At 42.5% G+C, this 144,179-nt stretch overlaps 3 protein-coding genes and 10 non-coding genes across 18 annotated transcripts in view; 10 read left to right on the top strand and 3 right to left on the bottom strand.

Annotated features, from left to right (window-relative positions):
* Window positions 1–24, top strand: part of trnam-cau (transfer RNA methionine (anticodon CAU)) — a 72-nt gene extending 48 nt beyond the window's left edge. Inside the window, exon 1 of the tRNA in view lies at window positions 1–24. This exon is cut by the window's left edge and continues 48 nt beyond it. This is a non-coding gene — a tRNA (tRNA-Met).
* An 804-nt stretch (window positions 25–828) lies between these two features.
* On the top strand, window positions 829–901 carry trnar-ccu (transfer RNA arginine (anticodon CCU)). Its single transcript has one exon. It is a non-coding gene; the product is annotated as a tRNA-Arg (tRNA).
* Window positions 902–2,133: 1,232 nt separating this feature from the next.
* Window positions 2,134–2,206, top strand: trnar-ccu (transfer RNA arginine (anticodon CCU)). Its single transcript has one exon. It is a non-coding gene; the product is annotated as a tRNA-Arg (tRNA).
* A 1,234-nt stretch (window positions 2,207–3,440) lies between these two features.
* trnar-ccu (transfer RNA arginine (anticodon CCU)) lies at window positions 3,441–3,513 on the top strand. The gene has a single exon. It is a non-coding gene; the product is annotated as a tRNA-Arg (tRNA).
* Window positions 3,514–4,240: 727 nt separating this feature from the next.
* trnam-cau (transfer RNA methionine (anticodon CAU)) lies at window positions 4,241–4,312 on the top strand. The gene has a single exon. It is a non-coding gene; the product is annotated as a tRNA-Met (tRNA).
* Window positions 4,313–5,488: 1,176 nt separating this feature from the next.
* trnar-ccu (transfer RNA arginine (anticodon CCU)) lies at window positions 5,489–5,561 on the top strand. The gene has a single exon. It is a non-coding gene; the product is annotated as a tRNA-Arg (tRNA).
* Window positions 5,562–13,704: 8,143 nt separating this feature from the next.
* On the top strand, window positions 13,705–13,777 carry trnar-ccu (transfer RNA arginine (anticodon CCU)). Its single transcript has one exon. It is a non-coding gene; the product is annotated as a tRNA-Arg (tRNA).
* A 1,606-nt stretch (window positions 13,778–15,383) lies between these two features.
* Window positions 15,384–15,456, top strand: trnar-ccu (transfer RNA arginine (anticodon CCU)). The gene has a single exon. It is a non-coding gene; the product is annotated as a tRNA-Arg (tRNA).
* A 1,663-nt stretch (window positions 15,457–17,119) lies between these two features.
* trnam-cau (transfer RNA methionine (anticodon CAU)) lies at window positions 17,120–17,191 on the top strand. The gene has a single exon. It is a non-coding gene; the product is annotated as a tRNA-Met (tRNA).
* Window positions 17,192–19,733: 2,542 nt separating this feature from the next.
* On the top strand, window positions 19,734–19,805 carry trnam-cau (transfer RNA methionine (anticodon CAU)). Its single transcript has one exon. It is a non-coding gene; the product is annotated as a tRNA-Met (tRNA).
* Window positions 19,806–38,164: 18,359 nt separating this feature from the next.
* dpysl2b (dihydropyrimidinase like 2b) lies at window positions 38,165–69,141 on the bottom strand. The gene is made up of 14 exons (XM_061262646.1): window positions 68,834–69,141; window positions 56,384–56,472; window positions 55,886–56,070; window positions 53,149–53,313; window positions 52,496–52,557; window positions 51,948–52,028; window positions 51,529–51,597; window positions 49,704–49,824; window positions 48,933–49,089; window positions 48,417–48,558; window positions 48,148–48,318; window positions 43,961–44,140; window positions 43,638–43,803; window positions 38,165–41,909 (listed from the first exon to the last, which is right to left on the bottom strand). Exons 1-14 carry the CDS (start codon window positions 68,873–68,875, stop codon window positions 41,818–41,820), a joined length of 1,722 nt encoding a protein of 573 aa, XP_061118630.1. The 5' UTR covers window positions 68,876–69,141; the 3' UTR covers window positions 38,165–41,817.
* A 12,233-nt stretch (window positions 69,142–81,374) lies between these two features.
* Window positions 81,375–108,091, bottom strand: bnip3lb (BCL2 interacting protein 3 like b). Its single transcript, XM_061262744.1, has 6 exons — window positions 107,944–108,091; window positions 101,152–101,410; window positions 96,225–96,303; window positions 95,791–95,894; window positions 87,841–87,990; window positions 81,375–84,162 (listed from the first exon to the last, which is right to left on the bottom strand). Exons 1-6 carry the CDS (start codon window positions 107,990–107,992, stop codon window positions 84,114–84,116), a joined length of 690 nt encoding a protein of 229 aa, XP_061118728.1. The 5' UTR covers window positions 107,993–108,091; the 3' UTR covers window positions 81,375–84,113.
* A 407-nt stretch (window positions 108,092–108,498) lies between these two features.
* On the bottom strand, window positions 108,499–131,994 carry LOC133141647 (serine/threonine-protein phosphatase 2A 55 kDa regulatory subunit B alpha isoform-like). 6 transcript variants are annotated; one of them, XM_061262217.1, is made up of 10 exons: window positions 131,776–131,994; window positions 129,670–129,744; window positions 127,623–127,729; window positions 127,046–127,211; window positions 120,390–120,502; window positions 119,301–119,497; window positions 118,074–118,249; window positions 116,670–116,839; window positions 115,474–115,565; window positions 108,499–113,975 (listed from the first exon to the last, which is right to left on the bottom strand). In XM_061262217.1, the coding sequence occupies exons 1-10, from the start codon at window positions 131,780–131,782 to the stop codon at window positions 113,696–113,698; spliced, it is 1,383 nt and encodes a 460-aa protein (XP_061118201.1). In that variant the 5' UTR covers window positions 131,783–131,994; the 3' UTR covers window positions 108,499–113,695. The 6 variants fall into 6 exon arrangements, with proteins under 6 accessions (XP_061118201.1, XP_061118203.1, XP_061118205.1 ...); XM_061262219.1 differs by having other exon boundaries at window positions 118,074–118,238; window positions 119,301–119,478; XM_061262221.1 differs by having other exon boundaries at window positions 127,623–127,724.
* Between the last annotated feature and the right edge of the window lie 12,185 nt (window positions 131,995–144,179).

Below are 144,179 nucleotides of genomic sequence, written 5' to 3'. Positions count from 1 at the left end.
ATGGATCGAAACCATCCTCTGCTATATTGCCAGTCCCTTCCTGTTAGAATTGGCCCTTGTTTCCTGAGTCTTCATCAGGTATTCACCTTTATAAATGTGAGAACAACTCCAAACTACATATATGTGGCCTGTTTTTGTCATTTCGACTAATCCATCACCGCTAACATTTATATATTTTCTGGTTTTGAATGCATGGTACAAATTGGATTTGAAGTTTGACATACTCAAAGCAAATTGCTTTACAGATAGCAAACCAGCCCCATAGCCCCATAATTCAGAGCACGATGGATTGCTACAATCTCCTGGCATTCGGAAGAATATAGCAGAGTGGCGCAGCGGAAGCGTGCTGGGCCCATAACCCAGAGGTCGATGGCTCGAAACCATCCTCTGCTATATTGCAGGCCCCTTCCTATTAGAACTGGCCTTTGTTTCCTCATTCTTCAACAGGTTTTCACCTTCTAAATGTGTGAACAACTCCAAACTACATATATGTGGCCTGTTTCCGTCATTTCGACTAATCCATCACCGCTAACATTTATATATTTTCTGGTTTTGAGTGCGTGTTACAAATTGGATGTGAAGTTTGACATACTAACAAAGCAAATTTGTTTACAGATCGCAAACTAACCCCATATCCCCATCATTCAGAGGATGATGGATTGCTACAATCTCCTGGCCCACCTAAGCATTTAGCTTTGTTTAATCACCTTGAAATATTTGATGGATCCACCATTTTGGTGCATCCAAACACTTGGTAAGGGACAGTTTGTTTAGACAGCATTGCTTCATCACTTTTTCTTGTGAGGATAAAAAGTCGCCCGCTTCGGTGCCCCAGTGGCCTAATGGATAAGGCACTGGCCTCCTAAGCCAGGGATTGTGGGTTCGAGTCCCGTCTGGGGTGCATTACACTTTTATTTGCCCAGTGTGCTTTATGTCTCTTAAAAGGAAATTAATCACACCCAGGGGAAAAGAATGGAAGAAGTAATAGCACTCATTTCTAAGTTGTTGTCATATTAATCAAAAAATGTAAAGCACGTCATTGTTTCTTTTTTTCATCTTCTTTTGAGGAGTAGCGTAACTGAAATGTAGCCAATAAGCAGTCCCTGTGGCAAAGAATGAAGAAAATGTGATAAAAACTTGCATGGGACTTTTAGGTTAATGCTATATCAGAAAAATAAATAATTAAAGACATCAACAGTTTTACAAAATTTTCCCACTACATGTTGGATGACTGAAATGCAGCATTAGAACCGCAGGAGCAGAGTGGCGCAGCGGAAGCGTGCTGCGCCCATAACCCAGAGGTCGATGGATCGAAACCATCCTCTGCTATATTGCCGGTCCCTTCCTGTTAGAATTGGCCCTTGTTTCCTGAGTTTTCATCAGGTATTCACCTTTATAAATGTGAGAACAACTCCAAACTACATATATGTGGCCTGTTTTTGTCATTTCGACTAATCCATCACCGCTAACATTTATATATTTTCTGGTTTTGAATGCATGGTACAAATTGGATTTGAAGTTTGACATACTCAAAGCAAATTGCTTTACAGATAGCAAACCAGCCCCATAGCCCCATAATTCAGAGCACGATGGATTGCTACAATCTCCTGGCATTCGGAAGAATATAGCAGAGTGGCGCAGCGGAAGCGTGCTGGGCCCATAACCCAGAGGTCGATGGCTCGAAACCATCCTCTGCTATATTGCAGGCCCCTTCCTATTAGAACTGGCCTTTGTTTCCTCATTCTTCAACAGGTTTTCACCTTCTAAATGTGTGAACAACTCCAAACTACATATATGTGGCCTGTTTCCGTCATTTCGACTAATCCATCACCGCTAACATTTATATATTTTCTGGTTTTGAGTGCGTGTTACAAATTGGATGTGAAGTTTGACATACTAACAAAGCAAATTTGTTTACAGATCGCAAACTAACCCCATATCCCCATCATTCAGAGGATGATGGATTGCTACAATCTCCTGGCCCACCTAAGCATTTAGCTTTGTTTAATCACCTTGAAATATTTGATGGATCCACCATTTTGGTGCATCCAAACACTTGGTAAGGGACAGTTTGTTTAGACAGCATTGCTTCATCACTTTTTCTTGTGAGGATAAAAAGTCGCCCACTTCGGTGCCCCAGTGGCCTAATGGATAAGGCACTGGCCTCCTAAGCCAGGGATTGTGGGTTCGAGTCCCGTCTGGGGTGCATTACACTTTTATTTGCCCAGTGTGCTTTATGTCTCTTAAAAGGAAATTAATCACACCCAGGGGAAAAGAATGGAAGAAGTAATAGCACTAATTTCTAAGTTGTTGTCATATTAATCAAAAAATGTAAAGCATGTCATTGTTTCTTTTTTTCATCTTCTTTTGAGGAGTAGCGTAACTGAAATGTAGCCAATAAGCAGTCCCTGTGGCAAAGAATGAAGAAAATGTGATAAAAACTTGCATGGGACTTTTAGGTTAATGCTATATCAGAAAAATAAATAATTAAAGACATCAACAGTTTTACAAAATTTTCCCACTACATGTTGGATGACTGAAATGCAGCATTGGAACCACAGGAGCAGAGTGGCGCAGCGGAAGCGTGCTGCGCCCATAACCCAGAGGTCGATGGATCGAAACCATCCTCTGCTATATTGCAGGTCCCTTCCTGTTAGAATTGGCCCTTGTTTCCTGGGTTTTCATCAGGTATTCACCTTTATAAATGTGAGAACAACTCCAAACTACATATATGTGGCCTGTTTTTGTCATTTCGACTAATCCATCACCGCTAACATTTATATATTTTCTGGTTTTGAATGCATGGTACAAATTGGATTTGAAGTTTGACATACTGACAAAGCAAATTGCTTTACAGATAGCAAACCAGCCCCATAGCCCCATAATTCAGAGGACGATGGATTGCTACAATCTCCTGGCATTCGGAAGAATATAGCAGAGTGCCGCAGCGGAAGCGTGCTGGGCCCATAACCCAGAGGTCGATGGATTGAAACCATCCTCTGCTGTATTGCAGGCCCCTTCCTCTTAGAACTGGCCTTTGTTTCCTCATTCTTCAACAGGTTTTCACCTTCTAAATGTGAGAACAACTCCAAACTACATATATGTGGCCTGTTTCCGTCATTTTGACTAATCCATCACCGCTGACATTTATATATTTTCTGGTTTTGAGTGCGTGTTACAAATTGGATGTGAAGTTTGACATACTAACAAAGCAAATTTGTTTACAGATCGCAAACTAACCCCATATCCCCATCATTCAGAGGATGATGGATTGCTACAATCTCCTGGCCCACCTAAGCATTTAGCTTTGTTTAATCACCTTGAAATATATGATGGATCCACCATTTTGGTGCATCCAAACACTTGGTAAGGGACAGTTTGTTTAGACAGCATTGCTTCATCACTTTTTCTTGTGAGGATAAAAAGTCGCCCGCTTCGGTGCCCCAGTGGCCTAATGGATAAGGCACTGGCCTCCTAAGCCAGGGATTGTGGGTTCGAGTCCCGTCTGGGGTGCATTACACTTTTATTTGCCCAGTGTGCTTTATGTCTCTTAAAAGGAAATTAATCACACCCAGGGGAAAAGAATGGAAGAAGTAATAGCACTAATTTCTAAGTTGTTGTCATATTAATCAAAAAATGTAAAGCACGTCATTGTTTCTTTTTTTCATCTTCTTTTGAGGAGTAGCGTAACTGAAATGTAGCCAATAAGCAGTCCCTGTGGCAAAGAATGAAGAAAATGTGATAAAAACTTGCATGGGACTTTTAGGTTAATGCTATATCAGAAAAATAAATAATTTAAGACATCAACAGTTTTACAAAATTTTCCCACTACATGTAGGATGACTGAAATGCAGCATTGGAAACGCAGGAGCAGAGTGGCGCAGCGGAAGCGTGCTGCGCCCTTAACCCAGAGGTCGATGGATCGAAACCATCCTCTGCTATATTGCCGGTCCCTTCCTGTTAGAATTGGCCCTTGTTTCCTGAGTCTTCATTAGGTATTCACCTTTATAAATGTGAGAACAACTCCAAACTACATATATGTGGCCTGTTTCCGTCATTTCAACTAATCCATCACCGCTAACATTTATATATTTTCTGGTTTTGAGTGCGTGTTACAAATTGGATGTGAAGTTTGACATACTAACAAAGCAAATTTGTTTACAGATCGCAAACTAACCCCATATCCCCATCATTCAGAGGATGATGGATTGCTACAATCTCCTGGCATTCTGAAGAATATAGCAGAGTGGCGCAGCGGAAGCGTGCTGGGCCCATAACCCAGAGGTCGATGGATCGAAACCATCCTCTGCTATATTGCAGGCCCCTTCCTGTTAGAACTGGCCTTTGTTTCCTCATTCTTCAAAAGGTTTTCACCTTATAAATGTGAGAACAACTCCAAACTACAAATATGTGGCCTGTTTCCGTCATTTCGACTAATCCATCACCGCTGGCATTTATATATTTTCTGGTTTTGAGTGCGTGTTACAAATTGGATGTGAAGTTTGACATACTAACAAAGCAAATTTGTTTACAGATCGCAAACTAACCCCATATCCCCATCATTCAGAGGATGATGGATTGCTACAATCTCCTGGTATTCTGAAGAATATAGCAGAGTGGCGCAGCGGAAGCGTGCTGCGCCCATAACCCAGAGGTCGATGGGTCGAAACCATCCTCTTCTATATTGCAGGTCCCTTCCTGTTAGAATTGGCCCTTGTTTCTTGAGTCTTCATCCGGTATACACCTTCATAAATGTGAGAACAACTCCAAACTACAAATATGCGACCAGTTTTTGTCATTTCGACTAATCCATCACCGCTAACATTTATATATTTTCAGGTTTTGAATGCATGGTACAAATTGGATTTGAAGTTTGACATACTGACAAAGCAAATTGCTTTACAGATAGCAAACCAGCCCCATAGCCCCATAATTCAGAGGAGGATGGATTGCTACAATCTCCTGGCATTCTGAAGAATATAGCCGAGTGGCGCAGCGGAAGCGTGCTGGGCCCATAACCCAGAGGTCGATGGATCGAAACCATCCTCTGCTATATTGCAGGCCCCTTCCTGTTAGAACTGGCCTTTGTTTCCTCATTCTTCAACAGGTTTTCACCTTCTAAATGTGAGAACAACTCCAAACTACATATATGTGGCCTGTTTCCGTCATTTCGACTAATCCATCACCGCTAACATTTATATATTTTCTGGTTTTGAGTGCGTGTTACAAATTGGATGTGAAGTTTGACATACTAACAAAGCAAATTTGTTTACAGATCGCAAACTAACCCCATATCCCCATCATTCAGAGGATGATGGATTGCTACAATCACCTGGCCCACCTAAGCATTTAGCTTTGTTTAATCACCTTGAAATATTTGATGGATCCACCATTTTGGTGCATCCAAACACTTGGTAAGGGACAGTTTGTTTAGACAGCATTGCTTCATCACTTTTTCTTGTGAGGATAAAAAGTCGCCCGCTTCGGTGCCCCAGTGGCCTAATGGATAAGGCACTGGCCTCCTAAGCCAGGGATTGTGGGTTCGAGTCCCGTCTGGGGTGCATTGCACTTTTATTTGCCCAGTGTGCTTTATGTCTCTTAAAAGGAAATTAATCACACCCAGGGGAAAAGAATGGAAGAAGTAATAGCACTCATTTCTAAGTTGTTGTCATATTAATCAAAAAATGTAAAGCATGTCATTGTTTCTTTTTTTCATCTTCTTTTGAGGAGTAGCGTAACTGAAATGTAGCCAATAAGCAGTCCCTGTGGCAAAGAATGAAGAAAATGTGATAAAAACTTGCATGGGACTTTTAGGTTAATGCTATATCAGAAAAATAAATAATTTAAGACATCAACAGTTTTACAAAATTTTCCCACTACATGTAGGATGACTGAAATGCAGTATTGGAATAGCAGCAGCAGAGTGGCCCAGCGGAAGTGTGCTGGGCCCAGCGACCAGAGGTCGATGGATCGAAACCATCCTCTGCTATATTGCAGGTCCCTTCCTGTTAGAATTGGCCCTTGTTTCCTGAGTCTTCATCAGGTATTCACCCTTATCAATGCGAGAACAACTCCAAACTACATATATGTGGCCTGTTTTTGTCATTTCGACTAATCCATCACCGCTAATATTTATATATTTTCTGGTTTTGAATGCATGGTACAAATTGGATTTGAAGTTTGACATACTGACAAAGCAAATTGCTTTACAGATAGCAAACCAGCCCCATAGCCCCATAATTCAGAGGAGGATGGATTGCTATAATCTCCTGGCATTCTGAAGAATATAGCAGAGTGGCGCAGCGGAAGCGTGCTGGGCCCATAACCCAGAGGTCGATGGATTGAAACCGTCCTCTGGTATGTTGCAGGTCCCTTCCTGTTAGAACTGGCCTTTGTTTCCTGAGTCTTCAACAGGTTTTCACCTTCTAAATGTGAGAACAACTCCAAACTACATATATGTGGCCTGTTTCCGTTATTTCGACTAATCCATCACCGCTAACATTTATATATTTTCTGGTTTTGAGTGCGTGTTACAAATTGGATGTGAAGTTTGACATACTAACAAAGCAAATTTGTTTACAGATCGCAAACTAACCCCATATCCCCATCATTCAGAGGATGATGGATTGCTACAATCTCCTGGCCCACCTAAGCATTTAGCTTTGTTTAATCACCTTGAAATATATGATGGATCCACCATTTTGGTGCATCCAAACACTTGGTAAGGGACAGTTTGTTTAGACAGCATTGCTTCATCACTTTTTCTTGTGAGGATAAAAAGTCGCCCGCTTCGGTGCCCCAGTGGCCTAATGGATAAGGCACTGGCCTCCTAAGCCAGGGATTGTGGGTTCGAGTCTTGTCTGGGGTGCATTACACTTTTATTTGCTCAGTGTGCTTTATGTCTCTTAAAAGGAAATTAATCACACCCAGGGGAAAAGAATGGAAGAAGTAATAGCACTAATTTCTAAGTTGTTGTCATATTAATCAAAAAATGTAAAGCATGTCATTGTTTCTTTTTTTCATCTTCTTTTGAGGAGTAGCGTAACTGAAATGTAGCCAATAAGCAGTCCCTGTGGCAAAGAATGAAGAAAATGTGATAAAAACTTGCATGGGACTTTTAGGTTAATGCTATATCAGAAAAAGAAATAATTTAAGACATCAACAGTTTTACAAAATTTTCCCACTACATGTAGGATGACTGAAATGCAGCATTGGGACCGCAGGCGCAGAGTGGCGCAGCGGAAGCGTGCTGGGCCCATAACCCAGAGGTCGATGGATCGAAACCATCCTCTGCTATATTGCAGGTCCCTTCCTGTTAGAATTGGCCCTTGTTTCCTGAGTCTTCATCAGGTATTCGGCTTTATAAATGTGAGAACAACTCCAAACTACATCTATGTGGCCTGTTTTTGTCATTTCGACTAATCCATCACCGCTAACATTTATATATTTTCTGTTTTTGAATGCATGGTACAAATTGGATTTGAAGTTTGACATACTGACAAAGCAAATTGCTTTACAGATAGCAAACCAGCCCCATAGCCCCATAATTCAGAGGAGGATGGATTGCAATAATCTCCTTGCTTTCTGAAGAATATAGCAGAGTGGCGCAGCGGAAGCGTGCTGTGCCCATAACCCAGAGGTCGATGGATCGAAACCATCCTCTGCTATATTGCAGACCCCTTCCTGTTAGAACTGGCCTTTGTTTCCTGAGTCTTCAACAGGTTTTCACCTTCCTAAATGTGAGAACAACTCCAACTACAAATATGTGGCCTGTTTCCGTCATTTCGACTAATACATCACGGCTAACATTTATATATTTTCTGGTTTTCAGTGCGTGTTACAAATTGGATTTGAAGTTTGACATACTAACAAAGCAAATTTGTTTACAGATCGCAAACTAACCCCATATCCCCATCATTCAGAGGATGATGGATTGCTACAATATCCTGGCCCACCTAAGCATTTAGCTTTGTTTAATCACCTTGAAATATATGATGGATCCACCATTTTGGTGCATCCAAACACTTGGTAAGGGACAGTTTGTTTAGACAGCATTGCTTCATCACTTTTTCTTGTGAAGATAAAAAGTCGCCCGCTTCGGTGCGCCAGTGGCCTAATGGATAAGGCACTGGCCTCCTAAGCCAAGGATTGTGGGTTTGAGTCCCGTCTGGGGTGCATTACACTTTTATTTGCCCAGTGTGCTTTATGTCTCTTAAAAGGAAATTAATCACACCCAGGGGAAAAGAATGGAAGAAGTAATAGCACTAATTTCTAAGTTGTTGTCATATTAATCAAAAAATGTAAAGCATGTCATTGTTTCTTTTTTTCATCTTCTTTTGAGGAGTAGCGTAACTGAAATGTAGCCAATAAGCAGTCCCTGTGGAGAAGAATGAAGAAAATGTGATAAAAACTTGCATGGGACTTTTAGGTTAATGCTATATCAGAAAAATAAATAATTTAAGACATCAACAGTTTTACAAAATTTTCCCACTACATGTAGGATGACTAAAATGCAGCATTGGGACCGCAGGTGCAGAGTGGCCCCGCGGAAGCGTGCTGGGCCCATAACCCAGAGGTCGATGGATCGAAACCATCCTCTGCTATATTGCCGGTCCCTTCCTGTTAAAATTGGCCCTTGTTTCCTGAGTCTTCATCAGGTATTCACCTTTATAAATGTGAGAACAACTCCAAACTACATAAATGCAGCCTGTTTTTGTCATTTCGACTAATCCATCACCGCTAACATTTATATATTTTCTGTTTTTGAATGCATGGTACAAATTGGATTTGAAGTTTGACATACTGACAAAGCAAATTGCTTTACAGATAGCAAACCAGCCCCATAGCCCCATAATTCAGAGGAGGATGGATTGCAATAATCTCCTTGCTTTCTGAAGAATATAGCAGAGTGGCGCAGCGGAAGCGTGCTGTGCCCATAACCCAGAGGTCGATGGATCGAAACCATCCTCTGCTATATTGCAGACCCCTTCCTGTTAGAACTGGCCTTTGTTTCCTGAGTCTTCAACAGGTTTTCACCTTCCTAAATGTGAGAACAACTCCAACTACAAATATGTGGCCTGTTTCCGTCATTTCGACTAATCCATCACGGCTAACATTTATATATTTTCTGGTTTTCAGTGCGTGTTACAAATTGGATTTGAAGTTTGACATACTAACAAAGCAAATTTGTTTACAGATCGCAAACTAACCCCATATCCCCATCATTCAGAGGATGATGGATTGCTACAATCTCCTGGCCCACCTAAGCATTTAGCTTTGTTTAATCACCTTGAAATATATGATGGATCCACCATTTTGGTGCATCCAAACACTTGGTAAGGGACAGTTTGTTTAGACAGCATTGCTTCATCACTTTTTCTTGTGAAGATAAAAAGTCGCCCGCTTCGGTGCGCCAGTGGCCTAATGGATAAGGCACTGGCCTCCTAAGCCAAGGATTGTGGGTTTGAGTCCCGTCTGGGGTGCATTACACTTTTATTTGCCCAGTGTGCTTTATGTCTCTTAAAAGGAAATTAATCACACCCAGGGGAAAAGAATGGAAGAAGTAATAGCACTAATTTCTAAGTTGTTGTCATATTAATCAAAAAATGTAAAGCATGTCATTGTTTCTTTTTTTCATCTTCTTTTGAGGAGTAGCGTAACTGAAATGTAGCCAATAAGCAGTCCCTGTGGCAAAGAATGAAGAAAATGTGATAAAAACTTGCATGGGACTTTTAGGTTAATGCTATATCAGAAAAATAAATAATTTAAGACATCAACAGTTTTACAAAATTTTCCCACTACATGTAGGATGACTAAAATGCAGCATTGGGACCGCAGGTGCAGAGTGGCCCCGCGGAAGCGTGCTGGGCCCATAACCCAGAGGTCGATGGATCGAAACCATCCTCTGCTATATTGCCGGTCCCTTCCTGTTAAAATTGGCCCTTGTTTCCTGAGTCTTCATCAGGTATTCACCTTTATAAATGTGAGAACAACTCCAAACTACATATATGTGGCCTGTTTCCGTCATTTCGACTAATCCATCACTGCTAACATTTATATATTTTCTGGTTTTGAGTGCGTGTTACAAATTGGATGTGAAGTTTGACATACTAACAAAGCAAATTTGTTTACAGATCACAAACTAACCCCATATCCCCATCATTCAGAGGATGATGGATTGCTACAATCTCCTGGCCCACCTAAGCATTTAGCTTTGTTTAATCACCTTGAAATATATGATGGATCCACCATTTTGGTGCATCCAAACACTTGGTAAGGGACAGTTTGTTTAGACAGCATTGCTTCATCACTTTTTCTTGTGAGGATAAAAAGTCACCCGCTTCGGTGCCCCAGTGGCCTAATGGATAAGGCACTGGCCTCCTAAGCCAGGGATTGTGGGTTTGAGTCTTGTCTGGGGTGCATTACACTTTTATTTGCCCAGTGTGCTTTATGTCTCTTAAAAGGAAATTAATCACACCCAGGGGAAAAGAATGGAAGAAGTAATAGCACTAATTTCTAAGTTGTTGTCATATTAATCAAAAAATGTAAAGCATGTCATTGTTTCTTTTTTTCATCTTCTTTTGAGGAGTAGCGTAACTGAAATGTAGCCAATAAGCAGTCCCTGTGGCAAAGAATGAAGAAAATGTGATAAAAACTTGCATGGGACTTTTAGGTGAATGCTATATCAGAAAAATAAATAATTTAAGACATCAACAGTTTTACAAAATTTTCCCACTACATGTAGGATGACTGAAATGCAGCATTGGAATTGCAGCAGCAGAGTGGCGCAGCGGAAGCGTGCTGGGCCCAGCGACCAGAGGTCGATGGATCGAAACCATCCTCTGCTATATTGCAGGTCCCTTCCTGTTAGAATTGGCCCTTGTTTCCTGAGTCTTCATCAGGTATTCACATTTATAAATGTGAGAACAACTCCAAACTACATATATGTGGCCTGTTTTTGTCATTTCGACTAATCCATCACCGCTAACATTTATATATTTTCTGGTTTTGAATGCATGGTACAAATTGGATTTGAAGTTTGACATACTGACAAAGCAAATTGCTTTACAGATAGCAAACCAGCCCCATAGCCCCATAATTCAGAGGAGAATGGATTGCTATAATCTCCTGGCATTCTGAAGAATATAGCAGAGTGGCGCAGCGGAAGCGTGCTGGGCCCATAACCCAGAGGTCGATGGATTGAAACCGTCCTCCGGTATGTTGCAGGTCCCTTCCTGTTAGAATTGGCCTTTGTTTCCCCATTCTTCATCAGGTATTCGCCTTTATAAATGTGGGAACAACTCCAAACTACATATATGTAGCCTGTTTTTGTCATTTCGACTAATCCATCACCGCTAACATTTATATATTTTCTGGTTTTGAATGCATGGTACAAATTGGATTTGAAGTTTGACATACTGACAAAGCAAATTGCTTTACAGATAGCAAACCAGCCCCATAGCCCCATAATTCAGAGGACGATGGATTGCTACAATCTCCTGGCATTCCGGAAAATATAGCAGAGTGGCGCAGCGGAAGCGTGCTGGGCCCAGCGACCAGAGGTCGATGGATCGAAACCCTCCTCTGCTATATTGCAGGTCCCTTCCTGTTAGAACTGGCCTTTGTTACTTGAGTCTTCAACAGGTTTTCACCTTCCTAAATGTGAGAACAACTCCAAACTACATATATGTGGCCTGTTTCCGTCATTTCGACTAATCCATCACCGCTAACATTTATATATTTTCTGGTTTTGAGTGCGTGTTACAAATTGGATGTGAAGTTTGACATACTGACAAAGCAAATTTGTTTACAGATCACAAACTAACCCCATATCCCCATCATTCAGAGGATGATGGATTGCTACAATCTCCTGGCCCACCTAAGCATTTAGCTTTGTTTAATCACCTTGAAATATATGATGGATCCACCATTTTGGTGCATCCAAACACTTGGTAAGGGACAGTTTGTTTAGACAGCATTGCTTCATCACTTTTTCTTGTGAGGATAAAAAGTCACCCGCTTCGGTGCCCCAGTGGCCTAATGGATAAGGCACTGGCCTCCTAAGCCAGGGATTGTGGGTTTGAGTCTTGTCTGGGGTGCATTACACTTTTATTTGCCCAGTGTGCTTTATGTCTCTTAAAAGGAAATTAATCACACCCAGGGGAAAAGAATGGAAGAAGTAATAGCACTAATTTCTAAGTTGTTGTCATATTAATCAAAAAATGTAAAGCATGTCATTGTTTCTTTTTTTCATCTTCTTTTGAGGAGTAGCGTAACTGAAATGTAGCCAATAAGCAGTCCCTGTGGCAAAGAATGAAGAAAATGTGATAAAAACTTGCATGGGACTTTTAGGTGAATGCTATATCAGAAAAATAAATAATTTAAGACATCAACAGTTTTACAAAATTTTCCCACTACATGTAGGATGACTGAAATGCAGCATTGGAATTGCAGCAGCAGAGTGGCGCAGCGGAAGCGTGCTGGGCCCAGCGACCAGAGGTCGATGGATCGAAACCATCCTCTGCTATATTGCAGGTCCCTTCCTGTTAGAATTGGCCCTTGTTTCCTGAGTCTTCATCAGGTATTCACATTTATAAATGTGAGAACAACTCCAAACTACATATATGTGGCCTGTTTTTGGCATTTCGACTAATCCATCACCGCTAACATTTATATATTTTCTGGTTTTGAATGCATGGTACAAATTGGATTTGAAGTTTGACATACTGACAAAGCAAATTGCTTTACAGATAGCAAACCAGCCCCATAGCCCCATAATTCAGAGGAGAATGGATTGCTATAATCTCCTGGCATTCTGAAGAATATAGCAGAGTGGCGCAGCGGAAGCGTGCTGGGCCCATAACCCAGAGGTCGATGGATTGAAACCGTCCTCCGGTATGTTGCAGGTCCCTTCCTGTTAGAATTGGCCTTTGTTTCCCCATTCTTCATCAGGTATTCGCCTTTATAAATGTGGGAACAACTCCAAACTACATATATGTAGCCTGTTTTTGTCATTTCGACTAATCCATCACCGCTAACATTTATATATTTTCTGGTTTTGAATGCATGGTACAAATTGGATTTGAAGTTTGACATACTGACAAAGCAAATTGCTTTACAGATAGCAAACCAGCCCCATAGCCCCATAATTCAGAGGACGATGGATTGCTACAATCTCCTGGCATTCTGGAAAATATAGCAGAGTGGCGCAGCGGAAGCGTGCTGGGCCCAGCGACCAGAGGTCGATGGATCGAAACCCTCCTCTGCTATATTGCAGGTCCCTTCCTGTTAGAACTGGCCTTTGTTACTTGAGTCTTCAACAGGTTTTCACCTTCCTAAATGTGAGAACAACTCCAAACTACATATATGTGGCCTGTTTCCGTCATTTCGACTAATCCATCACCGCTAACATTTATATATTTTCTGGTTTTGAGTGCGTGTTACAAATTGGATGTGAAGTTTGACATACTGACAAAGCAAATTTGTTTACAGATCGCAAACTAACCCCATATCCCCATCATTCAGAGGATGATGGATTGCTACAATCTCCTGGCCCACCTAAGCATTTAACTTTGTTTAATCACCTTGAAATATAAGATGGATCCACCATTTTGGTGCATCCAATCACTTGGTAAGGGACAGTTTGTTTAGACAGCATTGCTTCATCACTTTTTCTTGTGAGGATAAAAAGTCACCCCTTTCGGTGCCCCAGTGGCCTAATGGATAAGGCACTGGCCTCCTAAGCCAGGGATTGTGGGTTCGAGTCCCGTCTGGGGTGCATTACACTTTTATTTGCCCAGTGTGCTTTATGTCTCTTAAAAGGAAATTAATCACACCCAGGGGAAAAGAATGGAAGAAGTAATAGCACTAATTTCTAAGTTGTTGTCATATTAATCAAAAAATGTAAAGCATGTCATTGTTTCTTTTTTTCATCTTCTTTTGAGGAGAAGTGTAACTGAAATGTAGCCAATAAGCAGTCCCTGTGGCAAAGAATGAAGAAAATGTGATAAAAACTTGCATGGGACTTTTAGGTTAATGCTATATCAGAAAAATAAATAATTTAAGACATCAACAGTTTTACAAAATTTTCCCACTACATGTAGGATGACTGAAATGCAGCATTGGAACCGCAGGAGCAGAGTGGCCCAGCGGAAGCGTGCTGCGCCCATAACCCAGAGGTCGATGGATCGAAACCATCCTCTGCTATATCGCAGGTCCCTTCCTGTTAGAATTGGTCCTTGTTTCCTGAGTCTTCATCAGGTATTCACCTTTATAAATGTGAGAACAACTCCAAACTACATATATGTTACCTGTTTTTGTCATTTCGACTCATCCATCACCGCTAACATTTATATATTTTCTGGTTTTGAATGCATGGTACAAATTGGATTTGAAGTTTGACATACTGACAAAGCAAATTGCTTTACAGATAGCAAACCAGCCCCATAGCCCCATAATTCAGAGGAGGATGGATTGCTACAATCTCCTGGCATTCTGAAGAATATAGCAGAGTGGCGCAGCGGAAGCGTGCTGGGCCCAGCGACCAGAGGTCGATGGATCGAAACCATTCTCTGCTATATTGCAGGTCCCTTCCTGTTAGAATTGGCCCTTGTTTCCTGAGTCTTCATCAGGTATTCACCTTTATAAATGTGAGAACAACTCCAAACTACATATATGTGGCCTGTTTTTGTCATTTCGACTAATCCATCACCGCTAACATTTATATATTTTCTGGTTTTGAATGCATGGTACAAATTGGATTTGAAGTTTGACATACTGACAAAGCAAATTGCTTTACAGATAGCAAACCAGCCCCATAGCCCCATAATTCAGAGGACGATGGATTGCTACAATCTCCTGGCATTCTGGAAAATATAGCAGAGTGGCTCAGCGGAAGCGTGCTGGGCCCATAACCCAGAGGTCGATGGATCGAAACCCTCCTCTGCTATATTGCAGGCCCCTTCCTGTTAGAACTGGCCTTTGTTACCTGAGTCTTCAACAGGTTTTCACCTTCCTAAATGTGAGAACAACTCCAAACTACATATATGTGGCCTGTTTCCGTCATTTCGACTAATCCATCACCGCTAACATTTATATATTTTCTGGTTTTGAGTGCGTGTTACAAATTGGATGTGAAGTTTGACATACTGACAAAGCAAATTTGTTTACAGATCGCAAACTAACCCCATATCCCCATCATTCAGAGGATGATGGATTGCTACAATCTCCTGGCCCACCTAAGCATTTGACTTTGTTTAATCACCTTGAAATATAAGATGGATCCACCATTTTGGTGCATCCAAACACTTGGTAAGGGACAGTTTGTTTAGACAGCATTGCTTCATCACTTTTTCTTGTGAGGATAAAAAGTCACCCCTTTCGGTGCCCCAGTGGCCTAATGGATAAGGCACTGGCCTCCTAAGCCAGGGATTGTGGGTTCGAGTCCCGTCTGGGGTGCATTACACTTTTATTTGCCCAGTGTGCTTAATGTCTCTTAAAAGGAAATTAATCACACCCAGGGGAAAAGAATGGAAGAAGTAATAGCACTAATTTCTAAGTTGTTGTCATATTAATCAAAAAATGTAAAGCATGTCATTGTTTCTTTTTTTCATCTTCTTTTGAGGAGAAGTGTAACTGAAATGTAGCCAATAAGCAGTCCCTGTGGCAAAGAATGAAGAAAATGTGATAAAAACTTGCATGGGACTTTTAGGTTAATGCTATATCAGAAAAATAAATAATTTAAGACATCAACAGTTTTACAAAATTTTCCCACTACATGTAGGATGACTGAAATGCAGCATTGGAACCGCAGGAGCAGAGTGGCCCAGCGGAAGCCTGCTGCGCCCATAACCCAGAGGTCGATGGATCGAAACCATCCTCTGCTATAACGCAGGTCCCTTCTTGTTAGAATTGGTCCTTGTTTCCTGAGTCTTCATCAGGTATTCACCTTTATAAATGTGAGAACAACTCCAAACTACATATATGTTACCTGTTTTTGTCATTTCGACTCATCCATCACCGCTAACATTTATATATTTTCTGGTTTTGAATGCATGGTACAAATTGGATTTGAAGTTTGACATACTGACAAAGCAAATTGCTTTACAGATAGCAAACCAGCCCCATAGCCCCATAATTCAGAGGAGGATGGATTGCTACAATCTCCTGGCATTCTGAAGAATATAGCAGAGTGGCGCAGCGGAAGCGTGCTGGGCCCATAACCCAGAGGTCGATGGATTGAAACCGTCCTCCGCTATGTTGCAGGTCCCTTCCTGTTAGAACTGGCCTTTGTTTCCTGAGTCTTCAACAGGTTTTCACCTTCTAAATGTGAGAACAACTCCAAACTACATATATGTGGCCTGTTTCCGTCATTTCGACTAATCCATCACCGCTAACATTTATATATTTTCTGGTTTTGAGTGCGTGTTACAAATTGGATGTGAAGTTTGACATACTAACAAAGCAAATTTGTTTACAGATCGCAAACTAACCCCATATCCCCATCATTCAGAGGATGATGGATTGCTACAATCTCCTGGCCCACCTAAGCATTTAGCTTTGTTTAATCACCTTGAAATATATGATGGATCCACCATTTTGGTGCATCCAAACACTTGGTAAGGGACAGTTTGTTTAGACAGCATTGCTTCATCACTTTTTCTTGTGAGGATAAAAAGTCACCCGCTTCGGTGCCCCAGTGGCCTAATGGATAAGGCACTGGCCTCCTAAGCCAGGGATTGTGGGTTCGAGTCTTGTCTGGGGTGCATTACACTTTTATTTGCCCAGTGTGCTTTATGTCTCTTAAAAGGAAATTAATCACACCCAGGGGAAAAGAATGGAAGAAGTAATAGCACTAATTTCTAAGTTGTTGTCATATTAATCAAAGAATGTAAAGCATGTCATTGTTTCTTTTTTTCATCTTCTTTTGAGGAGTAGCGTAACTGAAATGTAGCCAATAAGCAGTCCCTGTGGCAAAGAATGAAGAAAATGTGATAAAAACTTGCATGGGACTTTTAGGTTAATGCTATATCAGAAAAATAAATAATTTAAGACATCAACAGTTTTACAAAATTTTCCCACTACATGTAGGATGACTGAAATGCAGCATTGGAACCGCAGGAGCAGAGTGGCGCAGCGGAAGCGTGCTGGGCCCATAACCCAGAGGTCGATGGATCGAAACCATCCTCTGCTATATTGCAGGTCCCTTCCTGTTAGAATTGGCCCTTGTTTCCTGAGTCTTCATCAGGTATTCACATTTATAAATGTGAGAACAACTCCAAACTACATATATGTGGCCTGTTTTTGGCATTTCGACTAATCCATCACCCCTAACATTTATATATTTTCTGGTTTTGAATGCATGGTACAAATTGGATTTGAAGTTTGACATACTGACAAAGCAAATTGCTTTACAGATAGCAAACCAGCCCCATAGCCCCATAATTCAGAGGAGAATGGATTGCTATAATCTCCTGGCATTCTGAAGAATATGGCAGAGTGGCGCAGCGGAAGCGTGCTGGGCTCATAACCCTGAGGTCGATGGATTGAAACCGTCCTCCGGTATGTTGCAGGTCCCTTCCTGTTAGAACTGGCCTTTGTTTCCTGAGTCTTCAACAGGTTTTCACCTTCTAAATGTGAGAACAACTCCAAACTACATATATGTGGCCTGTTTCCGTCATTTCGACTAATCCATCACCGCTAACATTTATATATTTTCTGGTTTTGAGTGCGTGTTACAAATTGGATGTGAAGTTTGACATACTAACAAAGCAAATTTGTTTACAGATCGCAAACTAACCCCATATCCCCATCATTCAGAGGATGATGGATTGCTACAATCTCCTGGCCCACCTAAGCATTTAGCTTTGTTTAATCACCTTGAAATATATGATGGATCCACCATTTTGGTGCATCCAAACACTTGGTAAGGGACAGTTTGTTTAGACAGCATTGCTTCATCACTTTTTCTTGTGAGGATAAAAAGTCACCCGCTTCGGTGCCCCAGTGGCCTAATGGATAAGGCACTGGCCTCCTAAGCCAGGGATTGTGGGTTCGAGTCTTGTCTGGGGTGCATTACACTTTTATTTGCCCAGTGTGCTTTATGTCTCTTAAAAGGAAATTAATCACACCCAGGGGAAAAGAATGGAAGAAGTAATAGCACTAATTTCTAAATTGTTGTCATATTAATCAAAGAATGTAAAGCATGTCATTGTTTCTTTTTTTCATCTTCTTTTGAGGAGTAGCGTAACTGAAATGTAGCCAATAAGCAGTCCCTGTGGCAAAGAATGAAGAAAATGTGATAAAAACTTGCATGGGACTTTTAGGTTAATGCTATATCAGAAAAATAAATAATTTAAGACATCAACAGTTTTACAAAATTTTCCCACTACATGTAGGATGACTGAAATGCAGCATTGGAATTGCAGCAGCAGAGTGGCGCAGCGGAAGCGTGCTGGGCCCAGCGACCAGAGGTCGATGGATCGAAACCATCCTCTGCTATATTGCAGGTCCCTTCCTGTTAGAATTGGCCCTTGTTTCCTGAGTCTTCATCAGGTATTCACATTTATAAATGTGAGAACAACTCCAAACTACATATATGTGGCCTGTTTTTGGCATTTCGACTAATCCATCACCCCTAACATTTATATATTTTCTGGTTTTGAATGCATGGTACAAATTGGATTTGAAGTTTGACATACTGACAAAGCAAATTGCTTTACAGATAGCAAACCAGCCCCATAGCCCCATAATTCAGAGGAGAATGGATTGCTATAATCTCCTGGCATTCTGAAGAATACGGCAGAGTGGCGCAGCGGAAGCGTGCTGGGCTCATAACCCTGAGGTCGATGGATTGAAACCGTCCTCCGGTATGTTGCAGGTCCCTTCCTGTTAGAACTGGCCTTTGTTTCCTGAGTCTTCAACAGGTTTTCACCTTCTAAATGTGAGAACAACTCCAAACTACATATATGTGGCCTGTTTCCGTCATTTCGACTAATCCATCACCGCTAACATTTATATATTTTCTGGTTTTGAGTGCGTGTTACAAATTGGATGTGAAGTTTGACATACTAACAAAGCAAATTTGTTTACAGATTGCAAACTAACCCCATATCCCCATCATTCAGAGGATGATGGATTGCTACAATCTCCTCGCCCACCTAAGCATTTAGCTTTGTTTAATCACCTTGAAATATATGATGGATCCACCATTTTGGTGCATCCAAACACTTGGTAAGGGACAGTTTGTTTAGACAGCATTGCTTCATCACTTTTTCTTGTGAGGATAAAAAGTCGCCCGCTTCGGTGCCCCAGTGGCCTAATGGATAAGGCACTGGCCTCCTAAGCCAGGGATTGTGGGTTCGAGTCTTGTCTGGGGTGCATTACACTTTTATTTGCCCAGTGTGCTTTATGTCTCTTAAAAGGAAATTAATCACACCCAGGGGAAAAGAATGGAAGAAGTAATAGCACTAATTTCTAAGTTGTTGTCATATTAATCAAAAAATGTAAAGCATGTCATTGTTTCTTTTTTTCATCTTCTTTTGAGTAGTAGCGTAACTGAAATGTAGCCAATAAGCAGTCCCTGTGGCAAAGAATGAAGAAAATGTGATAAAAACTTGCATGGGACTTTTAGGTTAATGCTATATCAGAAAAATAAATAATTTAAGACATCAACAGTTTTACAAAATTGTCCCACTACATGTAGGATGACTGAAATGCAGCATGGGAACCGCAGGAGCAGAGTGGCGCAGCGGAAGCGTGCTGGGCCCATAACCCAGAGGTCGATGGATCGAAACCATCCTCTGCTATATTGCAGGTCCCTTCTTGTTAGAATTGGCCCTTGTTTCCTGAGTCTTCAACAGATATTCATCTTTATAAATGTGAGAACAACTCCAAACTACATATATGTGGCCTGTTTCCGTCATTTCGACTAATCCATCACCGCTAACATTTATATATTTTCTGGTTTTGAGTGCGTGTTACAAATTGGATGTGAAGTTTGACATACTAACAAAGCAAATTTGTTTACAGATCGCAAACTAACCCCATATCCCCATCATTCAGAGGATGATGGATTGCTACAATCTCCTGGCCCACCTAAGCATTTAGCTTTGTTTAATCACCTTGAAATATATGATGGATCCACCATTTTGGTGCATCCAAACACTTGGTAAGGGACAGTTTGTTTAGACAGCATTGCTTCATCACTTTTTCTTGTGAGGATAAAAAGTCGTCCGCTTCGGTGCCCCAGTGGCCTAATGGATAAGGCACTGGCCTCCTAAGCCAGGGATTGTGGTTTCGAGTCCCGTCTGGGGTGTGTTACATCCCAGTGTATTATAAGGTTAGATCTAGGGATGTAATTTTAAGGGTACTGTTTGGAGTTTTTGGCTGGGTATTGCCGCGTGCTGGTTTTTCCCTATACAGGTAGGAGTGCATCCTGTTGCCGGGTGACCTGCCTTGGTGGATGCCCATGACGACCGTCGCGGAGGAACCACCTGGCCATGCAGATGCTGCGGAGACCAGGATGCCTTTACGTCGCCCGGAGACGAGGGATCGCGGCGCGACGTGGGATTAAAAGATGCACGACTATATAACGGCTGGACGTCGTCATCTCATCGGAATCGCCATTTGAATAATCTTCTTGAGACTCATCTACATTGAGCCATATTCTCTTCTCGCTCTCCCTTTTGGTTATTTAGGTTTACCACTTTTAGCTATTAATTGTCAAGACTATAGAATTCTTTATTTAGTCTCACAAGCCCAGCGTTTTCGGTTCTTCTTTTGGACTTACAAGAACCCACCATCGGACGACCTTGGACCGCTGTATGGACTGCCTAGTGAGGCTCTATAAATAGTTTATAGTTTAGAGTTATAGGTTTAAGCTTAGGATTAAGACGATCATTAACTTGTAAATATTAAATGATTATTTAACCGATAAATCCCGTGTTGCGTTTCAGTCACGCCTTTACATATTACCGTGGTTGTGTGTTAAATGTTACGAACTTTTACACCCATTTGTCTTTGTTACATTGTTGGGTTTCCGTTTCGTAACAGGTGCATTACACTTTTATTTGCCCAGTGTGCTTTATGTCTCTTAAAAGGAAATTAATCACACCCAGGGGAAAAGAATGGAAGAAGTAATAGCACTAATTTCTAAGTTGTTGTCATATTAATCAAAAAATGTAAAGCATGTCATTGTTTCTTTTTTTCATCTTCTTTTGAGGAGTAGCGTAACTGAAATATAGCCAATAAGCAGTCCCTGTGGCAAAGAATGAAGAAAATGTGATAAAAACTTGCATGGGACTTTTAGGTTAATGCTATATCAGAAAAATAAATAATTTAAGACATCAACAGTTTTACAAAATTGTCCCACTACATGTAGGATGACTGAAACGCAGCATCCGAACTACAGGAGCAGAGTGCCGCAGCGGAAGCCTGCTGGGCCCATAACCCAGAGGTCGATGGATCGAAACCATCCTCTGCTAAATTGCAGGCCCCTTCCTGTTAGAATTGGCCCTTGTTTCCTGAGTCTTCATCAGGTATTCACTTTTATAAATGTGAGAACAACTCCAAACTACATATATGTGGCCTGTTTTTGTCATTTCGACTAATCCATCACCGCTAACATTTATATATTTTCTGGTTTTGAATGCATGGTACAACTTGGATTTGAAGTTTGACATACTGACAAAGCAAATTGCTTTACAGATAGCAAACCAGCCCCATAACCCCATAATTCAGAGGAGGATGGATTGCTACAATCTCCTAGGATTCTGAAGAATGTAGCAGAGTGGCACAGCGGAAGCGTGCTGGGCCCAAAACCCAGAGGTCGATGGATCGAAACCATCCTCTGCAATATTGCAGGCCCCTTCCTCTTAGAACTGGCCTTTGTTTCCTGATTCTTCAACAGGTTTTCACCTTCCTAAATGTGAGAACAACTCCAAACTACATATATGTGGCCTGTTTCCGTCATTTCGACTAATCCATCACCGCTAACATTTATATATTTTCTGGTTTTGAGTGCATGTTACAAATTAGATGTGAAGTTTGACATACTAACAAAGCAAATTGGTTTACAGATCGCAAACTAACCCCATATCCCCATCATTCAGAGGATGATGGATTGCTACAATCTCCTGGCCCACCTAAGCATTTAGCTTTGTTTAATCACCTTGAAATATATGATGGATCCACCATTTTGGTGCATCCAAACACTTGGTAAGGGACAGTTTGTTTAGACAGCATTGCTTCATCACTTTTTCTTGTGAGGATAAAAAGCCGCCCGCTTCGGTGCCCCAGTGGCCTAATGGATAAGGCACTGGCCTCTTAAGCCAGAGATTCTGGGTTCGAGTCCCATCTGGGGTGCATTGCAATTTTATTTGCCCAGTATGCTTTATGTCTCTGAAAAGGAAATTAATCACACCCAGGGGAAAAGAATGGAAGAAGTAATAGCACTAATTTCTAAGTTGTTGTCATATTAATCAAAAAATGTAAAGCATGTCATTGTTTCTTTTCTTCATCTTCTTTTGAGGAGTAGCGTAACTGAAATGTAGCCAATAAGCAGTCCCTGTGGCAAAGAATGAAGAAAATGTGATAAAAACTTGCATGGGACTTTTAGGTTAATGCTATATCAGAAAAATAAATAATTTAAGACATCAACAGTTTTACAAAATTTTCCCACTACATGTAGGATGACTGAAATGCAGCATTGGAACCGCAGGAGCAGAGTCGCGCAGCGGAAGCGTGCTGGGCCCATAACCCCCTGATCCCCCGTAATCCCTGATCACTCCCTACTCCCCAGCTAGACCACTCCGGTCTGCCAGCTCTGGTCGCCTTACGGTTCCCTCTCTACGTGCACCTGGCGGTCGAGCTGCACGTTCACGCCTGTTTTCCGTTCTGGTTCCTCAGTGGTGGAATGACCTGCCTACCACTGTCAGAACAGCAGAATCCCTCCACCTATTTCGACGCAGACTCAAAACCCACCTTTTCAAACTCTACCTTAGTCCTCCCTCCTGATTTCCCCTGCCCCTCCTTTCTGATATCCCTATCCTTGTCTAACCCCCCCCCCCAAAAAAAAAAAAAAAAAAAAACAATTCTGATGACAACTATGTTTAGAACAGCATTTCCTGTGTATTTTGCTAGTTTCTGGATGTGATGCTCTGACTTATGGTAGAACCTATGCACTTGTAAGTCGCTTTGGATTAAAAGCGTCTGCCAAATGACTAAAATGTAAATGTAAATGTAAACCCAGAGGTTGATGGATCGAAACCATCCTCTGCTATATTGCAGGTCCCTTCCTGTTAGAATTGGCCCTTGTTTCCTGAGTCTTCATCAGGTACTCGCCTTTCTAAATGTGAGAACAACTCCAAACTACATATATGTGGCCTGTTTCCGTCATTTCGACTAATCCATCACTGCTAACATTTATATATTTTCTGGTTTTGAATGCATGGTACAAATTGGATTTGAAGTTTGACATACTGACAAAGCATATTGCTTTACAGATAGCAAACCAGCCCCATAGCCCCATAATTCAGAGGAGGATGGATTGCTACAATCTCCTGGCATTCTGAAGAATATAGCAGAGTGGCGCAGCGGAAGCGTGCTGGGCCCATAACCCAGAGGTCGATGGCTCGAAACCATCCTCTGCTATATTGCAGGTCCCATCTTGTTAGAACTGGCCTTTGTTTCCTGAGTCTTCAACAGGTTTTCACGTTCTAAATGTGAGAATAACTCCAAACTACATATATGTGGCCGGTTTCTGTCATTTCGACTAATCCATCACCGCTAACATTTATATATTTTCTGGTTTTGAGTGCATGTTACAAATTAGATGTGAGGTTTGACATACTAACAAAGCAAATTGGTTTACAGATCGCAAACTAACCCCATATCCCCATCATTCAGAGGATGATGGATTGCTACAATCTCCTGGCCCACCTAATCATTTAGCTTTGTTTAATCACCTTGAAATATATGATGGATCCACCATTTTGGTGCATCCAAACACTTGGTAAGGGACAGTTTGTTTAGACAGCATTGCTTCATCACTTTTTCTTGTGAGGATAAAAAGTCACCCCTTTCGGTGCCCCAGTGGCCTAATGGATAAGGCACTGGCCTCCTAATCCAGGGATTGTGGGTTCAAGTCCCGTCTGGGGTGCATTGCAATTTTGTTTGCCCAGTGTGCTTTATGTCTCTTAAAAGGAAATTAATCACACCCAGGGGAAAAGAATGGAAGAAGTAATAGCACTAATTTCTAAGTTGTTGTCATATTAATCAAAAAATGTAAAGCATGTCATTGTTTCTTTTCTTCATCTTCTTTTGAGGAGTAGCGTAACTGAAATGTAGCCAATAAGCAGTCCCTGTGGCAAAGAATGAAGAAAATGTGATAAAAACTTGCATGGGACTTTTAGGTTAATGCTCTATCAGAAAAATAAATAATTTAAGACATCAACAGTTTTACAAAGTTTTCCCACTACATGTAGGACGACTGAAATGCAGCATCCGAACTACAGGAGCAGAGTGCCGCAGCGGAAGCCTGCTGGGCCCATAACCCAGAGGTCGATGGATCGAAACCATCCTCTGCTAAATTGCAGGCCCCTTCCTGTTAGAATTGGCCCTTGTTTCCTGAGTCTTCATCAGGTATTCACTTTTATAAATGTGAGAACAACTCCAAACTACATATATGTGGCCTGTTTTTGTCATTTCGACTAATCCATCACCGCTAACATTTATATATTTTCTGGTTTTGAATGCATGGTACAACTTGGATTTGAAGTTTGACATACTGACAAAGCAAATTGCTTTACAGATAGCAAACCAGCCCCATAACCCCATAATTCAGAGGAGGATGGATTGCTACAATCTCCTAGGATTCTGAAGAATGTAGCAGAGTGGCACAGCGGAAGCGTGCTGGGCCCAAAACCCAGAGGTCGATGGATCGAAACCATCCTCTGCAATATTGCAGGCCCCTTCCTCTTAGAACTGGCCTTTGTTTCCTGATTCTTCAACAGGTTTTCACCTTCCTAAATGTGAGAACAACTCCAAACTACATATATGTGGCCTGTTTCCGTCATTTCGACTAATCCATCACCGCTAACATTTATATATTTTCTGGTTTTGAGTGCATGTTACAAATTAGATGTGAAGTTTGACATACTAACAAAGCAAATTGGTTTACAGATCGCAAACTAACCCCATATCCCCATCATTCAGAGGATGATGGATTGCTACAATCTCCTGGCCCACCTAAGCATTTAGCTTTGTTTAATCACCTTGAAATATATGATGGATCCACCATTTTGGTGCATCCAAACACTTGGTAAGGGACAGTTTGTTTAGACAGCATTGCTTCATCACTTTTTCTTGTGAGGATAAAAAGCCGCCCGCTTCGGTGCCCCAGTGGCCTAATGGATAAGGCACTGGCCTCTTAAGCCAGAGATTCTGGGTTCGAGTCCCATCTGGGGTGCATTGCAATTTTATTTGCCCAGTATGCTTTATGTCTCTGAAAAGGAAATTAATCACACCCAGGGGAAAAGAATGGAAGAAGTAATAGCACTAATTTCTAAGTTGTTGTCATATTAATCAAAAAATGTAAAGCATGTCATTGTTTCTTTTCTTCATCTTCTTTTGAGGAGTAGCGTAACTGAAATGTAGCCAATAAGCAGTCCCTGTGGCAAAGAATGAAGAAAATGTGATAAAAACTTGCATGGGACTTTTAGGTTAATGCTATATCAGAAAAATAAATAATTTAAGACATCAACAGTTTTACAAAATTTTCCCACTACATGTAGGATGACTGAAATGCAGCATTGGAACCGCAGGAGCAGAGTCGCGCAGCGGAAGCGTGCTGGGCCCATAACCCCCTGATCCCCCGTAATCCCTGATCACTCCCTACTCCCCAGCTAGACCACTCCGGTCTGCCAGCTCTGGTCGCCTTACGGTTCCCTCTCTACGTGCACCTGGCGGTCGAGCTGCACGTTCACGCCTGTTTTCCGTTCTGGTTCCTCAGTGGTGGAATGACCTGCCTACCACTGTCAGAACAGCAGAATCCCTCCCCCTATTTCGACGCAGACTCAAAACCCACCTTTTCAAACTCTACCTTAGTCCTCCCTCCTGATTTCCCCTGCCCCTCCTTTCTGATATCCCTATCCTTGTCTAACCCCCCCCCCCCCCCCCAAAAAAAAAAAAAAAAAAAAAAAACAATTCTGATGACAACTATGTTTAGAACAGCATTTCCTGTGTATTTTGCTAGTTTCTGGATGTGATGCTCTGACTTATGGTAGAACCTATGCACTTGTAAGTCGCTTTGGATTAAAAGCGTCTGCCAAATGACTAAAATGTAAATGTAAATGTAAACCCAGAGGTTGATGGATCGAAACCATCCTCTGCTATATTGCAGGTCCCTTCCTGTTAGAATTGGCCCTTGTTTCCTGAGTCTTCATCAGGTACTCGCCTTTCTAAATGTGAGAACAACTCCAAACTACATATATGTGGCCTGTTTCCGTCATTTCGACTAATCCATCACTGCTAACATTTATATATTTTCTGGTTTTGAATGCATGGTACAAATTGGATTTGAAGTTTGACATACTGACAAAGCATATTGCTTTACAGATAGCAAACCAGCCCCATAGCCCCATAATTCAGAGGAGGATGGATTGCTACAATCTCCTGGCATTCTGAAGAATATAGCAGAGTGGCGCAGCGGAAGCGTGCTGGGCCCATAACCCAGAGGTCGATGGCTCGAAACCATCCTCTGCTATATTGCAGGTCCCATCTTGTTAGAACTGGCCTTTGTTTCCTGAGTCTTCAACAGGTTTTCACGTTCTAAATGTGAGAATAACTCCAAACTACATATATGTGGCCGGTTTCTGTCATTTCGACTAATCCATCACCGCTAACATTTATATATTTTCTGGTTTTGAGTGCATGTTACAAATTAGATGTGAGGTTTGACATACTAACAAAGCAAATTGGTTTACAGATCGCAAACTAACCCCATATCCCCATCATTCAGAGGATGATGGATTGCTACAATCTCCTGGCCCACCTAATCATTTAGCTTTGTTTAATCACCTTGAAATATATGATGGATCCACCATTTTGGTGCATCCAAACACTTGGTAAGGGACAGTTTGTTTAGACAGCATTGCTTCATCACTTTTTCTTGTGAGGATAAAAAGTCACCCCTTTCGGTGCCCCAGTGGCCTAATGGATAAGGCACTGGCCTCCTAATCCAGGGATTGTGGGTTCAAGTCCCGTCTGGGGTGCATTGCAATTTTGTTTGCCCAGTGTGCTTTATGTCTCTTAAAAGGAAATTAATCACACCCAGGGGAAAAGAATGGAAGAAGTAATAGCACTAATTTCTAAGTTGTTGTCATATTAATCAAAAAATGTAAAGCATGTCATTGTTTCTTTTCTTCATCTTCTTTTGAGGAGTAGCGTAACTGAAATGTAGCCAATAAGCAGTCCCTGTGGCAAAGAATGAAGAAAATGTGATAAAAACTTGCATGGGACTTTTAGGTTAATGCTCTATCAGAAAAATAAATAATTTAAGACATCAACAGTTTTACAAAGTTTTCCCACTACATGTAGGACGACTGAAATGCAGCATTGGAACCGCAGGAGCAGAGTGGCGCAGCAGAAGCGTGCTGGGCCCATAACCCAGAGGTCGATGGATCGAAACCATCCTCTGCTGTATTGCGGGTCCCTTCCTGTTAGAATTGGACCTTATTTCCTGAGTCTTCATCAGGTATTCCCCTTTATAAATGTGAGAACAACTCCAAACTACATATATGTGGCCTGTTTTTGTCATTTCGACTAATCCATCACCGCGAACATTTATATATTTTCTGGTTTTGAATGCATGGTACAAATTGGATTTGAAGTTTGACATACTGACAAAGCATATTGCTTTACAGAAAGCAAACCAGCCCCATAGCCCCATAATTCAGAGGAGGATGGATTGCTATAATCTCCTGGCATTCAGAAGAATATGGCAGAGTGGCGCAGCGGAAGCGTGCTGGGCCCATAACCCAGAGGTCGATGGATTGAAACCATCCTCTGCTATGTTGCAGGTCCCTTCCTGTTAGAACTGGCCTTTGTTTCCTGAGTCTCCAACAGGTTTTCACCTTCTAAATGTGAGAACAACTCCAAACTACATGCATGTGGCCTGTTTCTGTCATTTCGACTAATCCATCACTGCTAACATTTATATATTTTCTGGTTTTGAGTGCATGTTACAAATTAGATGTGAAGTTTGACATACTAACAAAGCAAATTGGTTTACAGATCGCAAACTAACCCCATATCCCCATCATTCAGAGGGTGATGGATTGCTACAATCTCCTGGCCCACCTAAGCATTTAGCTTTGTTTAATCACCTTGAAATATATGATGGATCCACCATTTTGGTGCATCCAAACACTTGGTAAGGGACAGTTTGTTTAGACAGCATTGCTTCATCACTTTTTCTTGTGAGGATAAAAAGTTGCCCGCTTCGGTGCCCCAGTGGCCTAATGGATAAGGCACTGGCCTCCTAAGCCAGGGATTGTGGGTTCGAGTGCCGTCTGGGGTGCATTGCAATTTTATTTGCCCAGTGTGCTTTATGTCTCTTAAAAGGAAATTAATCACACCCAGGGGAAAAGAATGGAAGAAGTAATAGCACTAATTTCTAAGTTGTTGTCATATTAATCAAAAAATGTAAAGCATGTCATTGTTTCTTTTCTTCATCTTCTTTTGAGGAGTAGCGTAACTGAAATGTAGCCAATAAGCAGTCCCTGTGGCAAAGAATGAAGAAAATGTGATAAAAACTTGCATGGGACTTTTAGGTTAATGCTCTATCAGAAAAATAAATAATTTAAGACATCAACAGTTTTACAAAGTTTTCCCACTACATGTAGGACGACTGAAATGCAGCATTGGAACCGCAGGAGCAGAGTGGCGCAGCAGAAGCGTGCTGGGCCCATAACCCAGAGGTCGATGGATCGAAACCATCCTCTGCTGTATTGCGGGTCCCTTCCTGTTAGAATTGGACCTTATTTCCTGAGTCTTCATCAGGTATTCCCCTTTATAAATGTGAGAACAACTCCAAACTACATATATGTGGCCTGTTTTTGTCATTTCGACTAATCCATCACCGCGAACATTTATATATTTTCTGGTTTTGAATGCATGGTACAAATTGGATTTGAAGTTTGACATACTGACAAAGCATATTGCTTTACAGAAAGCAAACCAGCCCCATAGCCCCATAATTCAGAGGAGGATGGATTGCTATAATCTCCTGGCATTCAGAAGAATATGGCAGAGTGGCGCAGCGGAAGCGTGCTGGGCCCATAACCCAGAGGTCGATGGATTGAAACCATCCTCTGCTATGTTGCAGGTCCCTTCCTGTTAGAACTGGCCTTTGTTTCCTGAGTCTCCAACAGGTTTTCACCTTCTAAATGTGAGAACAACTCCAAACTACATGCATGTGGCCTGTTTCTGTCATTTCGACTAATCCATCACTGCTAACATTTATATATTTTCTGGTTTTGAGTGCATGTTACAAATTAGATGTGAAGTTTGACATACTAACAAAGCAAATTGGTTTACAGATCGCAAACTAACCCCATATCCCCATCATTCAGAGGGTGATGGATTGCTACAATCTCCTGGCCCACCTAAGCATTTAGCTTTGTTTAATCACCTTGAAATATATGATGGATCCACCATTTTGGTGCATCCAAACACTTGGTAAGGGACAGTTTGTTTAGACAGCATTGCTTCATCACTTTTTCTTGTGAGGATAAAAAGTTGCCCGCTTCGGTGCCCCAGTGGCCTAATGGATAAGGCACTGGCCTCCTAAGCCAGGGATTGTGGGTTCGAGTGCCGTCTGGGGTGCATTGCAATTTTATTTGCCCAGTGTGCTTTATGTCTCTTAAAAGGAAATTAATCACACCCAGGGGAAAAGAATGGAAGAAGTAATAGCACTAATTTCTAAGTTGTTGTCATATTAATCAAAAAATGTAAAGCATGTCATTGTTTCTTTTTTTCATCTTCTTTTGAGGAGTAGCGTAACTGAAATGTAGCCAATAAGCAGTCCCTGTGGCAAAGAATGAAGAAAATGTGATAAAAACTTGCATGGGACTTTTAGGTTAATGCTATATCAGAAAAATAAATAATTTAAGACATCAACAGTTTTACAAAGTTTTCCCACTACATGTAGGATAACTGAAACGCAGTATTGGAAACGCAGGAGCAGAGTGGCCCAGCGGAAGTGTGCTGGGCCCGTAACCCAGAGGTCGATTGATCAAAACCATCCTCTGCTCTATTGCAGGCCCCTTCCTGTTAGAACTGGCCTTTGTTTCCTGAGTCTTCAACAGGTTTTCACCTTTCTAAATGTGAGAACAACTCCGAACTACATATATGTGGCCTGTTTTTGTCATTTCGACCAATCCATCACCGCTAACATTTATATATTTTCTGGTTTTGAATGCATGGTACAAATTGGATGTGAAGTTTGACATACTGACAAAGCAAATTGGTCCGTAGCATGGCCGTAGAAATAAAGAATAATAATAAAAAGAATTATAAAGTGTGGAAAGAGTGACTTGTGTATACATATGAACACGCAGACCAACGGGCAGACAGACAGGAAGATGAACAGACAAACAGACAGTGGGTGGTTGTTTATTGGAGCCTTGAATGGATAGTATGGAAAAAGGGAGAGAAGGGGAGCAAAAGTAATAGTAATAAAAGTAACGATGGGGAAAAAATAAAATAAAATAAAAATGGATGGGTTGGATTAGGATATGGCATTGCATGGATAGTGTTTCTACAGTATGTGAGTATATGTTGGATAGGTTGGGTGTTGGGGGGTTAGTCCACAGGCAAATTGAATGATTTTATGAAAGGACCCCAAATGTTTGCCACGTGTGAGCTTTGGCGCTGGTGTGAAATTAGTTCCATGGATATGTATTCTTTGAGTAGATTAGACCAATGTGTTCTGTTTATTTTGTGTCTTGTTTTCCAGTTTAAGAGGATGGTTTTCTTGGCGATAGCTAGGGCAATGAGTATGGGTTTGGTATTTTGATTTGGTGGGTTGATTGTTGAGAGGTCTCCTAGTAGACAGAGGGATGGACAGAGTGGGATGCTACAGCTCATAATGAGAGATATTTGGTTTGTGACTTGTTTCCAGAAATGGTGAGTTGGTGGGCAGAGCCAGGTCGAGTGGAAGTCATTATCTGGGGTATTCAAAGAGCAGTGAGTGCAAGTGTCTGAGTCCACAAATCCCATGTTTTGGTGAGTGATATGAGTTCTGTGAATTACCTTGTATTGTATTAGTTGCAGGTTAGTATTGGTGGTCATTGTGAAGGTGTTCCTACAGATTTGAGTCCAGAAGTCTGAATTGTAGCTGAGTGATAAGTCTTTTTCCCAGGCTTGGATGGGGAGGGATATTGTTAGGTCTGTGGTTGATATTAGTTTGTATAATTTGGAGATAATTTTTTTGGTGTTGATTATTTTATTAATTTCATCCATTAGCGGAGGTGGTTGTAAGTAGTTGTTCATTATTTTAATTTTAGATTTTAAAACAGATTTTAATTGAAAGCACTGGAGGTATTGCTCTTTCCCAATATTATACTTATGGACCAAATCCTGGAAGGAGTTGAAGGTGCCATCCTGAAAGATGTGTTGAAGATGTGTGATACCTTTTTGTCTCCATGAGGTGGTGTGGTGTTTTGTTAATCAAGAAGTCAGGATTGTGCCATATTGGAGTCTATTTGCATGGGGTCATTGTGAATTTAAAGATTTTGTTAATTTTCCACCAGGCATTCAGAGTTGTTGAAATGACAGTGTTTTTGAAGCAGTTGTGGCGTTTACAGAATTTTACAGAAGCATTTGAGGCTGCCTAATTCCACAGAAGAACTGTGGCTAGTTCTCCAGGATGTTTGGAACAACCAACCTACCAAGTTCCTTCAAAAACATGTGTGCAAGTATTCCTAGAGGAATTGATGCTGTTTCGAAGGCAATGGGTGGTCACACCAAATATTGATTTGATTACATTTTTCTTTTGTTCATTCATTTCTTCTTTTCATGCATTTTGTTAATTGATTAAAATTAATTTCTATTTTTGAAAGCATTCATATTTTACAGCATTTTTTCACACCTACCCTTGAACTCAGCCTTTTACCTCCCCTGGCCTTTAGGTGTAACTGTTTACACATTTTTCAATATTATGATAGTGTAGTCTTTTCCAAGGAAGAGAGAAAAATGCTTTTTCAAATGACAATAACATTTAGAAATTTAGAAATTTTCTGAATTACTCTTATAATTTGATCTCCTTTTCCTGTCAAAAAGAGAGGAGGCACTACCTCCCCTTCATCTATTAACCAGCCTCCTCTGATCTATTCAAATCCTGTTATGAATTTACTTTTGGGAATGATTGATTACTAGGTAAGCAACATCTGTGTAAAAAAAACAGCACAAAAGTACACTTACAACAAGGGACTGAGACTAATATACACTCAGTGGGCCTCATTTATCAAGGCCAGGTGCGCCTTCTTGTATTTCAGGTGAAGCATCTCCATGACGTGGTTTGCCATATCACCTGTGTAGTTCCCCGTCTGTCTCAGCTCATGCATAACGGATTTGCATATTGCCTTCTTGTAAGTGAGAATGGCTGGAGGATGCTTCTAAATCGGGGTGGCAGCATGTGTAGCCACTGGGGGTTAAAACTGATGACACATAGTACTATTCACTCATTCCCGCACCACCTGAGACAAATCACCATGGAGACAGGGCAGCACATAATTGTTTCTCACCTTCCCCATTAAGGAGCTCTCCAGCTTCCAAATAAAAAATGGAGCTGGAAATACTTGGGAAAGGCCAGGTCTGATAAATTGTCAATGAGTTCTGGCTGAGGAGGGTGACACCATAGAGAGACCATGTTCTTGAGGTGTCTCACCGGACATGACCCGGGCCATAGGCCCAAATGCCCTAATACTGTCTTCATCCACACCCTCTGCTGCTGTGAACACTTCCAGTGAAGGAGCTCTTTGGTCAAAGCTGGGAAGGAGCGGAAGCAGAGGGGCAGAAGAAGTTGCTGGCTGTATTACTGCTAGAAAACACAAAGTAGTAAGTGTAAGTCACTAAAAACACTAAATTAACAAAGTATCCAAGAACTGACACAAATAAAGCTCCAACAATCAGTTTACTTGTGTTTATGGTGTGAGGCTCACCTGGTGGATTTAAAAGGGGACATATTGTCACGAAAGCTTATACAGGACAACATGAAATGTGCAAACATTAATTGATATTCAGTTCTATTTACAACATAAGGGAGAAGAAGGAGACATGGGGTCCTGTTGTAGCAACTCGATTGTGAACTTTGGGACAAACATCATCAGTCATCAGTCAAACAAGTGTAGTATAATTTCATACCTTCAGAGTTATATAACCACTACGGAAGTAACAAATAAAAAGTGAATACAATGAATGAATGGCTCTATTGGAGTATTTAGTATTGGCTAAGATTCAATGCCATAATTTGCATTACTGTTTCAACTGGCTCAGAGAACACATGCAGAAGATCTGCTGGGACTGGAATGGGGGTCTTCACTGGTGCTGAAGGCACATTAGTGCCTTCTGTTCTTGACGCAGTGGCTGTGGGCTGATTCTTGGAGGCAAGGCATTTTAATGGTTGATGTGGTGCCAAATTGGGAGACTCTTTGTAGCTGGACTGCTCACCTTCTTAATAGTGCATCACCAGCTCTGATTGGTTTAGAACCGTGCTTAGAGGGTTGACAGAGTGTTATGAGGATCATTTTTTCAATGGAACTCTCGGATTGGCTTTACAATGTTGTCAGTAAAAGTTAGTGGTCGATATTTCGGTATTTTTGGTATTATTGTAAACCCCACTCCTATTTAAATACACAAAGCAGTGGTTTTCTTTATTAGGAGTGAGAGTGTAACCATCAGCTCGGCGAGAATCTTTGCCTTTAAACACAATTTACGGATCATTAAGAAACAATGGTTTTATTAGCGTTTGATTAGTGCTTTATTGCCGGTGGTGATTGGCTAGGTCTCACCAGGTCAAGAATGGATTGCCATTCATCTTTTTGTGACAGTTCGAAAAGTTATGATTTATGAAAACAGTGACACTAGTAGGTAAACTAGAACGTCCATATGGAGGGATGTAGATTCTTGATTTCAGAGGGTAGGGGAATGATTTTTGTAGCCCCAGGACTAAGGAGCTAAGGGACTAATTCATAACTAAAGTCTGTATGTTTCTAATATTCACACCCAAATGTAGCGCAACTGTTTGATACTGCATTTTAAAGCATAGTACGACTGCAGGCCAGTAGAGTCATCTTGCTACATATTTCCAGAAAATTTCGAGGTTACACCGCTGCCACCATACAACTTTGTTTCCTCCATTACTGAACCCAGACCCAAATCTCTCCTTCACTTCTGTTTTGGTTACTTTGCTTTCTTCATGTCTCTATCTTATTCTGCCTTGCTCTCTTGATCTACTTACCTTCACATTCTTCAGCTGTTTCCACGCCACTGCACATTTCCTGACCAAATGCTTCTACTTCAGTTTCCTCATCCACTCTCTTGCCCCTCTATCATACCATTCTGACAAGGCTTGCCCTTTCTATCATTTGCTGCTATTTCATTCCTCCTTTTCTTCTTCCTTCTCTGCTGCCTGTTCTCCATCCTGTTCTGCTTTGCGGTCTGGTTACTTGCCTCCCTACCCCTCCTCTGCAGCGTGGAGCTCATTTGGAGCTCAGTTGCATATCACCAATGTGCCATGAATATGCTACCATTGATGCCCCAAATCCCCTCTGGTGATCAATTACTTGTTATGTATTGGTAAAATGTATCACAGTAGTTGCAAGACCCAATAATTCTGATAATTTGTCAAACATGTATGTATGTATGAATCGGGGGCTATACATAAGAAATGTCTTGCATTCACTTAACAAATATGACAAAAATGTCACTGCTCCTTCATGAAATCTCATCGTCAGCACCTTGAAATCCCTCTGCTGTCATCTTCCTCACACCTGCCTTGACCTCAGTCCAGTCATAAGGGTTCTTTACACGTCAAATCCGCTTCTTAGAATAATAAGACATTTTGTTTGCTTGGACTATGGGACATAAGGGTGGTTGGGCAGGTTAAGATAGAAAGTGTGCACGTGAGACATGAGTGAAATCACATTCCTAACATAGCACGTACGAATTTAGTGCTTTGAGTTTATGATGTCTGATGACAGACGGGATCAGGACACGGGCCGTATATCTAGTATTCTCCACCAGGCAGTGAGGTGGCTTTTCCAGCTCATGGCTCATTCTCTCGGTCTGGCCATTGGTCTGGGGGTGAAACCCAGATGACAGCTGGGCCTTGGCACCAATAAGCGTACAGAAGCGACTGGAGAACTGAGGGCCACGGTCCGTGGTCACCTCCAGGGGTCGGCTGTGAAGATGGAAGACGTGGAGGAACAGGAGCTCTGCTGCCTCTTTCGAGGAGGGTAACTTTGGGAGAGCAATGAAGTGAACAAACTTCAAAAAGCCGGTCCACAATGGTGAGGAGCACAGAAAACCCCTTGGAGACCAGCAAGCCGGTAACAAAGTCCAGGGCAACACGAGACCAGAGCCGACGCGGAACAGATAAAGGCCTGCAGAGCACTCGGGACATTCAGCGACGGCTGCATCTTGCAGAAACAGCGGCCCCAGGAGCACCAGTGGCCCAGGAGAGCCAGCGGCCCAGGAGAGCCAGCGGACCCCAGGGTGACGGGCGAGAGCAGAAGAGTGAGCCCACTCCAGGACCTGGGATCGGACAGCCTCCGGCACAAACACAGTTAGCAGCTGTCGACAGGCGGGCTCGTTCTCATCTTGAAACAGGCCGGCCTAAACAGTTCAAAAACAATATATTTGAGAAAATAATGACTTAATAATTACTTAAAGTAAGTCCTTAATCCGAGAGAATACATCTGAAAAACAGGAAACATTGATTTTACTGAAACCACAACAGGGCTGCAAGTGAAATTTCTTTCAACATTTATTAACAACTGACAGAGAAAATGACATGAAACATTGAGTGTGTTTACAATTGGACCGAAGAATATAAACATGAATTAAACCTTTTTTCTATTGTTGTGTTACTTGGCCAATCAAAGTGCCATAAGTGCTTAAGAACTAGTTTTTGGACTGTCATTGGCCTTCCTCTCAGCAATTGCCTTTTTGTATGAGCATCTTTATCATGAATAGTATCACCCAGCACTGTCTTACGCACAGGAGAGTAGCAACACATTTTGGATATGTGAGATGCAGTGTGTAGTAGTATGCCATTAGGTACAGTAAGCCTTCAAAAAGGACATCTTTGGGAAAAGTGGTTACAGGCATGTTTCCAACAGCAAGAATACAACTGGACCAATCAAAGAGCAGCACAGGGGTGGAGAGAGGTCGTGTTTCCAGATGCATAGTAGGATCCTCGATTGGCTAGAAGTGGAAGACAAAGACAAACAGTTTAATGTTGATTAGAAGAACTTAATGAGAACTTCAGCAAGACAATCAATATCGCGAGGCTATTTCCAAGCCTCTTTTGCAGTCCAGTTGGTGAGGGAAAAAGCGATGGAACAGGGCAATGATGAAATCCACTGTGGGACAAGAAATGGCAAGATTAGGCCCACTTAAAATAAACAATCACCACTGCTACAAATTCAATTCTATCAGCTGACCACATATGACACCATCTGTAGATCATTAACTGACAGGTTAGGGTAGCTCAACTCAAACTCTAATAACCATGAACTGGCACAGGTTCAAGACTAGCTAACTAGAAATGCGCTAAGTAGAGCGCAGACACCACCAGTGGGCGTGGCTTGGGGATGTCAAACGCCAAACAGCATAAACAGTTAATAAGTTAATAAGTTGTCCCTTGTCCCTTGCCTCATGACAAACCTTTCATCAAAGTCTTATGAATCCGTTCGGAAGTTATGCCATAAGTGGCCACATCCACTTATGGCCAGTCGGCATGAAAAGAAATCAGTTTTTCCTTGCCTCATGACAAATCTTTCATCAAAGTTTTGTGGTGTTATGTGAATTTGTTTACAAGTTATGGACAACTATAACGTTCTTATGAAAGCAAACTAGCTAGCTAACATTATCGACAACGTCACCTTATGTAAGCAAACTAGCTAGCTCGCTAAATTAATATAACCAGAAATAGTCTAATGATCCTTAAAGGGCACTCTAATTTAAGTGAGCCTAACGTTAGGCAAATATTTGCATTGTCTTGCCTGGAGGCCAGCGGCACAAACTATGGGTCACAAGTTATATGGAAGTTTTACTTTTCCAAAAATAAAGAACAGACATATTTAATACTTTCATTGTGTTTCTTCAGTGTCGTCTTGTACAAATTATTTATAAAAACCTAGAAAGTGTGACCAACCTCCACTTTTTGAATTCCCTTGGGAATATGCCATGGGGGCCTGCTGCCTTATTTGTCTTTAGTTTATGTAATTTATCTATTTATCATGTATTAAATGAAGCTCAAAATGAAAATTAAGCAAAAGTGAGTTCCACAAACATTTAATTTGGAGTAATATATATATATATATATATGATTATTATAAGTCTCTGTGATGCTCACACCCAAAATTATAAACTGAATGGTACATACACTCACTGAGCACTTTATTAGGAGATTATTCATGCAATAATCTAATCAGCTAATCGTGTTGAGTTCTGTGGGCAGAAACGCCTTGTTAATGAGGGAGGTCAGAAGAGAAGGGCCAGATTGGTCAAAGCTGACAGGAAGGTGACAGTAATGCAAATAACCACAAATTACAACAGTGGCGTGCAGAAGAACATCTCTGAACACACAAGGGGTCAAACCGCTAAGTGGTTAGGCTACAGCAGCAGAAGACTGAGTAAGACTAATAAATACCTAATAAACTGCTCACTGAGTAGATAGGTGAGGATGAGTGACATTTGGCGTCTGCATGAAGGGGTAAACACCACCGTTTATCCAGCTTCCTCATTTGGGTCTGCACCTCAGTACCCTATAACAATGTGACTGGTTAATATTGCTAGACCCTCATTAAAGAATAGAGGATGAACAGGTGACATGCAATCATGATAATTATATAGCAACCCTCAAATAAACAAAATGCAATGTTTTTTGGGGGTTTTTTTATTATTATTTTTAAGTAACCATTAATGGGATTTGATACTTTCAGAGAGACAAGCATCCTCAAAACCCCACAGTCTAAGAGAACACACATCATCAACACTTTCACTTCTACAACGGGGGAAGCATGACATCACCTTCAGACCAAAGGAATTTGTCTTAGTGCTGCACTTACATCACATATGAGCACGGCATAGAATCACACAGCTGGCAAAAGCAGGGGGAGGGGGCAAGCATTACAGTGTTTTTGTAGAGAGGTGCATTGTGGATACTTGGACCCAGCATTCTGCCACATTGTATTGTGGGTACAAAAAGTCAGCATTCTGCCACACTGCATTGTGGGTACACAAATTCAGCATCCTGCCACAATGCATTGTGGGTACACAAAATCAGCAGTCTGCCACATTGCATCGTGGGTACACAAAGTCACCATTCTGCCCCATTGCATTGTGGGTACACAAAGTCAGCATTCTGCCACACTGCATTGTGGATACACAAAGTCAGCATTCTGCCACACTGCATTGTGGGTACACAAAGTCAGCATTTTACCAAACTGCATCCTTGTCCTGACATGGTCACTGGAATGGAAGGGAGCTTTGTGCAAAATGAAGGGTAGGGCTAACTTTCTGACCCTCTGTGTACCTGCATCCCAAAGCCCTCAGTGACCTCACGGACCCTAAAGCCCTCACACTGAGACTGTCGGCAATACTGCAGGGGAAAAAACTGGAATAGTGCAATCTTCCAGAAAGCACCAACTTCAGACACTCAAAGGAGCCAGTAAAAAACAAAAAGGAATTGTAGGTAGAAAAAATGGATCCCATCAACAGTCAAAAAAATGCATGCACAAATGAAAAATACAATTATTATATATTCACAAACTGGTAATGTTGACAGAGCTGGGTGGAGACTGGCCGTGGATCCCATGAAGGAGAAGGCCTGGCCGGTCACTTTTCATGGGTGGGGCAGAACACTGAGTGCAGCACAAACATGGCTGCTTGGATGCTCCACTGCTCTAACAGTGTCCGGGTCCAGTAGGGTCGCCAGGGGCAACTGCAGTTGTCATAGCAAATAAAAAGCAGGGCCAGAGTCTCTAAAGCCCTGTTGTCATGGTAACACCCTTAACTTCCACTATGCAATGGAGCTAGACAAAGTGTAGAGAGAGGGAAAGAAACGGAGGGAAACTACCTCTGGTCTCCTTTCCCCTGCTGCCGAACTGTACTTGTGCACGCATTCCACAATGTTTCCCCCCAAAAAAAATTCCATCAAAGTGACAGGAATATATTGAGATGTAGGGTCTTTCTTTAACACCTTGTTGCCCCCCCCTTCTGAGGTTCTGTGCATTCCAGCACCAAGCAAGCAAACAGGAGGCTCATGCTAAACTCATACAGCCATTACATTTGTCTAGGTTTTCAGGGCGTCTACAAAAGGTGACTTGGAGAGCCTATAATAAAACTATGAAATAAACCAACAAAACACATAATTAAAACACATTAAAAACAATAACAATCATAATGAAAATCACTGAAATCATAAGTGCATGGATGTGAGGAGGACAAGGAAGATTTAAGTGACAGCTGAGCTCAAAGTTGCAAAAAGTCTTAAGTGTGTGAGGATATACAGTAGAAGGAGGTCATAAGGTAGCAAGCAGGAGTCCTCAATGCCTATTCATTCCCTCCTGTAAATCCCTTAAAACATGACTTATACTACATGCAAGAGCCATTTTTATGCATTAACACTATTAAAAGATGCCTAGGGCTGTTTTCTGAAGAAGAAAATAGTTAATCTGAATCAGGAGATTTGCCTTGAAATATTATCACATTGAGCTCTAATTGGAGCAATTTATATTTTTCCTGTCAATCAGTTTTTACATTTCTGGCAGGGAAGAGTTCAGTTGGACAAACTGTCCGTGCATGCCCTAGCAAATTAACTAAATCTCTGGGCAACTACTCCCGACTCAAACACCTTCCAGGGGTCTTAATTCATCACTTAACATTCCCAGGTACCGTTTAAAGGGCTAAAACACAGCCAACAGACTGAACATCACGACCATACACCAGAGGAAGGAACCAGGCAGATACATTTTTCCCATGAATTTATGCCCGCACCAGCGAGGGGAGAGAGGTTCAAGATGCGCAGAGGACACAAGAACAGCTTTAATTCATTGGAAGATGCATCGGAAATAGTATTAACACCGCGCAAAAATGCAACATATAATGCTACTTTAAAAACCTTTTTACACAACCACTATGTGAGGAATAATAATATTAATACAAAAGATCTGGCACCTTAGTATCGGTTAATACAAATTTTTTTGTACACAATGTATTTTACAGCCTTGTCTTACCTCAGTAATAATATAAATATCGATACACCTTACATGGGTTCTGCAGATGCAGTTTAGGCATGGTTAAAGAATGCAAGGACTGGGGGGGGGATAAAGACAGAGCAGTGTACAGTCCGCCTTTCCAAAGCACGCAACCTCAATATTCCTAGGCCAAACTTTGGACGTAGTCCATCAAACGCTGCGGACGCAATGCACCCTGCCTGTTAATTAAAGTCTGATGCTGAGGGGATGGAAATTTCTGCCATTTGCCGAGGAGTTTCCGTTCTCATAGTGCACGGAGCACCAGTGCTGGAGAGAACGAGGTTTCGTAAGGCATCACATTAGAAGCCAGTTTGACTACTGCTTTTGAACACTTGCTCACAGCCATTGCAGGACCTGTTCACAGATCAAAAACACCTCTCAAATTCACCAAATTTATCATTGGTCGCGAAGCGTAGGGCTACTTTTGGAAACGCTTTACTTTCTCCTTTTGTTTCAGGCCTTAATCACAGCTTTAAACGTGAAATTATCAAAAGGTGTCATTCCTGCGCTTTCAGCATCAAAAAGGCTTTGCAAACTACTGCAGATGCGCAGTGTATTTATGTTTGTATAAGTCTGTAATCTAAAATAATTGTTGTAATGTCTCCATGGTGATGTGTGTAGTTCTGCGTAGTGACTCGATTCTCACACAATGACTATAATACCTCAGGTACAGTGTACAAAGCTCTTCTGAACAACGAGGATAATCTGACAAAACAGTCATACTTAATACATACTTTTTCCAGAGATAATATGAATGTATACAACATTCTGGCGATTTTGAGGTTCTATTTTCGGCGCTCATGTCATATATTCTCAGCTCATAAAAAACAACAAAAATTAAGTTAAAAAACAAACAAACCTCTCTTTACTTGCAAGGCAAAAAGGCAAAACATGGACACCACAGCCCAGAACACATTTCTTTCTTTCTATAAATGAAAAAAAAAATACAATTGCTCAGCCTTGTTTCACTTGTCTCTTCCTTTAAAAACAAAACAAAGCAATATGATGTATGGCGGTAATCACACAGTATAAAACACGACAGCAATACAGTCTGAAATTCTCAAGCACGGAATGCGAGTTCAGTAAATGAGTCAACTCAAAAGAGATTTGTGGGTATTTGAGGGTGCAGGTGTAGCAAAGAGGAGCAGGTGTGGGGGTGAGGGGTGTGGATGAAGAGACTGAAGAGAGGGGACGTCTTTTTTTTTTCTTAGCAGGGATTTTCAGGGTTGCAGCTCTGACAAGTCCCCTTCCCCCTTTCAGCCAATGAGAGAGCTTAGCCCAGACTGGTGATGTTAGCCCTCCCACCAGGGGGAGCCACAATGCGCTGGGTATTGCGCCGAGGAATGTTGTCATCAACTTGAGCACCTGGAATCGATGCAAAGAGAGAAAGCAAGGAGTTAATATCTGATAAACAGAAAATGACATTACATTTACATTAATGGCATTTGGCAGACACTCTTATGCAGAGCGACGTACAGTTGATTAGACTAAGCAGGAGACAATCCTCTCCTGGAGCTAATGCGGGGTTAAGGGCCTCGCGCAAGGGCCCAACAGTGGTGCTGATCTTATTGTTCAAACAAACGACCTTGCGGGTCCCAGTCATGGGCCTTAACCACAACGCTACAGGCCGCCTGAAAACGTATTCTGTCGCTTAAAGGTGGCGTAGCCCAATGGGCATTCAAGAAAATGTTACCCCCAGCAGTCCCAATATCAGTTAATATCCTATTCTTATTGACACTACAATAGTACCAACATTTTCTTCTTCTGGACAATTTTACATCGCGATTTGAATAGTAAGACTTTCACTTTTACATAGAGTCGTCTGCCATTTCTGAAGTCCATTCGAGAGCTTATCTATTCAACATGATTAGGTCAATTTTTTTTCAACGTTGGGAAGTTTTAAATAGCAGAAAGGAATATGCAAATTAGGTGGAAAGTCCGGCCAAAAGGCCACAAAATGCCAAAAACATAAGAAGATGAAAAAAGTAAATACAAATGGAGGCATAGGCCAAAACTGGCACAGCTTAGCAACATGACAAGCTATGTCTTCAAACCTAAAGAACAGCCTATTGTTTGGCAGATGTCTCTGCCTGTTTTTTTTCTTATTTCTCCACCCCATAATGGCTTCCTTGACTTTCATTGGTAAAACTTCGGTCCTCACGTGGACAAACGCTGATAATTGGGGGACTATGAATAAAAAGGAATGGTTATTTCTACAAGGATCACCCAATATGGATGTAGATACCCTCAAATTAAAGGTGACAGTCTACATGTTGAACCTCATATTCATTGTTTCATTAAAAAAAATAACCAAAATAACAGAAATCAGATGCTAAAATTTTGCCACCCATGATAAACAAGAAGGAAAAAGGCTGCAATCTAAATTGTATTGTTCAGCTAAAGTGATGAGGAGCTGGAGGGTTTTTTTTACCAATGCACAATAAAGGAATGGGGGAAAGAACAAAAAGAGAGTGGAAGAGTCTAAGCTAGGGACACAGCAGATATGATTAAACGGCTTGTCGACGTTGCTTTAATAGACATAGTTCTATTCTAAATTCAGATTCAATCATTAATCTACAGCACCTTGCATGGTCAAATGAGGTGACTGGGTAACTCATTAGTAAAGTGATGAGTGACTGATTTTATGTTAACAGTAATACATCAGTTTATTTCTCCTTCTATGTTTTAGCACCTTTTCTGAATTGTTTGCTCATTTCTTTATTCATTCTATTCCGAGTGTCTCCTCACCCTCACATCTCCACCTGTGCCTCTCTGGCGCCACCTCACAGTTTGAAATGCAGAAGAGAAGTTGACACAGCTACTCCCAAAACCCTGGCACTCAGCAGAAGCTTTGCACTCTCTGCCATATATAAAGTTACCAACGCTCACCTCCCTCTGTGATGTGTTGCTGTTGTGTTGCTATGTCAATGTCCATGTTAATGTTTGCTGTTAGGGTATGATTGAATATGTTCATGTTTTTAGCGCAGATGGTGAATGTGGCTGGCTGTTCAATTATAGACCTGCTAGTGGGAAAGCCATGTTCAGCTGTGACTCATGGACTGTTTCCATGGTGAAGCAGGCAGGCAGACCCACCGGAGAGGCTGAATCCAGACTGGTGGAGGTTGCGCACTGGCTGAGCCGGCTGCTTGGCAGGGGAGGTTTTGGCAGAAGATGCTGGGGTGACAGTTTTGGGGGTCACTGACACCTCGCACACTGGCCCATCATACAGACCCCGGGGGACCCCCCTCAACTCAGCCAGCTGTGGAGGGGAAACGGTCAGGTGAGACAGCAGACACACATGCACAAGCATGCACGCACGCATGCACACACAAACATTTGGGCACAAACAGAAGCACACACACGTGCCCACACTGACACATGCATGCAGCAACACAGACACGCACACATGCACGCACCCTGCTGCGAGCCTTTATCCTCTTGTAGACGTAGTCAGGGAAGGGCTTGCGGGGCACGTAGCGGCCGGAGCCCTCTGTAGTGTGAAGATTTCCATCCTCCAGAACAATCTTACCCTGACTGATCACCACCAGGGGGGCACCACGCACTTCTATCCCCTCAAAGATGTTATACTCCACAGCCTGAGAGAGAGAGAGAGAGAGAGAGAGAGAGGGGGGGGGGACTGGTTGACCACGAGAGCATACAGTAAATCGCTATATTTATATTATTATTATTATTTATTTATTTGTTTATTATACTTCTTCTTCTTCTTCTTCTTCTTCTTCTTCTTATTATTATTATTATTATTATTATTATTATTATATAGCTACTCATTGTTATCAAAAACATACTGTTTGCATTGTTGCAATTTCCCCAGTATTGATTGTATTCACGTTTGTATTTATTCAACACAAAAACCATGTTTTAAAGGAGAATAATGATTGGCAAAAGCCAAAAAAGACAAGAAATTCACAGAATCACCAAGAACATTATCTTGACCTATGCAGTGACAAGGCTTCCAACACACAATGCATTAATACCTGCTATCAGTACTGTAACTATGGTGGTCTACTTCAAACAACATGTACCACTAAGCAGGCTGCTGAGGATTCAATCAAATATTCTCTTTGAACAACAACCAAATAGATTATTTTCAGAGGAACGCAGGAGTTGATTAATTTCTAGAAATCAATAAGGAATTATTTTGTTGCTATATGTACTTAAATGTACCAATTATGTGTCTTGTTAACAAAACAAGGATAAAAACAAGAAAGTCAGACTTATTTCCATTGTGATCGAGGGACTGTTGTTTCTTTCATTTACTTATGCATAAGGTGAGGATTTGGGGAGGGAAATCTGATCCCCAGAGCGTAACAACAGAAAAAAAACATGACAGCTCCAAGATCATTCCGATAACTGACTACACAGGTTGCTAAATATATGTTTGCTAGCTAGCTATGTGACCAACCAACCATCGGTGACAAAGTTTGGCTAACTTTACTCTAACATATATTGCTGGCTATGATAGCTATCCATGTAATGAATGTAGCGGTGGGCAGCGAAAGAGAATGAGCAGAGAATGCCTCATGCCAGGATGTGCTAGCTGTTGATATCTGCAGGAAACGTTACATTAAAGGAATGTTGTTTTGTAAGCTTGGCAGTGACAGCTAGTCTACTGCTGTTTCATGCATATGCTTTACAGGAATTAATACCATAGCTAGCTAGCTAGAAGTTGTCATCATATTTAAATTGTCCTATTTTACATAGCTAGCTAGGTAATGCAATTAGCTAGTAATGTTAACATCACTTTACCACCAAGCAGATATAGACTACCTAGCTAAGCATAGAGCTAGCTGGCTAACCCAACACGACACACCGATAGACAATTGATGGCTGGAATAGCTAAAGACTAACCAGAGACGCTGTGGTGTAAAGTATGAGTATGTAACGACATAATGTTATATGTTATTTTGGAAAATCAGATCCTAGAGCAGCAGGACAACTTAAGTCTGAAGTATAGATAGATAGCTAGCTATGTAAGTAAAACATTAGTTGGGGTAACATATATATATTTATTTACATTGAATAGCTTAATTATAGTTTGGTACTGTTGTGTCCTAAGCTACTCGTAACGAACAAACTAGCTAGCTATCAATAGCGAATGTTAGCTGAGCTAACTGCCATCTTGAAAGAGGTCAGATATAGCCATCCCATTGGGTGCGTCCCATTAGCCGGAAAGTGCACACTCCTGAAATCCACCACCACCCTCTTCCACTCCATGCCCCGGAAACCGATCTTTGTGGACTCCCTCCCTGCACTGTCCCATTTTAAGTGTAGGACTAAAATGGCTAAAATTCTGTCCTCCTCCACTCCCCCAGTGTAGTGTACAGTGATGTATGTTTCAGCGGTCTTTTCACATTTCTCACACCCACATAGGCTACTATGAAAACCCAACCCACAAAATCTGGCACTGTCCAGATCCAGAAAGCGGAGATGGCAGGGAACTTGCCCAAATTAGGCTATGCAAAAATATTTTTCCAAATTTTTATGTCGTTATTATCATGCATATCAGCCTACCCAGATTCCAAAATGTCAGTTTGGGTCATATCTGACAAACAAATTCGGCAATTTAAAACAGGGAAGTGGGCTTATGTATTTGGTTGTAGCCTGCATAAAACCAGCATGACCATTAACAAGCCGGCCAGCTACAATTATTTAAGTAGCCTACGAAAACATGTATGGGTGAATGTATTCAAGCAACCGATCCCAAATGGTGCATTTATTGCCAATACATTTGTTACAGATGTTACAGAGGTAAATAATTGTTTACCAATGTGAACACTCTTGATAACTGACATATGAAACACCATATAGCATAGGCTACCTTTCACTAATTGACAGAAATGTTTCCGAATTAGCGTATGTGAGATGCAACCGACAATAGCCGAGAACATAAAACTGTTACAGTAGATGGTGTTCAGATCGGACACATTGGGATTCTGGGATTAGCCTAAGGAGCTGGTCTAACTGGTCAACCAGCTGTTTCAAAACCTAGCACAAGGTGTTTCTTTCAGCAGGGGTTGATATTCGCTTGCAAAGCTGGACAGAGATGTAACATTACAAGTGACGAGAAAGCAATGAAACGGACCAGGTCTCGTTTGGTTGTAGCCTATCAGGTTCTACAGCTTTTAATGCCAACGCCTATTACAAACAAGCAAAAGTACATACAGTTCATGTTTGTATGACACTGGAATAACAATCAATGTCCACATAACGACTTCATAACGTCACCTAACAGGACATTCAAAATGCCTCGCTGTCCTGCTTCTATATCGAGCTTAAAGAGCATATTGTTTGTATTCATGTTTAGATAAATATATCACTATTGCTGTACCTGTTTCTATGTGTACGCTTTGTCAATATTTACAGTACCTACCGGGTCCAGCAAAAAAGAAGAGGCGGGCATATTTCTATTTCCACCGAGATTCTGACCTAGGATGTCTAGGATGGCACCTCCTATGTTATGCCTATGGTTGCTGGAGCAGATACTATGAAGAGCCAGCAAGGCGAGACTGTGTTCAGAGCGCTCAAGGTCTGTCTTGGCACCAATACTACTGCCATCATAGAAACCAGGAGTTACTATGGACAGACATTTTCAACAGTAGCTTTTTTTTAAAGACGAATAGAATCACGCATGAGCCACTGGCTGCCACAGTTATTCTGAACAGTCTTGTCAGTCATTGGTCAGATGAAGGAACACTTTGCACCTCATAGTATGAGCCCCAGCCAATTGGATTTGAAAGGGGTCATTGTTCTGCAGTACAAAATTAGCCTTTAAGGGATAGCGACAGCATTGGGCAGAATGTTCAGCCTCTTTACGCAACTGATATGATGTAATGGTAACTCTCTGACTTTGTGTCTAAAAAAAGCATGAAGTCATGGTTAGTCTGGACCTCTCTACACACAATGATTCAATTTTCCTTGACTAAGCTAGAAACAGACAGAGGAATGAGCAAGACCATCACTGTACCCTCAGACTGAAGCTAAACAGAGAAACACTGTGGCAGACTTAAGGAAAGTTGACTCTGCACACATGCACATACACATGCAGCACTTCATATCTGCTGACTTTCCAATGAAAGATGACATCACCCGTCTGAGGTCATGTGTTTGGATTGCATCGCTCACATAAATCTCCATTACAACTCCACCCGACGCTGGCGAGCCCAGTGAAACAGCGGTCAGGAGTTTAAGCCAGAGTTAAAAATAATATCTGTCAGAGGAAAACCACACTTTGAAACCAATGGGAAAAGAAATTATCCCTTTAAATCAGGCATGGTTGCTAGGTAGGGCTTGTTCGGTTTTTTACTACTATAGGACATGTATACTGTCTCACTGCCCCCCTGTCCCAACCCTACACAGGATCCCCTGTGCGACTGTCACATCTCGCCCTACCCAGCCTCCCTACCACTCGCCGACGTGATTTCTGTGCTGTGACTCTGCCAGGGATAGTGGGCCCCATGAAAAGGTGTGATGCTGGGACCTTATTGTCAATGTCACATGATAATGACATTTATAATCTTCCACCCTAACAATCAATACATTTTGGGGCCCTCCCCCCCCCCCCCCAAGCCCATCCATTGCTTACCAGGTTGTGGCTCTTGGCAGAGATGATTTTGGTGATGTCAGGGTCCCATAGCACCAGGTCTGCGTCGGAGCCCACGGCAATGCGGCCCTTGCGGGGGTACAGATTGAAGATCTTGGCAGCATTGGTGCTGGTGACAGCGACAAACTGGTTCTCATCCATCTTCCCAGTTACCTGTAGGAGAATGGCAGCAGAGAAAGCTCAGTGTGTGTGTGTGTGTATGTGTGTTTGTGTGTAAGTGTGTGTGTATGCAAGCGTGTGTGTGTCCTCACCACACACTTGTCCCAGATGAGGGACAGACGCTCTTCGGTGCCGTTGGTGCCCTCGGGGATGAGGGTAAAGTCATCCTTGCCTACTGCGCGCTGGGCGGTGTTGAAGGTGCAGTGGGCACTGCCAGTCACCTGGAGATCCCCACTGTGGAAAGAGGGTGGAGTCAGCGGGAGGTCGCTGTCACTCTAAGAGGTGGTGGGGTCAGTGGTCAGAAAATAACTAAAAATTCCAACATCAAGTTCGTCTTTGTCAAATGCACAAATCATTTTTACAAAATTCTCTTAACTCTACATAGTCAAAGGAGTACAAATCTAACGATTATGACAATAAAAAACAAAACCACTGTTATAATATCTAAAGTCATAAATTACAACTGAACTAATGCTGCAAGTCCACATTAAAGTTACGCAGGTTTTTGAGCAGATCTATACAAATAAACCCTATTCTGGACTATGGTATTCATCGGTGGAACATGTTTTATTTATGCAGTTTTGCCAGAGGCACTGTGGTGCCCTCACCAGGAGAGCAGTGAGTTGAGATAGTCGGGCGTGGTGGGGTCGGGGCTGAGGGGCGGGGATGTGATGTAGGCGGCGGCTTTGGCCCAGTTCTTGCTCCAGTAGTGGGAGCCGTCTGTGCCCAGGCTGGCAGAGATTGGCTCCCCGTACACCACAGTGCCTGCGGGCCAATCACACGTCACAGGAGACCATCATGTGACAAGGGTTCTGGGCTGTGTTCTGTTTGTTAGAAAATGGCTCCAACTTTCTTTTTAACACATAAATAATATGCTGTGGATATAGCAGCCCTCATCCTTTCATTTATTTCTGAAGTTCACTTCCTGGTCTTGCTGAGACAGATGGTTGGCGTGGACCTGGCCTGGACTTAATGACCAAATAAGGGTCACCCTTTTTCCGTATTACGCAATCTCTCTAATTTGCACAATATGGACACTTCCGCTGCACTTCTGTTGCTTCACAATGCTTTTCACAAACCCATCACAGTCACTTTGTCCATATTCCTTGCAGTCTATGCTCTCGCCTCAGTGTGAGAATTATTGCAGTGGTGGGAAATTATTATTTTTATCTATTGTACCATATGGTGGGTGGGGCTTGCAGGTACGTCTACAGAGGGAAATCAGCAATTAGTGCTGATCTGGGGAAAGCAAAGCCTTTTGATTGGCTCAGCCCAGTCACCCCGCGGACATGGCATGACAGCCCACGTGACTTCCCCATGACTGAAGCTGACATATCATTTTACATAAAAGTGGCATGAGTCATCCATCCATCCATTACCTTTTTTCCTGGCCATGGCAATGACATCAGCAGCACTCTTGCTCATCACCTTGGTGATGTAGAGAGGGCAGTTGGTCTGATTGGCCATCGTGACCGAGCGGTTGACTGCCTCGGCCTCCACCTGCAAAGCATCACACGGATAGAAATCCTGGTCAGTCTCCCGCCTCCGGAACATTACCCACAGGCTGCTGAAACTGCACCCATATTCAGAGAGCAGACATAAGTGCAGCACTGCCATCTCATTCCAATGGGCCAGTCAGGGAGTAGACATGAGTACAGCACTGCCATCACATTCCAATGGGGAAATCAGTGTTCTATTTACACTCAGTGAGCACTTTAATAGGTATTTACTAGACTTATTTTTTTGACTTGCTGCTATAGCCTATCCACTTAGAGTTATGATGTGCTGTGTGTGCAGAGATGCTATTCTCCATACCACTATTGTAATGTGTGGTTATTTGCATTACTGCCACCTTCCTGTCAGCTTTGACCAGTCTGGCCATTCTCCTCTGACTGTTCACTGGATTTTTTGGTTTGTTTTTTTGCACCATTCTTTGCAAACTCAAGAGACTAGTGTATGAAAATCCCAGGAGATCTGAGTACTCAAACCACCCTGTCTGCCACCAAAAATCATTCCATAGTCAAAGTCGCTTAGATCACATTTTTTCCCCATTCTGATGGTTGAAGTGAACATTAACTGAAGCTCCTGACCCGTATCTACATGATTGTATGCATGGCACTGCTGCCACACAATTGGCCGATTCGATAATCACATGAATAAGTAGGCGTAATAAAGTAAAATGTTCCTAATAAAGTGCTCGGTCAGTTTATATCTCTCAGTTTACAACAGCAGTGTGGAGCTTCTGTTCAACAGATCAGAGCTTTGCAGCTGCATGGTTCCAGGATGCTATGCTGATTGCGCAGAGCCCAAAGCACACTACAGTTCCAGATGTGTCATTTGTTAAAAAGTAGCATCTGTTTATGCAATACAAATAATAAAATTGTCAGGCAGGAAAACATAATTTAAACATTTTAAACAAAAGTGTATCCAGTATACCGCAGCAGAATTAGTTAAATGGTATTTTCTACTCTGTGTCTCTGGGTGAGCAACAACGATGTAACAGCAGTGATATTTACATTTTACATTTTAGTCATTTGGCAGACGCTTTTAATCCAAAGCGACTTACAAGTGCATAGGTTCTACCACAAGTCAAAGCATCACATCCAGAACTAGAAAAATACACCTGGACTGCTGTTCTAAACATATAGTCGTCATCATAAGTGCAATTTTTTTATTTTTTATTTTTTTTTTTTGGGGGGGGGTTAGACAGGGATAGGGGTATCAGAAGGGGGGGGCGGGTAAATCAGGAGGGGGGACTAAGGTAGAGTTTGAAGAGGTGTGTTTTGAGTCTGCGTCGAAATAGGGGGAGGGATTCTGCTGTCCTGACAGTGGTAGGCAAGTCATTCCACCACTGAGGAACCAGAACGGAAAACAGGCGTGAACGTGCAGCTCGACCGCCAGGTGCCCGTAGAGAGGGAATCGTAAGGCGACCAGAGCTGGCAGACCGGAGTGGTCTAGCTGGGGAGTAGGGAGTGATCAGGGATTGTATGTAATGTGGGGCAGTCCCCTTAGCAGCCTGAAATGCCAACACTAGGGCCTTGAATCGGATGCGTGCGGCAATAGGAAGCCAGTGGAGGCCAATGAGAAGCGATATCACAAGCTTAAAGACGAAAGTTAGCACATAGCACATCTGCCTTTGAGCTGTGAGCTGTGTTTGCCTCGCGCGGAGCGGAGAGCAGGTGCAGGCTGGAGAACGGGGCTCACCTCCTCGGGACGGCTCAGGACATGGCCCTCGGGCCCTGTGATGCCCAGCTCCAGGATCCTGCGCTGTTCCTGAGAGGGGGGATAAGGGAGGAAGAGTGTGGGAGACACGTAGCATGCTGTCACATTAGAGGGGAAGCAGCTGCATTAAAAACCTCTTTATTTCAGTTTAATTGCTCCTTGTTCCTGTGTAGGAAACCACACACTGTAGGATGCTCAGATAATTGCACACTATCAGTGCCTCAGCACAGCACTATGACATTTTAACTGTGTTATTACCCCTTTTTCTGAGCTTTATATGGCAACCAGAACTAAAGCACGCATTAAGGAAGAGAGAGAGAGAGGGACCATTGGAGAAAGAGGCCAGCGAGACAAATTAAATCCACACCAGAGAAGTAAATAAAGTAAGGGTTGAGAATTACCTCTGCAATGATGTCTCCATTCTCAGCGTGCACCTGAGCAATGGCCCCCAGATCCCGGATCACACTGAACACCTCATAAACCTGCAACGCACATTACACAGCTGATGAATACAAGGCGATATTAACAGAATTGCCATTGATAACAACCTTTAGAGTAGTTACAGAAATCAAACTGGTTTTGCTACTGGTTTCACTGCTGTATTAAACTCAAGCCATCTTATTTTGTATATTGTCTGCCTAATGTCATTTTCCATTAAGAAACTGAAATATGCCATACAAACTTGCTATTTTTATAGCGGCTTCCGTATTTGCTCTGGGTTTTGCATTTGACTCTCAAAATAGCAATCTGGCTAGCCGGAGGCGCATCTGACTACCAAGTATGAAATGACCAAGTGTAAACTTGAGTAGCAAACAGTTATACTGGTTTAGAAGAGGCCATTTCCACAACACAGTGAAACAACCTCTGCTTCAAGCAGCCTGTCTGAGATTCTCTTTACAAGGTTTCGAATATTAAAGATTATTCTGATGTAATGACCTTAAACTCATACCTGTGAATCTGTCAGCTGGAAAACATCCTTATAGGCCAAGTAGACCAGGAAGGAGTTCACTCCTAAGGACAGAACACAAGTGAGCTAAGAGAGCGCAGGATGCAGAGGAAGAGAGAGAGTATAGCCAGTGTTACTGATATTGCAATGTCACAGTTTTTCATTAAACCATTGTACTAGAGAGACAGATATTCAATAGTGAGAAAGATAGGCAAAGGCAAGAGCAAAGAGGAACTAAACACTAAAATAATACTGTTGCTGTTGAATTCAAAATGTGTTATTATGATTTAAGCTCTGGCAGTGTGCACTGTGCACATATTGTTTTCTATGCCAGAAAAGAGTTGAACAGAAACTTCTTCACACTGCAGGACATTCACGTGCATTCTCTTTAGAGACAAAAACAAAAAACACTTAAAAAAAAAAAAAGGGTGCCATACTGCATGGGACAGCCGATCACAATCAGGAAGGAAGTGTGTCTGATTGTGTCAATGACGGGTGACCCATTACTAAATTAAATATGTTTAATTGTACATGTTCTTATTAGACTTCCTGTTGTTGTTTTTAAATGCCTTTTGCTTATCACAATTGCATGGTCCATCTTTGCCATTCCAGCAGGTATTCATCGTTCACATATCAGATGGCAAGGGGAGTCCTACCGTGGTCCTTAACAAGTGTCTCCATATCTTCCTGGATGCCCTTGTGCCACTCGGTGATGTCCACATGCAGAGAGTAGTCACAACACGACTTGCTGTCCGCCCATTCCCGCCACTGGTCAAACGCTGAGATGAGGCTCACCCCGGGGTCTGGAACCACATGATCGACTGCACGCACACACGCACGCGCATAAACACACACAGACACATGCCCGCACGCATACACAGGCATGCACGCACACAAGACACACACACACACACACAAACACAAACACGCACGCACACACATCATTATTGTATGCTGACATCTGAGAGGGCAGGATCTAGGAAACTATAAAGTCACAAATTATACACCGAATCTCTGGCTAGAATCTCTGGCCATCAATCAGCAACCATACCAGTGACAGCTCTTCAGTAAAGATAAACAAGATTACAGGTTCTGACAAACAAATAAAAGGCACAGGGAGTAAACAGAAATGGGCTCACACTCCTTTCATTGAGTAAAAATCTGCTCATATTTCACAGCTGCCTGAAATACCACTCTGACCCCAGTCCAGGTCACATGACCAGTTTGGAATGTTCTCTTGTGGTTCCTGTCAGCTGGAGTCAGGATTCTAAATGATGTCACACACAGATGGTTCCACCAGTCATAACTGCAAGCAGCATAGGGTTATGAACAAGGATGCCACTGATCAACAGTGAAGAAAGAGGAGGGGATGTTTCAAATAGCACAGAGCGGCATCTACAAATCCTTTTCCTCTCTCAGTTGGCATGCAGTGTTGACCAGGGCTTGGAAAATCATTGTAATAAAATAAATGAACCCTTTCAAGTGTAATTACCGTGAAATCCCAAGAACGCGATATGGCACTCTCAACCTCATAGCTTTTTCAACCAATCAAAATGACTGCTATACTACTATACTGCTAAACCCAACAATATTTTCTCATCAAACATCAAACTCAGAGATCTAGGCCTGTGACCTATGGGAACGAGCTCTTACAGAGTTGGTCACTGGAGAGACACCATTACATTACATTATTGGCATTAGGCAGACACTCTTATCCAGAGTGACGTACAGTTGATTAGACTAAGCAGGAGGCAATCCTCCCCTGGAGCAATGCAGGGTTAAGGGCCTTGCTCAGCGGCCCAACGGCTGGGCGGATCTTATTGTGGCTACAGCACGGATCGAACCACTGACCTTTGCAGGTCCCAGTGATTTACCTTAACCACGAGGCTACAGGCCGCATCAGAATGCATTGGTATTTATGGGGTGTCCGGGCCCTGCCAGGAGTTTCTCTTTCCACACTTTTAAGTTTGAATGGAGCAGTCAACATACATAATGAGTCAATATAGATGATGAGACTGGACAGTTGAAATCTACTCTACCATTAGAAGCAGTTCCAGATTCAAACCATCGCGGTGTGATTTGGGGTTTATGATATGGAATATGTAGATGGAGATTGCGAACTTCGCAGATTGAACAATTACTTGTCTACAAATACCACCTCTGTTGTTGGAAGCGGAAGTAACAGCTTTCTTTTTTTACTACCTAACACATTCATTTTTGGTCTCATTAAAAAGAGACTAAGACCATGAATCTTTCCATAATAATATAACGGTGTTTAGCCCTGCTTTCAACAGTATAAGGTCAAATGAATAAATACATTGTCCTTAGATGTCCTTAGAAAGTTCTTGCCATAAAGGAGTATGACCCCCCCGGGCAAGCCTCCCTTAGTAGCCCTGCTTGGTGAGGTATTTGAGACAGCTGCAGTTCATTTATTAGAATTTGGATTTTTAAGAGAAGAAGGATTTTCCTTTTTATTTTGATATTCGTTCTGGCTTATAAGTCACTCTCTCTTTTCTGGTATTCTCAATTTAATGTCTTGCATAATGTCTCTGGTGGTTAAAAGTTAGTCGTGAGCCTACATTCAATAAAGAATGTATGATTTAAATTATTCTAATTGTTCTTAATTACTTTAATCTTATGATCTGATATAGAGTTTGTTTTTATGTATTGAGTTTGAGTTTGCTGTAGGCTAACCTATCTAAGATTTTGGCGATTTAATTGATGATTGTCAAATGAAATTATTCAATTAAATCACATACATTTTATATGTAGGTTAAGTGAGGGGTTCTAGCATGCAATACCACTTGTGTTCAGTGTTCATAGTACTGAACATCTTAACAAGGGCATTGATTGTTGGAACTGAAAATTAACATATTACTTAAATATAACATTTACTTAATCCTCACTTCCCTGACAAATCAGTCTGTGCTTCCATCAACTAAAGTTTTGCGAATGTTCTGAAGAGGGCGCAATCAGATTACGTAATCAAAAGACCAGCTGTGGCCAGCCAGTGACCTGGGAGAGGGTCTCTGGGCCAGTTGCCCATTTTCCAGCTTTCTGGAGCGGAAGCTCCCTGTAGGTCCCTGTCACGTCATAATTTATTGGGAAAATCCATGGGCGTCCATCACCCTTTTCCGCATCTTCTCTCTATAGAAACGCCGACGTTTCCACCTCAGACAAGCGTAAAAACTTTTTTTTTTAATTCAGCTGTTTTCACTGCGGTTTCGTTATGCGCAATTTCAGAATAAAAATGGTTGGACAGAAACCCCCCACGACTAAATAAATTCCCCACTTTGACCGCACTTCCACCTCTCACTTCATCTGTGGCCTGTGTTCGTCTGTGCCTCTGTGATCCCTCCCCCCCCACTGTGTATGTGACGTCACAGCACGTACTGATCATGGTGGTGCCGCCCGCCAGGGCAGCGCGAGTGCCCTGGTAGAAGTCGTCAGCCGCAGTCATGCCCCGGTCGGGCATCTGGAAACGCGTGTGCACATCGATACCCCCCGGGATCAACATACGGCCATGGGCGTCAATCATCTTCACCCCACCGGGAACGATTAAATTCTCCCCAATTTGTCTGAAAGAGAGAGAGAACAAAAAGAGAGATAGGGACAGACAGAGAGAGAGGTTTTTTTTCATTAAACAGTTTATGTGCACAACGAATTGGAGCTGGTGTTTCCCCATGCGGTCACACAGAATTATGTTTGAAAGGATATCCAAGGTTACAGTCAGAGAGTTGGAGTCACTATCATATATGATCACACTGCACTGCAACATTCATCAAACATCTAACAGTCAGGCTGAGTTACGGTCATACGGTCTGGCTGAGTGGCAGTCCTTGGGCCATATCACCCTGGAGTCCCATATCACCAAATTATAGTCAGGCTTACTTGATGAGGCCATCCTCCATGTAGATGTCAGCACAGAAGGACTGGTCATCATTCACAATCTTCCCACCTTTGATCAAGAGACGGTCACTCTGGAGGAAGAGAGACAATGACTGGTCAATTCTACTTGCTTATAAAGATGACTGTTTGGGACCATTCCAACTCTGGTAACTTTTCTGAAGACACATTAAATGAAAACTGACAGGAATAACATTTATTCTACACCTGCACTGTCACATCCCAGACTCACTACATAAAAGGACACAGCAGAGAAGAATAATCCTCTGCTCAGAGAACCCTGTTTGAACTACTGTTTGACAATATACAGTGTATTGCACTAAGGAAGTGATTGAATACACCTAACTAATCAGAAATAGCTGAGAAGCTAACTGTCCAATTACTTTGGGTCCCCTAAAATAGGGAGACTATGTATAAAAAGGAATGTAATTCCTTCACAGATTCCCTGAGATGGATGTAAATGTCTGTCCTTCATTATTCGTTGTTTCATGTGTTTCACATCAATCCAATACACTGGAGTACACAGCAAAAAGAACAGAAATTGTACCACTGTCCAAATACTTATTGACTGCACTGGCTGTAACCTCGGAGTAAGGTCTGACTATTGCAATGGCCAAAACAGTTCAATAACAATATCCATAACAAACAGCAGTGTGGCGTGATGGGTAGAGAGCTGGGTAGTTACTGGAAAGGCTTGTTTTCTACCTGCCATGCTGCTGTTGTGCTCTTGAGTAAGGTACACTATTTAACTTGAATTTCTTAATTAAATGTTCAGCCACATAAAAGTGTAATCGGTGCAAGTTGCTCTGGATAGCGGACCAGCTAAATGCTGAAATTTAGTGTGAACAATTTTACAAGGGGCGGGGGCAGAGATATAGAGGGTGTGGCACAAAATCACACTCATTTAATTTGATTCAATTAGTTTAGACAGATTTACTGTTATGAAATCACTGATCGGAGGGGGGTTAGTCATTGTCTCATTTGGGAGAGAGATAAAGAAAAATGGAGCCAGAAGAGTACATCCCTGGCGAGTAAGAGAACAAATACTTATACAATTGTCTTATACAATCTCATTTTGTCATTTATTCGTTGTATTTTCATGAAATATGCATTCACCAATTTAATGTGTCATAGTATAAAACCATTTTCATTGTGTGTGTGTAACAAAACCATACAGCAGCTTTTGCATTTTTGGCTTTATATTCAAATAATTATTCTCAGAGAGGGAGAGAGAGAGAGAGAGAGAGAGAGAGAGAGGAGGGTGACATCATGCTGTTGAGTAACAGGAATACTATGCTCATTCTGACATTGGCAGTGGTTTTGACACATCTTTTTGTCATCAGGACTCGGATCTGGAGGCAGAAATTGATCTCATAATTTGCTCCACTAAATCTTTGGTGCTTAACTACATCACAAAATAACATAAAGTGGTTAAAATATAAGGAGGTGAAAATTTTTATTTGAAGACAGTATTACACATGTACTTGGGCAATGGCAATTAATTGTTTTTACTAAACATATGACTATTCCCACTACCGTTATTACAACTAATTATACTAATTATACAACCATTATTACAACTAATTATTGCATAAAATACCGTAAAAAAATCCTAGTGAAAATATCAACAGAGTGACTGATAAATACATATTATTGTCAATAATTATGGATCAGGTCTCAGACCCACTCTTCTGCCACCCTGGACTGAAAGAGAGATCTGTTCCCCCATCCCGCTTGTTTCGTACCCAAACTGGGAACTGGGCAACTGGGTTCACAAGGCCAAGGCTTCTTCAAACAAAGACTGCTCTGTCTCTGAGTTCACTCTCTGAGAGCGTGCCAGAACCAAACTGCGGCTCTTATATAAAGGAAGGGGGTTGCCCCCCCCCCCACACACACATACACACACATCTAACCCCCACCCCCTAGTAATCCCCTGTCTCTCCCCCTCTCTGTGAGCTGCAGCCAACAAACAAAGGGGAAAACCATCTTAGCAACATCCACCATCATCTTAATCAAGTTAGTCACTCTGTTAGGACCAGACACTACAGAGTGCTATGCATTCCTGCTACAGTGTTTTTTTACAAATCACCCCTGTTGCCATCTTCCCCATCTCCTCTGCCCCCAAAACCAACTATCCGGAATAAATACTTCTTTGGCTAGTCATACACAAACACACATCTGTTGATCTCTTTTTTTGGAGTCATGGGAGTGTCATTTTCTTGGTTTCCCTTTTGGGGCCAATGGAATGATTATGGGAATCATGGTACGCGGGTGTGTGTGTGTGTGTGGGGGGGGGATCACTGCATTGCCACAACTTTTTATTCTCCCTTCATACATTACATATAAACACTACTGTTAAACTCACTGATTGCCGGCCAGAAGCAGATGGGCTCCCCTCAGCATGCTGTAAGGGGGTTTCAGGCATGGGGTCTTTGTTAAACTGCTTCGTGGAAATCTTGCATTGTAAAAAGCGATATACAAATCGAATTGAATCGAATTTTCCTACCGACCGGCTAGTTTGCCTTACAGCTAAATAGTATCTAGCACCGTATTAAACAGGATTCTGTTTTAATCTTCCTGGATTACTTTAATAGATTCCAAACGAAACCTAGTTTTGAATAATCAGTTTTGTCTGTACAGATGGATCCATTATAAGAGGCTGCAGGTTGGATTCCCAGGTGGGGCACTGTACCCAGAGGTACTAAACCTGAGCGCTCAGTAAATATGCAGAAATGGATTGTATGTACAGAATGCAAGTCATGTACTGCACTATGGACTGAACTTGTGCTAAGCAGCAAACTGTGAAATGAAATGTAATGCTGGAGTATTTGAGATTAAGTGCCTGGCTCAAGCATGACTCTGTGACTCTAGACTAGAAGTAGAGGACATGCAGCATCACTAACAAATGTGTGCACAGATTAGCACACCAATGACCATGAGACAAACAATGTGTACAGCATACTGAAAATGAAAAAACAACAATTGTTGTGTGAATCCCGGGGTGACAGACCGGCAGATGCAATGGAGATGAACTGTCCTTCATTTCCTTTCACATGACTGCTCCGGTTTTAAAAGTGCAACATAAATCACCTTAGTTATTTTAGGAATCTTTTCCAGATAAATTTGAAGGGAAATAAATTATTTGGTATTTAATCTTTTTCTCTCTCTCAGCAGCGTTGCATAATGCGGCCATGAGAAAAATATTGGTCAGTAATGACAAACAGCGACAGAGAGAGTATTGATTTTATTGATAGCAATTCAGAAATGCAGGGGTAAGGTGAATTTAGTCAACTTTTCCATGACAACCCTGGCCTCCCTTGGACCTGCCACCCTCCCCCCTCACCACGCAGTAAGAGCGATCAATGTGGGAGGTAGGGTAATTGTTATGGCTTCTTCCCTGGCGCTGCCAAAAAGCAAGACGGCCAGCACACTCACTAAACCAGAACAAACTGGAGTAACCAGCTTCCTTTTTCAATTATTTATTTATTTATTTATTTTTATTTATTCATTTATAAACAACACTAATGAAGAATTCATGTAGAAAAAGAAAGTGTTAAAACCACAACTGAAGGCAGCATCAAACTGCGGTATTCCTGCAAAACTGTCCTACATTCCTGGCCAGTAGGCTAGGAGAGGCAGTCTAGAGTGAGAATGTGCCTGAAGCAATCTCCGTGAGCCCTCCTCTTCTCCTGAATCAGCAGATAAAATGCAGCAGCCTTTGTTACCTTGGCAATGACTTCTGCAATTAATGACGGGAAAGCCTGAAACATCTACCCTGATGAGGTCATACTTCCATTATCGCTTTTTTGTTTCTTGACAATGAGATTGCGGTCTGACTGGGGTTAAAGATGGCTTTATCCAGGCCTACAGAGTGCCTTTTACAGAAGCTGGGATAACAGCACCACAGAACAGCAGGAACAAGAGCACAGAAACACTGCAATGGAACCAAAAGCACTGGCAACAACAGAATGATGATGCAGCAGACAGTGTGATGTTGCTGTTGCACCAACAAATCAGCCTCAATTCATTACATTACATTATATGGCATTTGGCTTTTATCCAGAGTGACGTACAACAAAGTGCAAAGTGCATACCCATAACCAGGGATAAGTGCGCTGAAAGATCCTAGAGGGAAGTACAATTTCAACTGCTACCTGCACAACTGCTACCTGCTACAACAATTCTTTGTGGCATGGAATCCACAAGATGTTGAAAACATTCCTTTGAAATTGTGGTCCATGTTGACATGATTGCATCATCCAATTTCTGCAGGTTTGTCAACTGCAAATTCATGCTGTGAATATCCTCTTCTACCACATCCCAAAGGTGTTCTATTGGATTCAGATTTAGTGACTTGGAAGGCCATTGAAGAACACTGAACTCATTGTCATGATCATGAAACCAGTTTGAGACGACTTTTGCTTTGTGACATGGTGCATTATCATGCGGAAAGTAGCCATTAGAAGATTGGTACATTGTGGCCATGAAGGGATGCACATGGTCAGCAACCAACAATGCTCAAATAGGCTGTGGCATTCAAGTAATAATTGATTGGTATTACAAATTGGGCCAAGAAAACATTTACTGCACCATGTATTTGGAGATGCTTTTCTGATCACCACAATTGACAATGAAAATAACCACAAAGAGTGGTTAACTGAGTTACTGCAGCGTTTCTGTCAGCTCAAATCAATCTGGCCATTCTACGTTGCCCTCTCTCATCAACAAGGCGTTTCCGTCAACAGAATTGCCGCTCACTGGATGTTTTTTGTTTTTCACACCATCCTGAGTAAACTCTAGATACGAATAAGGAGAAATCCTAGGAGATCCGCAGTTACAAAAATACTCAAACCAGCCCATCTGGCACGAACAATCCTGCCATGGTCAAAAACACTGAGATCACATTTCTCCTCATTCTGATGGTTGATGTGAGCATTAACTGAAGCTCCTGACCCGTATCTGCGTGATTTTATGCATTGCACTGCTGCCACACAATTGGCTGGTTAGATAATCGCATGAATAAGTAGGTGTACAGGTGTTCCCAATATAGTGCTCAGTGAGTGTGAAAGCACTTCCCAGTGAAGGGCAGAAGCCCACTTCAGCCACCACGAGCCATCTGGGTAATGCACCGCTTCCTGCATCAGAACCACACCAGGTCAGGTGGAGAGGAAGGGAACAATGAAAACAGCTGCCTTTGGAGTTTAGGTGGTCATAGTAAGAACGTGGCCAGGGCACTGGAGAACCACCTATCACAGAGGTGGAGAATGAGGACCATATCCAACATGCTCTAAATTTGATTGTTGCTTAATTGTGATTTTACCAATCGGGTATTTTATTATTAAGAAAGACCTGAGTGATTCCAATTGTGTCCTAAATTAATGTCAATAATATGAATGATGAAATATCATATCGGAATGGTTTTTGGTTTTGTAGAGGGGGGATGAGTCAGCCTCCACACCAGAGCCAGTCAGGCCCCAGTCAGCCGCACAGACAGGCCCACAGAGAGCCCCAATGCCAGCCTCACAGACAGGCCTACAGAGAGCCCCAATGCCAGCCTCCATGCAGTGCAGAGATAGAGGCCCATGCCGTAATAAACAAATCCATTATATGGATGACTGAATATAAAATCCTAATAGTTTAATTTGTAAATAGTCATATTAGAATTATCATTATGTCAAGTCAAACTTATATTTCATGCAAAATACTTTGTTTATTCAAGCAAAGAGTTATCATAACCATATTTTCTTCTCCCTTTCTGAACAAATTTATGGTTAATGGCACTACAAGATTAAATTGTATGTGATGTTGGTATATTTGAAAGTAAACTTAACAAAATGCTCAAGAATAAAGCCATTTATTAGAGATTAATTACTAAGGGAACCCCCCTGGCTGGCTACTTTGTCTGTTTGGCCTACTACTGACATTTTTGGGGACTCACTGAAAATCTAATAATCTATCATCTATCTATCTTAGTCAAGGTAATTCGCGTAAACAGACACAGGCCCTCCAATACTGGAATTGTCTACCTCTGACCTATCGGCTGACAGAAGGGCCAAGGGATGTTTAATGACCTCACCTTCGCTTAACGTCTTGTCTGATAGATGTTTTGGCACATCTTGCATGCCATACATTGCATACATTGCATAATCAGTTTCACAGTTCTGTGGCTGAACACTGGAGCCTACATTCAGATAGCATCTCAAAGAGTGCTAATCTCAGATCAGTTTCCACGCCTGCACCCCAACCTTATTCACTATGAGCTAAAACACTGGGCTAATGTGAGATCATCACGCCTAGTGTGAGACACTTTAGCAACTAAGAGTTCACTCAGTTGTACATCCCCAGAACTCATTTCTAGGACTTTGCAGGACTTGTCAGATTTGAACAACAGGACCGTTGCCAGTACATTTGTGAAAACTAAAAACATCTCAATTTGTAAGGATCGACCTAAATCTATTTGTGCACAAACTTGATGTCAACTTGTGTTCGAAAGTGCACCCAGTCCTAAAGTGTCCCCAAATCTCTCCAAACAGAAAACATCTGTATATCTTTTTGACAAAGGAATGATCATAAAAGCTTATTTTTCAATTAAAACATATTTTTTGATACAAAATGTTAAGAGCTCTCCAAAAATTATTACTCGACCTAATGCTTTCTAATAAATCTGAATCACATTTAAAATTGAACTTTATTTAAACATTAGGTTAACCAGAGCCATGTTAGCCCCGTTACCCAGTACAATTTCAGGTTTACATCGATAGCAAGTCCAAATCCTATAATTACGGACGTCTGTTTATTCATTCTGCTATGCGAACACAGTTATATTCCTAAACTGTCCGTCGCCTGAATATGACACATTATACCTCGTTGGAAAGGGTAGGAAGCCCCGTACAAGAAACACGGCATGTTTTGTATTAGTTTGTTACTGAAATGAGCTAGCAATGCATTTACGCAACAATACGAAGTAGTTCAAGACCGCATTTGCTTAGGTATATGCTTAGGTATATAAAAATGGCTGAACAGACACAAAATAAACTTCAATGTCAGTCAGAAAACAGTCGTAGCTTCAAAACCAGGTGGGATATTTGGTTCCGTAAGTATGTTTGTATCTAATCATTTGCAAAACAAACACCAAACTGGAAATATATCTAAGAAAAAAAAGTGTTTATTTATGCAACTTCTGAATTGTATATTTTTGTTCATATATTGGAACATGATTTTTTGACATAGAGAAATTGATTTTTTTGAGTCTGTGACTAGGTCAGGTTTGTAAACCATTAGTGTGGCATGGGGGAGCCTGCTGTTTTATTGCCCTGCATTGCAAATAACAAACTGTTAAGAATCTAAACTGCTGTTCTCTCTGAGAGTCTTTTTAACAATCTGGCATCGCCGTTTTGCAGTTTTATTAAGTCACAGTTTTTGTATGATATAAATGCGAAAGCAACAATAATGATAGATGTTGACGACTCAACCACAAGGGGGCAGAGTGGATGAGGTTAAGCAAAACACTGCATGCAGTGCAGCTTAGATATGGATGTAGTCTGGATGTACTGCTGTATTCAGTGACCACTGTACCAGCTAATCCACATACTGAAGGCTTCAGTGAATCTGTGCCCACTGTGCACAGAAAATCTCCACTTCGGAAGCTAAAGCACTAAGAGCAGTTCAGAGGAACCCTGTGTGAATGATGCTGTCTCCAGGGGCTTAAGAAATGAACACACACACACAAACACTCACTCATCCACATACTCATTTACTCACTCACTCACTCACTCACTGACTCACACACGCATACAGTGGGCTCCAGAATTATTGGCACCCTTGTCAAATTTGCACAAATAATGCTGTAAGCTAAAAAAAATAATAGTTATTGACATAAGCTTTATTTATGAGTAGTGTACTTTATTAATGATTCAATGGAATCAACCAAAGTAAGTGGTACTTTCGTAAGGTTGGTCTGGACCACTCTTAGCTATACCTTAGCGATGTTGTCAGCTCACTCCGTTAGTGGCCACCACTGTTACGACCGCAAGCCTCTGAAATCGGCTCTTGCTCATAGTTACATCTCAATCTGTTAAGCAATATGAATATGTACACTAACAATTCTACAATTGTAGTTGGCTAATAATATTACTAAAATACCACATTAATGGGATTTTTTTCATGCAAAGACTAAAATTGTACATCATGAAGGATCCATGTTGCCTAAATTGCCTCTTAAATTATATTTACAAACAGATGATTTCCCACTCTCTCTGTGGGCTGGAGCGATGTTTAACGATAGTTAAACTGGAAAATATATGTTTCTTAATTCAGTGCCACATCCTCTAACAATATCTCCATTTTGTTTGCTGTGAAGCTGTGGGACCGCTTCTTTCTTTGTTTGCTTTTTTGCCATAGTTTATGTTGTTTTCGTGTTTGTGCATTTTGCTTGTTGGTGCGCTTTTATTGAAAACATCAGCCAATCAGAGATAATAGTGAATTACACCAGTAATGTGATGGTGCTTCTGGCAAATCAACCCTGATTGCAAAGTCATTTAAGGCACCATGACAAAGATATAAAAATAATTTAATTAAAACATGACATGCCAAAGAAGGCGTATACAGCAGGAGGAGGTGCCGGGTTCTTGCACCCATTTGGCAAAAATTATATATACAGTTGGATAATCCAGTTTGTAAGTTTTTTATTCTGTTAATACGTTCCCAGTCATGATAAATGCAATGTTTTAAAGTATTCCTGCAGTGTTTTATTCATAAAGAACACTACTTTCTCTCATAACGCAGTCAAGCAGTCGCTGCATGGAGTGAATAATCAATCTTCGAGCCGTTGATGGGCCTAGTAACGTTGCATGTAGAAGCTATCCCTTAAGCAAGTACCTAAGGGATAGTTCAGGAAACACGCCTAGAAAAGTAAACAACTTTAGTAAGGTATACCTTTCAAGTCTTCGTGAGACCCTAAGGGACACCATCTTTGGGAAACGCGGCCCAGGTCATTTACAACTGCTGAGCTCACCAGCGTGCTCTTGCTTCGAAACAACGTACCAAAGAGTTGATTTTGACACAGCTAATTTTTTGGCTATGTCTCTGATTGGTCTATTCTTTTTTCAGCCGAATGACATCATGTTGAGAGACAACAACCATAGAATCCAAGTGCAGATGACTCTCCTAGACCTTTTGCTAGAGCTTTTGCATGAACTAATGATGAAAATTAATACACCCGTCCAAGAAACATTTGAGCATTTGGTCCCCTAAAATTGGGGGGGTATATATAAAAAGGTCTGTAATTGGTTCACCCGATCTGGATGTAAAAACCCTTTTGAGTCATGGGACAGAAACAATATTTTATTTGTTCTTCAACAATTTAACCTGGTTTTCTTTTTAATTATTCTGAATGTCTAACCAAATACCATATTCCTGTATCTCCTAAAGACTTTGCTATTGTTATGGCTGCTATTCTAGAAGGAGTTAAGGTCTTTTTAGGAAACTCTGTGAAATCCCTACTCACCCATGTTGTGTGTATTAATCTATATGAAACCTCTATGGGTCCCCCCCCCCCCCCTTACAGGACTAATTGTGTGATAAATATACATTGCACATCCATATGGACCTCAGAATACATGATCAACAATAAAGTAACGGATGTCTCCTACAAGCTACTCCATAGATATTATCCATCAAAAAGCTACCTCAAGAGAATGAAGAATGATATTAAAACAAAATAATATGGTTATTCGGTGATGTGAACAATGAAACTGCCTTGCACCTTTTCTTGAACTGTCTACTCAAACTTTCTGGAAAGATGATTTAAATGTAATATGTAAATATGTTATTCTGATTTTTTTTTTGAATGGCAGCTCCCAGAAATATAATAGGACAAAAGATTAATACTGCAGGGTAATTCCGTAAAATATTAACCAGATGTGTGGGGGATAAGAATTTTGCTCAGACTTTGTGTAAATGCTCATTATGTAGTCAATAGACAATATGCAATATTGTGTTGATTTGTGACACTTAATTCTGATTGAAACTCATTGTCCTTGGCATTTGTTTATTTCTCAGCATGCCTAGGCAATAGACAAGAGAAACAGACAGGGGTGTCCCAATCGACACACTAAAGCGCTCCATGGTTAATCAGCCGACATATTCACTCATGTCACACACACATGCACAAACACACACACACACACACACACACACACACACACTGTTCCAGAATATTGTTTTGGAAATACCTTTTTTTCTGCTGAAAGACGAAAGAGCATAATTTTTTTAATTTGAAAAATATTATTTTTAAAAAGGTGACAATATAAAAAGGACATGCATATTTGTAAAATTCCTTTTGTGTTCAAATTATGTTAGAAATAGGCTATTGTATATTGAATGTTTAAGAATAAAAGTATATACTTTTCATTTTTTTTATTGAAAAGAATGTACTTCAGGCCTAAACACAAGTTATTATGTAAATGTTATACTGTGGGTTTGATTTAAGCAGATTTTCTGATCCTGTTACATCCATCCCCAGCCAGTGTTACAACTCATCCTAGTAATGGGGTAGGTTGTAACAGCTACAGGAGCTCATTGTATTGACATTAATTCATGCATTCTGTGATATTCTAATGACTCGTATTTGTAGCGGACAAATGTGGGTAGCTTACATCAGAGTTTGAGAGTTCTAGCATAAACACTCGTTGAGTTATACATGTTGGAGAAACCTGTACCCTGACAATTTTATGCCTACTTTCAATGGTCACCCCCCACACCATTTTTCACAGAGTTGATCATTATTTGATCCCTGGCAACCTTTGCCCTCTGTTTTACAATGTTCACTCATAATGATAACAATAATAATAATAATAATAATAATAATAATAATAATAATAATAATAATAATCCATCCATCCATCCATTATCTGAACCCGCTTATCCTGAACAGGGTCGCAGGGGGGCTGGAGCCTATCCCAGCATACATTGGACGAAAGGCAGGAATACACCCTGGACAGGTCGCCAGTCCATCGCAGGGCAATAATAATAATAATAATAATAATAATAATAATAATAATAATAATAAATTACTTTTAATTAATTATATTTTAAGATGGCTGAACGGCATTAAGACAGCAATTATTTAAATATTGTGAATGAAAAAAACATGAATTGTGTGCTCCTGCGCACAACAGACATTTGGTTCGTAGTTCCACGACAGTGTAACCCATATTGGAAATACTCCGTTTTTTATCGCCGTGCACATGGGGCGTGTAGCCTACGGGCGGGTGTCGACGAGCCCATTGTGTTTAATATGAGGCATTACACACACTACTCAGACAGAAAGGAAAGGAGCCGATGAAGTTTCAGCGACAAAAAAATACTAATCGAAGCATAATTTGATCAGTGTCATTGTTTCGTCATGTTCCCAGCGGTGCGTTCTTTTAAGCCAAGCCGCACCGAGGAAGGAAACAGAAGCCTCGCCTCCCATCCGTTTCTTTCCATTATCTTGCCCCGCTATTCTCTTCTTACGCCATGATTTCATGCCGCTTCCGCGCGAATATCGAGAGGAAAAAATGGCAGCTGATACTGGCCACAATTCATCACACACCGAACCAGATCTATCAAATGAGATCTATTAATAAAAATGTGAGCCTGCATTAACCAGACTGGAGTGTGGTATGCAGTCGATGTCCTTCTATAGCAGAACCCAGCATTACAGCCGATGGGCGGATGCGGGCGATCTATTCCATCGCTCTCGCAGCTGGCCAGTCAGACACAAAGAAAAGAACATCGCCCGACAATATAGAAATGTGTATTTTAATAGAATAGTTCGTCTTTATTATACCATGTTGTCTTCTATTATCATGACGAGCATTCCAGAATGTTTTTTTTCTTGTGTACCTCTGCGGAAACGGCAAGACTTTTTATTCAGCGCAGACAGCTTATATGTGTCAATACAGTATCGTAACGGTTGGAAATAATAAGCATTAATTAAATGACTGGGTCGGTCGCTTTCTATCTAAAAACCCATTAAAAGTTACACGTTACAGTGACTGTGGCTATACGGTGCTTTCAGCGACAGTCTTGGGCATAGGCCTACAATAATAGCACTTTATTTCAGATACAGTCTAAACAATGACACATTCCAATGTGTGAACACTAGTCGACAGCGGGCTGGTCTGCAAGCAAAGTCCTACGACTTCCATATCGCAGAACGTTTCAGTAGAATAGCCAGAGCCGATTCTCTTCCCGTTCGCAGTCAGCGAAGCATATTTTATATGAATGTATTCCGATTTAATATTTTCTTCAAATAGTCTAATATAACGGTCTAGTCGCATGATGGCGTGATATGATGCTGACGTATATTAGCCTACCTTTTGTGTTGTATAGCCTAGGCACCATATAGCCGCCTACAACATCATGACAGGAAATATACCAATTGCAACTCACTGTAATGCGAGGAATATTCTTCTTTCCTTGGTAGCCTGACATCTTTTCTCCTTGTGTTTTAAACGGCGGATCTCGTTGCTCCCTGCAAGGTCTACTATGAAAGGGCTGGATGATCAGAACACTGCGGGTTCTTTAAATAAATAATTGTGCTTTTCTTTCTCGTATTTAAAGAAAATCCAGTCAAAGGACAAATAAATCCGTGAAACAGCCGCTGTCAGTTGCAAAGAAGGAGGCCACCGTCCGCAGACTCCCGGCTCTAAAGCAGCTATTTTCTTGTCCCCCTGTCTCTACCGCAGCAGCTAGCCCATCCACACAGAATCAGACACACCGAAAGATTTTCTTAGTGAAGCTCCATCGTACATGCGCAGTGCCCCGCCCTGCTCAGACGAGAATCATGGCCCTCCCCGTTGTTTCACTTAAACCGGCAGAGAGAAAATGGGGGGCGCTGTGAGTGTGTGTTTGGGGGGGGGGGGGGGGTTACAGTATTGTCAAAATGCAAATTAATTTACACACTTGATTGTGGCCTTCATTGGATAGAAGGTCCCTCTCTTTTTATTGTGAAGTAATCGAGGAGACGCCAACATTTCGCGTGACACATTAACACATAACAAGCAATTGCAACAGCAGGCATACTAGTGAATTCGGAATTTAGGCCCACAGTCTTATGTAAATAGGTTGTCAAATATATATTTATGCTCCTAAAAGCAATAGCAAACTAAAGAAAAACAATGAGTGGCTGCCTCCATAATATAAACTGTTCATAGCAGTGAACACTGGAAGAGTGTGTTGAAAAAATACCCTCCAGGGCTAAGAGTTAAAAAAAAAAGATGGATAGGCAGGGGGTAAAAAAGGAACTGCATTGCTGAATTTAAACGGGAGTTTCATACAGAACGTGACCAAAAGAATAACATAACATACACTGAATACTTGTAACATTTGAGCAAGAGAGAGAGCGAGACATTATTATTTGCACAAAGTGAAATTTCAAATTTAATGATTTGACTGGGAAAGTCCAGAGTTGTATCCACTATTCATAATTATTCCTCAATTAATCTTTTCAGTTTGTAGATGAAAATAAATCCTCAAAGAACAGAGGCCACAGCACTTTGCAGTATGTAGTGGTCAGAGGAACAGCCATGGAGAGGAGGGAGGAATTTTTTTATTTAAATCCATGTCATAAAAGTGAACAAGGGAAGGACATATGTTGAGAGAAAGCCAGGAAGAAGTTCACATTATGATCCACTTTACATACGGACATGCATGAAAGGCAAGAATAAACTAAAGCATGAAACAGCACCAGACATTCCACAATCAGTGAGAGGGAGAGAGAGAGAGAGAGAGAGAGAGAGAAAGAGAGAGAGAGAGCACGAGAGAGAGCGAGAGAGAGACCATGTACACAAAGTACAGAGAGAAGCTAGTGAGACAAATTAAATCCACACTGAAGAGGATCAAGTGGGAAATGTTGCGGGAGGAATTCACAAAGCATTCCACACCACTCCCCTGCATCACACTGTCCCTGGGCATAGGCGTCACTACTGAGAATACCTCCAGGAAGTGCCCATAACAGGCCAGAATGGCATCAATGTTCTGAAATTAGTGAAATAAATTAATAAATGTACAGATATCAGGACTTCCAGGAAACAATTTCTCTTTCCTTCGAGACTCAAAGTTGCTCAAAAGTATCTTTGTACACTGCCCACCAGCATTTACTATTTTTTCTGTTCATGATCTGAACTCCTTTCTGGAGTTGGTAGAACTTTACACAGTTTATTCTGTACAAGCAGCTAATTACTTTAGAACCAGGGTGATAAACATTTTATTGCCAAATAAATATACAAGAAATTTGCTTTGGCACAAAGTGCAGTGACTTGTGCCAAAATTATTGATGCAGGAATACCAACAGTCATAGTATGGGAACAAATAAGGCTCACAATAGTGCAAGACTCAAATTTAAGAGCCATTAGAAATAATTAATTAATTGACTTTTTTCAGGGCCCGCCAGCTTCTGTTGAAAGGTGATTTGGAGAGGTTCCTCCAGCAGCCTTACTGCAGGGAGTAGTGCGGTTGATTGATTCCGGGCTTCGAGCCACTTTGCGCGATTGCGGAAAAGGCGTTGCGGCAGAAGGCGGCGGAGGTGTTCGCCGGAGCAGCAACGCACTCGTGAGGTCGGCGGACGCATCAGGGCGTGTCACTCGGTCAGCTGCAGATTGCAGCCGGGGTCTCGGGGGAGAGAACGAGGGCGGGTCCTGTACGCTGCAATGCTACAGCCCCTACACAACGCAGCGGGGCAACGGCAAGTGCGCTGCAAACTAACAAAATGCACCAGCATGAGTTTGCAACTACAGAAGCACATGAAACTGACAGCCCTGGCATGGTGCAACCTTTTCCTTATGGACAACAGGCAAACTTTCTTATCGTCCAAGTGAATTTTATTGTTACAGATGCAAAACTATCAACCCCAAAGACCATTCCTATATCCGCATGCCTGGTACATCCTTTACTGAGTATACCTAACATTTATTGTATCATTATTTCATATTCCACCAAAAACTATATTTCCAAAATCAGTTTGGATAAAACTTAGATTAGAGCAGTGCCCTTTCAAAACCAAAACTTGTTGATGGGGCATGTTCCCTTATTTTTAAAGAGATATTATCTGTTGGGTAAGACATCAAATCCTCTGACAATTTCTTTATAAAATATATATATTTTAAATATTTTTTTAAACTAATCTAGATAATGAGTGAACAATATTTTCAGTGGTTAAAGTCTGATCATATTGCAAAAGTAAGGCCTCAGACAGCGTTTCCCATGATGTGGTGACGCAAAAGCCTTAAAATAAGGGGGTGGCCGGTAGTGTAGTGGCTAAGGTAAATGACTGGGACACGCAACGTCAGTGGTTATAATCCCAGTGTAGCCACAATAAGATCCACACAGCCATTGGACCCCTGAGTAAGGCCCCCAACCCTGCATTGCTCCAGGGGAGGATTGTCTCCTGCTTAGTCTAATCAAATTTACATCACACTGGATAAGAGCATCCACCAAATGCCAGTAAAGTATATATAACAATGAAAAAATTATATTTCCTAATCTTAAAAGAGGTTAATAAAAACAAATCCATCACTTTTCGGACAATAACTATGTTTTTCACTTTTTTATGTAATGTCAAATTGCTTGTATATGCTTTGCAACACAAATCAAATAAAAAATATATGTCAGGAAAGAAACTGCATCGTAATATAGTTTATTTAGAGCAGGGGTGCACAACTCCAGACCTGGAACGCCAGTCTGCATGATAGTTTTTGTTCCAACCAATTACCAGAATTTTCTTTTGTGACAGCTCTAGAAATTATGTTGGTTCACTCCTGTACTTGAGCACAATACAATCTTTAGGATACACTTGCAGTCTGCAGCTGTAGCTGGTGCATATACAAGTGTCTGATCAAGACATTATTTACCTAATTAAATAATCAAGAGCACAAGTTGGCACAAAATCCTGAAGCGGATCAGCCCTTCTGTGCACCCCTGATTAAGAATGTAAACAAATTTCTTTCATCCAAAGACTAAATGGCACTCAAAGTAATGTAATGGACCAATATTTATAAGCGATTTTCTGCCACTGGCCTACACTGCAGTATGTGTCCAATGGATGATGCTGGTAAAATGATTTCTTTCAAATTTAATTTTGAGAAAGTTATTGCCGTTATGATGCGAAGCGGAAATCGGTGGCAGAAGGTGATTTTAAATGACTAAATGAAAAGCTTAATCTATTGTTGCACTCAGTGCGCGAGACATTATTGAAATAGTCACGCTCCAGTCTTCGGTACAGGGCGCTGTCCTTTCAGAACCATGCAGTTGGGCTAAACTGAGAAGGTAGCCCACGTCTTGAACCGGAAACAATGGAACCAGGAGAAGAGAAAAATTTATTGGGAACAAATGTCAATTGTTTTAATAATAAGGATGATCAACGGCAGCCAAAACTGATTCGTGTGACAATAACTTTTAAACAATAGCTGCAAATTCAAAATTCTAAGTTAAAAAGGAGGTGAGGAGTGATCATGCCTACTACTCCATTCACAAAAATATGACAAAAAATTTTGAGCTATATTGACATTCAATAATATTCCACACACGGACCTGAAAAACAGGGGTTTTGTTCTTGTCTGAAAGGCGGCCTTGCCTTAGTCTAATTGTTGCAGTTAGGATCCAGTTTCCATAACAACTAGGTTGCTGAAGCTCCCGCCTGAGGATTGTGAGTGTGTCTGCCGGTGGGTTTTCGGAGAAAGGAATTTGCTTGGAAGAGCGTAAAGGGATTGAATGGTTATAGTTAAAGCTTTCTGCAGAAAAGGACTGGACTCCCAAATTACCCCCTCCTTCCTCAGAGCCATGAACCTGGAAAGCCGCGAAAAGCAAAATTAAATGCACCATTTTCAAGCTATTTAAGCTAATAACTAACATCAACCGAGTGTATTATAACAAACAACAAAATGACATCTGTTGATAGTCAAGACATATGGTAGTTGGTGACTGGTTATGTTTTACCAGCAAAGCAACAGGATTACAACAGCCAGGAATGGTCTTTTAAACAGCTTTCCACTGCAGACAAGACTACACATGGGCCATATCCATTTATTAATTTGCCAACTCAGTTCCTAAGTACAAAAGGCATGCATATTCGGCACAAAGTTGTGATGCTGATTTACAGCAGGAAGATGAGGGGAAAATAAAGCAATGTTTTGGGGTATTTTTGCCTTCAGTCTCCTCTTCAGCATGCATTTTCAATTGGATTCAGATTGACTTAGCCTGTCAAAGATTTTCAACTTTTTTACTGTCAAAAACTTGTTCAACTAGCAGTATGTTTTAGGCCATTGTTGGATGTTGAATTTCTGTCCAATAGGTTTGGAGGCAATTGGTTTTATCGGGGAAGATAAAATATTTCTGTAGACTGTCTGCAGTCACATCATGGATGAAGACAAATTAGACTGTCAGCCATACAGGCCCAAGCCATAACACCCCCTCCACCGTGTTTCACAGATGAGGTGGTATGCTCATCTGTCCACAAGACTTCATTCCACAATTCTTGGGACTGTTTTCTGTGTTTTTTACCAAACTGTAGTCTCGGCTTTCTGTTCTTCAGGCTTATTATTGGTTTGCCTCTCGTAGTGTAGCCTCTGTAGTCCTGCTGGTCTAGTCTTCCACATATGGTACACTTTGACACATCTACACCTGCACCCAGGAGAGTGTTTTTGATCTGTTTGGCCATTGTCAGGGTTTGTTTTTCACCATAGGGAGTATTCTCAGGTGTTCCACTATAGTGGTCTTCCTAGGTCTACTTTGTCTGGTGACAATGCCCAGGTTTTTGCTATGTTTATTTCTGAGCCTTATGACAGCCAGCTTAATTTGCACTGATACAACTGTCTTCCTTATGCGGTCACACCCCAACAACAATCTCCAGGCAAGGCAATTGTAAAGTCTAGAATCAAGACTTGACACATTTTTGAAGTAGGGGCAGAGCTAACGGCAGGACTCGCGGTGCGGCTGCGATTGCAATTGGGGAGGGGCCCATGCATCAGTGACAGGAAGACAGCGGAGTTGCATAGATGAACCAAGATGCTAGAAATACCTTTCATTTGCATCTCCTCATGGTTACAAACCAATAATGTGTTTTTCCTATTTTTCAGTTCGGCAGTAGAGCAAATGACCACATTACTGGCCCGCTTTGGACTGGGCTTGATCTATCATGTTCAGTTTCGTGATTGCCTTACTTCAGTAAAAGATCCATCCATCCATCCATTATCTTAACCTGCTTATCCTGAACAGGGTCACAGGGGGGCTGGAGCCTATCCCAGCATACATTGGGAGAAAGGCAGGAATACACCCTGGACAGGTCGCCAGTCCATCACAGGGCACACACACCATTCATACCATTCACACACTCACGCACTCATACCTATGGGCAATTTAGACTCTCCAATCAGCCTAACCTGCATGTCTTTGGACTGTGGGAGGAAACCAGAGTACCCGGAGGAAACCCACACAGACACGGGGAGAACATGCAAACTCCGCACAGAGAGGCCCCGGCAGACGGGGATTCAAACCCAGGACCTCCTTGCAGTGAGGCGGCAGTGCTACCCACTGCACCATCCGTGCCACCCTCAGTAAAAGATAAAAAAATAGCAAAAAAAGAATTGAGAGAATGCTTGAATATACGTAATATAATATGGAATATACGCAGAAATGGTGCACAGAAAAAGAAAAGTAAAAAGGAGGAACCAAAGGTAGATCAGTTTTTTTTTAACTAGCAACTGCTTTTGGTGATGTGTGCTCTGTGTTGATTCTCAATTTCACCATACTAGTGACTGCCACCACAGCCAAACACTCGTTCACAAAACTAAAACTATAGAGACTAAGTGGGTTATCTATACTTTCAACTTAAGATGACAGAGCCAGGAATTTGGACCTGTAGAGCTTGGTGTATGATTTTGTGGAGTGCAAGTTGCGCTGGATGTCCTTTTAAATGAGTGAGCAGCATTTTGTCTTTTTACTGTTAAACCATTGTTAGTCAGAAAGAGTAATTTAATTTTGTGATGTTTTGTCCTGTCAGTTTTAACATGACTGGTATCTGTTAGGAGTACTGGCTAGAGCTTATCCCTGTGCTTTGTCTACTGTCTGTGGTTCTAAATGTCTGGTACATGTGCACTGCAAGTGTGTGTGTGGGTGATGTTATTGAAGGGGAAGGAGCCCCTGAGCTTCATTTGCACTGGGGCCCAGCAGGTCTTAGTTACCCCACTGCATTGTGAAGCCAATTCAACAAATACATGTAATACCTTAGAATGGGGGGACCATGTACAAAATGTGCTGTAATTTCCAAACAGTTCATCCAATATTGATGGAAATACTCTCGCATTATAGCTGACAGTCTGCCTTTCAACCTCACTGTCATTGTATCCTTTCAAACACAAAGTGCAAGAGTACTGAACCAAAATTTAAAAAATGTGTCACTGTCCAATGACTTATGGTGCTCACTGTATATTGTGGTCTGTCTGCAATGCTGTTACATTGATCTAAGCCGCTCACTCACTTCAGAGTAAACTCCACCTCTCTTCCCAATATGGAACCTCAGAACACCTGCTCCCAGCCAATCCACAGGCTAAATTCCAATGGCTCCTCCCAGTGCAACTTGTGATGTTGCCATGGGTTACTGGGTGGTGCTTTCCAGCAGTATGAGACTGCGATATAAATACAAGCATCTCCCTTTCAATATGGGCACCCCTGACAATTTCCATTATTTTCATTGATAAATCATTGGGTGTTTGGATCCGCAACTTCATTTTGATATGACTTCATAACTGATGGACACAGTAATATTTCAGTAGTGAAATGAGGTTTATTGGATTAACAGAAAATGTGCAATATGCATCAAAACAAAATTAGACAGGTGCATAAATTTGGGCACCTCAACAGAAAAATCACATCTATATTTAGTAGAGCCTCCTTTTGCAAAAAATAACAGCCTCTAGACGCTTCCTATAGCATCTAATGAGTGTCTGGATCCTGGATGAAGATATTTTGGACCATTCCTCCTTACATCTCCAGTTCAGTTAGGCGTGATGGACAGCCCGCTTCAAATCATCCCACAGATTTTCAATTTTCAAGTCTGGGGACTGGGATGGCCATTCCAGAACATTGTACTTGTTCCTCTGCATGAATGCCTGAGCAGATTTTGAGCAGTGTTTTGGGTCGTTGTCTTGTTGAAATATCCAGCCCTGGCGTAACTTCAACTTTGTGACAGATTCTTGAATATTATTCTCAAGAATCCGCTGATATTGAGTGGAATCCATGCGACCCTCAACTTTAACAAGATTCCCAGTACCGGTACTGGCCACACAGCCCCACAGCATGATGGAACCTCAACCAAATATGCTGTGTTCTTTCGCCGCCATGCATAACGCCCCTTGTTATGACCAAATAACGCAATCTTTGTTTCATCAGTCCACAGCACCTTATTCCAAAATGAAGCTGGCTTGTCCAAATGTGCTTTTGCATACCTCAAGCGACTGTTTGTGGCGTGTGCGCAGAAAAGGCTTCTTCCGCATCACTCTCCTGTACAGCTTTTCCTTTCGCTGTATTGTTGAGCGATGCACAGTGACACCATCTGCAGCAAGATGACCTTGTAGGTCGTTGGAGGTGGTCTGTGGGTTGTATTTGACCATTCTCACCATCCTTCACCGTTGCCTCTCCGATATTCTTCTTCTTCTCTACTTCTGGCCTTAACAAGAACTGTGCCTGTGGCCTTCAATTTGTTCCTCACAGTGGAAACTGACAGCTGAAATCTCTGAGATAGCTTTTTGTAGCCTTCCCCTATACCATAATACTGAACAATCTTTGTTTTCAGGTCATTTGAGAGTTGTTTTGAGGCCCCCATGTTGCCACTCTTCAGAGGAGAGTCAAAGAGAAGAACAACTTGCAATTGGCCACCTTAAATACCTTTTCTCATGATTGGATGCACCTGTCTATGAAGTTCAAGGCTTAATGAGCTCATCAAACCAATTTTGTGTTCCAATTAATCAGTGTTAAGTAGTTACAGGTATTCAAATCAACAAAATGACAAGGGTGCCCAAATGTATGCACCTGTCGAATTTTGTTTTGATGCATATTGCACAATTTCTGTTACTCATTTCACTCCTGAAATATTACTGTGTCCATCAATTATTTGATAGATCAAAATGAAGTTGCGGATCCAAACACCCAATGATTTATAAATGAAAATAATGGAAATTGTCAGGGGTGCCCAAACTTTTTCATACGACTGTAAATGTTTTTCAGTTGTCATTATGTCAACATTCATTCATTCATTCATTCATTCATTCATTATCCTAACCCTCTTATCCTGAACAAGGTCGCAGGGGGGCTGGAGTCTATCCCAGCATACATTGGGCGAAAGGCAGGAATATACCCTGGACAGGTCGCCAGTCCATCGCAGGGCACACACACCATTCACTCACACACTCATACCTACGGGCAATTTAGACTCTCCAATCAGCCTAACCTGCATGTCTTTGGACTGTGGGAGGAAACCGGAGTACCTAGAGGAAACACACACGTACACGGGGAGAACATGCAAACTCCGCACAGAGAGGCCCTGGCCGACGGGGATTCGAACCCAAGACCTCCTTGATATGAGGCAATTATGTCAACATTGAGGAGTTAAATAGCTGCCATGCCTTGTGGCACAGAGTTGTTTAAAACCCTTCCTAATATATTCAGAATGACTATGATTATATATTTTGTTGCCTTACATTTGAAAAGAGACAATAAATGTAGGTTAAGGTGCAGACTGTCATCTTTAATTTGAGGGTATTCACATCCATATTAGGTGATCAACATAGGAATTACATCCCGTTTTTATAATATAGTTAGGGGGCTTCTCAACTGCTTCTGATTGGTCAGGTGTATTCAATCACTTCCTTAGTGCAAGAAAACTTTCAGTATGCAGTCTTGATTCTAGGCTTTTGATTGCCTTTGGAGTCTGTTATTGGCAGTTATTGTTATTCAGTTTTATTTATTTAGACCTATGTCATATTGTCCGCGACCAAGTTGGAGATCCATATGACGTAATGGATAGTGCATAGGGTTTAGAAATAAAAGCCATAGTTTTTCCGGCTGAAAGTTACGAGAATGTATATGGCTAATTGACAATGGTTAAAATTAGGCTGAAAGACAAACCACATTAGCCCAATTACCTTTCATATGTTGTTAGACTATATTGCGCCATCCCATACAGAATTATAGAATAATAGGGTAGGTAAAACTTGTAGGTTCCTTTTTGGCATGTCACTATTAATACTAATTTTGCTGTAGGCTATGGTGCTTTTTGTTTTTAAAAATTGCACCAATGTGCTTTGCCATCTCTGTACACACAGTCTCTAATAAGCTGATGCTGCACCTACATTGTCATGAAGTGGTTGCTCTCGTCAACTTTTGTATGAACACCATTTTCTGCAACGATGATATGATTTGGCTGAGTGAACGTGCTGAAAAGTAGGATATAGGAGATTGCGAAACTCAGTTTTAATGAGACAGCTTTGCTTGATGTGGTCCAAAAATACTTTTCTCAATATCGTAGTGTTACTTACAATCTGTGAACTCGGGAGTTTTTCCCACATGCCTACATGTCAATCTCAGCCACATGAAAACTTTTATCTTGGACATTCCATTTTCCTAATTCATGCTTTCTTGATTTCCCCGTCTTTACTTATTGTTCTTTCTACTTTTCCTACGGGTGGAGCTTGAGGCAAGAAAAAGAAAGCAGGAAAAAAATAAAAATAAGGGATGGAAATGAGCCCCGTGAGTTTCAGGGACACATAACCATTAGAACATCCTGTTGAAAACTGTGGACGGACAGACTAACAGAGTAGTTTTCCTCAATGGACTATGAGAAGGCGTTCTCCAGCATAGGCCTACATCATTATTTATGATGCATCCCCAACGCACCCACCAAACTGGAGCAAACATACCTCAAAGCCTTTTGTAAAGCGTTGCACACCGTCAGGAGAAAACGTATTGTTCAACACAGAAACCGTAGCAAAACGGTTTCAGACTGAACAGGCCTCTGGTTCCTCACTCATGTTAAACCCTGGCAGATTCCTACAGCTGTGCTGCGCACTTCCGCTGACAGTCTTAGTTATAGTCTTCTGATGAGTTTTACATAGCGCATTCAGACAGGCAGAGGAGCAGGAAGGTAATTACCCTGCCCAAGCTGTCTTGTCAGAGGAGGTGGGGCTGTAAGCGGCAAAATGTACAGTTCCATTATCACAAATGCAAGCATACACACACAATGAAAGCCAAATTAAAGGCCTGTGTTTACAGACTAATTTAATGTAACAACACGAGAAGTGCTAGTTTTACAAGCTTATTTTTTTATTTACAGATGGTTTTACACAGCTGAACTCCAAGAAACCAGAACACGTGTTTATTCTAATTAATGATTTTTATCATGTGATTTTCATTAGATGGAAAGAAAACCGTGACGTCACAGATTAGATGACAAAAGGAGAATGGAGATCATTTTATGCACAGAGGATAACCCGTTTTGTGCGGAGAATGGAAATCCCTGCAGTTGCAGGAGCCGATAAGACCATTTAAAACCATTTAAGCAGGAAACGTGGCCATTAGCTACCGGCTCCTTTTTAGCCGCAAAGCAGCATGTAGTGTTCGAAGTCACTCTTCCTCTGCATCTTGGTGGGGCGTGTCCGGATCAGGCGGACCTGCTGATCAGCGGAATTGTGTCCCTTCATGAAAAGTGCTATACGTATGTGGTTGAATGACCACCGAGAAAAGGATCCAAAGACGGCACGGTATTGTGTAAGCACAAATAGTGCGCTATGCGTTTAGTTGACCTGGATGTGCAACACACATTCTACTTATTCAACAAACGAACCGGGGCGTAGATGAGGAACACAATCACTGAAGAGACAGCCAGAGAAAGCTTTATCTATTTTTATACTCTTTCTATCGGACTTAAAAATGCAACTGACGCACAGCGATTAGCATGCTACACTCGAAGCTCTCAGAACTCGAGGGCCACCACCGCACTTTAAGAGCTGGAAGCTCGCATCAATGTCAAAGAGGTTGCTGAACCATTCGACGACTCCCCTCCTTTCGTCGGGGCGAAATTATTTAATGAATAAAGTAGCCAACAGTAAGTACATTGCATGATATCATCAGGGGATATCTATTCCCAAAGGACTAGGACTAACTACCTTCACCTTCCCTTTGATAAGAATTAAGCTATACACGTTCTCTGTACAGGCAGGAAGTTTCTCGCAAAGCTTTAGAAAATATTAAGCACAAAAACAACCAACTCATCTGTACGGCGAGGATTTCCTGACAACGGCGCACCATGCATTAGAACCGCTTCTTCTCAAGTAAAGACGGACGCACCCTTTATCAATCTGGTTTCATCTGATGATTAAAATAATCGCCCCAAGAACCGTGCAATTCTCGGGCACTTACCATGCACACGCAACAGAGGGGTTAAACGGTCTCGTACGAGGTCAGCAAGAAGAGCATTCACCTCACCTTTCCTCTCAGTACAAATAACGTATATTGGTTATTCTCAGCCAAGGTGTTTTCAAGCTATTTCCATAAATATTCAGAAAACACACAGATCAATATACACTGATTTGAAGTCTCCCTTTCTCTGCTGGGCAAACTGATCCAGGGTTAATGTGGTTAATACATCAGATGTTCCTGGACCACACAGGTTGCAAAATGAAAGGGTCTATATAAAAAGTACAGAGAGATGTCACATTCTGTTGTGGGTGGACAAAGACATTGATATACAAATAAATAATAAGAATGTTAAAAAAAAGGATACATTTTGTATTTCCAACCACATGGAGCAAATTAGCACTGATTTCAATTCAGGATCTGAAGCACATGGCAAATCTCACCACCCTCTGTCACACAACAGACACATAGCACAGACGTGCAGAATGGTTTAAAAGATACATTTTCAAAATAAATAAATAAAGATGCATTTTGATTCATTGAAAACTTTAATACCAAGTTATTTTTATCCAATTTGAGGGGAAAAACAAGACAAAAACAACAACACGAAAAGAAAACAAAGAATGTGCTTATTATTAGTACTATTATTATTACTCATTTGAAAGTCTTCATTCATGGGCCTTGCCCTCAGTTCTAAATGAAATTGAGGATTTAGCTAGTTCATCTCGCCAAAAACGTTATTTTAATGTAGTTTGTCTGAGTAGGCATGACATACATGGATAAAAATTGTAATTAAAATCAGACACAATGGGAGTGAAAATGATGAGGAAAATAGCTTGTGGTTCACTCAACACAGACACATTGGTAGAAAAAAAAAAGTAAGAAAAACTCACGGGACATTTTGATAGCTATGTTCACGGCACTCTACAGCAGGTGCAAGTAGACGCAATGCTCTCCCGGTCTAAATCCGGCTCAGTATTGGCACATAGTGAATAATAACACAACTGGCTAAGTCTAACACAGGCCCTAATCTGGGAATATACATGCAGTGACCACTTTATTAGGTATTTATTAAACTTTTTGGTCTGCTTCTGTAGCAGGGTTTGACATGTTGTGTGTTCAGAGATGCTCTTCCGCATTTCACTGTTGTAATGCATGGTTATTTGCTGCTCGCTGGATGTTTTTTGTTTGTTTTTCATACCATTCTCTGTAAATTTTAGAGACTTGTGCATGAAAATCCCAGGAGATCAGCAGTCTCAGATACTCTGGCACCAACAATCATTCCAGGCAAAGTCACTTAGATTACACGTCTTCCCCATTCTGATGGTGGTCAGCACAACTGAACCTCTTGACCATGTTTGCATTCTTTTACGGATTGATTTGCTGCCACATGATTGGCAGATTAGATATTTGCATTAACAAACTGGTGTACAGGACTACCAGATAAAGTTCTTACACAGTGTATTTATACCATGTAGAACAAATGAAAATACAAACCCAGCCAATGTATTTGGTAGATGTCTGAGCAGTGAGTAGATGGCGGTCATAATAGGAGTGTGAACTAACCCCATTGGTTCAGGGGCTGCCAGCTCTTTGTTTAAGGAAGAAAAAAGGTTTTGTTTCTAAGGAGAGTAGCATCCTTCCCCTGTCCTCGCCTTCGATCTCTGTCCCACAAAAACAGAAAAAAACAGCATCTACTGTCACATCTCTGAAACCTCTGAGACCGTGTGTAACTACAGTCCTCGGCTCAGCACAGTACTCATCAGAAGTGTGTCCAGGGCTGGCTCAAACTCCCTAAATCAGGCTCCCCTGAACTACATATCCCATGAGCAGCATCACTGAGAAGCCACACACTCTGTGTGGGCTCTGCGAGCTATAGCGTCTGACCTGGAACAAGGGGACAACAGAAGGCAAGTTGTGTTTGGTGCCTTTTGCACTTCAACCAACCGTATGAGGACAGGCTATTGCTTTAGGTTATCTCATACCGACCACTCCACATGTTCAGGGTTGGATTCGGTAACTCATCATGTCCTCATCAAACGGCTGAGACCCTCCTGCTTAGCGTGTTCGCAAAGACCGACTCTCCTTCGTGCCATCCTCACTATTTCTCAGCACACAAAAAGAAAAACAAACTTTTAGGCTCTGAGACTTTAAAAGCGAACGAAACAAAACATTTTAATAAAGCAAAAAAAACAACAACACTGAACCCTTTCCGCACAACAGCATGTGATAAGATGGTAAAAAAAATAAAATAGGGGATAGACCGCTGAGTTGCATCCTGCTATTCTACTAACCATAACCCTGACCTTACTGCGGCCTGGTGTCTTTGCCCCCGAGTGATCACACTGTTGGCTGGATCTGCTACTTCCTCTGATTTGATGGACACATGGATAGGTACATTTCCATGGTAACAAAGGCTGCAATCTTCCTTGTTAAACTGAAGCAAGCTTTTGGCTCAATACCATCCAGCAACTAAAATTATTTAACAAAAGTAATAATAATAGTATTAACAATAATGATAAAAACAGAACTAACAAAAACAATACCAGAGCATATTCACATTTCCAATTTGGGGATTTTGTTACCAATAATGGTACGTTGGGGTGAATTGCGTCAAGGCCGGACCTCAGACCTGACTCCATCCTCTTCACCAGTACCTCTGAGTTTGTGCCACTGAAATAACACAGCCCATAAAAAGTACATCGCACACACCCCCACACCCCCCCACAAAGTGACACTGCATATGGAGCACATGTGACCACTTGCAACGACAGAGTGATTCCACTTCACCGACACCGACCGAGATGAGTCTCCATGGCAACAGAGACATTCTGCCCAGGTGGGCTCCCTCACTCAGCCAGGCCCAAAAACAGCTCTGGGCAATGAAATCAAGACCAACAAGACAAAGAATAAAAAAGGGCAATCTGAATTAAAAGAAAGAGAGAGAGATAAGGAGAGGGAGAGGCATGAGAGAGTGAGAGAGAGAGAGAAAGTTGGAGAGATAAATAGAGAGAAAGGCACTAGAGAGAGAGAAATGGGACCCCACTATTTCTAAAGCTCCTTCCTCTCTAAGACCCCGGCCCCTCTCAGGCCACATCGCGACATTCACATCAGCCTCGTGGCAAGAGGGAGGGAGGGAGGGAGTAAGAGAAAGTGAGGGAAAGAGTGAGAGAGTGAAGGAGAGAGTGGGGGAGATGGGGAGAGCGAGGGTGTGACATTTTCTTTCCGACGCAGTTTGACGGATCCCAGGCACTTGTTTTCTTCGTGTTCAGAAGGAACTGGCAGGGGCCGTGGTCAGTCTCTTCCCAATGTAGACCCTGGAGGGGAGGGTGGAGGGGGGGGGGGGCGGAGTGAAAAAGAGAAAGAAAGAAGAAGAAAAGGCAGAGAAGAAAATGTCGGTGCTGAAATACCAATTGTTTCAGATCACTGACAAACGGTATTACTTATTGCATTTGATGTAATGGGAGGTTAAGACTTATGGTTGTTTATTCAAGGCTGAAAACATACCCTTTCAGACTACACATTGAATTAATGCACTGCTTTTAAAATCTATTCCTTCTCTTCATTTGTTTTGCAGGTGTTATGCTGCATTCGCATGGATCACGGTAGACGGCAGATGGCAGAACAGCAGTTTTGGGACCTTACGGGGAGAAATGGCAGGACAGCAAAGAAAACATAAATTGCTATGGTGATGTTGCATGGTTATTTATCCTACAATACAGCCATTTTCCAACATGGATAGAAAAAGAAGGATTGTGTTATAACTCTATCCATGACTCTTTATCCCCCCTATGTTGGGTGAAATGCAAAATAATATAATTTTTAATTTTCCAAGTCCATTTTATGTTGTTTTGTTGTGTTTTTGTCACATCTGGTTTGGAATAACCTTTAAACTTCAATGGCAAAAGTCATCTGCTGTAGCCATTGGCGGAGTTCTTTGTCATCCTAATCACATTTTACCATTGTGCGGTCGTCCTCAATAATGGCATTCAGTTTGCCGTCTACATCTACCATGATCCATGTGAACGCAGCATTAATCTCTGCACTGGATTAAACTGTTTTGACTGTAGCTTTCCTTATCTCTGGCTCTAGTGGTGTTTCTCTAGCCAGGTTTAATGCACTTTCTATTGCTGCTTGGGCTAAATGCATCATCTTGTATGCCGAATCTGCAGGGGCTGGGTCTTTCTCTGCCCTGTGTTAAGGGTGAGGATTGTAGCCTCTGCAGAAGGTCCTCTCTGAGGACTAAAGGCCAGCCCTGCCATGAAGCAGGCTGGACTGGGCGTGGCTCCCTATTGCTGCCTCCCTCCTGTTGCCATCACACACCATCTGCTGGACAAGCTCAGAACTACAACATGACTGCAAATTACACATATCTACATGCAGTATGTACAGTATTGTGCAGTAAAGTCAGAGACCACTTTAATTTAGTCAATTTCCAGTCAAATCAGCCATTCAGCAAAAAAACATTTTTTCACTGTCAGAGAATAATGTGGGAAACATATTTAACAGCGCATCCTTGCAAAAAAGGAAAATACAACTGTTCTCTCTGGCATTTCACCCAGGGCATCCTTGAGAAGAAGAGAACACATTATCAATGGACCTCCCCTGGTTAAATAAAGGATAGAAAAAGGAAATTTCTTGGGTTTCACAATATTATTGCAAGATACAGAGAAAATGGGACTCCGAACATACAAGAATGGGTAAACCACCAAAAATATCAGTATCACAAAAACAGTGCTTTTTAAATTTTAACTTTGAGAGGTATGAACAAAACTCAGGCTCAAAGTCACCACTGAGAAAAGCAAATACAAAAAAGAAGAAAATTTGCACTAGTAAAACTTGGGACACCTTTTTGGACCACCAATTTGGACCACCAAAACTGGACACCTGAGATGTGGACTGTGGAGTAAGGCTTTATGGACCAAAAGTCTAAATTAGCGATTTTATGAAGTAATAGAAGGCAGTATGTACACCAACAAAACATTGAAAGACTCGGACTTGGAAATATCACTACAAGCAAAAGTCAAGCACGGTGGAGGATCAGTGCAAGTCTGGGGTTGGAGTTGGTGATTTTGTTTTGATTGAGGGATACTGATGAATACCATGCTAGACAACATTTGATTGAGAGCTTGATTGAGAACTTATTTTACAGTAAGACAATGACCCCCCCCAAGCTCACTGCTAAGAAGATGCAGTTGCTGATGTTCTGAGAAAAATCGACTGACTACCCCAGATTCCAGAACTCAACACCACTGAATGAACTTTGGATTGCTTGGATGGAGAGAAGCAGAAAATGCAACCAACTCCTACTTCTAGGAACCATGTGGAGGTGTTTACAAGAAGCATGGAAAATATCCCTGCAGATTTCTATTAAAAACTCAAAGCAGGTCTTTCGAAAAGAATGGAAGCTGTAATATAGGCAAAGGGAGTCTTTCACTAAATACTGAAAGATTCATCATTGTACATAGTTGTGGAGGTTTTGGTATAATTTTGTTTTAAATACAGTACTGTGCAAACGTCTTAGGCACCCTAGATTTTTAAAATATAAATTTAATAAAACTTAAGGTTTTATTTTTGTTTGTTTCCTACACTAGGATGACAGTAGAAAATAGAAAAGTTTAGATATTCATTCATTTTGCAAGAAATTCAATGTTACAATTTTTTGTATTTCAATAAATAAAAGAACTTTAAGTAATAGACAACTTTTCTGATAAAATGTTTTATTAAGACTGTCTGGGATTACCTAGAGAGCCAGAAGCAAGTGAGACAGTCTGCAGAAGAACTGCGGCAAGTACTCCTATGTGTCTACAACAAGCTACCAGCCGATTTTCTTATAGAACTGCAGGACAGTGTACCTAGGATAATTAATGCAGCTTTACAGGGGAAGGGTGGTCACAACCAAATATTGATTTGATTTGATTTGGTTTTTAACCCCTTAAATATCATGCCTTTTCTTAACATAAGCTTGAAAATGACATACCCAAAATAAAATGCCTACTATTCTTGAACCCTTTTGAGTATTTTTTGCTTGGGGATCACGCCTTTTCCCATCAGAATCCAACAGGATTAACAATACGGTGAGATTTAAGGGGTTAACTGTTCACTGCTCTTTATAGTCATTTTGCGATATTTATAGACTTTTTACTATTTCTGAAAGCATCTCACATTTCTGGGATTTTTTCACATGTGCCTAAGACTTTTTCACAGCACTATGTATGTTTACTGCATTATTTTCTGACACTGTTTTCACTGAAAAGTAAATAAAAGAAATGGCTGGCGTCTTGGTTGAACTTTTGTATAGTACTGTAGGCAGGCATAAAAATGTGTGTGATTATATATGCATGTGTGGTTGCACACATGTAGCACACATACTGTATATCCAAGCACTTTATTAGGTATTTATTAGACTTCTACTGCTGTAGCCTATCCACTTAGAGTTATGATGTGTTGTGTGTTCAGAGATGCTCTTCTGCATACCACTGTTGTAATGTGTGGTTATTTGCGTTACTGTCACCTTCCTGTCAGCTTTGACCAGTCTGGCCATTCTCCTCTGACATCCCTCATTAACAAGGCGTTTCTGTCTGCAGAACTGCTGCTCACTTTTTTTGCTGTTTTTTTTGCACCATTCTTAGCAAACTCTAGAGACTAGTGTGCGTGAAAATCAGCAGGAGATCAGCAGTTTCTGAGATACTCAAACCACCCTGTCTGCCACCAACAATCATTCCACGGTCAATAGTATGCAGAAGAGCATCTCTGAACACACAACGCATCAAACCAAAAGTGGATAGCAGCAGAAGACCAATAAGTCTAATAATAAAATAAAATAATAATGAATACCTAATAAAGTGCTCACTGAGTGTAGATTCATATCTATGTTGTTTACTAAAGACAACCTTTTGTCTTTTTAAATTTTTTTCCAAGTGTGCCAATAATTCTGGAGCCCACTGTATATACCTTATAAGCGCGTGGGTCTGCATGTGCGTGCGTTCTCTCACCCGAGTCCGAGTGCGAGGATGTGAGAGAGCAGCAGGGAGGGAATGAAGACTTTGAGGAACTCAGCGGAGAAGACCCCGCCATTCTTCATCACTCCCGTCTTCCTCATGCTGAGCGTCACAGAGCGTCTGGGGTGTCGGAAGTGGAACTCCCTGATGGCCAATGACATCATTACGTTCCATTACATTAAGGGTATTTAGCAGATGCTCTTATCCAGAGCGACGTGCAAATCAAACATCACCACAGTTATAATAGTCGCCTAGCCGTGTATATGCACTTTTCTACGTCGCTTTGCCTGAGTGTCTGCCAGATTACCAAATTGTAATTACATTTGTTTCTGTACTTTTAGAACTTCCAGTCTCCTTAAACAGCCAAATAAAAGCAAAAGCACATTGTTAAAATATCAACTATTTTTAAATGCCAAGAGTAGAGAAAAAGAATGCGGGGTCTATAGATTATGAAGTAATTTCATCAACATTCGTTCTCCATTAGAATTTGATACAACACTAAATAAATTATCATTATATTCACGTATATTTAGCCAGCAGACAGGTCCTGAGGCTCTCCTCTAAAATTCACTCGGGTTTGTGCCAACAGAGGAATCAGAGCCAATCAAAAGGGCATTTTTTCATGTATTTGCATACTGAACATTATTGATATTTGAAATCCATCTTCTGCTTTGACGACAAGCTCCTGAATCACTTTGTCAAATCCTGTTCAACATTATTAAATGTAATATAACTCCTAATCACATAGTCAACCCCGGTTCAGCACTATTAAATGTAATATAAGCTCTAAGCACTTAGTCAACTCCTGGACAACATTATTAAATGTAATATAACCCTTATCACTTACGCGAATCCTGGAGAACATTATGTTTGTTCATCACTTTATCTGGTGTCATTCCAGCTATGTTTCTTAAATACAGCAAGTGATATTCCTACAATCACAAATAATTCTCTTCTCAATGTATATGCTGCTCCAAGGCAACAATATTCGAAAGGATGATATCAACTTTCAATGGTATGCAGATGATACACAGTTTTGTTGGCAAACCCCGGTGATGAAGTAAAATATCTGGGCACCTTAATCCCAAATATTAAGTCGGAATAATATTGATAAACTTGAAAATGGCTAAACAAATTAAAAATACATGCCAAACATTACTTAGATTTAAGATACATTTCAAAAATTAGATCTGTATTAGGCTTAACTTTTGCAGATACAGAGAACGTAATTAATGCATTAATATCATCCATGCTAGACATTTGCAATGCTATCCATCCAAGTCTAAATGGCCATGCATGTCACCTGCAACTGGTACAATATTACTCAACAGCCATCAACAGAAAACATGTTACTATGATCATCATTAATCTTTGCACTGGCAACCAGTTACTTATAGAAGAGATCTTATTAATAAAGCTTTTTTTAAAGCATCATGAGGCCAAGCCCCTCAGAATTACTGATTTCTTACGGTCAAAATCGATTCCACACTCAACAAACAGGAAATTTTGAATCCATCTATTATCTACTTTTAAGCCCCTTTAAAAACCAATTTTAAGCTCGTAATTCCTGTTCTTAACTGTATGCCATCACTGTTATTTTAACTGACATGTTTTTTGATGTTTATGATGTTTATTATTCCCCTTTAATTTGTGTCCTATTGTTATATTGTTTTTCTTTTGGAAAATGCTTTGAATGCATGAACCATTATGGTCATCATTAGTAGTAGTAGTATTAGAATAATTATTACTGCCTTTAATTCAACATGTACAATGTTAAATGTGTTATAATCCTTATAGTTAACCACTGCACAACACTAGCAGCTGAACTGTGGGGTGACATGGCTCAGGCAGTAAGAGCAGCTGTCTGGCAGTCGGAGGGTTGCCGGTTTGATCCCCCGCCCGGGCTGTGTCGATGTGTCCCTGAGCAAGACACCTAACCCCCAAATGCTCCTGATGAGCTGGTTGGGGCCTTGCATGGCAGCCAATCGCTGTGAGTGTGTGTATTGTGGCACCCCTGCTACTGCATGTTGCGCCACGTGGGTGGAGAACCCTGGAGGGGCCCGTGCAGGTCAACCGCGCAGATGTCACACATTGGGAGAGGTGTGCGAAGGAGTATATCTGCCTAAAGAGGTGGTCGGGAGATCAGCACCTTGGAGAGAGATCCCTCTACCTGCAGTCCAGGACCCCGGACAGCACATGTGGGTGAGCAGAGTGGAAAATCACTGATTCAGCTGCAGCCTCTTTTCCTAATGAGCAGGGAAGGGGATTTAAGGCGCGGTCGAGGCTGCAGCCAGGGTCAGTCGGTGCCATTCCTGAGCGTATGAGAGCGTGGAAAGCAGAGAGAGGAAGGACCTGCAACACCCTGCCATACTGACCCTGAAGGAGGCCACACCAAAGACCTGGAACGGACGCCGGTCACGTGAGCCCGAGAGAATCCCTTCCTATTTACCCCGTCTTTGTGTTTCCCGCCAGCCCTGACGCGGCCGAAGAGGGGAGGAGGGAGGAAGCCCTAGAAAATACCCCGGTCTGGGAAGAACCTTCGTTTATCTTTTGCCTAAACGGCCCCTTTTATTTCTCCCGTTTTCCCCTACCCTTGCCCTGAGGGGGGGCGCTATCCCCGATACCCCGGAAAAAAAAAACACAGAAAAAATAAAAAGAAATATTTTTTCTGACATCTGCGATCTCCTGTGTTGGTTTCTAGCTGCGCCCGCCCACTGCACCTCAGGATCCACCCCGAGGCACCACATATGGTGGAGGATGCGGGCAAACTGATGCCACGCTGTGGAAGCTGACCTGGGCCGCAGAACCAACACGGGTGAGAACTGAGAGGGAATGGAAGCCACACCCCCTGGCGAAGAGCGAAGAAGGAGACGACTGACTGCCCCTACCCTCGCTGAGATGCAAGATGCGGAAGCAGAGGAGGGCGCCCGAGGGAGGCTGGAAGCGGTCATCACCGAGCTGGCGAGGTCCCAGCGGGCCCTGCAGGAAGCGGTGGTCGAACTCTGTCGCCTAGCTCCACGTGACGGATCGAGACGAACCCCCCGAGATGCGTTGACAAAGATGACAGCCGATGATGATGTTGAGGCGTACCTCCAGGTGTTTGAGCGCGCGGCTCACCGTGAAGAATGGCCACAGGCAGACTGGGCGGCCATACTAGCCCCCTTCCTGACAGGGGAGGCCCAACAGGCCTATCGAGATATGGCCGTGGCTGATGCCACCGACTACCTCAAGTTGAGGAGAGCCATCCTAGCCCGATATGGGTTCAGCCTACCCGCACGAGCCCAAAGATACCACGACTGGTCATATGACGCCTCCCAGCCTGCCCGGTCCCAAGTCGCCGCCCTGACCCGCCTGACCAGGAGCTGGCTGGCCGAGGAAGATGGGCCACCCCTGTTGGAGAGGGTGGTGTTGGACCGATGCACCCGCGCCCTACCGAAGGACGCCAAACGGTACGTGGCACAGATGGGCCCCGCCTCTGTAGAACTACTAGTAGGCCTCCTCGAAAACCACCAGGTAACCCAGAAGATGCTCCAATCCGAACGTACTGAACCCCAGAGCCGCCCAACCAGGGGCCCACAGCCTGTGAAGCACCCACCAGCCCGCCCTGACCCAAATCGCCGGGGCAGACCCGACGCAGGGAGACCACGGCCCGAGTGGAGATGTTACAACTGCGGAGAGGAGGGGCATCTGGCCAGGAGCTGCCCTGGGAAGGAGGTGTCCATGCCCACCGCCAGTGGTGGGAGCAGCCCACCGCACCCCTGCCTGTACCTGACCACCTGCTGGGCGCACCAGAGTACGGAGGCCCCAAGATTCCCGGTACGAGTGGGGGGCCGGGACACTGAAGCAGTGCTCGACTCGGGCAGCGCCATCACCCTGCTGCGACCAGACTTTGCTGGAGAACAGAGGGGTGAAGAGGTGGCCGTGGAGTGTATCCATGGAGACACCCGGAAATACCCCACGGTGTGGGTGGACCTAATCACCCCACGGGGGACGCACACGGTAAGAGCGGGGGTTGTACCAAATTTACCCGTACCGGTACTAATGGGAAGAGACTGCCCGTTGTTCCAGACTTATTGGGAGGAGGGGCCCCGGCCTCTGAGGGAGACGAGGCCACGACGGCCCCGACGGGCTGCCCGCCAGACCCCCCTACCAGTCTGGGCCGCGACGTCTGGGGACAGTGAAGGAGAGGCCCTGCCACCAGAGACGGAACGCCAACCAAGCGCCCCGGCCACCAGTGGAACCGTCACTGCGTCCGAGAAAGAGCTTGGGGAGGCCCTGGCCCCGGAGAGAGAAGTCCGTCTAGCCTTCTCGGAGGGCCCCCAAGAGGTGAGCGAGGAGGCCGAAGCACCCACACGCTTTGGCACTGCCCAACTACACGAGCCCAAGTTCGCTCAAGCCTGGAGAGATGCCCGAGACATTAACGGGGTACCCCAAGGGCCGGTGAGTACACCATCGTATCCCTTCTTCAGGGTAAAACAAGACCTGCTATATCGAGTCTGTAACCCACAGGGGGAGGAAGTTGAACAGCTGCTGGTCCCTCAAACGTTTGTGCCCCGAGTCCTCTACCTAGGTCATACTCACCTGCTGGGAGCCCATCTGGGGATGGAGAAGACCTACGAGAGGATCCTGGCAAGGTTCTATTGGCCTGGGGTGAAAAAGGCTGTGGAAGACTACTGCCGACACTGTGCCGTGTGCCAACTCCACTGCCCTAAGGTAACCCTTCGGAACCCACTAATACCCCTGCCGGTCATTGATGTTCCCTTCAGAAGGATTGCGATGGACATCGTGGGGCCCTTACCGAAGTCCAGCCGGGGACATCGGTACATCCTCGTGATCCTCGATTATGCAACCCGCTACCCAGAAGCCATCCCGCTCAGGACCGCGACCGGAAAGACAGTCGCCAGGGAGTTGTTCCTGCTTTTTAGCAGGGTCGGAATAGCGGAGGAACTCCTGACAGACCAAGGATCATGCTTCATGTCAGGGGTCCTAAAGGAGATGTGCCGGCTGCTACAAGTAACCCAACTAAGAACCTCCGTCTACCACCCCCAAACTGACGGACTCGTGGAGAGATTCAATCAGACCCTCAAAGCCATGCTGAGGAAGATGATTGAAACGGATGGTAAGGACTGGGACCAGCTCTTACCCTATCTTCTCTTTTCAGTCCGAGAGGTGCCCCAGAGCACGACCGGCTTCGCCCCTTTTGAACTGTTGTATGGCAGACGACCCCGGGGGTTACTAGACCTGGCGAAGGAGGCTTGGGAACAGCAACCGTCCCGAACCCGCAGCCTGATCGAGCATGTGGAGCAGATGGACCGGCGGATGGCCCAGATCTGGCCCATGATGAGGGCTCACATGGAACGGGCACAACGGGAGCAAGCCAGGCTGTATAACCGGGGAGCACAGGTGAGAGAATTCGCCCCGGGAGACAAGGTGATGATTCTAGTCCCCACCAGTGAATGTAAATTTCTGGCCCGATGGCATGGGCCGTATGAGGTCGTGGAACGCACCGGACCTGTAAACTACCGGGTGAGACAGCCGGGACGACGACACCGCCTCCAAATCTACCACGTCAACCTGATGAAGAGGTGGCATGAGCCACCCCCAGCTCCGACCCCAGTCCTCGCTGCCCAGTGGGTGCCCCCACCCACCCCTGACGTGAGTATTGGAGAGCAGCTGAGCTCCCGCCAGCAGCAAGCGCTACGTGAGCTGGTGAATCGGAACCGGGATATCTTCTCGACTATGCCCGGCCGCACCCACCTAATCACCCATGACATCAGCACTGAACCTGGGAAGACGGTAAAATTACGACCCTACCGAATCCCAGAAGCTCGCCGACACGCCATACAGGAGGAGGTGAAGAGAATGCTCGACCTCGGGGTTATTGAGGAAAGCCGCAGTGCCTGGTCCAGTCCCGTGGTGCTAGTCCCCAAGCCGGATGGGACCTGGCGGTTCTGCAATGACTTCCGCCGGCTGAACGATGTCTCCCTATGTGACGCGTACCCCATGCCGAGAGTGGACGAGCTCATTGAGCGGCTGGGACCGGCCCGATTCATCAGCACCCTGGACCTGACGAGGGGATATTGGCAAGTTCCCCTAACACCCCGTGCCAGGGAGAAGACGGCCTTCGCGACCCCAACGGGCCTCTACCAATACACAGTCCTCCCCTTCGGCGTACATGGAGCCCCAGCCACGTTCCAGAGGTTGATGGACCAGGTGTTGCGGCCCCACCAGAGGTATGCGGCAGCCTACCTGGATGACATCGTCATCCACAGCACCGACTGGGACAGCCATGTCGACAAAGTCGAAGCGGTGCTGATGTCCCTGAGGGAGGCCGGGCTGACGGCTAACCCTGCAAAGTGCCGGCTCGGATTGAAGGAAGCCGCCTATCTTGGCCACACAGTCGGGAGGGGGCGGGTGAAGCCTCAGTCGAACAAGGTCGACAGCATTGCCACCTGGCCCCAACCGGCCACGAAGAAACAGGTGAGAATGTTCCTGGGTCTGGTGGGTTACTATCGGCAGTTCATTCCAGAGTTTGCAGCACGAGCAGCCCCCCTCCACGACCTCACCAAAAAGGAGCAGCCCAACCGGGTCCAATGGAACCCTCTCGCCGCTGCAGCCTTCCAGGACTTACGGGCCGCTCTAGGTGAGGAACCAGTACTAATAACTCCCAACTTCCAGAAACCCTTTGTGCTGCAGACCGACGCATCGGAAGTGGGCCTGGGAGCGGTCCTGTCACAGATCCAGGATGGAGTGGAGCATCCAGTGACATACATCAGCAGAAAACTCCTCAGCCATGAAAGGAATTATGCCACGGTCGAGAAGGAATGCCTTGCCATCAAATGGGCGGTAGGTAAATTAAGATATTACCTACTCGACCGTGAGTTTCTGTTGGTGACCGATCATGCTCCCCTCAAATGGATGTACCTTAACCGAGACAGCAACGCCCGAGTAACCCGCTGGTTTTTAGAGTTGCAGCCCTACCGGTTCAAGGTGGAACATCGTGCTGGGAAGCTGAACCAGAATGCTGATGCGCTATCCAGGAAGGAGGATGGCCTAGGGGCAGACGCTCCCGCCCGGGGCTTGGAGCTGAGGGGGGGGGTATGTGGCACCCCTGCTACTGCATGTTGCGCCACGTGGGTGGAGAACCCTGGAGGGGCCCGTGCAGGTCAACCGCGCAGACGTCACACATTGGGAGAGGTGTGCGAAGGAGTATATCTGCCTAAAGAGGTGGTCGGGAGATCAGCACCTTGGAGAGAGATCCCTCTACCTGCAGTCCAGGACCCCGGACAGCACATGTGGGTGAGCAGAGTGGAAAATCACTGATTCAGCTGCAGCCTCTTTTCCTAATGAGCAGGGAAGGGGATTTAAGGCGCGGTCGAGGCTGCAGCCAGGGTCAGTCGGTGCCATTCCTGAGCGTATGAGAGCGTGGAAAGCAGAGAGAGGAAGGACCTGCAACACCCTGCCATACTGACCCTGAAGGAGACCCCACCTTTACGGACGGCCACACCAAAGACCTGGAACGGACGCCGGTCACGTGAGCCCGAGAGAATCCCTTCCTATTTACCCCCTGTCTTTGTGTTTCCCGCCAGCCCTGACGCGGCCGAAGAGGGGAGGAGGGAGGAAGCCCTAGAAAATACCCCGGTCTGGGAAGAACCTTCGTTTATCTTTTGCCTAAACGGCCCCTTTTATTTCTCCCGTTTTCCCCTACCCTTGCCCTGAGGGGGGGCGCTATCCCCGATACCCCGGAAAAAAAAAACACAGAAAAAATAAAAAGAAATATTTTTTCTGACATCTGCGATCTCCTGTGTTGGTTTCTAGCTGCGCCCGCCCACTGCACCTCAGGATCCACCCCGAGGCACCACAGTATGAATGGGTGAATGAGAAGCATCAATTGTACAGTCCTTTGGATAAAGGTGCTATATAAATGCCAACCATTTAACTCACTTGGGGGGAATGTTTTCAGGCCGACTGGACCAGTCCACCACCCAGTCAGACCCCTTCATCAGTATATCCTCATCCTTCTCTTTTCCCATCCCCTCTTCTTCTGACTGCAGTGAGAGAGAAAGAGGGAGAGGGTGAGAGGAAGAAGCAATCCTCACACTTCAGCAGTAGAACAGTTTGGGGAGGCAGTAGATTGGGGCAGAGTCTCAATACTACCATAGATACTGATATGGACATGAACCTGACAATAATGTGAACACACACAGCATTTGCAGACTGGGGAAGGGGGGGGGGGGCTGGTGGAGGCTGATGCTGATGCCTATAGTGCAAGAAAACCCAGGAGGACTATAAGCAGTAGATGTTTCAGTGGTGACGGACAGTCAGTGCTACAGATGGACGTTGTAATGGCGACACATTTGAGGACAGCCATGGCCTACCTGGCTCTCTCTCCTGCTGGGCATCTCCACGTCGAACATGATCTGTCCCTCGTCCTGCGGGCTGTGGGGTCTCGGGGGGCTGAGCAGAGAGAAGCACAGTTACACAATCGATGATGTCATCGATGACACGCTGCATGCACTCCCTCCCCTTGCATATTACAGTCTGGGAGTGAGGCCCCTGACTCCGCCCATTGCCTCCTGTGAGAAACAGCACACTGTATGGATGAGAACACACCAGGGTGAGAGATTCACCTTAATTACACCCAGGAAGTCCACACACATCCACACATGCCAAACACACGCACACATACATACATACATACACACACGCATGTACATTGCACTTACGCACATGTACACACAAGCACACACACACACACACACACACACACAGTCCCCTCCAAAATGATTGGAACAGCAAGGTCAATTCCTTTGTTTTTGCTATACACTGAAGACAATTGAGTTTGAGGTCAAAAGATGCACATGAGATGACAGATCTGAATTTCAGCTTGTATTTCCAGGTATCTATATCTTAGAACATATCACATTTTGTATCAGATCACTGAATCTTTAGGTGAGCGAAAGTATTGGAACATGTGACTGACAGTTTTTGTTGCCCAGATATGTCCTGTTCGATTGATTGGTTAAACAAAAAATAGTTCTGAATGTCAACATGAAGACCAGAGAGCTGTCTTTAGGAAAAAGGCAAGCCATTTTGAAGCTTAGGAAATAGAGAAAATTGATCACAGCCATTGCACACACATTGGGGATAGCTTGTACAACAACTTGAATGTCCTGAAAAAGAAGGAAACTGCTTGCATACTGAGCAACAGGCATTGAACAGGTCAATCAAGGACATCACAAACAATCTCCACAGGGAAGGGGTGAAGGTATCTCAAATCAACTGTTCGAAGAAGACTTATAGAGCAGCAATTTAGAGGCTATACCACAAGATGCAAACCACTCATCAGTTGTAAGAATCTGAATGCGAGATTACAATTGGCAAAGAAGTACAGAGATGAGCCACAGAAGTTCTGATGAGACCAAGATTAACCTCTACCAAAGTGTGGAGAAAGAAGTGATCTACCTCAAGAAATCAGAGAGTTGGACTCAGTGGACCTTTTTAAACAGCGTTTTTAACCTGGCTTTTAACTGTAATTAGTAATGCCTTTTGTTTCAACCATTTTTATTTGTATTATGTTACTGTTTTTACGCTTTATCATTTATTTTAATATTTGTGCTCTGTAATCTGTCTACTGTGTCCTGCATTTTTTATTTTTCTGTCTTATTGTCAAAGCACTCTGAGCTGCTTCCATTGCATGAAAAGTGCTTTATAAATAAAGTTTATGATATTATTATTATCAGCTCATGATCCAAAACATACAAGTTCATCTCTGAAGCATGGTGTCATGCTTGGGCTTGCATGGCTGCTTCTGGAGTGGGCTCACTAATCTTTATTGATGATGTAATGCAGGATGAATTCAGAAGTCTACAAAAACATTCTATATCGACTTATGGAGAAATGCATCCAAGTTAATTGGGAGGAACTTCATCTTGCAGCAAGACAATGACTCAAAACACACCAACACAACAAAGGATTTCAATAGGGAGAAAAAGTGGAAAGTTTTAGACTGGCCTAGTCAATCACCAGACCTTAATCCAATTGTGCATGAAACAAACAACAACTGATAGAGGCTACCGTAAAAGCCCGGAAAATCACAAAAGAAGAATGCAACATTTTTGGTGATGTCAATGGATCGCAGACTTGATGCAGTTTTTGCAAGCAAGGGATATGCTGCCACATATTAAGTGTTATTTACGCTATGTTCTAAGTAGTTTAACACATCTAACCATAAATGAACTCTTCTGAACTCTTGTCTCGTGTTCATCTTTTTTTATCTCAACCCCAAATGTATTTACTGTATTGCAAAAACAAAGGAATTGCTGTTCCAATAGTTTTTGAGGGGACTGTACATCCTTATAGTTGGCTGGATGATCTTTGCCCAAGTCCTGGAGCTATGATGCTACTTATTGTCCAAAACATATAAAACACTAATTCCAGTGGAGTTAATGGAGACAGATTCCTGATGAAATGGGATCATGTGCCACTGGAGCAGCTCCCATCAGAATCCATGGAACTGGTAAGCAGCATCTCCCTGGTTCGATAGCAATCCTAATTCAATTGAATTTCCTAATTCAAAATAATTCAAAATAATTGCATGACATTTGGAGTTTGTTTGTATATGAACAAAAGAGCAATTTTATCAATTTAAAATTAAATCTACAATAAAGTTGTAGTGTAGGGGTCTGAATACTGAAACCACTGTAAATAACTTGCAGCAGTGTTAGCTTGCTGCGAGCAAAATATTTTTTTAATGTGGAAAGCAGTATCATTTCAGAGAGAAATGTGTGTGGATAAAAGTGCCCAAATTTTAAATGGCAGTCTAAATCAGGGAATGTGACAAAATTATGTGAAACTGCCGTTCCTTTTCTCCATAGTTGTCCAGTCCTGGGTTATTTTGTAGCTCTGTTAGTTGTTGTAAATTTGTCGCACTAACAGTGTTAGCATAGCGGAGTTGTGCAACATCTTGTAAACGCTGGTCTATATTTCAGGCTGTGTAACCTGAGGCCTGCTGTGTATGTGTGTGTGTAAGTGGGACAACATGCTGCATCACCAGAGAGGGAGGTGATCCTGTAGCTGACGGCTCCATGCAGTTTATGACACCACAGAGCAGGATAACAGCAAGCAGCAGATGGGACACAGTCATAGTCTAATACATCGCTATGCAACAGTGAAAGCATGCAGACTGCCTGGACTACAGATCAGAGAGAAGCTACCATGACTGCTGCAGACATGCTCCTAATTCCCTTCCATGTGGTTTGACGCTGATATTTTTGGCCGTATCGAGGTTGTTGGCCTTCGCAGGTGTTAGATAAGGTGAGCGGGTAGAGAGAATGCACTGATAACCACTGTCTTAGCAGCAGGTAGAGTCCCTGCTGATGATGTAGTTTAGGGGGTCAATTGTTAAAGGAGCACTTGCACGCTCGTCTCAGTTGAGATTATTTGGCTTAAATTCTGTGTGTTGGCCTTCTTTAAAATCACCTTCAGTGTAGCCATTTCCTAAATATGGTGCAAAACTTCTAAGGGCAAACACTGTAATCTCCAGCCTGTTGCATCTCAGTATTCTGTCCTCTGCACTGTATGTCTATATTCAGTTCCCCCTATCTCCCGAGTCATTCAGTATTGAGTTCCCCCTCTCTCCCGAGTCATTCAGTATTGAGTTCCCCCTCTCCCAAGTCATTCAGTATTGAGTTCCCCCTCTCTCCCGAGTCATTCAGTATTCAGTTCCCCCTCTCTTCCGAGTCCCTCAGCATTCAGTTTCCCCTCTCTCCCGAGTCCCTCAGCATTCAGTTCCCACCCCTCAGCATAACTGCATTATTACTTAGGCAATCTGCTGCGGTTCAGCTGACAAGTTATCTATCACTTTGAAATTATATATTTGTCAACATTTTCTATAATATCCTTACAGACCTCATAGACATTGGAGACAGGGCATCATCGGTTTTCTATTGTAAAAGAGGTATTCAAATTCAATATTTTCCCAAAACCTCTGGACCAGAAGCTTCTAAACTATGTAGGGGAAAATTCACAGAACGAAAGATCTCCCTCCTAAAAGCATGATAACCAATCACAAGTCAAAATCAGACTCCACCTTAGTGAGCAGGCTGGTTCCTCCAAAACTCTCGACGATGTGTGCTAAAAGTTTATCAATATATATGTATTAAAGTATAATATGTACCCTGTATAGTTTCAAACTGATTAACTGCTAAATTGTGCTAGAATTACACAGCAGCCAGCTGGCGGGGGGGGGGACCAAACTGTGTAGACCAAACTGTCAAGGACACGGGCAGAGCAAGATATGACTGTACAGCTGATTTCTCCGGGACTCTCGATGTTTTATGCCAGAAGTGTATCTATTTGACCTAGAACATTAATTATAGCTGAGCTTATGAAAACGCAAGAAACCACAGTGAAAACTGTTGAAATGAGAGCAAAGAATGCTACGTACATTTACTCCCTTAGAAGAGAATAATTAATCAAATGTTTAGTATGTCTGTATATTAGAAAAGTATATTAGAAGTGAATATTAATGAAATGTTTAGTTTGTATATTTTCAATGATTACTGCTGCTTAGTTCGTCTTATAAAAGCGAAAGATACAGAGTGACGTGTATGGATGACGTGTTAGAGGGAGGGCATCCAGAACTTTAGCACTAGTCTGGTAGTTTGCCAAGAGCAGGTGCGGGGTGAAGTGACGACACGTAGTTGGCAGAATGCCCTGAACTTTGTACAGAGTTGGCAGAGCATAAGGACCGTTGGCAATTTACCACAATGACGTTGTGGGAGGAGCGTTGGGAGGAGTTACGATAAGAAAAGTGTTGGTGATTTGCCAGAATGAGGTTTGACGAGGAGTTGTAGGTGGAGTAACTGTGTATAAAATGGGTGTAAAAATGACAGTCGGGGTTCAGTTCTGGAGAGCTGTCCGGCTTTATGTGCTGCTGCTAGTCTGCTGCCTGGTGTCATCTTTTCCCTCGCGAAGATGTTTTTCGACAAATTGAAGATTTGGACTCTGTCGTTTCCTAGACACGACAACTACTACGTATAATGAAATTTATCGGCGAAAATTTTTTTCGGTGGTTGTTAAATCAGCTTGGGTTTTTACATTGAAATCAATGGGCAGAAATCAATGGGCAGAAAACTCAGCAAACATTCCTCCGGGTGCTTCACTGCCAAAACTCTGACACTCTATGCTTCCATCGAGCACAAAATATTTACCACCCTTATAGCTGTGTCACTCTACGTGAGGTCCCCACATAAGTGTCCTTCTGAGTAGGGTTTTGGGATCCCGCCTCTCCCCTCCCCCCACCTGTCACAGGAGGAGTTGCTCCTGCTGGACTCGTGCTGTGCGTCCAGCAGGATCTTCTCCATGTCACCGTTGTGGATGGAGGATGAGGACGGCACATGCTCCAGGCCGCCGGTAATGCTCTCCTCTTCCTCCTGGATTAAGCCCAACCCCAACCCCTCGCCATGGTTACCGTTGCCCGGGGTGACGGGAGGTACTGTCAGATGGTCGGGTTGGGCGGGATTTCCTGCATTCCTGTTCATCTCCAGTTCCACCCAAGATCCTATGTAAAGACACACACATAACATGACCTGTGTGACCAATCGCTGTCTTCATGCCTGTTGAAATTTGCATATTAATGACAGAGGAAGCAAAAGTAAATTTAATGTGTACCCTTTTTTCCATAATGCTGAGCCATACATCAGCTACATTTTTCACTAACAGATGTGTTTTCTAATTTTAATCACTGCAAAAGTGCAATGATGTGGAAGTGTGGAAAAAAGCAGCTCCTGCTCAAATTTGTGAGTCACGGTTAGGCCTGGCTGTGCATACATAAAATATACCCGGTCGATTTTCCATGCCAAACAAAACCGATTCACAAATACATGAGGTAATGTCAGTGTCCTTTTCATGGCAAGGAAAAAAAAGAGCACTTTACAGAAAGTGTTGTATAGTTTTGTAAGCAAAATGTAGCATTAGCCCCATAATATAATTTAGCTTCCATGTATCCTTTTGGAATCTCCAAATGTAATTTTTGGAAAACTACCTAGACATAGATTAGAAAAAACAATACAGAATGCTCATTCTTGGTGATATTGTCAGCAAATTTGAAAGTGGATTCGTCCAGTGTTGTGGCTTGGCTCCATTGTGTTTCTAAGCGCACTAGCCACAGCCATAATAATCTGTATCCACTCAAAACACTCTGTTTGAACTTCTGTAACTTTTTTTTAGTAATATTTGAGGCAATCCTGACCCAAAAGGGTTACCTTTCAGAAGAAACCAGTATTATGCCTGTAGTCAAAAGGGTTCAAGAATAGTTGCCATTTTATTTTGGGTATGTCATTTTCAAAGTTGTGTCAATAAAAGGGGCAATATTTAAGGGGTTAAGCAGCTGAGCTTCCATTTTTAAAACTATAGCAAATGATGTGTCTTGGCCCTGTTTTCAGAGGATATATGAGCTGGTAATTGACCTACCGAACTCGGCTTAGAAATATTATTAGCTATTTGAAATTCGTAGAAGAAAATACAGGATACAAGGATGTTTAAACATAATGTGAAATTAGAAAGGAATGGTTTATCTAGAAGGGACAGAGATCAGGAAAGCAGTGAATGTTATTTCCGTTACGGCACAGACTGTTTATTTTCAAGCAGGAAACACCCAGACTGACCACAAAGAACAGCTGAGGACAGCAGAGCTCAGTGAAAATGGCCGCAGTCACTGCAGAAACATTCAGGGACTAAAGTAGCTGCCACAGTGCTTTCTGTCTGAGCAAACTTATCCCAATAGCTTTTAAGATTCACTCAGATTCACTAAGATTCCCCCCCCTACCAAAGACCTGTCTTTTATACTCAAAATAGATGTAGCTGAAATTAAACAAGCTTATACAAAAGTTAGTTCTGATTGTGTACTGTGATTGGTCGAGACGCATTCCGTGAGCGTTAATGAACAGTATGACATCAGTCAGACCTCGTCACATCATTAGATTGATATGCCACCCAAATCAGAAAATGGTTATTTCATTAGCTAGCTAAAGTAAAGCTGTCACATAAAACTTGTCTATAAAAGCAATTTCACACTTAAGGCTGTATGTTATAGTTACTGATTGACAGTACACACACTTCACACTGTGCCTATGACCGTAGAACACCTGTGCTGATACGCACCATAACAACCTCCCTCTCGTGTGATATTGTTCAAGCACTGTCACTTTTCAGAACAGTAAAAAAAAACTAAAACAAAGGAACAAAGGGCTCCCTGTAATGCAGCAGTGCAGCTGTGTTGGGGTGGGGGTGGGGCATAAACTGGACATGAACAAGTCAAAATACTTTTCCTTTTCCTATGTTCATCAGTCTCCCCCCCACCCCCCCCCCACCCCCAGGAGCTGCGTGCCAGGGAGCACAAGTCAGCTGAGTGGCAGTCAGGCAGGGGCCAGCTGCCGTTCACCGCGTGGCTAAATGAGTCATAAACACCTCAGTCTGCTTTTACAGCTGCCCTGACAGGCAACCAATCTGCCCATCCCATCCATGATACGTGCAGCGCAGCAGAGACACCACTCCAGCTCCGAGGCCATACAGTGCCCTCCATAATGTTTGGGACCCATCTTTTATTTATTTGCCTCTACAATTAGAGATTTGTAATAAATAAAAAATTACATGTGGTTGAAGTGCATATTTGACATTTTGGTTTCGCCATGTACAAATTACAGCAATGTTTATATATAGTATGTATATATATAGTTTATATATAATGTTTATATATGTTTATATACGACAGTAGTCATGTTTTGTATTTTCTTGCGTATCCTTTGCATGCTATGACGTCCTGTGACCTATCAACATCCTCAGAGTCTGGATATCTTATTTTCAGGTTGGTAGCTTTCTAAGGTTTCTGAGTGAGTATTTTGTGTATTTTTAGTTGCTCAAATACAAATGCACAACACAAGAGCCTGCCTCTGTTTTTTCCTTTTTCTTTTCAAGCTTACATCCACGTGACCTCCAAGTCCCTCTCTGAACCCACATGCCCTCCCGACACTCTCTTCAGACTGCGCTCTAATTGCAGTTTAAAGATAGATAAGCTTAATGGTTAACTTTGACTGCTTGTTACTATGTATTGAGGGCAGTCTTGCCTAAGGAACAGCTGAGAAAGATATGTTGGAAGTCAAAAAGCCCTGAAGGCAAACTAATTTCTCAAAAAAATAAAAATGTATGACCTCCTAACACACAACTCCCAGCCTGTGTGCAGCGTTTGAAAGCATGTTATTTGGTGAGCTTGGAGCTTGACCTGAGGGCCAGTCCCGGTCCAGGCCTACTCAGCAGATTGCCTGGCCCCTAGCCTCAGCGCTTTGTCAACATCTCCACTCCCTTCCCCCCAAACCCCCCTTTTTCGTTGCTCACCATCACAAACAAGCTGCTTTGACATTGAATGTGCATTTTTCATTCAGTCAAATCCACATGTACCAGGCCTCTCTCTTCATAATTTTCAGTGTTCAATTGCTAGTGTTCACTTCACTGTTCTTAATAGGGTTGCCCTAATGCAGCATTCACATTAACAAAAAACAAAAAAACGTTAAAAACCAAAAAACGTTACATTAATGCAGAACTGGTGATGATGGCAGCAGCAAACAAAATCCCTTAAACTCCACAACACATGCCTGAGTCTGAGAGGGACTGCAGAATGGTTAAATGTGTGTGTGTGTGTGTGTGTGTGTGTGTGTGTGTGTGTGTGTGTGTGTGTGTGTGTGTGTGAATGTACTGTGGAGTCTGTAAGCATTCGGACAGTGGTGCAATTTCTGTTTTTGGCTCTGTAATCCAGCACGTTATTTGAAATGAAGTAATATGTCACCCTTAAATTGAAGGCATTTACATCCATTTCAGGTGATCGGTGTAGGAATTACATCCCTTTTTATACATAGTCCCCCCAATCCTAGGGGACCAAAAGTAATTGTTGTCTTGTCAGGTGTACTCAATAGCTTCCTTATTTTCTTCCTCAATTGCTTGGCTCACTTGCATTTACTGATAATGTAAACTGATAGCAGCAGCAGAATTAATTCCGAAGTGTACAGAACCGTCTTATCCGGTCAAGTTTAATCAAATGCCTCCAAACCCATTGGACAGTGCTTAATCCCACAGCAATGCAATGGTCCAAAACATACACCAGTGCTATTTCCTTAACGATGTCCAAACAGTTTGTTTCAGTAAGTATATTGTTTGTTATACTTTTTCCCCCTTATTTTTCAGCGTCATAACGGCTTACTTGATATTCACTGGCACAATTCTGTTCCTCATGTTGACAAATGTCAATAACCAACTCCAAAGGTCTAGAATCAAAAGTCTGAAATAAAGACTGGATACTGAAAGCTTTCTTATACTGGCACTAAGGAAGCGATGGAATACATCTGGCCAGTCAAGAAACAGCAGGTAATCTAAACAATTAAGAAGCCAACAGTCCAATTACTTTTGGTCTCCTAAAATAGGGGGACTGCATCTTAAAAAGGCTGTAATTCCTACACAGAGCACGCGATATGGATGTAAATACCATCAAATCAGAGCTCAATTTACACTCCTACCTCATATTGTTTCATTTCAAATTTCAATGTGCTGCAGTAGAGGCTACAGTAAACATGTGTTTGTTTGTGTATGTGTGTATGTGTGTATATATGTGTGTGTGTATGCGCGTGTGTGTGTGTGCATGCGTGTGTGTGTGTGTGTGTGTGTGTGTGTGTGTGTGTATGAATATGTGTGTGTATGTGTGTGTTTGTGTGCGTGTGTGTGTATGTGTGTGTTTGTGTGAGGGGGCCGCTAGGCTATTATCAGCCCTTGAGTGACAGCCCCTGTCACTGTGTCACATTACATGATTGAGCTGAGAAGCCATTGCTTAGCAACAGTGCCCCTTGTTACTTTTTTGAACCCTCGCCCTGAGCTGTCCCTGTCTGCAACATAAGGAACAGCTGGGGCTTGGCATGGGGTACGAATGGGGCTGCAACTCCACCCCAACCAACCTGCTCATGTTCCCCACTTTCTACAGGTCAAGCCACTGCCCCGCCCCCACCACAGACATGGAGAGTCACACATAAATCACACGTCAGCCACGACCCCTGTAACTCCGTTAACCTCAGGCTGCGCTCTGTATTCGCCTATCTGGAAGTCATGACTGGCAGCGCGGTCAGCACCCTCCTGCTTGCTGCGGACTCATCTAAGCATGTGGCTCACGTAAAACGTGCTTTTGTGGATGTCTTCCCATAACCCTGTGCATGACAAGCTACCATCTCAATTACCAACAAATTTCTCCACTAAGACCTGAGACATGGAGAGTCCCTTACACAGTCCCTGACATGAGTCTTCTTGCAAGTAGTCAAAACTGGTGCTGTGTTAGAAAATGAAATCACCCCAAGGCAATGTCACCCTGAAAGCCTTTTATAATCATGTATGGAAACTAGTATGGATGTGACTTGCTGTTCTCTTTATATTTGAATACTTTGTGAATTCTTAATATTCCAATAGCATGGAAATGAAGTACCTGTTCTCTGCGGAAATATACTGTAGTATATTTCTATGTACATATTCTTATCCATAGCAACTTACAATATATTGCCCTCATTTAGACAAGATGAGCATTTAAAAAAAACAGTTTATGCAACGTTCAGCTTCATAAATACTGATGATAATTAATAAAATGACAAATATAATATCAATTGCGTCATTCGAAATGATCGATAACTGATCTCATGGAATATTCCAGTTGGTATCAGTCCTAAAAACAATTTAAGCCCGTTTATTTCTCCGGTCCCTGAGATAAAATATTGTCTTTGGTAGTTACTTGGATTTGGTGCTCTGAAATGTGGCCATTTAAGAGGAGGGGGCGGAGAGAATAGGGGTGCGTCTGCAATACAATCGATCTCACTTGTGCATTTGCAGATTCCCGAAGGCTTCAAAATGGATGCAGTTTGCAAGTCAGGATTGACAACAATTTGAATGAGTAAAACAAATTGTTTGCCTGTAGGTCATATTGATTAACATCCAAAGCTTTATAATTTGGAATGTATTTTGAGCCAGCTTGATATTTTCAGGACAACCAAACTGTTCTAAAGTATTCTTAACTTGTTTATATAGCCTATAAATAAACATGCTGTATGTATATATATATATATATAATCAAATGTCGCTAACTACAGCAAACAAATCATTATTGGCGTACTATCACCTGCTAATTCAGCATTTAATGAATTCACTGTTTGCTGGTTCAAAGTAGGCTATGCACCACACCGTTGTTTTTTATTTTTGCTGGCATACACTGAGAACTTCTGAAAGATTGTTGGAGACGCGTTGTGCTTGAGCAACTTGAACAAAAGCTCATTGCTTGCGCTGCCTCTATTTTGTTAATAAAGTCCATCCGTCAACCGTTCCACGGGAAATGTACCCTATAAACGGCCGAACCAAAATAATTGTTTTGCTAATAACGTTATATGAATCAAAAGCTATTAATCTCGGAGCCAGTCCTCTCTGCAGGCCAGATTGTTATGCTTCCCTTAACACAAAGCATCATACACACATATAGCTACCAAGCGATTTCATGGGCGCTTGTCATTAAGTACATAAAGCATTCAAGGTATTTTGCGTCCGGTAGGTTAAAAACAGTTTGTGTCGCACCCTATACTAATGTTTACTGACGTTATTTATAATAATTCGCCCTCTCAATTTTCCAAGTTGCTCGATCTATATCGTCTTGTTGACATCGATGCAGAACCTCTCTTCTCGGGCAAACATAAACGATTGGTTTGGAGTTGCTTCAATCACAACACGATGCTTGGAAATCCCACGCCGTTCACCCCGCCTCTCCAAACACCGGAGTATTATATTGGTCAGCACGGTTGTCAATTATCTGAAAACCATTTCGTTCAAGCATTAGATCCGCCTCCATACCCTGCCCATGAAAACCCAAAGGAAATTCCAACCACCGAAGTCAGTAGAAGGCATTTTTCTATTTAATTTGCTTTTTCAAAAGTCACAAAAGATCAGTTTTAGGCTAGTAGGAGAGCATTCTAAAAATGTACTTAAATGTCATCATGCCATGGTCATCTCGCGGTATACTGTACGTACCGTTCAGCGAGGGATCTCCGTTGTTATTTTCGGAGCCAGCGGTAGACATATCGCCCGTGAGAGTTGCTCGCGTATGACTGCCAATAATAAGCGCACTCTGAGCATACAGAGCTGGAACGTGCGCGCAGCCGCGTCCACGCTCCGGGTTGGGAACACTGACCCTGGATCAGCCTTTACTATTTGGCACACAATGCTCTAGGTTAGCGCAAGGCTTGCCTAAGCTGATCATAGATCAACGCTCGGAGCTCCGATAAACTTGTAGCTGCGGTGACGTCAGCAGGGTAGCTCTAACCAGTGCAGTAAACGCACGTCGCTGGCTAACAAAGACAACTGGATTACGTAACGAACGATTTTATCAGCCCATTCTGACATGAAACCCAGGTGCTGCGTGCAGTTAGTGAACAGGTAACAATTTATATGTGTTGCAAAAATCGTATACAATAGCTGACAGCTCACTTAAAGTGAATGACTATTATTTTTCATGATCTCTTCAGGGTAAATATTTTCAAAACATATCTACACACTGAAGCAAAGCAAAGTAAAACGCCTCTCAGACAGGGTTAATTAATTTTATTTATTTATTATTATTCAGTAGTTCAGCATAGTAATTGTATTTTTGTTTATCCTAATTTCTGTTTCTGCAAACCAAAGGTAGACAGGTTACAGTCAACTAATGGAAACATCTGTAGATTAACACAGATAACCAACATTGTAAAGATTCTTTTTGCCCCCTCCCCCCAAAAAAACAAAAAAAACAAAAAAAACAAAAACAAAGTGCATTCACCAAGTGCCTGGACAGTGGCCCTCTGTCACTCCGAGACTGTGCCTGTTAATACTAATCCAGGAGCAAGCCACCGTCCACCTGAAGGCAGCGTGACTCTGGGCTCCGGTGCCTGCAGCTGCACAGAAAGGCACTGCCACGAGCCTTCTCCCTTATGCCTGTCCATCAGTCCATCTGTCTGTGTGTCAGGACAGAGAGTCCACACCTCTGCAATTCGGTTCCCTCAAAATCAGAATGCAGCCTGTAAAAGGCTGAAGATTAAAGCCATGAGAAAAAAATAAAACTGAGCTTTCCACGCAATCGCTGCCAAGGTCACAACCTGCAAATAAATACCCATATTTTCAGGCGTTCACACCTTCCATCCTCTGCAACTTTAACGTTCATGAATATTCATAAAGAGCTGTGGCCTGCAAAATATACTCTCACACTGATCACACCCTCTTCGGAATATTCAACCGTCGTAAGTCAGGAACCCTGCACCCCCTCAGGAATGCCGTGCTACCAAGTGGCGTCAGATAGGCCTCCGAGTCAGGAACTCGGGCATCACACATTATGCAAATACAATATTTCTGACACCACATGAATGCAGCATATCATCAAGACGCAAAGCTTCATTTTAGCTTCAATAGTAGAGAACCTTTAATCACAGGAATATGGAGTGAATGGTCAACAGCAGGGATAGTCAAATCTGGCCCAGATCAGGAGTACTGCTGGTTCTCTCTGCTGCCAAATAGTCCATAGTCACCGAGATTACATTACATTGTATTATTGGCATTTAGCAGACGCTCCTATCCAGAGCGATGTACAGTTGATTAGACTAAGCAGTCTAATCAACATCTAACTCCCCTGGAGCAATGCAGGGTTAAGGGCCTTGTTCAAGGGCCCAATGGCTGTGCGGATCTTATTGCAGCTTAGAACCACCAACCTTGGGTGTCCCAGTCATTTACCTTAACCACTGAGCTACAGGCCACCTAAGATTACAATCGCCTGGTGTCCTAGGTTCAGATCACTCCCGATTACAGGTGAGGATTGAAAATGTGGTACGACTGGCCCAGAGGGTTACATTTGAGGATTCCTGGTTGGGAGAACGTGTGTCAGTACTGGATGGGCATGCGGACAGAAGGTCTTGGGGCAGCAGAGCGTAGTTCAGTTCAGTGGGCTTTCACAGAAAGGAGTCACTGAAACTCCACCATATGGCTACACAAGATCTTTGGTTCCTATACGTCAGGGGTCTCCAATCTTATCCAGAAAGGGCCGGTGTGTGTGCAGGTTGTTGTTTTAGCACAGGACTAAGACAGCTGATTCTACTCATCTAGGTCTTGATTAAAGACCACGATTAGTTCATTAGTATAATCAGGTGTGTTACTGCTGGGTTAAAACAAAAACCTGCACCCACGCCGGCCCTTTTAGGATAAGATTGGAGACCCCTGCTATACGTGGTCATGGCACAGGAACACAGCACAGTGCTGATCTCTCTCCTGTCAGCTCCAATACGGAGCTTTTTCCAACCACATGCATAAATATTTCCGGGTACAGCATGGGGGGCGTGGTGCCGGCCTGTGCGCAGAGCTTTTAGTAGGGGGCCTCTGGACGATTCGTACATCCACCATTAGAACGCAGCGTACACACGCAACCTTTCGTTCCCACACACAACACGAGGGCCACACTGCCATCTTCACAAAGCTTGGGCCCCTGTGGTCCCCATGTACAATTTCACTGCAATAACGGCATGCATGAATGCCTTGCATCGGGGCTGTCAAACCCTCTTCCAACCCTTATCGAGCACACCTCAGTCCACAGCTGTACATCTTGCTGAGCTGCGAATTGGTACCATCAAGGGCACCAAATTACAGTCTAAATTAAACCTAGATCGAAGATCTCCAGGAGCAAGGTAGGGTAACCCTGATTTAGGATAGTTGATAACCCCTTGCACCCTTTTCACATATAAACTGGTTAGATCTTGCCCAAGAGGGAAAGGGCAGCAAAAATTCAATATCCAATCCTTTAAGACTAAGCTGGTCTCACAGCAGAACTTAAATCTGTGCTTAAATACAGTGCAGTCTGTATTTTGGCTCTGTAGTTGAGCACACTGGATTTGAAATGAAACCATAGGTTAATGTGCAGATGTTCCCCATGTAATTTGATGGTATTTCCATTAATATCAGGATATTCTTGCAGGAACCACATCCCTTTTTATACAGTCCCCCCATTCAATCGTAAGTGTAAGTATAAGAAAGCTTTCAGTATTGTCAGTATTGTCATATGTACACAATACCCTCTTCCAGAACTTCTTAGCAAGCTGTAACCTGGTTATCCTGTTTTTGTGGTTTGCATCTTGCAGTGTAGCCTCTGTAAATCTGTTTGTTAAGTCTTCTGTGTAGAGTAGTCACAGACACATCCATGCCTGCCTCCTGAAGAGTGATCTGTCAGACAAGTTTTTCTTCATTATGTTGAGACATCATCAGCTATTAGGTCTTCCTTGGTCTGCAAAGCCTTTGCAAATAATGAGCTCACCTGTGGTCGCTTTCTTCTTAGCGATGTTCCAAACAGTTTATCTTGGAAGGCCTATTGTTTAGCCACTGTATGTACGCATGTATGTATGCATGTATGCATGTATGTATTTATTTCTCTGACTCATAATAGCTTCCATGAGTCATTGGCACAACTCAGGTTGAAAAATGCCTCAATGGGCCTCATATTGACAAACGCCAAAAACAGACTCCAATTGCATTTAAAAGCCTAAAATCAAGACTAGATACTGAAAGCTTTCTTATACCTACACTAAGGAATTGATTGAATACACCAGACTATTCAGAAGCCAGCTGCCCAATTACTTTTGGTCCCTTAAAAAGGGACAGGGGAGACCATGTATAAAAAGGGATGGGATTCCAACAAGCATTACCCAAGATGGATGTAAATAGCCTCAAATTACAGGGGACCGTCAGCACTTTAATGTCACATGAATGTGCTGGACTACAGAGCCAAAAGAACAGAAATTGTACCAGCCGTCCAAATACTTAAGGACTGCACTATGCCAAGCATCAGCATGGCACAGAAGTCCCTCTAAAGAGCCTTTACATCAGTGAGGTCGCACTGACTGCACAATTGGTTTTGGCATTTTATTGGACACCATGATCATGTGATCATTTCAGACAGCCAGTGTGCATCTCAGACTGGAAGCAGAAGGCTGTCTGAGACGGAGCAGTCCAGCTACTCCCACTGGCCTAAGAGCATTCATGCCACACAGTGACAATGTTCTCTTAAATATATCTGTCAGACAAGAAACCAGGTGAAATACCAGTACAACAAATTGATTCCCTCTTAGGCCCAAAAATAAGCTGCAAATGACACACACGCACACACGTACACACCTTAATGTTGTACAAGCCAGTGCTGAAAGGCAGATTTAGCAAAGTACGCAAGCGGTGTCTCGCACTCCAAACCTGGTGCTGGACCAGAAGATCAGGCAAACTTGACCAGGTCCACCCCTTTCCTGAAGAACCGCAAGGGCTGATGCTTTTTGGTTTCATGACAACTGCACCCAACCCAGACATGGCAAAGCAAGTCAGGCAAACTGAGAGTGTAATTAACTGCTTTAAATAAATCAATTCAGTGCTGAGGGGAAACCAACAGCCCCTACCCCATTCCCACATTCTCTTTTCCCCGCCATGCCATTTGCCGCTTGCACTGCGTGCACTGCGAGACCTCCACTTCAGTACTGGCTTGACAACACGGAGCATCACCTTTAATTAATGACAGCCGTCAGACACACAACGGTAATGGTGGCAAGGCTGGCCACGGAGAACAGGGTTATGGGCAATTATAGTCTCTCAATCCTGTTCCACCATTATACAAAAATAAACTCTCCACATTATTCCCTAGCATGTACATGTCATTCAGAGGTGCTTTAACTAACAGAGAGAGAGAGAGAGAGAGAGAGAGAGAGAGAGAGAGAGAGAGAGAGAGAGAACGATTAATTCAAAAACAAAAATAAGAAACGAACAAGGTGAGAAATTTGTACAATTTATAAATAGGATAAACATCTTTTGAGAGCCGTTCTCGGTCGACACGGTTCTCTTTAACCCTAAACAGCTCACAAGAGGGAGGAATGAGTGCATCCCCACAGATGAGCGGCCGTCCAGTCTCTCCGGGGCGGGGCGGGGGAAATTGGGCGTGTCCCGGATGGGGGCGTCATCCCATCCTCCGCTCAAAGATACCCGACAGGTCCGGACGGCACCGGGGGGAGGGGTGCAGTGACGTCCGTATTGTGCTTGGCATTCAGGACATTCAAGGGAGGCAAGAACACGTGCGTCCACGCTCACCATCATTGAACGTGACCCAGCGGGTTTCCAGATCGTCCTTCAGTCCAGGAGGAGCGGCTCTGAGCTCCCGCCCTGCTGGCAGGCTCCATCCTCCCAAGCCACGCCTTGCACCAACCCAAGCCGCCGACCCAGGTCAGGATCCTTTCCTCCACGTGCAGATGTGAACAAACGGGCGACATAACCCTGCATCTTCCCTACCCGCTCTACCAAAAAAAAAAGTCCCAAGAAAACGAGCGGGATATCCCAGGACCTGGAGGAAGCCCTTGGGTTTTGGAGAAGGTGGAGGTGGAGTTCCTTACCCGACAGTGGAAGAGGAAGGAATATGGAGAAAAAAAATAAAATAAAAAAACCAAAAATAAAAAAAAACATCTACTTCGATGACTGAATTTAAATAACAAAACAAAGTGTGTACGAACACAAATAAACAAACAAAAAAGAAAAAAGCAATGGCACTGGAAGTGGGACGCTTCTAAACAGTTCCTGCTGCGTGGTAATATTAAGAAAGGACCTCGGCAGGCTGTCTGGCAGACCACCCGTTTCCCTCCGCTCTTCAGACGTGTGGAGACGTATGGCGGAGGGGTAACGGGGATGCGGTAGGGGTATCTAGGGGTGGTGATGAAGTAAAAAACGTTTTGTTTTTTTTAAAGCCCTAGTTGGGCTTGTCCTGGAATATGTAGAGGTTGTTGGTGGTGGCCACGGCGATGATGTTGTCCTGCGGGTGCCAGGCAGTGTGCAGGATCTTCTTGTTAAAGTCCAGGCTGTCCACGCTGATCTCGTCCTTCTTCCGCTTGCCGCCCGCGCACACCTTACGGGGCTTCAGCACCGAGCGGGGCCGGCTGCTCTCCCGCGACGCCTCCAGGGTCACGTCCCGCCGCTGGCCCCGGTCCAGCATCCGGAAGAAGTTGTTGTAGGAGCCGGTCATCACCACACTGGCCGGGCGGACAGAAAGAGACAGCGGAGAAATGATCAGGGGAGCGAAGACAAGGATCTCCAATGTTACATTACATTACATTACATTATTGGCATTCGGCAGATGCTCTTATCCAGAGCGACATACAGTTGATTAGACTAAGCAGGAGACAATCCTCCCCTGGAGCAATGCAGGGTTAAGGGCCTTGCTCAAGGGCCCAATGGCTGTGCGGATCTTATTGTGGCTACACCGGGATTAGAACCACCGACCTTGCGGGTCCCAGTCATTTACCTTAACCACTAGGCTACAGGCCGCCCCTGTGACTGTGCAATGTGACTGTGTCGTGCATAACCCCCCCCAATACATGGAATTTAGCCAACTCAGAAACAGTGGAAGAATTGCTTCTGGGTCATTTTGTGAAAGGTGTGGGGGGTTTCAATTTTGTGCATCATATCTTTGGCATTAAAACAGGGAAAAAACTGTTTTTTTTTTTGTTTTTGTTTTTTTCCAAGTTTCTGAAAAGTTTATGTCTACTTTCAAATTATGAAGTCATAAATTATTATGAAGAATCATTTTCAAATACTGCTCACGTTATGGCCATTCAAAAATGTGAAATTATTCCACTTGGCCTTTTATTTATTTATTTATATAGATATTTTCAATATTTGATATTCAAACTTCTAAAGCCTGATTCAAGCTTGATCCGGCAGCCTCCCTATGGAGGGGTCGTATGGTACTGCCTGGAGACTCAGTGCTTGCATTCGCAGTTCCAATCGTTTCGGTTCGTTCTGGACAGCTGCGCGCACTACAGAGTAGCTTTGTTTGAATATCAGGATCAATATAAAGCACGCCATACATGTTTTGGGGGCGTGCAGGGTCTCCGTTTTTGCTCTGTATGGACAGATGAAGCCTGACACAGGCGTAAAGGAAAACACCTTTTGGTAAATATACCTTTTTTCAGATTTACCCAGACTTAGATGAGATGTTCGATTTAATTTTCATTTTTGTGCACTCACTGGCTCGGTTTCCATGTTAGCATAACGTGGTAGCTTAGCATAAAAGCTTGAAGCCTATAGGAGTCAGTAGCCTACCTCCTTCAAAGTGAAGAAATACACCTTACAGGAACTCTGAAGGGGTCTTATTTACACATGGTATCATGCGTATTTGAAATACACTTGTGGGAAAAATTTCAAACGAGAGACGTTGTTTTCTGAAAATTAAGACAGTTGGAACTATAACCGTGAACACACATGTATCTTCCGCTGGTTTAACTCAGTGATCCGGGCAGCCGTCCTAAGGTAGAGCTAGATCCGGCACAAAGTGCACTCACTCACTTGTAAACAAAACAACCAGCAGAAGACGGAAGGATACAGCAATTATGTGTGTTCAGCAATTATAGTTCCAACCGTGTAATTTATCTTAAAACAAGGTCTCTTTAAAAAAAAAGTGTGTTCTGGGAGCTGCATTCCTAATGACACAAACATTTCTCGGTCCTGATGGCTCAGTGATATGCTCACCTGTCGTTCCCATTCCAGCAGCACTCAAACTTGTCGAAGATGCAGTCGTTCTCATAGAGGGAGCAGAGCTTACTCCTCAGGTACTCGTGCACCTGAAAGAGCATATGATAACCCAAGGTCAGTGCTGAACATATTGTACACACATATGCGCTGGTGCACGCACACATGTATACAAGCACAAACCACACATACACGTACAGATGTGCACACACGCGCACACATATGTGCGCACACACACGCATGCTCACAAACACTGCAGGACACCCTCACACGAACATGTATACTAACACTCACAAAAAGGTACACTTTAGACCTATATTAAATTCAGCAGATCAGCTGATCAGCTCTGAACGCAGTTATAAACACACTTCATAGACGATCTTCATTATGGGGATAAATACGGTGGGGTGAGATGACAGAAGTGGAGCAGATGCCAATGATCTTCAGATGAGTCCATTCATTGGGCTGTACTTGACACGTTCTCCTGTCACTCAAAACTGACTTCATACTCAAGCAAGGATATTTTTGAGTTTCCCAGAGAAAATCTGATGAGTACATTCTAAACTCAGATGACCTTTCCAGCCACATTCTAATTTGCCTCCATATTCAAGAAATTAATTGATTTAAAAAAGAAAGAAAATATTTCATGGGACGTAACGGATTTCTGAAGAAAAAACTGAATAATTTACGTCCAGTCACATAGGGCATGTGCAGAGAGACAGTTTCCAAAAAGGAAAAACTCACTATTTTTCTTAATTTTTCTCAAATTAGGTTATGTAATGATACAACTCCAATTTAATTTCCAGTCTGATTAGATGCTGATGTGGACTGGAATGCTTACCATCGAAGCATTAAATGCTTAATGCTTAAACGGTAACAAATAACCCTCAAAATATACCTTTTTTTGTGGTATTGTTATTACAGATTCTTATCAAAGAGCTCCCCCTGTTGCTGATGGGTGGAAACTGTCCCTCATAACAAAGTGACCCATGGTGTGACATCATTGCCATGATCACAGAAGTATATGGGTAGTACATTAGAAGTACATTAATCACAAAAAAAATGGAAAAAAGACAACCGCATGCATCCATGGAGCATTCATTTTATAACTGAACTACAACCTCATAACCAGGACCTGATATACGGAACAAGCTGGAACTGAACAGTCATCTCCATGGCAACCCTGGTGGCCTCACCTGATAGGTCTCAACAGGCCGGTTCTCCATGTTGAGGTCCCAGATCTTGACGGACAGGTAGTCGCGCGTCATCAGGTGTCGGCCACTGTGGCTGAACTTGACATCGGAGATGGACGAGATGATCTCGGAGAAGAAGGAGCGGTTGCTGGGGTCCTCCGGCTCCTCGAACACTAGCCAATCACAACCAGAGAACCAGAGTCACCGGACCAATGCACTCAGTCATGTTTCCTTTTTGCTTAAAAACCAAAATGTATGAAAAACTATACAGTATAATCTGCTGAAACGATGGATGGCTCCCAGACATATGCACCAATTAAAACACTTTCATGAGTTTCCTCATACTTTCTGGAGGACTGGAAACAATTTCTCACCAAAAGCTGTCAAGCACTTTTTCAGGTACTATGCAGTTTTACAGAATGACTGCACGTAGAAATAAATGAATAACAATATTGACAGAAAAGGTGTAGGCTGAAGCTTTAGCTTATACCTACCTTTTTACATAACATATTCTAATAGTCAATCCTTTCATTACAAGATTTAGGCTATACAAAAACAAAACAAAATGTTTCATACACAATAATAATAGTACCTCAGCTTTATATTTGTTTAACATCTTATTTTAAAACATTTTTGTAATTTGCAAAGTGTACTCCACATTTTTAATTCCTTGTCACAAATATTCCAGTAGTTAACTAGATCAAATTCAAATTCAGTGCACAGCAAAAACAAAGGAATTGACCTTGCTGTTCCAATAATTTTAGAGGGGACTGTATAGTGAGTTCTGATTCAAGATATCTTTAGTTTTAAATAATATTGCAATCGATTTAGACATTTTTGTTTTCCATTTGTGTGGTTTCCAGCTTAGTTTATGATCACTTATCACACCCAAAATTGTATTTTCATACAGTCTCTATTTCAACATCGTTATTTTTACTTGATTATTGATTTGCTGATCACCAAATATTATAAACCTGTCAATCCATTTCTTTAAGGCTTTCTTTGATAAAGTAGTGTCATCAGCAAATAAAACCAATTTTAACAATTTAGACACTTTACAAATATCTTGTCAGGATTTTGTTATTTCATATGTTATGTTATTTTTGTTAGTCCTGAATTGTATTGTTAAATGAGGCCCTTCGGGGAACCTCATTGAAAGATCTAGGGCCCTAGAGTGATCCACATTAGCGATCACTCTAGGACTGTGCTTTCCTCTAGGGTCCTCAACACACCCTGTCCCTGGGCTTGATTTGCACTTTATTGTACGTGGCTCTGGATAAAAGCATCAGCTAGATGACTGTAATGTAATGTAATGTAATGTAATGAACCCTGGAGAACTGAACTGGAATCGGCGGTGGTGCATTCGGTTCTCCCAGCAGGTAGGGGGCAGAAGAGGCAGGCGCTCACATTTGGAGTGCTTGTCGCAGAGCGCCGACGCCCTCATGTCGCACAGGCGGATGGTGCCCTTGCTGCTGCTGTAGACGAAGGTGTTGCAGTGGTTGGGGTGGAACTCAGCGGCCGTGATCACCTCCGTCAGCTCTTCCATGTTGGCAGGCTTAATGTCCACAATGTCTAGAAGAGGACTGGGGGTCAAGGGTCAAACGCGCGCACACAAACGTGTGCCCAGTTTTTAAAAAAACTAAAAAAAAAAACTGCATCTTCACTTCCGTCTAACGAAAAAGTTGACAATAGAACCGGTTTCACAAACATTTGCATATATGCAATGTTTTAACATTTTCTTGTGTTCGTTTATATCGCTCAATCCACCATGCATACCGAATGAAATGCCGGACCTGCAATATGTATAAAACTCGGAAATGGATTTGTATACTCGTCCTTGAATTTTTTATGGCATTTTTCGAGCTATGCTCGGCCAGCCATTGTGTATTGGGTTTTCTTCTTGCGGTAATGAGAAAAGGCCACTAATTTCTGCTACTGATCTTGTGTTTACCGCTCATTTCTGCTACTGAGCTTGTGTTTACCGCTCATTTCTGCTACTGAGCTACCTGCCTGTAGCTCTAGCCTAACTTTTCCTGAGCAGCCCCTCCAGCTCCAGCCCAGGGCCAGCTGTGCACCTCCCTCCTCCCACAGCTGATCCAGCTATAGCACCAAGTCTGTCCCCGTGCCTGACAGTGCCACTCATTGCTTTCCCTGCCATCCCTCCACGTCACTGGAGTCATCTCGGCTGGACTTAATTTATTCAGATTGGACATTTATATACTAAAATTCATCGGTTTATATTTACATTTTTATTCTTTTCTCTTTTTTTTTTTATAACAAACCGGGGTCAATCAGGTTCTGCTCAAAGTTTCTTCCTATTTGCCAGGGAGTTGTTCCTTGCCACAGTTCCCCTAGGTGTACTCTTAAGGGCTGGTATTTTGTAAAGCAGCTTTGTGACAAAGCCCTTTGTAAAAAATAAACGCAGTACAAATAAAAATTGATCGATTGATTGATTGGTGGTTGTGGCTAGACGTGCCTAACTGGTTAAACCCTGCCAACCTTTTGGCAGATACTATAGCTGCTCTCCTCCCTTCAGTCTCCGCCTTGCCCCCCTTCCCTGTCTCACTCCCTCTCTCCCCTTTGCATGAATGTCTCTCCTCCTGTCCCTTCCTCCCTCTTTCTCACTCAGGATACTGAAGCTGCGGTCGGTGATCTCCAGGTGCCACAGGTTGATGCGCAGGTCGTCTGTGGACAGGTAGGTCTCGTAGTCGCTGTTGACTGAGATGGAGTTGACGTGGTAGGTGTGGGCGTTGGCAAAAACCCTCCGTGGGCTGGCCTCCACCATCAGATCCATGGGTATAAACACGGGCACCTGCAGCCAAGGGGAGCGGCTACGGGTCACACAATAACCACAACTATAGTAAGGGCGGTTATAAACTGTAATTCCAGGTTGTCTGACCCTCTGTTGTTGACATCCTTGCATTGCTGTACATTGACAAAGTATCTTAATAACAATAAGCAGTAATCATCAATATGTCACCATATGTTGGTCATTTAAACTCATCTTGGAAAGATGGATATGCAGTGAGCAAATGTAGTGCCAATATCATTCACACGTTTTACACATCGTGAGTGCATTTTGTGAATTGGAAAACACAACGTGTTTTACGGATCATAAAACTAGAAATCCCGTTTTACAGATGACAGATTTATTTGACACCATTTGTCCATGTAGGGCAAGAAAAATCAGGAGCGTGAGCACCAATCAAGATTAAGGTATCCACAGCCAATCAGAGGAAAAGTAGCTCATAACCAGTCACAGCCATGAAGTCAGACTCCAAATTCCTTCAGCTCAGACTTAAAGCATCGCTCGCATCTAGCTAACTTAGCAGTTAGCTAATTCTGTAAATATAAATGTTGGATATTGACCAATTTATATTTGTTAAAGCAGCTACGACTTTTCATTGATCATTTACGAGTCTCAATATAATTTTGATGCCTCAAACCAATATTATCTGATTTTGGCAGTAAGTGAGAGTGAATGTTTGATATTGGAAGTATGTAGAATGATGTGATATTGGCTGTAAGAATGAGAATCTTTCTTAAAATTTTGATTTGTTTTGTGTGCATGACATCTTTGTTAAAATTAAAACGATTTTTTTTATTTAAAATAATAATAATAAATAATAAATAAATAAACAGAACGGTGGTAAAAAGTGGAATGACAATATCGGATATTGGCAATAAATGGAATGATATTGATGAATGCACATCTCTCCTCACCCTTAATGTAGTGATAGCTGAGGGATCTCTGAAGCGCCCATCCTCTTCTTTAAGGTTGTAACCCTCAGGCTGCTTGTCTCGTTCGCTGATCTTCCACAACTTTATAGTCTTATCTGCCAATCAGAGAACAGGAATACACCACCCAATCAGAAAGCAAAAGGTTCAAATGGAAACACTTCATAACTTTATATATTTCCAGTTAACTTGAAGGAATGTGTGTGCTGCTAGCTACTGTCAGACAGCTGAGCTGCAGTCACTGCACTGGAATAACAATCTTGCTTTCAATCAATAATATTTCATTCTACAGCAGGATCTGAAACCGTCAGTGAATCACTCCATGCCGCACGAGCGGCCTCCCTCTCCTCTGTCCTCATTCTTCTAGACCTCGCTGCTGCCTTCGACACTGTGGATCACTTCATCCTCCTGTCCTCCCTGTCAGCAACGGGCATCTGTGGCACAGCCCTGGCCTGGACTGGATTGAGTCCTACCTCTCTGGTCGCTCCTTCCAGGTTGCCTGGGCTGGTGTGGTATCGACACCTCGGCCCCTTGCCACAGGAGTTCCCCAGGGCTCAGTCCTTGGCCCTGTGATCACTGCACATGGGCTATCCTACCACTGCTATCCGGACAATACCCAACTCTTCATCTCGTTCCCACCATCTGATACACAGGTTCCAGCCCGCATCTCTGCTTGCCTGAGTGACATCCTGGATGGACAACCACCATCTAAAGCTCAACCCAGGTAAGACTGAAATGATATTCATCCCTGCCATTGCCTCTCCCCATCTGGATCTCTCCGTATCCCAAGGGCATACCACACTGACGCCATCACCCTGTGCAAGAAACCTCGGCGTGGTGATGGACAGCAGACTGTCCCTCTCCAAGAACATTGCGGCAGTGACCCGGGCATGCAGGTTCTCCCTGGACAACATTTGGAGAATCGGCCCCTTTCTCACCCCCTACTTGACCCAGCTCCTGGTCCAAGCGATGGTTTTGTCCCGCCTGGATAACTGCAACTCCCTCTTGGCAGGCAGCGTCCGCCATCAGACCCCTCCAACTTATCCAGAATGCAGCAGCTCGTCTGGTCTTCAACCTTCCCAAACACTCACATGTCACCCCCCTGCTTACTTCCCTCCACTGGCTGCCTGTCATGGCTCGCATCAAATAAAAAAATTGGTGCCAGCCTTCCAAGCAGTTAAGGGGTCGGCCCCAGCTGACCTCCAAAAAATCATCAGACCCTACACCCCCTGCCAGACCTCTTCGTTCGGTCTCCACAGGTCGCTTGGCACCTCCCCCTCTCCGAACTTCCACCTCCCGCTCACGACTACCATCTGTTCTGGCTCCACGGTGGTGGAGCGAACTCCCCGTGGAGGTCAGAACAGTATAATCTCTTGCCATCTTCAAGCGCAAACTGAAGACGCACCTCTCCCTGTCCCTCCCTACCTCCCTGTAAACCTTATTTGTTGTCTTTCTGTGATTTACTTGTGTATCAGGATGTTTAGTTTGGCTAGGTAAGTAGTGTTTGGCTAGGTAAGCGGTTTGTTCATACATTTGCGTGTTGCGGTATTACGATTTAAATTAATTAATTAAATAAAATAAAAAAATTAAATAAAATATCTTTTATCCTTATCTTTGTTGTACAGGTAGCAGTTGAAATTGTACTTCCCTCTTTCAGCGTACTCATCCCTGGTTATGGGTATGCACTTTGTTGTACGTCGCTCTGGATAAGAGCGTCTGCCAAATGCCATTAATGTAATGAAATGTAATGTAATGAAAAAAATTTCTGTTTAGAGCCATACTATCCAGGGTTTTCAACTCGAAAATATTATGGAACAACGATGCTCAGTCATTACTATGACGCACTGCCAACCTGTGTCTTTGTTCACTTTCAATACCTTGCTTATCTACCTGCAGTCCAGTTTAAGTATTTGGACAGAAGTAGAATGTGTGTTATTTTCGCTCTGTGCTCCAGCACCCATTATGTCTTGATTTGCCTCCAATTTGCCAAAATTCTAGATTTGGAATGGCACAATTAACATGTAGTTAAAGTGCACATTCTCAGATTTTATTAAAGGGTATATTTTTTTCTAGATTTTGGTATCACCACATAGAAATTGAAGTGTTTATACATTCCAGGGCAGCATAATGTTTGGGACACATGCCTTCACATGTGTTTGTAACTGCTCAGGTTCGTTCAATTGTCTCATTAATGCAAGTATACGAGCTCTGAGCACCTAGGACTTTCCTTTCAATCCTTTGGGAACTATTATTGCTGTACATCAACATGAGCGCCAAAGTTGTGCCAATGAAAGTCAATGAAGCCATTATGAGACTGAGAAATGGTTAGAACCTTAGGCTTCCAAAATCAACTGTTCAGTACATCATTTAAAACAAAGCACTGGCAGGGCCATGGTGGCGCAACAGGCTAAGATGCAGTTGCTAAGATATATCTGGCAGTTGCAGTTCACTGTAGTTGCACACCTGGGACTGGGGTTCGATTCCCGTTCCTGCCAAAAGTCAAGTTTGGCCGGCTCACATGGAGCAGCATAATTGGCTTGCTGCCCCAGAGGGAGGGCCTTGGCAGGGTTAGTAGATCGGGCGCCTTGGAAACACGGAGGACGAGATGAGACAGCTTGAAGAACGTGTGTTGCTCTCCTTCAGGCCGCTGAGGGGCGGGGTGTGGGCAGTGTATCTAATACTGGCTCTAATTGAATCAGACAGGGTACAATTGGCTACCAAATTGGGAGAAAAAGGGTTAAAAAAAAAAATTCTAAGATGATCTTACTTATCCCAAAGGAGCTGGCAGGCCAAGGAAGACCCCCCCCCCCCCCCCCCCGCCCCCCCCACACACACACACACAGCTGAGAACAGAAGGATTCACTCCATAATGAAGACAAATGTCCAACCGACCAACCACTTTTCAGGAGTCAGGTGTGGATTTGTCAATGACCACTGTCCGCAAAACACTTAATTAACTGAAATTTGAATAACGTTGCAGCATTGTTTTATTAATATACTGTTACCTTTCATTTAAAAATGAAAACTGTCAAGCATTTACTTCGTAAAAAAATATATAAATGAGGCTAGATATTGTTTATGCAAGAAATCGGGAGCTATGATTTTGGGACTACATCTACATTATGCAATAGGGGAACCTCGAATTCTAAGGAATGCCATTAACCACGGCATAGTACGGTAGCATTTAATGTTAATGTCAATAACAAATAAGCTCTCTCGATAATACAGTTCATATTAGTAGGACACTGGAATACCAAACAATGTCCACGCTTTTATTTTAGACTCATACATGACATGAATTATTTAAATTCAAAGGCCACAACATGTGGAACTGTAATCTTAGCAAGCTTTGCTGCAAGAAATACAGTGTAGGGTGTTGCTGTAGTTGCAACTGAACGGTGCATGGTGTGGGGTTGGGCATGTTTAAACTAAGGAATAGTTTTCATATAAATAATTTTTAAATAATCATTAGTTGCGACATTGTTCACTTCGTAATTTTCACGATGGCCTTTGGCAGACTCTTATTGTTCACAAGTCCTTATGGATGAGTCCAAGTTGAGTCAAGTCATTTTTGGACGAATCGAGTTTGGAGTCCGTGTATGTGCAACTTAGCTAAGCTTGGGCACCTTCCAAGAATAAGCTGAAACACTTCAGAGACCATTAAACCTTATTATACCACAGTGCAAGCGATCCTAGATAACCATACGGCTAGGAGGCATCATGGAAACAGCACATTCGCACGAGTCTCAAGCCCCTAACAATCCTAAATTACTGACAATAAACAAACCCAGGAACACCAATAATGATAATAAAAAACAACAGTAATTCAGGCTGCTGTAAACGACACTTAAGCAGTAGGCTGGCCAAATCTTGAACAAACTGATACACGCGCACTCAACTCAGGGAAGATAATACACTGTCCTCAGATGGGATAAGATTAGGCAATAAAGCACTGGAATTACTTCTTCACTGTCCGTAAGTATCTGGACAGAGGTACAATTTCTGTTCTTTTGGCTCTGTACTCCAGCACATTGGACTTGAAGTGAGGTTAAAGAGAATTGCAGTCATCAGTGAAGGAATTACATCCCTTTTTGTACATAGCCCCTCAATTTTAGGGAACCAAAGTAATTGGACAGTTAGCTTTCTCAGCTGTTTCAAATTAGTCAGGTGTATTCAATCGCTTCCTTAGTGCAGGCCAGGGTTTACGTTAGCTGGTATATGCTTTTAGCCAGTATCACGTGTAGTTGTCCAGCAGATGAAAGGCCAAAATGTCCAGTGGGAAATATGCCTAATTAATTAATTACTTGCATATTAAATAGCCTAATATTGTGTGACCAATAGAATACATTGCGAAGACAACTCAAATATAAACTTATTACGCAAGCGTTTGGTTTTGCCTCCACTGTTACAACAATGAGAGATTCACTAAGTGTTTGGTCATGTGACTAAGCGTTGCAAGTGGCATCATAAGCCTAAAGTGTACCCTGTGCACTCCACAGCAACAGCCCTGCACCTTGGCTCGACTCTGCATATTAGCACGACTCAAAGCAAACATCCCTCGGCCAGTTTCCTCAGCCAGCAAGACCACAGAAAGCGTCAAGCTCCTAAAGAAATGTAAGATACAGCCCAAAAAATAGATGTAAGATACAGCCCAAAAAATAAAACAAACGATGTGTTTAAACCAGAATGGCAGGGAAAGCTAAAATGGTGAAGACAGGAAAAGGTGGACAGAATAGACAAAATGTTCTGCACCATTTGTGAGAGGGCAGGTCGAACAAATGGCTTTATCAATGGACAATCAATTTGAAATCCTCTGCACTTACAGAACACTGCTAATGCTCCGGCCACACATCAGCTGTTCATTTAACACGAGAGCAGAGTGGCAGGAAACAGTGATAACTGTGATAACGCGATCAAGTCGAGATGATACACGCTTATCTCGCAGCTGAAAGTCGTTCACCACATGACAAAAAATGACATCCTATGCCATCAGTTTGCTGAGTTTGCTCCATTGTCTCCTGTTTAATCTAACCAACTGTATGTTGCTCTGGATAGGAGCGTCTGCCAAATGGCAATAATGTTTCAGAGTACAGAACCGAAAGAATAGAAACTGTAACACTGTCCAATTCCTTACAGACTATATTAAGTTAAATAAATATTAAATATTTTACATATGGTGCAGTGGGTAGCACTGCCGCCTCACAGCAAGGAGGTCCTGGGTTCGAATCCCCGTCGGCCGGGGCCTCTCTGTGCGGAGTTTGCATGTTCTCCCCGTGTCTGCGTGGGTTTCCTCCGGGTACTGCGTGGGTTTCCTCCCACAGTCCAAAGACATGCACGTTAGGCTGATTGGAGAGTCTAAATTGCCCGTAGGAGTGTGTGAGTGAATGGTGTGTGTGCCCTGCGATGGACTGGCGACCTGTCCAGGGTGTATTCCTGCCTTTCTCCCAATGTATGCTGGGATAGGCTCCAGCCCCCCTGCGACCCTGATCAGGATAAGCGGGTTCAGATAATGGATGGATGGATGGATTTTACATATATTAAATGGATATTACAAAGAAATGATCACCTCAAAGAATAATTTTTCCTATTGGTTTACCCCCCACCTCCGCTTCCATCATATCTGTAAATGGTCCATCTAACTGAAAGAAAATAGTAGTCTAACCTAAAGTTGGTTGCTTACATTTCCAAACAAGCGTCTAGAATGTTTTTAAAAAACGAGCACAAAAAGCTGCAACCTGCAAGTTTCAAGCCAAAAAACACCTAAAAGTCGACTTCAAGTGAGGGGACATTGTCCGTAAATGCCCTAGTTTCTCGGATGGATAAAAGAAAGAAACTGGTAAAATGGGTCTCCAAGTTTACTTTACCTAGACAGGCCTCCCAACTGACGTGTATGTGTGAGAAACTCTGCTATTAGCATATGTACACTGACCCAGATCAGCACATCAGAACTGCAGACGGAGGAGACCACAGGAGCTACTTGCAGGGGGCACCCTCTCAACCAACATACATGACATTTCTGTGCTGCGGAAAGTGTGCATGACGCACATTTCTGTGCTGCGGAAAGTGTGCACTAAGGACATGTATGTTCTGCAGAACGTGTGCAGTACTGACATTTCTGTGCTGCGGAACGTGTGCAGTACTGACATTTCTGTGCTGCGGAACGTGTGCAGTACTGACATTTCTGTGCTGCAGGAAGTGTGCAGTACTGACATTTCTGTGCTGCAGGAAGTGCACTACAGACATGTATGCGCAGCAGGAAGTGCACTACAGACATGCATGTGCTGCAGAATGTGCACTACGGGGCAACATTGGCTCAGGGTGCAAGAGCAGTCGGAGGGTCGCCGGTTCAATCCCGCCCTGGGTGTGTCAGTGTCCCTGAGCAAGACACCTAACTCCCAAATGCTCCTGACGAGCTGGTTGGTGCCTTGCTTGGCAGCCAATCGCCGTTGGTGTGTGAGTGTGTGTATGAATGGGTGAACGAGAAGCATCAATTGTACAGCACCTTGGATAAAGGCGTTATATAAATGCCAACCATTTACCATTTATGTATGTGCTGCAGAAAGTGCACTACAGACATCCATGCGCAGCAGGATGTGTGCAGTACTGACATTTATGTACAGCAGGAAGTGCACGTTACTGACCATTTGTGGACAACAGGAAGTGCGCAGCGTTCTTCTGGGGCAGCCATCTTATCTTGTTGATCTTCTCCTCGATCTCCAGGCTCTTCAGGTAGTCAAACTCAGGCTCGTGGCTCTGGAAGGTGCTGTAAACGGTGTACTCGCCCCGGCAGTGAGGCTGACTCTTGCTCTGTGGGAGAAGAGGCACGCAGCATCAGATTATGCACATATTAAATATGGACAGCATCCTTTGCGTTTAGTTTCAACCTCAAGTCATAACAGGTACCGTACTTTATAAGCACAGATTACGCCTTCATATGCGCCGCTTTAGTTTGACATTGGCTGTGCTGCTAACCGTTTGGTTCTTTAGGCCAGGTGTCACCAAACTTGGGTCCCTGGGAAAATATCGAATAATTGTAAAAATATATACTATAAAGTAGTTCACAAATTGCATGTCCTAAATACAGCTCCTAGACTGGTTGGTACATCCAGGTAATGATTATTAAATATTAAAATATTAATATTACGAAAGAGGCGCATTTAGACATGTATGCATGTCCCAGCACTGCCAGGATAAGGTCCAAAGATCATTCCCTCTCACCTCTGGGACCTGCTGAAAGATAACAACTCGGCCGCCCTTATCTCCAGTGGCTAGCAGCTCCCCCGAATGGCTGAACTCCACGGTAGAGATGACGTCGGCTGTCTCACATGCACACACACAGAGTAAAACAAGTTGAGTACTGCTGGCTTCTATGAGGCATTGCACACAAACACATTCTACACAACAACTAATACATTGCAGGCATCGGTATGCTTTTAGGAGGGCGTGGTTTGCGGGGAGAAGGGGATTAACTCTTCGTTGCCCAGGAGAGTGAAAACACAATGGCAAATGAAGGCAGCGGCAGGGGGCCACCATGGGGCTGAGAGCAGTCAGTGTGTGGGGGAGGAGTCAGCACGCAGAGGTGTGGCCAGTGTCTGACATCAATACACTTAAGAGTTCCAGATAGAATAATTCCCCACCAATAAAAATGTGAAGAACGTACACACACTGAGCATTTATTAGGAATACCCGTACACCTACTTATTCATGCGATTATCTAATCAGCCAATCAGCTCACATCAACCATCAGAATAGGGAAAAAAATGTGATCAGAGTTTTCGACTGTGGCACAATTGTTGGTGCCAGACTGTTGGTTTGAATATTTCTAGGATTTTCATGCACAACAGTCTCAAGAGTTTACTCAGCATGGTGCAAAAAACTAAAAACATCCACCGAGTGGCAGTTCTGCGGATGGAAATCCCTCGTTGATGAGAGAGGTCAACGGAGAATGGCCAGTAACAATGAGCTAAAAATGAGCTGACAGTAACCCAGATAACCACTCTGTACAATTGTGGTGAGCAGAAAAGCATCTCAGAACGCAGACCACGTTGATGCTTGAGGCGGATGGGCTACAGCAGTAGTAGTCTTTGGTCAGCCAAGAAAAACCTAGCCTGGTCTGATGAATCTCGATGCTGAGGCATTCAGATGGTAGGGCTAGAATTTCGCGCCAAACAACATGAATCCATGGACCCAACCAGTCTTGTGTCAACAGTCCAGGCTGGTGGCGGTGGTGTAATGGGGTGGGGAATGTTCTTAGTACACTTAGGGCCTGTTAATACCAATCAATCATTGCTTGAATGCCACAGCCTATTTCAGTATTGTTGCTGATCATTTGCATCCCTTCATGGCCACAATATACCCCATCTTATCATGGCATGTCACAAAGCAAAAGTCGTCCCAAACTGGTTTCATGAACATGATGAGTTCAATGTTATTCAGTGGTCTTCCCAGTCACACACCTTTGCGATGTGGTAGAACGGGAGATTTGCAGGACGAATGTGCAGCTGACAAATCTGCAGAAATTGTGTGATGCAATCATGTCAACAACTCAGTGAGTGTACATATATACCGTTGCTTAGCCAGGAGTGCGAGCAAACCCAAACCTCCATTTAGCCGCCCAGCTATCTCCGCGCACTACAGTGGGAATGACCTCTGCACCGCACAAAAAATAAAAACGCAATCCTGTTTACAGAGAACTCGGATTGAGGTGGGGAGCGTAGCAGCACACAGCCACACCAGGCCGAAGGAACGTGTGAAGGAGCCTTCACCGCTTCATAACCCGCTGCAGAAAAAAGGGGGAATGGGTCAGATTTTCAGGGTGTCATTTAATTCTGACCAAAAAAAAAACGGGCTCTCCTAGCACAGCCCTGAAGTGGAGTGGGAAGGAGTAACAGCAAAGCACATTGGCTGAGAGTGGAAGATGGGCACCCAACAAGGCACCCTGCGTGACCCAGCCTGAGCCAGCCTGAGCCAGCCTGAGCCAGCCTGAGCCAGCCTGAGCCAGCCTGAGCCAGCCTGAGCCAGCCAAAAACTGAGCAAAAGTCAGAGCAAAGTCAAAGAAAGTCAACTCCTGCAAGACCTTGCGAGCACCGTGAAATGATTGTGAAAAGACGGTTGTGTTCCCATGGGGTCCCTGTGGCTCATGGCCTCCCTGACGGCCTTACGATCAACAGGAAAGTAAACGCCGCTGGTGGTTAAGACTGCGAAAGGCCCTCACTCTGTGCCAAATGGGGGGCGCTGTTCCTTAACAGCCAAGGCAGGGTCTTACCTTCGGCCACCTCGTCATCGATGGCTCCCTTCACCTGAGAGAAGCACCACTGCACGTCACTGCCAGCACCCACTCCTGCCAACACAGAGACCAGCATCTCATTGGACAGTCCCATATGCGTTAAATTCTTGCCAAGCCTGTCTTTTTCCACCAGTCCTCAACCCGCAGAGCTAGTCATGAAGTGCTTTCACATTTAGAGGGATTAGCTACAACCCTGTTAAACCACATTTTGTAAAAGAGCTATGCATACCAGGAAGAATAAAATCCCCATGTTCATATTGCTATATTGCAACCAATGCGTGCATAAAATTGCATAAAAGGTGGTCAAATATTTTTAAACAAATTAAACACTGGAGTGAATCAGTAGGCTTCTAATTGCCGAGAGTGTTCACACCTGATCACCAAAACTAACCATTTGAAAGATAATGAAGAATTCAAAGGCCAATCAAATGACAACAATGCAACTGTACCTGCACTGTGTTGATAAATGTAAGAGAAAAAATCGCATGTGAAATTAAACATGTTTAACTACCTAATGAACGACCTAATTATGAGCCTATTAGTTAACCTCGGTCATTTATTTGGTACGTCTTCTTATGTAATTGTTTGCAAGATGGTGCAATAGGCACAATATGAACATGCTCATTTTATTCTTCATGCCAATGCACAGCTATACTATTTTGCCACACGCTTTTATGCAAGACATCAATTCCCAGGGGTGGGAATGTTCAGCTGAGAAATGCATACAATAACAGCATTAACTAAAACATTAATAAAAACACTGCTGTTTTAAAGGTCAGAATTCCTCATGGGCGACCTGACAACAGCTTTATGGCTAAGCAGTTGTCAGATCACTAAGTGAGCTGTTCCTGAACTTGGAGGCTGGCAACATTAAAATGTGACATATCCAAGCAGACAGTGATTCATTGCTTGCAAGACAATGAAGGCGGGCATCGCAACCACTCGAACTTTAATTCCTATAAGCCAGGCAAGCATTTATCATAGGACATCCAGATCTTTATCAGGAAAAAATGTATAGCACTGGGGCGCATACGACATCCGATAAAGTCGGAGAGAAAGACAAAAAATCGCCATCTCATGTATGGCAAGGTGCCTCTCCCTCTCTAGCACGGTAACCTCCCTCCATCTTTCTCATCACGCTTTCCAGATAGCCACCTGCATTTGCACCGTTCTCGCTCATCTTCAGCTAACTTAACTTAGCGACTGTGACTAACTAATTGCTAGCCTGCTAGCGAACACCGACCTGGAGGATGGTGTGTTCCAGTTTGTGATTAATCAACTAACGTTGCCTAACTGTGAATATCAGAATACCCATAAATGTTATTGACATATCCAACACCATGCAAATCCAAGCAAATACTGTAACAGTTAACGTTTCAATGGCTAACTTAGCTAGTTATAAATTTAAGCTTAAATATTAAATAGAGGTAGCTAACTAACGTTATCGATAGCTAGCCAGTTTGCTAATGTTGGGGTTACTATAATTTAGTTAATCAACACTAGCTTATCTAGCAAATTAGCTAATGTCAAGACTTGGCATGAGCTACAAAGTTAAAACTAACATTAATTACCTGCTCATCTAACTTTGCTGAAGATGCCGCCATTTAGATCGACTAATTATCACATGGGTATTATAACATTAGCCTAGCTACCATAATAGCTCTACAGTTCTTCCGCACATGCATCTCCGTGATGACACACGGACAGAACCTTTGGGATACGGCACAGTGCTGCGAAGTCAGGCAATGAAAGAGTGCCATCAGATCAACTCAGAGGAAATGGAACAGGCTGGTTGGACACAGAATGACTTAACTCAGCTAACTAGCATATAACTTGATTGTTAGTCAAGTTGCTTAGAAGGCACTACATTAGCCATGCATGACTCTTAACACAGAGAACGGGAACGGAATAAGTATCTCATCTAGCTAAGCATGGCTCGCTAGCGTAACTGGTTAGGTTGGCAACAGTAAAAAGATACTTGTCTATCAATAGCATGGGCTAACGTTAACTAACGTTAATTTGTGGATACCAAGCTAAAGTGACGTATGACTGGCTACTGCCCCGTTTAAAACATTTTTCAGTTACCTGCCATGGTGAGAGAGGGTATCTGTCGCGGGCTAGGGCCTGGATCCTTAAAAATTCACCCGGCTCCGATTAGTGTGATTATCGCTAGGAACGGAGGTGGACGGCGAAGCCGAAAAGCGGTCGGGGATGATTTCCTGCTCGCCACCCTCACGCTCACACTCTCTCTCCCCTCTTGCCCTCTCACAACGCTCCCCTCCCGATTCCACCCCTCTCCGTCCACTTTCAAAATGGCGCAACCTTCTCCTGCACATACGTCATTCAGACCGACGTAACCCAGTGGGAAGGGATGGGCGTGGGGGGGATTTTAGACCGTTCTATTGACTGCTGGCCACCACGTAATCATACTACAATAGCTGAGAACTTGAAGATGTTTATTGAAAAATTTTATCTAATTGACATATGGAGAAAAATATTTCCTGGGGTGAATGCTCATACTTGGACTAATAAAACATCCACTAAACAGTCTCGTTTAGATTATTGGTGAGTGTCTAAAAACATGAATTTCGATAATATCTCTGTTAATATTATTACCACACCCTTAACAGACCATAGTGTTGTTTCTATCTATATGCTTTTGCATTAAAGATATATCCACATTTATAAAGGCTTATTGGAAACTGTATCTGTACTGCAGCAATTGGGAGCTGCTTAAATTTTAAGTAGCGCAGGACCTGAGAAGATATTGTAGTAACTTAGCAGAGGCCCGCGGATTGTGCTATCTAAAATACCCAAAGGGAGTTTATGTGAAACAGAAAAGAATGAAGTAATTGAACACCAAACTAAATTGGATGAAATTTACAAAATGAAAGCAGAAGGCGCATTTGCAAGATCCAGGAAATAGTGGCTTGAAGAAGGAGAACAAAACTCGGCTTATTTCTTTAACTTGGAAAAATTTCATGGGAAAACCAATACAATTAAACAATTAAATATTAATGGCATGATAACCGATGTGATATTTAAACACTGCTCTAACTTTTATAGTAACTTATATCATTCAAAGTACTGGGAATTAAGACCAATTTCCTGGATACAGTGAAAAATGTCAACCAAACTGAGTTAAATCATAACATATTACATATTCTCAAAATTGGGTGGTCTTGAATTTGTTTTAGTATGTAATCATGAGATTGAAAAGATCCCCCTTAAATTATCGAATTTCCATCAACCATGCTGCTTGCTTGGTCCCTCATCTATAAGCATAACTTCTCGCCTCAAAAATATTTCATCTGGAATAATAGAAATATAGAAAAACAAATCCCTTCTTTATAAGAAATGGTTCGCACATAATATTTAGTTGGTGAGACAGTTATTTAATAATGAGGGACATTTGCTTAGCTACTCAGAATTCTTTACTAAATTTGGTATACCTGTAACCCCCAAAGAATACACAGTCGTCATGGATGCAATCCCTTCTGGGGTCATAACGCTACTAAAAGATGTGACGGAACTAGGGCCTGTATTACTGGTTCCGAATCCAGTCAATACTCCTGTGGGTCAGATATGTTTCTCATCTACTAAAAACAACAACAAAGGAATACGTTGTTTATTCCAAAATTATGTTATTTCCATTCCCTATGTTGTTGCGTACTGGAGCAGCTTTATAAATTATCTGAACTGGAAAAGTATTTGGAATTTACCCTTTATGTATTTTTTGACTAATAAAATAAGGGAAGTCTCCTTTAAAATTATACACAGGTATTACCCAGAAAATCACTATCTTGTAAAGTTGAAAAATATAAATTGCTCATTTTGTGACGTGCTCCCAGAAACCCTTCTTCATTTGTTTTGGCATTGTACTCATACCAAAAGACTATGGAAGGACTGAAGTAGATTTATTGTTGACAATATTGACTCTGACTTCACACTATGCCTAGAAAATGTTTGGTTTGGTTTCAATAAAAGTAAAGGAAATAAAATCAAAGAATATTATGTTATTAACCTAATCATTATCTTAGCTAAATTTCATATCCACAAATCCAAATTTAATAACTCTCAATGTAACTCTGAAATTTGTTTTTAAATTTAAACCAGATAAGATCTCTGACGACAAGCTTCAATCGAAATTCACCTTTTCCACATTTTATTCAATCCTTTATAACCATACGAACACGTCTTAAAGTAGGCTATATGTTTTCAAATGTGTATATATATGTAAATGTATTAAATTGTTATATTTGTGTATTTTCCAAGGGCCAGCTTTGGAGCAGTTTGTTTCGGCAATATGATATGATGTCGCCCCCTAGCGATACTTATATATTTTCCCTCAAAAAGCCCATTTTCCGATTGGACATTCATGTTTGACGGCAAATTAAAATAAAAAATATTCCAACTGATGTCGTATTAGTCCCCGAAGTCATGAAAAGTTACACGATAATGTCCTGTGAAGATGATTTAATATAAAGGGATGTTCTCCTTTGTGCAGCCTGTTTGTATAATACCACATCCCATGAAAATGGAGCAAACTTTGTTGGAATCCTCGGAATGTCCTACAAAGAATACAAAACTACATTTCCCAAATGATAGAAAAACAGACTCCCGGCACAGCTCCGGCTCTGGCGGTAAGAGCAGTCATCTGGCAGTTGGAGGGTTGCAGGTTCAATCCCACCCTGGGTGTGTCAAAGTGTCCCTGAGCAAGACACCTAACCCCTAAATGTTCCTGATGCGCTGATTGGTGCCGTGCAATGCAGCCGATCACTGTTGGTGTGTGTATTGGGGAATGGGAAGTGTCAATTGTACAGTTGCAATGGCTTCACATATGTGTTTCGTTAGGCCAGTTTATTCATTTGTGTCCTTAGTGAATGCAGAAGAGAGCTGTTGATGTCTAGTCTTGATTGTTGCTGGGGTGTGACAACATGAAGACAACAGTGTCGATGCAAATTAAGCATAAGGCTCTGAAATGAAAATCGGTCAGGAACATTGCAAAAACCCTGGGCATGCCCAAGACAGCAGTTAACTTCAACATCATTGCATCCTTTCAAACTCAAAGTGCTAGAGTATGGAACAAAAAAAAATGAATGGAATTATTTTTTTATTTTTTATTAATTATGGTGCCTAATTGTGGTCAGGTGCATCCTGTTTGCTTTTATCCTTGATCTACCTGAGGCAAATTGAATTGATTGGACATAATATAGAAAGGCACACACATATAAGGTCCCACAATTTACACTGCATGTCAGGACAAAAACCAAGCTATGAAGTCGATGGAACTCTCTGTAGACTAGAAATTGTGGCGAGGCACAGATCAGGGCAAGGGTATAAAACCATTCCAAAAGCTTGGTTTATTTGTGAAATGGAAGAAGTTTTGAACCACCAGGACTCTTCTCAGAGATGGCCATCCAGCCAAACTGAGTAACCGGGCATGTGGGAAGTGACCAATAACCCTAACTGTAACAGAACTTTGGAAGAGGAGGAGATTTTCTTTTTTTTTCAGTTTGGTTGCCAATTGTTTATTTTAACCAGCCATGTTAACTGAGGAAATGCCGATAAAACCCTTTCCCCCGGTGGCCAGAAGGAGATCAATGCGCCGTCTTCAAGCTGCATCATCTCAAGTCCCGGACCATGATTCCAAGGTGATCAGGTTTTTGTACAGTGTGCAAAAACTGAAGGGTTCTGAGTACATTCTGAAACCACTGTAAATACTTTCTCCAGCATTCAGGGACAATACTCACACGGACCCAACGCAAGGGACAGGCACAACCTACGATGTAACATTTGTCTCATGACATACAGTACATTTCATCACACCTGAGGATAACACATCAAAAACAAGCTGACCATTTGCCTGACCAACATGCAAACACCACGAGTAGAATCGCAAGGACCCATGGAATGATGGGTCTTTATACGCCTGTTTGAAATCACTTATTTACAAATGGCTGTTCATGATGTAATGCTGTCATCCAATAACCTGCCTCTGATTGCGACACTAGGTATCTCCTTTTAAAGATTAAGAATGATAGATTCCCAAAAAAAGAAAAATATAATTTGAAAACAAAATGGAAACAAAAAACCCCACACATTTCAAACACTCATAATGTAACCTATGTTGTCTTTTACTCGCAAATCAAACTAAGCCTGAGCAACCAAAATCAGATGGGAGCTGGCAGGTATTTGCAGAAAGAATTTATTCGTAATAGGACTGATTTGCTTTCTAATAATGCGAGCACAATGAAACATTCAATTATATAATTTCCCTTCCCTTGCGCTGGGAAGGGGAAATAATATGATTCAATGTTTCAGTGCGGTGCCATTATCAAAAAAGGTTGAACACGGGAAGAATCCGCAAAAAGTAGATGAATGGAGATCCAAAAATCAAAACAATGAAATAGTCAAAATCCAAAGCACCAAATTAAAATCGCACAAACCAAGCAGGGAAATACAGGGGCAAAATAGTCCAGAATGGGTAGGCAGAAACAAACAGAATGCAGAACAAAACAGAGAAAAGCTGAGGCGATCTAGCAAAGAGGGCAGAATATAAAGGGAACATTACATTAATAGCATTTGGCAGACACTCCTATCCGGAGCAACATACAGTTGATTAGACTAAGCAGGAGACAATCCTCCCCAGGAGCAACACAGGGTTAAGGGCTTTGCTCAAGGGCCCAACCACTGTGCTGATCGAACCACTGACCTCACGGATCCCAGTCATGTACCTTAACCACTATGCTACAGGCCACCCTTGAACAGGTAATGGGGAAACTAAATGGTGAGCTAAACGAGCAAATAAGGGAAGACTGACACCCCCACAAAGACAAACCAGGACCGGGAATCCCAGGATTGACCATAACAATATAGGCATACAAGCAAGGACTCAGTGTGCAAAGACAGGTCCTGGTGAAAATGTAGCTATGGTCTACTTGGATTTAAAATTTTAGATGTGTCAACTGTGAATGAAAAGTGGAGCAGGTTCAAAAGGGTTATACATGATGCATTCATTTCTAAGGTGCAGAAAAGTAAGTTGAGAAAACAATCTCCGCAATTGATGAATACAGCTATACGTCAGAGTTTGGGGAAAAAGAAAAAAAAAACTGTATAAGATATATAAAAAGGACAGCACTGAGAGTAATAAAGCTGAATATTGTAATATGCGTGCTAAGGTTAAAAAAAGAACTATAGTTAGCCAAAAGGCAATTTGAAAGACAAATCTGAGATGATGCAAAATGCAATCTCAATACTGTAGTAGGAGAAGGTCAAGTGCATTAAGAATAACAAAGGAGAACTGCTGTATAAGAATAAAGATATTGCTGATGTCTTAAATGGCTACTTTGTTGAGAGTTTTACCAGGGAGGAGGTTACTAGTAGGTCGGAAGGCATATTCAGTACTAAGAACGTCTTAGCCAATATTGAGATAGGGGATAAAAAAATTTATTGGACAAATTACATGAACTAAAGACAAATAAGGCAGCAGGCCCAGATGGCATATTTAAAGAGTTAAGTGAGATCATTTTTAAACTACTGGCAAGTATTTTTAGACAGTATTTAGAAAGTGGAGAAATACAGGATTACTGGAAACAAGGTAATATAATACCAATATATAAGCAAGGTGTCCGTACCGATCTAGGAAACTACAGGCCTGACAGTCTAACTTGTATCACATGTAAAATACTGGAATCTATCATTAGGGACAAACTGGAATTATTTCTTGAAAATATTAACATTCTAAGGGATAGCCAGCATGGTTTTCGAAAGAGTAGGTTATTTCTTTTGGAAGATGCCAAGTGTTTTGAGGATAGCAGGGCTTATGATATTGTATATATATATTTCCAAAAAGCATTTGACAAACTCATTATCAAAATGAGGATGGTAGGAGTTATAGGAGCCATTTCGAAGTGGGTTTGGAATTGGCTACAGGATAGAACACAAAGAGTAAGCAGGGTATTGTGGGAAGTGGAGTCCCACAGAGACCAGTGCTGGGACCACTGCTCTTCCTCATTTACAGAAATGACCTTGTCATATGCATTGAAATTAATTTTGTTAGATTTGCAGATGATACAAAACTAGGAGGTTTAGCTAACAGTATGGACTCTACTAAAGTAATCCAGGGAGACTCAAACAGATTCCAGAAGTGGACACCTGGCAAATTAAATTCAATTAATGCAATTAAATGTTCTACACGTGGGAAATAAAAATATAAGGCAGGGTTACTTTATGGGGGGTACAAAATTGTATTGTGCTCAAGTTGAAAAAGACGTTGGGGCCATATTGACTAAAGCTTTTCGGGTTCTAGTCATTGTGAGGTAGCAGCAAAAAAGGCCAATAGGATGCTAGGATGCATAGCCAGGAGTATTGAGTACAAGAACTACATGCTGGAAAAGGTTCAGAGAAGGGCAACCAGATTCATTCCATGTATAGAAGATATGACTTATAAGGATAGACTTAGGATGCATAATCTCTTAAAGCTTAGTAAAAGGAGGCTCAGGGGGTATTTGATTGAGGCTTTTAAATTAATTAAAGGGTTTAACAAAGTGAATTAAAGGGGATTCTTCAGTGTGAGTTCAATGGAAATTGTCAAAGGAGAAATTCTGTACAGATATTAGGAAGTATTTTTTCACACAGCGAGTGGTCCATGTGTGGAATAGCTTGCCAGTACATGAAGTGGAGGCAGAAACACTGGGGGGTTTTCAAGACCAGGCTTGATATGGTGCTAAATTCTATTTAGCTTTTAGGCAAACTAGGCAGTAGGTACACTTAGGGGCAGGAAAAGGCAAGCATTGCTGGGCTGAATGGCCTGTTCACCATTATCTTATGTTATGCTATGTGATGTTACTAATGTAGGTGTGTTCTCTTTTTACCTCAGTGCAGACTTCTCTACAACTCACTGATCTTTTAGATTGTCTTTTCTATACTCATTTATGAACTTCATAATTGTTTTTCTTGTATTCTTTCAGATATTGTAGATGCCGTCCTCCAAAAGAATTTTACAGTTTTACAGAACTGCTGGGCACAAAATCGATTGTATGCCCTGCAATCCCTTAGAAGAACAGCAAAAAGAAAACCACAAAATAAATAAATTAACTAATAATTTTTTTATTGTTTGGGGCATTAATGAGCTATTCTTCATTTTTTTAATAGAAATTAGTGAGTGTGCTCTCAGACTCATTTAATGCACCTTGGGAGACCCCATAATTAATTGATTATATCCTAATAAGATAATTGATCAGCTTGAATCACTGTGTTATTGCAAACCCAAAGCATTTAGTTGTTAAAAACCAAATATATTGGATTATACTTAATTTATTTACATTTTGGTTTTGCCAAATTATTAATCTACCATCTTGGTGAATTGATGTCAGATTTAGGTTGGGATATGATAAGGATAGAAAACCAAAACAAATTAATCTCTAAGAAAAACACAGTGTCCAACAGCATACTTTGCAATATGAAAAGAACAGATGGTCATGTATTAGGCTCTAGACTGTTCATGAATAAAAACAGGCCTTTTGGCAAAGAGTTTATGAACTAAGAATAAGCAAACTAACACACAGGCACAAAATATCACCACAGATGTTTCAAGGCTGCATTTTTAAATGGCAACTCAAGATGGCAACAGAGCACCATATATCATTGGCTCACAGCTTGGCTACCAGAGAACGGCAGGGCCATGATGACACAGGAAAACATATTCCCGTGGTTATGATTTCCCTTTGTTCATAAAACTGGAGAGCTGCAAACAGCAATTTCCATACATCTTCTGCTCTTAAATTCATCATATCTATGGCAGATTAAATATATTAATCATCCAGTGTGGCTGACTGCCCGGTAACAAGGTTTCATCAGTGTTGATGGGTAGGAAGAGAGCGTGAAAGTGACACTGACTGTTCTGAGATCAGAGCAGACAGGCAGAAAATAAATTATGTGTCCTTCATAAGGCAAGGTGATGAGATTGACAGAAAGTTATGCACCCCTGGACTATGTGAACCTGGAGTGACCAACTCGAGTCCTGCAGAGTGCCGTGGTCTGCAGGTATTCCTTGTTACCCAAGAATATGATTCATGAAACCGTTAACTCACCACACCCCGTTTCTTAGCTCTTCTTAGCCCCGTTTCTCACCCCATTCACACAAAAAGAAAACCAACAGACAAGGTGGGTCTGTAGGACCGGATTTGGCCACCCCAATCAGACTGCAGTTTCCCTCACTCCGAGGGGCTAAATGCACAGTTAAATAACAGCGCTTCGTAAAGGTGCCATTGTGGCGCACGGCCAAAGCATCGGACATTGATGCCGGCGTCAGTTTGTTGTAGTTGCACACTGAGGAACAGGGTTCCCATCCCGGTCCTGCCAAAGCCGGCTGACTTGGGAGTGGCATGACTGGCCCGCTGCTCTAAGGGAGGCACTCGGCAGGGTTAGGATGGCTGCACACAATATCACTCCGGTCACCTCGGAATCATCCCAGGCTGCCAGGGTTTCGGGTTTTTTTGCGGTGCATCATCAGTAATTGGAATAAATAGGGTACAATTGGCAACCAAATTGGGAGAAATCTGAAAAACAAAAAACAAAGCATTTCATTACCTGTTAAATTAGCATTGTCTCTAAATCAAACTTGCCTGTAGGAAACATTTGCTTAAAATGGCAATTGAGAGTAGTTTAAAGACTAAACTTGTGAAAGCAGGTACATGTAGACATGATCTCAGCATATGCAGACTCAGGCACTGAGACTCCTGGATTATATGTGGTAGGGGTGTCCAATCTCATGCAAAAAGGCCTGGTATGGGTGCAGCTTTTTGTTCCAGCCCAGCGCTGATTCTACTTATCAAGGTCTTGGTTGAAGACTCATTAGTTGTTTTAGTGCTGGGCTAAAACATCGGTGAAAGCAAGCTGTGCATGTTGTCCCATTGGGTTGGGCTTAGGTACTGCTTGGATGGGATGGCCAGTGGGGGGCAGTCTTCCATTTGGACCAAGCTGAAAGCAAATGTGAAGCTGTTCAGCTTAGACTAGTGAGGATGTAGAGGAGATGTTATCCTGACAAACCAAAATGCAAGCCGCTGGCACGTACCACAGTCAGAGGGAGGGACTCTTGTGTCCTCTCCACCATTCTGCTGCAAAATGGCTGATCTCCATCCCTCAGGAGGAGTTACAACAGGAGGTAACCCTCCTACACTGTAAAACACTGTACAGCATGGAAGGTGCTGTGTCAATTCTGTCTATGATACTACTATTACTAATGATAATAATAATAATACTAATAATAATAATAATAACACTATACTATAATACAAATATTATTATTATTATTACTTGTGTTATTGGCTGGTTCTCTCATGTTTAGTTTAGTAATTTGCATGTACTCGTCATCATTTATCCATCCATCCATCCATCCATCCATTATCTGAACCCGCTTATCCTGAACAGGGTCGCAGGGGGGCTGGAGCCTATCCCAGCATACATTGGGCGAAAGGCAGGAATACACCCTGGACAGGTCGCCAGTCCATCGCAGGGCACACACACCATTCACTCACACACTCATACCTACGGGCAATTTAGACTCTCCAATCAGCCTAACGTGCATGTCTTTGGACTGTGGGAGGAAACCGGAGTACCCGGAGGAAACCCACGCAGACACGGGGAGAACATGCAAACTCCGCACAGAGAGGCCCCGGCCGACGGGGATTCGAACCCAGGACCTCCTTGCTGTGAGGCGGCAGTGCTACCCACTGTGCCATCCGTGCCGCCGTCATCATTTATCAACATTACAATTTTCAATTAAATAAATTTTCACAGGGAAGACTATCCCTACAATGACACAATAATGATACTACTACCTACATTCCTGAGAGAGAGAGAGTGAGAGACAGAGACAGAGATAGAGATAGAGAGAGGGGGGGGTGGGGGAGGGGGGGTCCCTCTGCCCCCACTGTGACACTATGCATGTTTCCATGGTAGAGCCTCTAATACGATTACATCATATAAGCATTATTGCTTTCATTTGTTACAACCCCTTATGTATTCGCATGATATTGTCCATAAGGAGATTACATAATACAGTCTATGTATTTCACCTCTGTTATTCACCCTAATGCATATTACAATCACTTAAGTTTGTCTGTGTATAAACGGGTTATCTGTGCATTATGGATTTCAGCTTCAGTTCAAGAACAATCTCATTACTTTTGCAAATATGTTACATTATGTTGCAGAGCCACTTGGAATATAGGAGAACAGTGAACAGTAGAGAGAAACAACAAAACAGATGCACTTTCAAAATAACTGGTGCTTACAATTGCAGTTTTATTATGATGACGATCATTCTTGTGGTGCTTATTAAAACTATTTTCACAAGAATAATCTTCGGTTGACTTATTTTGGAAATAGTGCACAACCCAAATGATAATGAAATTAGAATTCTGGCTAATTAAATCTCCCTCAAAATCACTCCTCCTTAATTTGCTGTGATGGTGTTGGCTACCTTTTGATCTTTTTTCCCATCTTCCCTTCTGTAGTTCTGATTAACTTGGAGAACCTGAGAAGAAATTAAGAGCTGGTCTCAGTGCGCCCCACCCAGGCTGACACACAGCCAGCAGTTAAAAGGGAATGTAATATACGGCTCTTGTTTGGCAATAATGCCAGTTATTCATTGGAGAGGTGAACTGAGTTCACAACAAACATCTCCTTGTCTCTTCAGGCTGGCTCACACTTTACTTATTTTCTTTACTTTTTACCTCCCGTTATTACTTTTTCTCCCAAACTGGAATGTCAAATTGTGTTTCCAGGCCTGTCCCAGTGCTGCAACGTTCTCCAGCTCCCTGGGCGGGTGCTCTTAGTTACTCTGAAACTAGTTACTCTGCTGCCAGTCGTGGCTTCTTTTCGCACTGCAGTCCTGCAGCTGAACTATGCAGTGACCTCACAAGAAGACAGCAGCTGAACTGGGCAGTCACCTCACAAGAAGACAGCAGCTGTTCTGTGCCATACAGTCACCATACAGGTCAATTTCAGTGAGACCTCCATACATTATCAATCACCATAGCCTTGTGATCAGATGCATGCTTATAAAATAATACAAAATATCACCATCACTTGAGCTTGCTGTCTGGGAATCACCTGTCATATGGTGTGCACAATGTTTTTTTTCCATTACAAACTCAAATCAAATGAGGCGCATTTGTGCCTAATCTTGACACTGTTAAAATAAAGGAGCAGCAAGTGGAAAAATTAAATTGGCCAATGAACATGTATGAAGAAAAAAAACTTGCTTCTGATTTTAAGTCAGTTTAAGTTCAGGGAAAGGAAAGATTTTGACAGGATGATAGGTGACACTGCAGAAAAGACAGTGGATCACTGGTGGAATAAGTGTTTACCTTATTGTTATTCGGTGGACCTCATACAGTGCTCATTGAAGCTTTATTTAGCTTTTAAAGTTGGGTCCTCTAAAGACAGTGTTACTTACATTTGTTTGATTGCTCATTTTATTTATTTGTTCGCCAAGTTGCCAAGGAAGTATGTGCATGGCCTGACATGATACTACGATGGGAGGTGTTGGCTGGGAGCTGGCCTCTCTGTTTATCCTTCGCCCCAAGGTCTCCATGGTTTCATTGGATTAATGAGAGGTTTAATTGAATGCAATTAACCCTGGTACATCCGCCCGATCAGCTCTGTCTTACTGGACAGCAGAAACAGACGTTCGGGCACTCAGCCCAGGAATGAATGCGCACGTGTCAAATTTGTTCATAATAAAGGCCTCATTCATTTATCATGCAACAATGGCAACAGCTTGTACACAAACATGCTCCTTATCAACAGTGAAGGAATAGTGCACTTACTTCACGGTGTTAACATCAAGTTCATACCAATACACCACCATAAGTATTTATCCCATTTGACTGTCACAACCAAACAAATCTCTCAACCAATTATCCAGTCACATTCTCCTTGTCAGTCAGAGTATAGCAACCAACTGCCTAATTGCATTTTAACAAACAACATAGGCCTATTCTAAAATACAATATTTCAGTGATATTCCCATAGGCACTGAATAAGCATATGAATATTGTTGCCTAGACAATATTTTATACTGGACAAAAAACCTTGTCTCATGCCCTTGGCATAAATGCCAGGGAGATTCATGCCAAATGAAGTAGTTCCAATTTAAATAATAGTTCCAATATTTTTCATGATGAACAATCAGGCAGTATACACTCAGTGAGCACTTTATCAGGTATTTATTAGACTTTTTTTTATTATATTTCATAATCTATCCGCTTAGAGGTTTGATGCTTTGTGTGTTCAGAGGTGCTCTTCTGCATACCACTGTTGTAATGTATGGTTATTTGCATTACTGTCACCTTCCTGTCAGCTTTGTCTGGCCATTTTCCTCTGACCTCTCTCATTAACAAGGTGTTTCTGTCTGCAGAACTGCTGCTCACTTTTTGTTATTCGCACCATTCTCTGCAAACTCTAGAAACTGTGTGAAA

The sequence above is a fragment of the Conger conger genome, chromosome 12 (assembly GCF_963514075.1).
Source record: "Conger conger chromosome 12, fConCon1.1, whole genome shotgun sequence".
Lineage (NCBI taxonomy): Eukaryota > Metazoa > Chordata > Actinopteri > Anguilliformes > Congridae > Conger > Conger conger.
The sequence above is the reverse complement of the archived record's forward strand: the minus strand, read 5'-3'. Positions and strand labels throughout refer to the sequence as shown.

Excerpts from the sequence above, each read along its gene's own strand:
- LOC133141647 (XM_061262217.1), bottom strand. Across the intron at positions 120,503-127,045 it reads CTTCCTGTTGTCCACAAATG|ATAAGACTATAAAGTTGTGG; the intron begins GTCAGTAACGTG and ends TCTGATTGGCAG. Across the intron at positions 119,498-120,389 it reads CAGCTATCACTACATTAAGG|CCGCTCCCCTTGGCTGCAGG; the intron begins GTGAGGAGAGAT and ends TGTGACCCGTAG.
- dpysl2b (XM_061262646.1), bottom strand. The coding sequence starts at position 68,875 with ATGTCAGGCTACCAAGGAAAGAAGAATATTCCTCGCATTACA. Across the intron at positions 56,473-68,833 it reads AGAATATTCCTCGCATTACA|AGTGACCGTCTCTTGATCAA; the intron begins GTGAGTTGCAAT and ends CTCTTCCTCCAG. Across the intron at positions 52,029-52,495 it reads TCCAGCTGACAGATTCACAG|GTTTATGAGGTGTTCAGTGT; the intron begins GTATGAGTTTAA and ends TGTGCGTTGCAG.
- bnip3lb (XM_061262744.1), bottom strand. The coding sequence starts at position 107,992 with ATGTCTACCGCTGGCTCCGAAAATAACAACGGAGATCCCTCGCTGAAC. Across the intron at positions 96,304-101,151 it reads AGCAACTCCTCCTGTGACAG|CCCCCCGAGACCCCACAGCC; the intron begins GTGGGGGGAGGG and ends CTCTCTGCTCAG. Across the intron at positions 87,991-95,790 it reads CCTGAAAACATTCCCCCCAA|GGAGTTCCACTTCCGACACC; the intron begins GTGAGTTAAATG and ends ATTGGCCATCAG.